The sequence below is a fragment of the Esox lucius genome, chromosome 10 (assembly GCF_011004845.1).
Source record: "Esox lucius isolate fEsoLuc1 chromosome 10, fEsoLuc1.pri, whole genome shotgun sequence".
In the NCBI taxonomy this organism is placed as follows: domain Eukaryota; kingdom Metazoa; phylum Chordata; class Actinopteri; order Esociformes; family Esocidae; genus Esox; species Esox lucius.
The window spans coordinates 9,254,074-9,375,969 of NC_047578.1; the positions used below are offsets into that span (position 1 = coordinate 9,254,074).

Sequence of the window (121,896 nt, forward strand, 5' to 3'; positions counted from 1 at the left end):
CCCCTCCTCTCTCCGTCCTCTGTGGATCTGCGGATGCGGGAGGACTTGCGTAGCTGGCAGGGGAAGCGGGGTCGGCCAGAGCTACGAAGGGCATACTTCCTTTCTGCTTCAACTGGGGTGGGTGGCAGGTCTACAAGGGTTGGGCCAATAGTAGAAGGATCTGGGCAGGCTCGACCAATAAGAGATGGACCGAGAGGACTGGTACCAATAGCTCTTGAGGGTTTAGAGAGATCAAGAGGAGTTGAACCAATTGGGGCAGGGCTAATGGTTGGGGGCCTGTCTGTTTTAGCAGAGTGTGGAGGAGTCGGGCTGCAGGGGGAGAAAGCAGCTTGCTGATTGGTGAAGGCTGGACGATTGACAGGCAGGAGAGCCTGTCGCTGAGGTGATCTGGTGTGAGTCTCTGGTGACAAATCAGTTCTGGGCTGCTCTCGACCGACCGTGTCTGAGTGCATGTTAGCTCCCGTGTGCGTGTGAGCGTCCATGCACGTCTCCACGCGTGTGCTCACCTGGACGTCAGTGTGCGTCTGCATGCCTATGACCTCTGTCTGCCCTGGCGTGTATGTTGGCGCATCGGCGTGCGTGTATGGGTGTGTCTCCGCCTGCCTGCGTCGGCGTGTTCCAAGGCCAGGCCTCCTGTGTAAGTGAAGACCGTTGGCCAGGGAGGGGGGCGAGAGGGACGGCGGGGGTAAAAGTTCAAGGGTTCCCTGAGCTCCAGCCTCGGCGCTGGGATCCACTGTGACCCCCTCCTGAACCCCTGCTGCCCCCTCCCTCCCCCACGCCACCAGCCCCCCCTCACACCCCTGGTCCTCGGCCACAGCCGCCCCGCCACACCCCACACCTCTCCCTCCCCCCGAGCGCAGACGTCCAGACAGGCGGCTCATCCACTGGGGGCGACGGTGATGTCACAGCGTTGTCACAGAGGGCACGGTGAAGTCAGAGGCTTGTGGACCAGCAATCCCCTTAGAAGAAGTGAAGGAGCTCTCTCTCCTTGTCTGTCTGTCTGTGTGTTCCTCTAGTCACTGGCCTCTAGCCAGGGAATTTAGTGACCTGAGCAGACAGAAAGACTGGAGTTCAACATAGTCCTTACATGAGATTCTACTAGACAATCAAAGTGCTGTTCACTCTAAGGGATGCAGCCGGGATTAGTCTGGACCACAATTACTTTAACTTAAATGTTTGGTTCACCCTTAGTACACACTGCTGACCTTACCCTGTAATCAGTCTATGGACAATGTATTATTTGAGAGATGGTGTACGAAAAAATTATAATATTTTCTGGCATTTGTGGAACAAATCCCATTCAAGTCATGGTACCAATTTTCTATGCATGAAGTTAAATCATCTGTAAGTTACTTTGTTTAGATTCCCACTGAATTGAAGATACTTGGGGAAAAGCAGCCTGATATCAGTAACAGAAAAACCATACAATAAATTTAGACTTGGAAGCTTCCATGACTCGATCTACCGATTTGGTACTTCCACAAGGAAGGAAGCAGATGCGCCCCACTCTTACTAAACAGTTAGCCACTTCCCTAGTCATCCCCTTCCCCTTACATCCACTTCCCCAGTCATCCACTTCCTCAGTCATCCACTTCCCCAGTCATCCACTTCCCCTGTCATCCGCTTCCTCAGTCCTCCACATCTCCAGTCGTCCACTTCTTCAGTCGTCCACTTCCCCAGTCGTCCACTTCTCCAGTTGTCCACTTCTCCACTCATCCACTTCTCCAGTTATCCACTTTCCCAGTCGTTCATTTCTCCAGTCGTTCACTTCACCAGTCATCCACTTTTCCAGTTAGCCACTTCCCCAGTGATCCACTTCTCATCCACTTCTCATTCCCCAGCCATCCACTTCCCCAGTCATCCACTTCTCATTCTCCAATCATCCACTTTCCCAGTCGTCCACATCCCCAGTCATCCACTTCCTCAGTCGTCCACTTCCTCAGCTGCCAGGGTCCCAACTGAAAAGACTTCCCGAGGCATTGATTTGATGGGATTTATGCCACAAATGATAGAAAATGTGCATTTGAAAAAAGTGACAAGGAAATGTAACCAAAGCACAGATTAGTGTCAACTATCTGTTATTGAGTGCCAACAGGGTAAGAAGAAAAGACAAAAGAAATGTCTGTAGTTCAACTAAAAGATCAGCCATTTTTATGGAACTTACTGTATACTGTAGGTAAACAACGGCACATTTTCTAAATTATCTAAAAGGGTGGTGAAACTTTTGCTTCAGTATGTTTATCCAGTACTTCAGCTGTGGGTGCTGTGCGCAGGACTCCCATTGGATCAGGCTACAGAGTAAAAATTGAAAGAGAGAAATGTCTTCTGACAGTAGGACTAGTCAAAGGTGTTGTTTTAGATGATGACTAATGTATTTCGAAAGCTGTTGCTGCTGTTGTTTTTTTTTCAGAGCAGTTTCATCAATCATGTGTTGTTGCACACAAGGGGATTTCATAGAAAACCTCAGAAGCGCTGTTGCTTGGCAGAGCTTTCCGTTTGTTCTTGGAAGGTAAGATTTAGACCACTCGACCCAAATGTCTCTCAATCGACTATGATTTACTAAATAAATCGGTATGTTTATTTTCACATATTCTCTGTATTCAGCTAAGCTGCATGTAGCACTGTGATGAGTGGGGAGGTGTGTAAAACCTTGTGCCACAGTGGACACTGGGCTTCCTCTGTGAGAGATGCCCACTTTGACGGAGAGCCCAACACTAAGTCAACGAGGATTTTAAAACGTGCAATTATTGCTACATAATTTTCAGTTGAACCGATCCCCTACTGTAGTCAGTAAGTTGTTGGAACATTTCAGACACATTTACATCCCAGTTCGGTCATTTACCATTCATCTCTTCCACTATGTGGATCGTAGAGTTTACCCTGTGGTCTGGGTCGGTCTGTCTGTTGTGGATCATTGGATCGCCAGTATGGCAGCACATTCCATGCACATACACACACAACACACACACACACAAACACACACAGAACACATACACTACGCACACTTGTCTCTAACACACACTACACACTCTGCTGTCTTGCTCGGCTGCTGCTCCCCACTGCCCATCGCTCCTAGAGAGAGAGAAAGAGAAAGGGGAGTGACAGAGAAAGAGAGAGAGAGAGGACAGCCATTAACAGGACTGTCCTTTGACGACAAGGTTACACGCACACACACACACACACTCACACACACACACACACACACACTCACACACACACTCACACACACACCCACACTGTTGAGTCTGAAACAGAAAGGTAAACGTATGAATATGTTATTATTAACCAGCAGAGGGAGGCAGAGAAATGCGGAGTACAACTCAGATTCTGTTTGGTGCGATATGATGACATATACATGAATAGATAGATAGATAGATAAATAGATAGATAGATAGATAAAGAGATTGATACCACAATACTGCACATTTACATATACTCAAATAACATTTTACTTGATAGAAGAGTACTTCTGGTGTAGGATTATATTTACACAACATATACACCAATTTAGATATATTACATACAAAAGGGTGATGAGGGTATCAAATAAAATAAGATGATGAGCTGTACAATGAGTTGGAAGGATAGAGAGATAGCAACAGAGAGATTAAATAATAGATAAAGACATGGAGGATAGGGAGATGGAGGGATAGAGAGATGGAGGGACAGAGAGATGGAGGGACAGGGAGATGGAGGGATAGAGAGATGGAGGGACAGAGAGATGGAGGGACAGAGAGATGGAGGGACAGAGAGATGGAGGGACAGGGAGATGGAGGGATAAAGAGATGGAGGGATAAAGAGATGGAGGGACAGGCACCACAGTAAGTGGTTTTTAACATCTTAATATATTTTATTTGTCCTTCTCTTTTCCTTACTCGGATGGCTCTCTTTCTCCACACTCTCGCCCCTCCCTCTATAACCCCCCCCCCCCCCCCCCCCACCCGTCAAGTTGCTCTAACTCCCTTTCTTTTTCTTATACTATAATTAGAGCCATATGTTGGAGAGGAAGGCTGGCTGAAGATGGACAGAGTTTTGTTTAGTGTGTGCGTGTGTGTGGTTTTTAAGTTACCATTCCATTTTCACTTGCTCACAGCTGAACTCACAGCTGAACATATGAATACTTTATTTTGTACCAGTTTCTGCCATGTTTCTGGGTGCCACGAGGACATCATCCATGCTCGCATTAAGTGTCGTAGTTCCCAGTAAACCAGATATAATCAATGCTTCTATCAAACCAGCCACAGGAAATGGTCAAACCTTTAAATGGACATTTTAATCACACATACACAGACCCACAAACACATGCACCTAAGTGCACACACACATTCACACACGCATTCACATACACAAACACACACTCAGCATTCCACACACAGCGTCCGTGCTCCACAGGGGGCTCATCCAAACACGAAGAGCTGGCTGGCGAATCAAAAACCACTTCCCGAATCCTCGTCGTCCTATTAAACATCCCCACCTGTCATTCACAACCTATCAGCTACAGCCGCTCACCACGGCAACCAAACCTCAGCTCAGATTGGACCCGGTGTGCGTGTGCGTGTGCGTTGTCGGACACTTTGATCAGATGGATCACGTGCGCGTATGCTGGAATAGAACAAATCTGTGCCACAGCTGGGGGTAGGAAACGCCTCGCTGACGAGCGTCAGTCTGACAGACACAGAACTAGATCTCCGGCTACAATTACTGACACTGGGAGCCGAGCAGCGGTCGACCCTGGAGCACTGGATGGCCCCACGGGGAGTGTGCAGCCAGGACAACTGATGCTAAAACACATAGAGAGCATGTCACTCACAACGCCAATATTGTGGGTTTGATTCCCACAGGGGCCAGGGTGAAAATAAAGAAGAATTGTAAAAAAAAAAAAATTGATGAATGGAAACATGAAATGAGTCAGTTATGAGCCGAGCTAGAGCCATCCATTAGTTACTACTATTATCCACCAGGGGGCCCCAACCAAATGGACTTAAAATATGAATTTATGTCAATTCCCCCCCAAAGAAAATGTATAACGAAGAAAATACTTGTTGCATAAGCACCCACCCCTCCTTTTAGGGAAAGCCTAAATAAGTTAAGGAGTCAAATTTGGCTTAACTGATTACATCACCTACATGTACTCTGTATGTAAACTACATGTACTCCCTGCAGGGGCGAAAATCTGATATCAAGTTTGGAGGGGAAAATTACATAAAATGTTCTCAAGAGCAATTTTGAGGGGGACACCAAAATTAATGCTGTAATACTGTTTTAGTTTGCACCATCAGTTTGCTTGCTACTGTAGCTCTGCAAATTCAGCTTTTGTGTGTGAACCCTACCAACATAAAACAAATGTACTTGATTAGCCTCATGTTAGTTACATTAGAAATGTTTGTTTTGTATTGAGTGGTAGAAGTAAAGAAATGTCTAACATATCCTTTGTTTGAACAACTTACTGAAAGTCAATCACTAACAACAGACTGTCAGATTCCCACACGGGGGGGGGGTGCGCATTTTCTTGAAACTGTGTCTATTAAGTGTCTATATTCAGCACAAGTGCTTTCATTGTGTCTTATTACTATTATTGAAATTACATAGTTATGTTTACATTTGTATATTGGGGGCGACAAATCATAGTCATGTCCCCCTGTCCCACCAGTGTGAAATAGTCTGTGAAGAAGAATTTACATGATTTTAACAACCAGTCCACTACTGTACCAGTACACTACTGTTACAGATACGGCCTTCCTTCTGAACAGAGCTGCAGGACACGACAGAAGCTGGCACCGCGAAGACATCACTGATTTTAAAACAGATTTCCATTGCTTTGATGGGAGAAAACTAGTATCAAATGTATCTCTCAATTTTCTTGGAGTCCCATTGGATCTTGGTAGAATCCGAGACCCTTGACAACATGTCAGCACCGCCTGGACAGATGATTCTCCTGTCCAAAGTACTCCTGGTTGTTTTGCGGTTCTAGCACTGTTTGTTGATTCCTGCTGTCAATACTCACAGGCCACCTGGCTGGCTAGTCATCTAAACATGGAAATATATTGTAGTGATGCGAAAAGGTCATGTGCTCATATTGTTTTCACCCAGCACAGCCAGATGAGAACTAGCCACCCCTCAGTCTGGTTCCTCTCTAGGTTTCTTCCTAGGTTCCAACCCTACTAGGGTATTTTTCCAAGCCAATGTGCATCTGTTTCTTGTTGTTGCTTGCTCTTTGGTGTTCTGCTCATGTAAAATGGGCCATTTATTTGGTTGAATTTGATTAATTGTAGTATCTCTACAATAATTACCCACATAGCAGAGTGAAAAGAAGAATCCAAACATACAGAATACAATATATACACATGCAAAAAATTAATGGAAAACCTGTTTCAGTCTGCTTTACACCAGAAACTGAGCAAGAACAAAAACCAGGAAAGGCCAAATCTACACCGGGAATTCATTGAAACGCCTACTGTGGACCAGTTAGAGTTTTGAAATAAATCTGTTTTAAAGTCTATAGTAAGACACGGACTGATGTCTAACCATGATCCCAAACCCCTTTTAAGAATTCTGTATTGTCCCAATCTAGGTACTTTTTTATAGACTTATCCAGTATTAGCCTCTTTAACCTGGCTGCCTATGAAGGTTGGGGCTGACTTTAAAGTTTTACTGTTAACCTACAAAGCATTACATGGACTTGATCCTACTTATCTCTCTGAACACATACCTATACCTACTGTAAGATCAAGATGCAGGCCTCCTTTCTGTACCTACAATTTCTAAACAATCTGTTGGAAGCAGGGCATTCACTCATTAACGTGGAATGATCTGGTGATTTAAGGTGAGAGACGCAGACTCAGTCTAAACATTTAAGTGTCTACTAAAGGCTAATCTCTTCAGCAAGATCTATGATTATGTTTTATTCTGCCCAGGGGTGAAGGCGAACGTAAAAGGCACTGGATTTGCAAGCTGCACTTGCTGTCTTAGCCTGACGGGCTCATATCTCCAGTGGGACTGCCTCTCTCCAATGCCATTCGGAGTCACTGGCTTAGTTATATTCCCCCAAGCCATCCTTGCAATGGGATTGAATTCTGGGAGCTATACCTTGCCCTCTTTCAGGGCGGTTGCAGTTGGTCAGTGTCTGTTTTGGTCAGATTGGGTGTCAGTCTGTCTAAGGACAGTGTGTCCTGTCAGTCTGTCTAGGGTCAATCCTGTCAGTCTGTCTAGGGTCAGTCTGTCCAGTCAGTCTATCTAGGGTCAGTCTTTCTCAATTGTTTACATCGCATTAGTTTGTGTGATGGGGACCAGGCTCAGTCTGACAGCTATGCTCAGGTATCCTTTTGAAACTAAGGAAGGCCTTCTCTAACATTCCTGGTGTCCCGTTCAACCTTAGCAGGACTTGGGCCCCTGGACTTTGCCTCTGGACTGCTTGGCCTGAATGATGGGTGGCTGTCCCTGTCTGAAGTCCCTTGGCTGTGTTGCCGATCAAGTTGCTGCCTGATGAGTCCTGCTGTTGCTGCCCACAGCCCACCTGGTTGTCCCTGTCCTCGTCCACCTGGTTCTGCAGTGAACTTGGATGCTGTTTAAAGACTGTTTGAGTCTGAGGGGTAAATGCTTATGAAAGTATGTAAGCGTTCTTTTCTATTGAAATTTAAAATGTTTCAGAATTTTTTTTTTCTACTCCGACATTCTAGTGGAAAAAAAATTCCAATTGAAGTATTTAATGGGAACACCACTGGTAAGCAACATTTTGGTTTTAGAACACCAGCATGAAAATCTGTCACCATGGAAAACCAGCAATTGGTACTTAAGTGCTGGGAATGAATGGAAGCAGTGGTTCATGAGCCAGACAATGTGGATATTTACTGTATTAATTAACCTAAGTGGTTATACATTTCTAGTGTATTTCTATATTAAATTACTTCACATCTATGTATATCTGTCTCTATGTCACACCGGACTGCAGTAACACTTAAGACACTCAATGAAGGGAGACCCAGACACTGTTGTGCACGTGTGTGTCTGTGCGTGCGTGTGTGTGTGTGTGTGCGCGCGTGTGTGCACGTGTCTCCACGGATGTGTGTGGAAAGGCACTCACTCGGCTCTAACGGGTGTGCAGTTGTTGCTAAGAGACAGGCAGCAGCACTGACACTGAGAGACTGAAAAAAACCTGAAAGACAGGGGGGGTGGGAGGGGTGGGGGGGGGTGGAAGGAGTTTAGAGAGAGAGAAAAAAGAGAGAGTGGTTTAGAGAGATAGGGTGAGCAAACTGGAGGGAGTGAGAGAGATGAGAGAGAAGAGAGATCTAGACAGAGGGAAAGGAGGCGTGAAGAAAGAGAAGGAGACAGGGAGTCAGGGACAGGGAGTCAGGGAGTCGGGGAGTCGGGGAGCGTAAGGTTGATAGAAAGAAAGTGATCGCGAAAGCAACAAGCCAAAAAAGAGGGACAAGGGAAAAGAGGAGGAACGAGAGACAGAGACAAAGGAGAAGAGGAGGAATGGGAGACAAAGAGGGACAAGGGAGAAGAGGAGGAGCGGGAGACAGAGGGACAAGGGAGAAGAGGAGGAACGGGAGACAGAGGGACAAGGGAGAACTGGAGAAGAGGTAGAGAGGCAGTAGGAGATGAAGAAGAGTAAGAAAGAAAAGGAGGGGTATGTGGGTCAGGAGGTCTACAGAGACTTAGCTGTCTACTGCCTACAAACTTTAAATCAACGTAAACACAATCTTTAAACAACCTTTACACAACCTAAATACAACCTGAGCACAACCCCAGGTAGCAAGAACACAACTTCAGAATATATCCCTTACAAAAAACAGCCCCATATCCTCCAGAAAATCCCAAACCTTACAAACCTTCCTCCTTCTATGGCAAAATCTAAATTCCAGGTAACATTTTACCTGCTTCAACTTGCACTCTGATAGGCTAATTAGAAGTGTCATCCAATCCTGACAGACCTTCATTGTGACAACTGTAGGCTTGGCGTTCACTAACGTAAACACTGTAAAGCAGGAGTGTGAAAAAACGTTGCCCGGGGGCCACATTTGGCTTCAGCAAGGTCTGAAAAACCTTGCCATGAAAGTGTGCAAAAATACTCCTCCAGAGTTATTGGAATTGTTAATGCTGCCTAACTGGCGCATACAGTATTTCAGTGATTATTAACATTATCCTCATAGGCCTATTATTAATGATCTTTTCTTCTTATTAGTAGTATTTCTTCTTTTTTCTGACCAAACCAAATGTGGGATTGAAGCAGTCCTGCTTTGAGGTCTCCTCCTTTACACTCTCAAACCCTCCACATCACAACTTCTACAGTGAATAACTTAGAAAGCCCCCAGACAAACACCACACAGTATTGACCTTTTCATCATATCTAAAGGCCCATGTGACAATTGCATGCACAAATATAGTAAACAAATGCAGTTTGTTTTTCTCATTATGACTTACTGAGGAGCAGGTATAACACCTTCCTAAATCTGTACCTCCACTAAGCCCCCCCCCCTCCCCCCACACACTTCTCTCTTCGTCTCCACCCCCACCTCAACACACTCTCCCCCACTGAATAAATTCACTCTCTCTCTCGCCCGACCCTCACTCTTCCCCTGTTTTCCCCTGACTGTATTCCACCTCTTCCAGTTCCTGTCTTCCTCTCTCTCCCCCCTCCCCTGCCTCCCATACCTCCACTACCACCTAGCTTTCTCCCCTCCTCCACTCTCGCCCTCTCCCCTTCTTTCTCTCCACCCCCCCCCCCCCCCCCCCCAATGTCCCCAGCTGCAGGAAATTCCTAATGATCTTCATCATTCGTCTGTGTTCAACACTACCTCCTGCCAAGAACACACGCATGCACACACAGACACAGTCTCACACACATACACGCTTATGCATGCAGCACACAAGCGCACACACACACACACACACACACAGCAACAGAGGCATTGGAAGAAGAGGCGGGGTTCTTGTCAGACTCAGGAGGAGGCCGAATCGACAACTGCTACCAAGCACTCGCCAATGTTCCAACTAGACAATACAGGTTTTTCTTCTACAGGAGCAAGGGCCTGCTTTTAGTGCAATGTTAAGCAATTTTAATATTATTTGCTTTACAGGATGTTGGCTGTCTCTCTCTGACCGATCCCCAGTCATCCCCGGGCTCTCCACTGGCAGGAGGAAAGAGCAGTCTGGTAAGGGACGTACAGGAACTCAAACATGTTGCTCTATCAACCTGGAATACCTCGAATGAAGACCGTACAACAACTTGGGGGAATTACCATTAGCCATTCACTCTGTTGCATATGCCTCTCCAAGCTGATACCAAGCTGACACTTGACGAATTACACAGAACGAACAGGAAACTGTACACTCTGAGTCATCTTTGTTGTGGCCAGAGGCTACATCTATACCAAAAAAAATACACATGGGAAAAATATATCAATACAAAATCAAATGAACGTTTATATTTGTAAACAATATTAATAATATATACATTTTTACAAATTACATATATTAAATTACTCCTTTAATTTATAAAGGAGCAATTTCTACTAAAGAAATGAAGAACAATGCTACTATAATTTGAAGGGTATTAGGGAAAGATGTTACTTCTCAAAGTACTGGAGTTTGTTATTGTTGGTATACTCATACATAGATTAGTAGTCTTCCCAATGATTTTCTCTAGTTTATTTTGCTTTGGTCGTTGTGCATTGCCTGTCACAAAGATATTGGGATAAAGCTTCGGAGATAACTCAAGTTAGCTACCAAGAAGTAAGCTATCCATACATCTCTGTTGGGAGCCAGTAGCCTGGGACGAGTACATAAAAAGCATTGGTTTGCTTGGCTCATACAGTACTGTGCAAATGTCTTAGGCACCTGAAAGTCGAACTAAAGCCATTTATTTGGATAATAAGTGTTTATTTGTAAATATACATAAAATCATATCCATATACAGTGGGGAGAACAAGTATTTGATTCGCTGCCGATTTTGAATGTAGAAGTAGAAGTCTGTAGTTATTATCATAGGTACTCTTCAACTGTGAGTGATGGAATCTAAAACAAAAATCCACATCACATTGTATGGTTTTTAAGTAATTAATTAGCATTTTATTGCATGACATAAGTATTTGATACATCAGAAAAGCAGAACTTAATATTTGGTACAGAAACCTTTGTTTGCAATTACAGAGATCATACGTTTCCTGTAGTTCTTGACCATTTTTGCACACACTGCAGCAGGGATTTTGGCCCACTCCTCCATACAGACCTTCTCCAGATCCTTCAGGTTTCAGGGCTGTCGCTGGACAATATGGACTTGCAGCTCCCTCCAAAGATTTTCTATTGGGTTCAGGTCTAGAGACTGGCTAGGCCACTCCAGGACCTTGAGAATGTTCTTACAGAGCCACTCCTTAGTTGCCCTGGCTGTGTTTTTCGGGTCGTTGACATGCTGGAAGACCCAGCCACGACCCATTTTCAATGCTCTTACTGAGGGAAGGAGGTTGTTGGCCAAAATCTCACAATACATGGCCCCATCCATCCTCCCCTCAATACGGTGCAGTCGTCCTGTCCACTTTGCAGAAAAGTATCCCCAAAGAATGATGTTTCCACCTCCATGCTTCACGATTGGGATGGTGTTCTTGGGGTTGTACTCATCCTTCCTCCAAACCTGGCGAGTGGAGTTTAGAGCAAAAAGCTCTATTTTTGTTTCATCAGACCACATGACCTTCTCCCATTCCTCCTCTGGATCATCCAGATGGTCATTGGCAAACTTCAGATGGGCCTGGACATGCGCTGGCTTGAGCAGGGGGACGTTGCGTGCGCTGCAGGATTTTAATCCATGATGGCGTAGTGTGTTACTAATGGTTTTCTTTGAGACTGTGGTCCCAGCTCTCTTCAGGTCATTGACCAGGTCCTGCCATGTAGTTCTGGGCTGATCCCTCACCTTCCTCATGATCATTGATGTCCCACAAGGTGAGATCTTGCATGGAGACCCAGACCGAGGGAGATTGACCGTCATCTTGAACTTCTTCCATTTTCTAATAATTGCGCCAACAGTTGTTGCCTTCTCACCAAGCTGCTTGCCTATTTTCCTGTAGCCCATCCCAGCCTTGTGCAGGTCTACAATTTCATCCATGATGTCCTTACACAGCTCTCTGGTCTTGGCCATTGTGGAGAGGTTGGAGTATGTTTGATTGAGTATGTGGACAGGTGTCTTTTATACAGATAACAAGTTCAAACAGTTGCAGTTAATACAGGTAATGAGTGGAGAACAGGAGGGCTTCTTAAAAAATAACTAACAGGTCTGTGAGAGCCTGAGTTCTTACTGGTTGGTATGTGATCGAATACTTATGTCATGCAATAAAATGTGATTTTTGTTTTAGAAAATCTCTCACAGTTGAAGTGTACCTATGATAAAAATTACAGACCTCTACATGCTTTGTAAGTAGGAAAACCTGCAAAATCGGCAGTGTATCAAATACTTGTTCTCCCCACTGTATATACACTCACCTAAAGGATTATTAGGAACACCTGTTCAATTTCTCATTAATGCAATTATCTAATCAACCAATCACATGGCAGTTGCTTCAATGCAGAAAGGTGATTTAAGCAATTTTCAGCGTGGCATGGTTGTTGGTGCCAGGCGGGCCGGTCTGAGTATTTCACAATCTGCTCAGTTACTGGGATTTTCACGCACAACCATTTCTAGGGTTTACAAAGAATGGTGTGAAAAGGGAAAAACATCCAGTATGCGGCAGTCCTGTGGGAGAAAATGCCTTGTTGATGCTAGAGGTCAGAGGAGAATGGGCCGACTCATTCAAGCTGATAGAAGAGCAACTTTGACCGAAATAACCACTTGTTACAACTGAGGTATGCAGCAAAGCATTTGTGAAGCCACAACACGCACAACCTTGAGGTGGATGATCTACAACAGCAGAAGACCCCACCAGGTACCACTCATCTCCACTACAAATAGGAAAAAGAGGCTACAATTTGCACAAGCTCACCAAAATTGGACTGTTGAAGACTGGAAGAATGTTGCCTAGTCTGATGAGTCTCAATTTCTGTTGAGACATTCAGATGGTAGAGTCAGAATTTGGCGTAAACAGAATGAGAACATGGATCCATCATGCCTTGTTACCACTGTGCAGTCTGGTGGTGGTGGTGTAATGGTGTGGGGGATGTTTTCTTGGCACACTTTAGGCCCCTTAGTGCCAATTGGGCATCGTTTTAATGCCACGGCCTACCTGAGCATTGTTTCTGACCATGTCCATCCCTTTATGACCACCATGTACCCATCCTCTGATGGCTACTTCCAGCAGGATAATGCACCATGTCACAAAGCTTGAATGATTTCAAATTGGTTTCTTGAACATGACAATGAGTTCACTGTACTGAAATGCCCCCCACAGTCACCAGATCTCAACCCAATAGAGCATCTTTGGGATGTGGTGGAACGGGAGCTTCGTGCCCTGGATGTGCATCCCACAAATCTCCATCAACTGCAAGATGCTATCCTATCAATATGGGCTAACATTTCTAAAGAATGCTTTCAGCACCTTGTTGAATCAATGCCACGTAGAATTAAGGCAGTTCTGAAGGCAAAAGGGGGTCAAACACAGTATTAGTATGGTGTTCCTAATAATCCTTTAGGTGAGTGTATATATATGTTTCAAATAAACACTTACACAAAAAATGGTTTTAGATCAACTTTCAGTACTTACTATACAGTAGTTATAGGCAACCATGCGCAGGATAATCTAGTAAAATGCCAAGCTAGCTAGCTGTTATGTAGTTGCAGTAGCTTCTACAGGCTAAATGTAAGAAGCTGCCTATCTTGCGCAACCACACTAAGACACCGATACAAACATTGCGTCATGGACAGCAACATCTCACTCCCAGAAAAACACCTTCACACGTTTCCAGGAAAACAACTCGGAAGCCTCCGGCAAAAGTCCCCACTGCTAATGTGGAGTGTGGGCTTACGTTCTCAGTGGACAACAAAAGTGGGTCTTCCAAGCACGTTAACTCTCGCAAAACCTGTGTCTCTGATGGAATCCTTACTTGCAATTTGCATAATGCCACCTCCATAGCACGACACGCAGCTCAATCCCACCTGGATGATAGGAACACCTATATGAGAATGTTGTTAAGCAACTACAGCTTGGCTTTCTATCACAGTCCCCCTACAGAGCTTGTCAGGGAACTAGAGCTGGACGCAGACCCGCACAACTGACTTGTCCCTGGCGGGCCAACCCCAGGTTGTGAGGGTACTCCAACATGATCATGAAGTACGCCAACGACATCACTGCGGTATTCCTGACCTCCTGCCAAGATGAGACAACAAATAAAGGAGGTGGGAGCACTGGCGGAATGTGAGGCTAGGTTACCAATCTTCACCTCAAAGTGAAAAACAGAAGGAGCTACTGTATGTGTGGATGTTGGGAGATGGGAGTGATAGCCCGTCCCCCTTCTCAGGAAGGTGGTCGCTGTGGACAGGGTCAAATGCTTCTAGTCGTCCAGCGCCAACCAGCGCCAGCGTGACGAGGGGGGCGGGAAGCACCACTCCAACGCCCTTGCACCATCGCAGACCTTCACAGTCGCGCCAGTGACCACCCACTCAGAGGTGGCATCGCTTTATGGCGAAGGAAGCAGAAACATCTATGACCGCATGGCTCTTCAGACGCTCGTGAGGTCAGCCCAACGTGCAAGTCCCGGCCACGCTTACATCCCCCCCTGGACATCCCCCCCTGGACATTTACTCCACGCAGCGCTGCGGAAAGGCCGCGTAGATCCTCAGCAACCTCAGGCCACCACAGCGATGGGTAATGGGCGGTGCCGTCATCTAGCAGAGTGGGAAAACCCCATCTACCCCCAGGCCATCAGACTGTTAAATAGAATGCCCATCAGATTACTTTAGGCCTTCATTAATTCAGGTAAAACACACAGAATTGCCTTGTACAAGTGTGCACTGTTTATAGGATAACATTTATTAATTAGAGCACACATGCACAAAACGTGCACATAATTAATAACACACTCCAGGGACACATGCAGACTAAAGTAGCCACACTTACACACTCCCATAGTTTAATACTGGAGTTCCTTTATTTGGTGCCTTAAGACGGTCCAGTGTTCCAAGGCGCTGCCCGACAGTGCAGGCCAGATAGATCTCAATTTATCCCACCCCTCTTTCAGCAAAGAAATGCCTTTCTGTCTTTTTCCATTGTCTACGTAGAATGAAGAAACAAAATAAAATGCCTGGAAGTGTATCTTTATTTATTTGACTGCATTGCTTACACCCACAAGCACTTTGCTACACCCGCGACAACATCTGCCACAATGTTGTGTGTGTGACCAATGAAATTTCATACACGTAGATTTGACTGCACAAACAATCAAACACCCAAAGTAAAAGAACCACCAGACGAGCCTGGCTCAGATCCCTTCACTCCCTCTCTATCTCTCACTCCCTCTGTCTCTCTAATCCTCCCTTCACTCCCTCTTCCTCTCTCACTCTCTCACTCTCTCGGTCTCTGTAATCCTCCCTTCACTCCTTTTTCCTCTCTCACTGCTCCCCTCTCTGTAATGTTGTTTCTTCAGGAACCTACATGCTTTAGTTATTTTGAGGAAGACATACTACCCCAATCCCCACCCTCTCTCCCTCCATCTCCATTTCTCCCGTACTTCCGACTCTTTCTCTCACTTTCCCCTGCCTCTCTCCCACCTTGGCTCACTCTTGTACCCTCAGCCCCTACCCACATCTCACCCCTTTTCCTGCCCCCCTTTTCTCCCCCCCTTCCTTTGCACACTCTCTTTCTCTCACCTGCAGGCAGTTTCCTGGCTCTGCTGATGTCCGCCCTTCAGTCAGGTCATGTGACCGAAAGGGTCAGATGAGAGCAGCCAGGAGGACACGAGCGCACACACACATACATGCATATACAGACTAACACTGACCCCCCCCCCCCTTACACACACACACACAAACGCACACACACAGTCAGACCTTGAGGCCAGTGTTTTGGAGAGGGGCCTCTGTGCTGCGGCCTCACTTCCTGGCTCCTCCCCCTGTTCCACAGTTGCCGTGGGTTACTGCAGCAGCTCTGGTTGCCAAGGAGAAAGCTGCTGGCTGTTTGAACAACAATGGCCGCCTTGTGAACATTCCAACTGTAGGTACTGTCTCACACACACACTCACTAGAGAGCACACATGAAAACACACATAGCTACCCACACACTCAACAACATACATAGTGACACATGCTAATGTGTAATTTCATGTAAAGTAGAAACATGCAGGAAAAAAACATGCACTAATGAAGCTCCATCAAATTCCTGGCCCCACAAATAAAACAATCCACTCAACCTACCAAACACACAGACACACACACACACACGGACACACACTCTCCTTCAGATGATTACTTTTGTTGAAAGGATAAGAATACCCCTTCTTCTCTTTGTCAGCCGCTTTCTCAATCCATCTCTACCCTGTCTCTCCTTCTCTACTCTCTCTCTACCCATCCTCCTCCTTGTCTGCAAACCCCCCCCCCATTCCTCTCCAGGAGCCTGAGTGTGCAGTGCATTCATCCATCTTTCCTCTCCCCCCTCCCCCCCTCCCCTGTCTTCCTTCCTTATCTTTCTCTCCCCCCCCCCCTCTCTCTCTCTCTCTGAGGAAGTGTGTGCTCCCAAGAGATGAAAAGCTCACTACCTTCCAGCTGAGAGGAAGGGGGGGGGGGGGTGGAGGAAAGGCAGGGTGGAAAAGAAAGAGAGAGACACGGGGGGTGGGTGGAGGGGGGAGACAGAAAACTATTAATCATTAGGACTCCTAGAGCAGAACCTTTAGCTCTCCCGTTAATTGTTGTGGTAACGATCCAACATTGTTGCAGGAATGTCAAATAAACCTTTTAAAAACGTTTTATAATTTGTCACCTGTCTGATCGTCACCATCTTTTGCTCACACACACGCACGCACAAACGCTGTCAGCCGTCTCTCTCCAGAGGTCCGGAGTGTCTGATCAATACTCAAATGAGACAATTTTGTGTGTGTGTGTGTGTGCGTCTGCATCTGTGCATGTGTGTGTTTCTCCTCTCCTCTTTAATAATTGAGCTGATTCTGTCCAGCTTGTTAGTGAGGTAGACACATTCTTTCCCTCTATCCTTCTTTTCCTCTGCATGCTCTTTCCTCTCTCCATTTCCCCCCTCTCTCCCTCCCTCCCTCCCTCTCTCACAAATACACCTACACACAAGCACCCCCAACCCATCTCCAGTAAGAGGTTATAGGTCATACAGCATCTTCTTTCGTGAGGGGGAAAGGAGACAAGAGGGGGGAGGAGTGAGAGAAATTAAATGAGTGGACAGGGGGTGTAGGGGAGAGAGATATTTTTTTTTAAATCTTATTTTCCACTTGCTTTGGCAATGTAAACAAATGTTTCCCATGCCAATAAAGCCCCTCTGAATTGAATTGAGGAAAGAGTCACACAGAAAGGCAAAGGAAAGATGTTTCCTTTTTGATTCCATTCAGTGTGAATGCATTGTGTGGGAGTTGATATTATATAGAGTAAATACACACACACACACACACACACACACACACACATGCAAACAGACACACACAGACAGACACAGACAATAACGCAGAGACAGTTAAAGGGGAATAACAGCAAATTTAGAAAACATGTCCATGTGTCTAAACCTCCTTGATTCTCTCACTCACGGAGAGCGGAGTAGAACAAGAGCACCAGCTATGACACAAGGTTCCACACCCCTCCCCACTCACTGCAGTGCTACATACCTTGTAGCATACAGCAAATACCCCAAAATAAATACGTTTTGTCACGCCGATTCAGGAAGTACAATCGAATGAGAGATACGACGTACATTTTATGTGGCACATCTGAGTTGAGTGGTCAAGATTTTACACTTTCATTCATTTCAACAAAAGTGCCATATGACTGATCAATGTTTTTAATAGCTATATGCACAGGATATGAGGCCAACCAAAAAACATTATTATTTGCAATCAGTATTCTGTAGAGTCAGTGTAGCGGTCAGACCAGGTCAAGTGTTCAGTAGAGTCAGTGTTGCGGTCAGACCAGGTCAAGTGTTCAGTAGCGTCAGTGTAGGGGTCAGACCAGGTCAAGTGTTCAGTAGAGTCAGTGTTACGGTCAGACCAGGTCAAGTGTTCAGTAGAGTCAGTGTTACGGTCAGACCAGGTCAAGTGTTCAGTAAAGTCAGTGTAGCAGTCAGACCAGGTCTGTATTTAGCAGTCTGATGGCTTCTAGACAGATACTGGGCCTGTTACTATAAAACTCTATGCTTTGAAGATCGGGAAGCAGGGGTACGAAGGTAATGCTGCAGGATTTTATCAGGTACTGTTTCTGACTAACATATTGTTTCTATAGCTTGTTCAGTTTTAGTCTGGTCCAGATGTCTTCGGACATTGAAATGAAGGCAAGAGAAGATTGAACACAGTGGGTGACCACACCTGGAGTAATAGGCTATACAGCACATTAGTGAAAGTTCATGAAGACATAGCATGCAGTGGTTTGACATGGAAATATGGTTGCCCTGACAGTCCTGCGTGTCGTACATTGGATTCGGTTTAGGCTACAAACAAACACTTAAAATCTCTTTTGATGATAGGTCTAGGAACGTTTGTTGTTTTTATCGATGTCTCTGAGGTATTTTGAAATCCTCCATTGTGTTCATGTCAACAGTTTCATCAGTCCCTGTGTCATAGCACACCATTGGGTTTAAACGCTAGGTTACTACATCTATGCACAGATGTCTGGCAGTGCTTTTATTGTGACCCCTTGACCCAAATGTATCACGTATGATGTTTACGTTCCTTCTAGCTCTGTGTTGGAGGAGTGTGGCACTAACAAAGCCAACGTTCTGGGTTTGAGTCACATGGGGGGGGTATGAAAACTGCTCTGAAAATGGACACCGGACTAATTCATATATTTTACATTTCAAATCTTACAAATGATAACAATTCTGTAATTTAGTGTGTTCGCTGTGACAGACTGTTGGTCTTCATATATTTGAGGTATCCAACAAAGTACACTCACCTAAAGGATTATTAGGAACACCATACTAATTCTGTGTTTGACCCCCTTTCGCCTTCAGAACTGCCTTAATTCTACGTGGCATTGATTCAACAAGGTGCTAAAAGCATTCTTTAGAAATGTTGTCCCATATTGATAGGACAGCATCTTACAGTTGATGGAGATTTGTGGGATCCACATCCAGGGCACGAAGCTCCCGTTCCACCACATCCCAAAGATGCTCTATTGGGTTGAGATCTGGTGACTGTCAGTACAGTGAACTCATTGTCATGTTCAAAAAACCAATTTGAAATGATTCAGGCTTTGTGACATGGTGCATTATCCTGCTGGAAGTAGCCATCAGAGGATGGGTACATGGTGGTCATAAAGGGATGGACATGGTCAGAAACAATGCTCAGGTAGGCCGTGGCATTTAAACGATGCCCAATTGGCACTAAGGGGCCTAAAGTGTGCCAAGAAAACATCCCCCACACCATTACACCACCACCACCACCAACCTGCACAGTGGTAACAAGGCATGATGGATCCATGTTCTCATTCTGTTTACGCCAAATTCTGACTCTACCATCTGAATGTCTCAACAGAAATCGAGACTCATCAGACCAGGCAACATTCTTCCAGTCTTCAACAGTCCAATTTTGGTGAGCTCATGCAAATTGTAGCCTCTTTTTCCTATTTGTATAGATGAGTGGTACCCGGTGGGGTCTTCTGCTGTTGTAGCCCATCCGCCTCAAGGTTGTGCGTGTTGTGGCTTCACAAATGCTTTGCTACATACCTTGGTTGTAACAAGTGGTTGTTTCAGTCAAACTTGCTCTTCTATCAGCTTGAATCAGTCGGCCCATTCTCCTCTGACCTCTAGCATTAACAAGGCATTTTCCCCCACAGGACTGCCACATACTGGATGTTTTTCCCTTTTCACACCATTCTTTGTAAACCTAGAAATGGTTGTGTGTGAAAATCCCAGTAACTGAGGAGATGGTGAAATACTCAGACCGGCCCGTCTGGCAACAACAACCATGCCACGCTCAAAATTGCTTAAATCACCTTTCTTTCCCATTCTGACATTCAGTTTGGAGTTCAGGAGATTGTCTTGACCAGGACCACACCCCTAAATGCATTGAAGCAACTGCCATGTGATTGGTTGATTAGATAATTGCATTAATGAGAAATTTAACAGGTGTTCCTAATAATGCTTTAGGTGAGTGTATGTAACGCTGCGGTGAGTGGGTAGGGGTGAGTGGGTAGGGATGAGTGGGTAGGGGTGAGTGGGTAGGGATGAGTGGGTAGCGGTGAGTGGGTAGGGGTGAGTGGGTAGGGGTGAGTGGGTAAAGGTGAGTGGGTAAAGGTGAGTGGGTAGGGGTGCAAAATCATGTGACGTAGCAGACCATGTTGCTTCTCCTCACTCCCTGTGACTTAGGGAGTTGTTCACTTCCACTCACCCTCAAATAGGTTTTTGATACATAAACACACATTTTGCAGTGTTCTTGCTTTATACATATTTATTTAAAGAAACACAAATGAGAGAAAGAACTTATCAGGCCGATCCGAGACTTACAATAGACCTCCTAGAGAGATATCTTACAGTATTATAACAGACAGCTACAGTAAAAGCAAAAACAGGATGTAACCCACCTAACCAGTCTGATGCAAATAATGCACATTTTGGTACAACCTTTTAGCTGGAATAAAATAAGAACCAGGAACCAGATCGAATAAAACAAGAACTGGCAGGTTCAAAACGGATGTGTACGTATGTTTCTCTGCCTGTTTAGGACCAGAATTAAACAAAATGTCTTGACATATGTAAGATGTTTACTGTGCTACTACCATAAATAACCAGAAGACATCAGCAGGGAATGTTTTAAGTTAATGTTTCAAATATGTTTTCAACATAATTATTCCAGGTAGGCTACCTGAGATATTCCCCACTGAAACGTTCTCGCAATCAGTTTGCATTGATTTGTCGTCTCGTCATACTCTACCTTTAGACACAGAATAATCATCCCCACCCTAAAACCACTAACTTTCCATGTGGACTACCTAACACTAATCCAGTGTTATTCTGTAGGGGAAGGGGAAAGGTCATATCATTGTTTAAAATTCTACACAGTGCTCCTTAAAAACTTTTAATACAGCGAAATGTCAGGACTTCTGTTTCTGCGAGACTTTTGTAGGTGTATGGGTCATGTTCATGGTTAGGGTTATGGTTAGGTTATGGTTAGGGTTATGGTTAGGTTATGCATGAAAATTAGATAATTGAGGTTACAGTTGGTGTAAAGGTTAAGGATAGGTGAGGGGTAAAGTAATGTTTAGGGTTAGAGGTTCAGGAATGTTTTCTTGAAAAGTCTCTCTGTCTACTGTACGTGTGAAGAAAACATACAAACTTTGTACTTTATAAAGAAACACACTGAACTGTAAATGATTGAAAACATACAGCTTAAGTGTCAATGGACAGGTCCACGGTAAGACACAGTGATTATTAACATTATTAGTGGTGGTCCCATAGTTTCACTGTATTTTGAATATTGATACTTAAGCTTACTGCAAAAGATTAACAAAAATAGACAGCAAAGGGGTATGATAATGTATAGGAGACTCATTCCTTGTTACTAAGTATAGCACAAATTTCCTCTAGTGGCAACACTTAAAAGAATTTACAGAACCACTCATTTATTGTTGGTGGCTGGTCTTTCATCTAGTTAAGGAGAATGTATTTGCGGGCCAAAGAGAGTATTTTTAAAGTGATTGTGCTAAGTACTATAGAGAGGCAGATACAGAGAGAAGATTAAAAAAAGTTTTAGATTCAGAGACTATTCAGAAATGGCAAATCACAGTCACGTGTTTGAATTTCTCCTGCAACATGGAACTTCCTGAAGCAAGGCCCAAACCTACAAAGTGGCTCAACATCTAAAAAACCTACTTTGACAGCAATTCCGTTAATGCAACATTTAAGCTATTAGATAAAGATTCAAATAGACTGCTTTTAACTCGTCTTCACTCTCTTCTTACTCACCCTTAACTCCTGCCTCCTCCTCACTCTACATCAAACATGTTTAACTCCTTTTACCCCATGCCTTCTACCACTGTTCCCTAACACTTTACATCATATCCTCACATCTCCTCCCTCTCCTTCAAAAAACCTACAGGAACAAAGTATCAGACAGAGAGAGGAAGAAAAACAAATTGGATACAAGTGTGGTCAGGATCTTAATCTCCCTCTCTAGTCCTGTTCATACCTGATGCTGACTCGTGCTAGCGTCCCCCTTATTCTGCCCACATGTCCAGGCTCAGGTGGTTTTATATTGCTTTATATGCTGATATCTTCATGGTTTTCCTCACCACTTTACTTTCAGGATAAGTCATGTTTTCTTTTCTTTTTTTGACAAGAAACTTGCCTCAGCAATCATGCCTTCAATAGACTATGGAAATAGCTAGCGCTGTGAGACCTGGCCAAAAAACAGCATTCACAATATGCTCCTGAATTGTTCAATACAATGTGGATGCTAATATGTTAATAACCTCCAACATTAAAAAAAGGTCTACGCACTGTGTAACTTCATCACAAAAAAAAAGTGAATACTGTGCTGTAGAAATTAATAAAAAATAATAGATATATTAACATTTATAAATTATGTTTCCCATTATGTATAGCTGTTTGGACTTTTTTAATGAAATAAAGTCAAGAGAAATTTGCAGTGAGTATATTTCCATCACAAACCAAAGTAAAATTGATTAAAAAGTAGGCCTATTACAGAAGCATAATACATTATAAACCAGATTTGGACTTTACAGGTAGAATTACAGTGGGTTGCTTCAACTCTTTCAAAGATTCTAGGTAGTAGCAGAATAATTATTCACAGCTGATGGTTGGTTAGTCATAGAGAATACATTTGCCAATGTTAGCAGACAGAATAATATATTAATCAGCTCTTAAAGAGGTCATTTTGTTATGTTCCACTATTCTCCTGATCTCAGGAGTAAATTTGTCTATCCAATTCCATTCACTTTGTTTTTTTTTAGATTATTGAAATGCTATGATTCTTCCCCTTACATAAGCATTTAGAGTCACTGCACTCTCCCTCTTTTTAAAGAAAGTCACAATATTCATAGAACACCACTTCTGTGAGAACCTAAGGTTTTCACCTCTAAATTCTCTAATTTGGCCAAATGTCTCCAAGTCTCAGGGAGAAAGTAAGTGGGCTGTGATCCAAGATTACAATGTCCTGGTACATCAAGTCACAGAAATAGCAGAGTCATTTGGCAATGCAATTATTCAGTTAGGTCAAACATATGGACATTAGAGTTAAATGTGGGGTTAGACCCTGTATGATTGAAATAAAGTTTTTGTTAGGGATAAACAGAAATAGAAACAGAAATAAACAGAAAATTCTTGACCAATACTCAATATTCATATAATAATATTTCTGTACCTCTGTACCCTATCATAAAATAATCAAATATTTATTGTGATGATCATCATTCAGTAATATTTTAACTATCACAAAAACAAGCACATTCAATAAGAAAATTATAAATGATACAGTGCCTAGATATAAATTAAATATGATATTAGACTTTAGCAACAAAACTGCAATTGAGAATATATAATAACCACCAAACAGAAGGATTAATTAAATTAAATTATAATTAAAATTACTGGAGCAGATTGGATGCCTATTCAGCTGAAAGCACAATTGGTTTGAAATTATCCGCCATTGCAAAGCAATCGTTATAGGTTATTAAATGGTTTTCCTATTATTGTCCGATTGCTGGTCGATATGTTGGTGCATCCCTATTATTATTCACTTAAAGTATTCAGGAACTCATGTTAAAGGACATGGAAATGGCAGGTTTTGGGAAATATCCAAATACTGGTCTAGCACACGCCCAGATGATTCTGAGAGAAATGACAAATATTCCAGGGATATGACCTTCCTGAAAAATTGTGGGATTATTGATGTGTGGACCAGGGACGTCTCTAGAAAATAATGGATGGGGGGGCTAAGCTTTGTTTTGGGGGGTATTGGCATACTCCCCAAAACATATTTTCATCATGTATTTTTAGAGTAACAATGGGTGTAAAATCTATCAAAATAAGGTTATTTTTGGTCAAGGTTGGCTAAAGGTTTGTGTTAGACATTGATCAAATATGAATTATATTCTATAAAGAAAGAAATTAAAATCCACTCTGACTTCATCCATCCAACACCAACTAAAGATACAAAATACTTTTGTCAACTGTAGTTTATAGATAATGAATATCTACATACAGTATATTCTGTTTCTAAGCAAGATTTCTCTGAATCATTTCAAAAACAGATTTAATCATTAGCCCATTCATCTGGGAATAAAATCATTAAAAAATTTATCAATTAAAAAAAGAAACATTTAACAACCGGATCTCCCTTCCTCTGAACAGAATACGTTGCAATAGGTTAACTTCAAACCCAAACAAACATGAATCTGTGAAATGCGCACAGTTTTGCAAATGTGTTCCTGATGATTATTAGTGACATACAAATGTTAGCTAGCATGTCATTAATGGGAAATTTATATTTTAAGTAGTTGGTTAGTGTTGTCGCTAAAAAATATACGACCCATGGGCCACCGTCCCCAATTATTGGCCATCTTACTATTTTGTTGAATTACATTATAATTAATTAGTATTTGTATTAAAAATTACAGATCTTAGACTTCTCCTGATGTGTCTACTAGAAAGTTGTAGCTAGCTTCCTTGCCTTCCGGTACAGAAAAAAAAAGATTGATCGCTTTGATATTACATGGCGTCTGGTCTGTCGCAAGAGTCGACTTGTCTAAAGCCCCCCTAAAATAGGCCTAGTGACATCCCTGCTGTGGACCATAGATATGGATTAGAGTAACCAACGTTGAGTGGATCCCCCCAATTACGATCAGGGTGCCACCCTTGCAATTAGCAGTAGTGGATCTGTGCTGGAAGGGAATTCACTTTGTATCAAAATCTCTCTTTATGCAGACCATTGGTGGTGGGGTGAGCTGGCCTCTCTGGGTGGAGGGTGGCGCGGTGGTGATGGAGGGAGGAGCTGGCCTTCGCTTCTGGGGAACAATGTTGTAAGGTGGAGCTGGCCTCTCTGGGTGGAGACCAGACTTGTGTGGAGCTGGAATCTCTGTCTGGGGACTCATGGTAGAAGGTGGAGCTGGTCTTTCTGTCTGGGGACCGGTGGTGTAGGGTGGAGCTGATGTCTCTGGGTGGAGGCTGGTGATGTCGGGGGGAGGGATCTCTCTTGGTGAGCTAGTATCTCTGTCTGGGGACCAGTGGTGGAGAGTGGAGCTATTCTCTCTGGGTGGGGATTGGTGGTGGAGCATGTCTCTTGATCTGGGGACCGGTGGTGGAGAGTGGAGCTGGCCTCTCTGGGTGGAGCCCAGTGGTGGAGGCTGGAGCTGGCCTCTCTGGGTGGAGGCCGGTGGTGGAGGCTGGAGCTGGCCTCTCTGGGTGGAGCCCAGTGGTGGAGGGTGGAGCTGGCCTCTCTGGGTGGGAAGAACTCAGTGGATTTTGGGAGCATCAACTGGTCAGGATGAAAATTTGACTGATAGTCCTGGTGAGGTTCCTCTGGATGAGGGGGGTCTTAGCAGGTTGGGGGTCAATTGCTCCTTCATTAGGAGCTGTGTTTGAGTACAATGTCTTTCGAGGTCTCGGTAAATATAGGGACAGCTGCATAGCATTAATTAACTTAGTTGTAAAGTCAATTCAAGTCCTGGAAAGTGTAATCAGCCAGGTAAACATTAGATTTCAAGGAACAGTTACAGGGATTACTTCCATTCACCTCATAACATGACATCTCTCCTCTTCCCTCACCAAACGAGACTGGAATAGAATTAGCTAGTCCAGGGTGGTTTAGGGTAGGGGGATAATTGTGCAAGTGTGAAGAGTGTATGAGCCGACAAAAAGCCAATGCAAGCTGATAGATGAACCAGCAAGAACATTTAAATGGGGAATATCTCAGACGCTCAAGACAATTTTGTAGAAATAAATATTTGCAACATTAGCTTAAAACATCAACTGCAGATGTCTTCTGGTATTTATGTTTGTATTTATGCCAGTAGTACAATACAAATCTTACATATGGCCCCTTTAAATGACAGCTCTCATTGGCCGCTGCCAAAGCTTAGAGATTAGAGTCTGCAAAAAAAAAGAGTAAAACTTCCCATCGGTAATGGAGATTGACAGTAGTTATAGTTAGAGAACGCGAAATAAGCTTTTTCAATCACTCCCTTCCGCACTGTGGCTGCCATTTCCTGGTGTGCCCCCGGGTCAGTGTTGTGTGAACAATTATAAAGCTGGGAGGCCCAAGGGACATTGGGTGTATGGGCACCAGTTTAGCCACTTCATATATGAGACATTTTTTGTTTGTTTTTATGTATTTTTCAATTGAGTCTGAGACGGACACAATCTGTGGCTTAGTGTCTTCAGTGGGTAGTCAGGAGGGTAAACAGGCTGGCAACTTGGTGGGAGTGGGTTTTGCTGGGTTGGCGAGCCCTGGGTTCTGTTCCACTGTGGTGTTAATGCGGCTCTCAGGGAGTGAGAGGGGCTGGTCTTCTGGCTTCTCTGGGGAGGGAGGCCAGCACTCTCATGGGATGTTCTCTGTCGCACCTCAGCTTTCTCTCCTCCTACTTGAGCACTCACCTCTATTCTCAGATGGTACCATTGTTCCTCTTTCTCCTCCTGGAGATGTTTTACCTCAGTTCAGAGTTCAGATCATCCTCTGAGAGAGCCATCTTACAATATTATACCGCAACAGACATCTGCATTAGGATGTCTCAATGGTCTGGAGCATAGACAGGTAATACACCCAACCGGTCTGATAGATGAAGTATGCAAACTACAGTACAACCTTTTTTCTATAACAAAACCAGAAACACAAACCTGAAACAGACTGGATAAAACAAGAACCAGCAGGTTCGAAACAGAGCCAGAACTAACTGGATCAGAAATAGAACCAGAACAACAACTCTGAATCATAGGTCATGACCTTCAGTTAGAAAGGGTGTGTGTGTTGTGTGTTTGTGACCAGTCTGACCGTTCCATCTCCATGGCGACCTCTGAAACTAAGAAGTCTGACAGGCCGTGCTGATAGGCTGAGAGGAGACAGATGATATCTGCAGAGGGTATCTGCAGAACAACACACACACGCACGCACGGATACACACACACACACACACACAAGACAGACACGCGCGTAACACCCCTAGCCACTCTCCAGCCAATCAGTCTAAGACACACACTCAAGGTTATAGAACGCACATGCAAACGTGTGTGTCTGTGCGTGTTGACTGCTGACCTGGCCTATCAGGACACAAAACATCAGCAGTGATACAAGCCGTTTCTATGACTACCACCACCACCACGCACACAGGTACACAATAGGCCTACGCTGTTATGTGCTGCAATGGCGCGCACGCACACACACACACACACACACATCTCTCCCTTTAAGACATCTCTCTCTGTATCATTCCACTGACACGTACATGCAGGAGAGGCGTGCATGTCAATGAGGGGAGGGGTCTAAATGAAATGACACTGTCACAACACAACAGGACACTGGCCGTGGGCTCTCTTTCTGCCTTCCTCTGCCCGGTCACCCTCTCATTCCCTTTATCTCTCTTCCTCCCTTGCTGCCTTGTCTCTCCCTCTCCCTCCCTGCCCTGTCTCTCTCACTCCATCTCTTTCTCCATCTCTCTGTATCTTTCTCTCTCTCCCTTTCTCTATATTTTTTGCTCCACCTCCCCTCTATCGCTTCCTTCCATACTCACCCTAATAATCACCACCATGAGCACTGTCTCTCAAGGCTGATGTGGGCGTCACTCATTCAACGCACAGGCGGCTCGTGCCTCTATACAGGATGAGCACGTCAGGACAGCTCAGTTGGTTACCGGGATGGTTATAGCCCGTCTTTACGAAGGAAAAGGATGACAGAGAGGGATGACGTCCCTCTCCCTCTCTCTCTCGGTAATTAGAGTAAACATCTGTCGGAGCGCGCCCTAGGCTCGCGCCACACCAGCACTGTCCGGAGCACTGAATGTTCCATTCAGCTCGAGACCGACCGCATCCATTCACTTTAATTTACTGGAGAGAAAAGTATGTCTCCGTACCGGATTCATTTCTATGTGAACGTTTATTGTATGGTAGACATCTTGGCTTTAACAACCCACTAGCAAACACACTGACCTGCATGTAGAAGCTTAAGCCTTAATGCGCGCGTGTGTTGTGTGTGGTCAGCATGAATAATGTGAGCCAACCTCAGCCATAGTGGCAGACTGACCCAGCGCGAGAGCCCAGTTACAACGGCACCGACGAGGTTAATACAAATTCCTTCAATAAAAAAATGCAGCGGTGCCGCGCGCATCTAGAACTGCCTGGTATGCAAATATGAGTTGTGTACACAGACAGACTCTGCATGCGCACTCACCGGGAGAGGCTCGTTGCTGCAGCCGGGCTTCTCTCCTCTCTCGTCGCGTGGGTCACGGAGCACTCGGTAATATCACGGCTGCCACCGCTGGCGCACAGCATTTTCCGTTCATTCCTTCTGTTAACGTGGTTGTCTGTCTGTCTCTTCTGGGTGCCTCGCGCATCTGTCTGTATGTATGCAAGCAAGACTCCGCCACAGAAAACAGTTTCTCTATAAACAATGTGGTGTAGGTAGCCTATATTAACAACAGAGCCCAGGAAAACGGTAAAATGTAAAAAGGTAAAACATTATAATAAAAAATTAAAGAACGAAGAAATTGATAGAAGGGAAGACGGGCAAAGGGGGGCGGACACCCCCTTCTGCACGCGAACACTCCTCAAACCCCGCGGTAACGATACCGAGGTAGAAAGGCGCGGACTAGACGATTCTGGGAGAAAATAACAAAAAATTTCGTCCGTTTTTCTCTCCCAGCTATATCCCTCTTTCTCTCCCTGTCTCTCTCTCTCACACTGCAATCTCGCCTCTCGTTTCTCGCAAGACGTGCCTGGCTGTCAGTCCCATCCGGGGTCCCGTAGTTGGCCTTCAATTCTACCGATAAGCATTATGGGAAGTGTATTTTATATATATATAAAGTTGTCTGGGTGCAATGCCGATGGGGGGGGGGTAGAAGATAGAGGGAGTGTGCTATGAGAGACAGTGCTTTATATGCTTGGATAGATAAAGCAGCAGGGTGATGGGGGGTGTGTGGTTTACAAAAAAGGATAGACGACACAGGTAATCTGGACTAGAACTTTACCACAGGTAGGGTATTGGAACATCTGAGTAAACCCAACAGATACATCATAATACAGTCATTTGGTTGAAATGTGTTTACAGGACGGAGTTGATTCAGAGAAGGTAAACAGGCAGAATATTGCTAGAGATGTCCAAGTCCCCTATACTGCCCCGAAGGGCAATCTGTCTGAACGTTTTGTAATATAGCACCCTGCAGAACAGACCCCAGATGTTACCTCAGTTACATACAGTAGATATACAAGCTTTAAATACAAAATACAAAATCAGGTTTTGTCATACAAAATAATTGGGAGATTTTACAGTAAAAATCCTCTTTCACATTGGGAAAGATGGTTAGGGAGTAGAAAGCATTACAGTGAAGTTGTCCTCATCATCATCTCACACCGACTGAAGATTTCAGACATAAACCCCTAACCCCCCCCCCCCCCCCCGACCCAAACCGGAACCTTCCATGTGGAGGACGGAGCCCTGTTGTCGCTGTAAGACATTAACGCTATTTAGCCACGGCCTCATTATACTGTCCTCTGCTGGGTCTGGCCAGCTGAGCACAGACTGGAAGGAGAGGGGTAACTCTGGGTTTGATTGCTCTGGCCTGACAATATATAACATACATGAAGAGCAGATAAGCTGACAGTAACAGTAGGGCGTGTGCGTGGTCACAGGTTCTCCCCAGGCTGGTACTGCGGCTCGGTAGCAGTGAAGTAATCCTCCAGGAAGCCCTGCAGGTATTCAAAGGTGTGCCTCTCGTCAGCCTCTCTCCTCCAGCACTGCACCATCAGCTCATGGAGGGAGGCGGGGCAGCCTGGAGCGCACGGCATCCTGTATCCCCTCTCCACCTGCTCCAGAACTTCACGGTTGTTCATACCTAGGAAGGGGGAGGGGAGAAGGTGGCGGGGGGGAGGGGGGGGGGGCGGTGGTGAGAGAGACAGAGGTGAAGTGACACTGGACTCCATTCTGGGTGGGTATACAGAGACACATTGAAAGATAGAGGGCGGCGGGCGGGGGGGGACAAGCAGGGAGGTAAAGTTGGACACGCCCCCCCTACCTGGGTATGGTACACGGCCTTTTGTGATGAGCTCAGTGAGCAGGATGCCGAAGCTCCACACGTCGGACTTGATGGTGAAGCGTCCATACAGAGCTGCTTCGGGAGCAGTCCACTTAATGGGGAACTTGGCTCCTGTCAAAACGATGGATCGCTGAATCAAAAAACGAACGAGGCAAATGTATTCGTAAAGCCTGTTTCAGGGCAACGGCTGTACCCAGAATCCCCTCCTACCTTGCCTGGCAGTGTACTCGTTGTCCTCTATGAGTCTGGCCAGACCAAAGTCAGCGATCTTGCACACCAGATTATCACCGACCAGAATGTTGGCGGCTCGAAGATCGCGGTGGATGTAGTTCATACGCTCTATGTACGCCATGCCAGCCGCTATCTACACACACACACACACACACAGAAGGAATGGTCAGTGGAGAACCCGACTCCCAACACACGTGTCTATGTGTCCGACTGTGCTGGACAACCCGGAGAGTGTGTGTGTGTGTGTTGTAACCTGTGCAGCCATGTCCACCAGTTGAGGCAATTTCAGACTCCCACCTTCCCCATCCTTCAGGAAATCCAATAAGCTTCCTGCAATACACAGTTAAATACATTTCTGAAATAAATGAGCCAAAGCATTTTGTGTGTGTGTGTGTGTGTGTGTGTGTGTGTGTGTGTGCGTGTGCTTCCTTTCTTGCGTGTCCGTTCCTGGTCCTTCGTAATCCAGGGGTTACCTTGGCTCATGAACTCAGTGATGATGTAGATGGGCTCTTCAGACACCACAGCATACAGCTGCACTAGTTTGTCATGCCTCAGCCTCTTCATGATTTGAGCCTCTTCCAGGAAGGCCTCTGGGGACATGGTGCCTGGCTTCAGTGTCTTCACCGCTACCTTGGTGGTGCCGTTCCACATACCTGATAACGGACCCACACACACACACACACAAGACACACGCAATGCACACGCACACACGTAGCAACAATCGTAACATTTATTCAATGTGAGAAATACAGTTCTTATAACTGTCGAAGCCTTATAAAAGTAAGATACCAAGCACCCTTCGAAATTTACAAAATACATTAATTATTGGCTGTTATTTTAGGACATGAAAATTCAGTGGAATCCTGACATTGAGTTGGGTCTTCAATGTATTAAATTGAATGTCAAACATTTTTTCTTTCAAACGTACAGGAGACAGAGGTATATAGCATACACAGTTTTACAGTACAGATATGAAGCTGGAAAATGGGGTAATGCTTGGAGGTTGCAGGGGGGGAATAACAGTGGGGGGGCAGAATAATATAAAACTGGTCCAGTAATGGAGTTGGTTACCCCCTGGACAAACAGAACCACTCTGGATGTAATGCAAAACACTACCACACAGTAACATAACTGACTTGGACCGGAGCTCTGACCAACCTGGTTTAATTCAGTGACTGAAACTGTGCCGAAAACGGGGCTTACTGGTGCTGTAGAATTAATGTGGCTGCAGCAAAGGCTTACTGGGACTGAAGCAGGTGTATATACTGGCTGTAGCAGGGGCTTACTGGGACTGTAGAAGAGGCATACTGGGCCTGTGGAAGGGGCTTTTTGGGGCTGTAGAAGGGGCTTACTGGACTCGTAGAAGGGGCTTATTGGGGTGTTGTCGAAGGGGCTTACTGGACCTGTAGAAGAAGCTTATTGGGGCTGAAGCTCTTGGGCCTGAACTCTTAACGGGCCAGAAGACAGATAATAGTTAACTATTACACAATGCAAGCAACTTGTACAGCTTGTTGCATTGTGGACATAAACAAATAATCCATTACAGTAGAACCTCTAAGTGGTTTGGAACCAAACTCAGAGGTTCACTTACAATGGCTGCTAGTCCTGGCTCAAATAGTAATTGCAGTGTAGGGATTATATTTGGGGGGTTGGTTGGGTCTGTCAGTTCACCTCTTGAAAAAATGTTTTGTAAATGTTTGGGTTCTTTTTTGGCATTTTATTCTGTCTTGGATAGGGACTAGAGAGAGAGCTGTAAAGAGAGATGAGAAAGTATCTGCTGAAAGAGTAGCGGTACCAATATACACATTTTATTATGGCTTTATTATAAAGGGCATTCTATTCAACAGTAAAGGTTATGTCTTTATTATAAAGGAATTCTATTCAAATGTAAATTTTATGTCTTTATTGTAAAGTTCAATATCGTAAACTTTTAAATGTAAATATGTCTTTATTATACAGAGTGTCCCATTCAGAAGTAAAATGTACACATGCACCATTACAGAAGGTAAGAAACTGCATCTTTGTGCACCAATTTCTTTACAGAATAAACACAGAGGAAAGCGCTGGATGAGGGAAAATACAGCAAAACACAAACCTACATGAGCAAGAGGAATGGGAAGCATCACAGACACTCGGACAATAACTTCTGGGAGAAAGTTTGGAGCAGTGCTAGTCTATAAAGCCCTGTTTCTATTGGCACTTTAAATTTGGGCCAAATTCAAGCAGGCTTCAATGGAATCCTCACATTTCACAACTGGTCCATTAGAATTCGGGCTGGTTAAAAACGTTACTAAGCAACCAACATCAATGTTGGATGCTGATATGTAGCTGCCTTGTCAGTGCTGTTAGCTAGCACACTGACAACCACTCACCTTCCTATACTGCATATACTATACTGAGACCGAACCACACCAGGAAAGACTCCACAGGGCCAATGGAAATATATGGTAACAGTGGATGAATGTCATCCCTGCCCACGGTATAAAGGCTGACTGACTGATTGGCACATGGATCAACTGATTATCAGGCTCACCCATCCACACGTCTCCGAAGCAGCCCTGGCCCAACTTCCTGTTCAGGGCCAGCGCTTCCCGGGAAATCTCCCAGGCATCCCGCCCCAGCCCCAAGGTGAGGGGGGTGTTATTGGGACAGGGCGTGGTCAGGTAGCAACACAGCCCGTCGTTACTGCCTGGAGAGGGGGAGGGAGAATGGACGGGTGGAAGGGAGAGAGGGGAGAGGTGGGAGAGGGAGGAATGGACGAAGAAGGAATGGGAGAGGAGGGAGAAGAGAGGGAGGGATGGAGGGAGAAGGAAGGGAGGGATGGATGGAGGGAGGGAGAAGGGAGATGAAATGAGATGAAGAAGCATGCAAAGACAAAACTAGTTCCTACCCATCCAGACTTCTCCAAACTGCCCATTGCCCAGCTTCTTAATCAGCTGTAGAGACTCCCTGGGAATCTCCCACACATCCTTGGTCTTCACAGACAGGTCGGCTAGTTTCGGCATGCCACGTCTACAGCTGCCAATCAACCTACAGCACAGACCTGCCGCTCGCTCTGAGGGGGTGAAGAGTGGGTGGAGGAAAGACAAAGAAAGAAACAGAGCCAAAGACAGAGACACAAACCAAGGGAGACAGACGTAAAGACAGAGACATGCAGAGAGGCAGAGACAGACAGACAGACAGATGGAGTAACAGAGAGACAGAAAGATAGAGAGACAGACAGAGAGAGAAGGAGAGAAACAGACAGAAAGAGAGACAGAGAGAGACATATTGATAGGCAGACCGAGAGAGCAGAAAGTGGTATAGAAAAAGAGAGACAAAGGGAAGGAGACAGAAGAGAGGGGGAGATAAATTGCTGAGGCACAAAAGCAACAAATACATATAAAACATACAACAGCAAACAGACAGGAATGCTTTACTTGGATCACCAGCGTCCTCCCATCTTACAGATACGCAGCAGAAACTTAGACACACACAAGGCTAAGTCCACACAGCGCAGTGCAGAGTAGCTGCTATACAACACTGAGCCACCAGAGGGCAGAAATACACAGGAGGAAGAGAGGAAACCAGGTATGTGGTTTTAATACAACAGGCTCGGACATGGATAGAATGGCGACTCCTTTAGCCCTGTGGGGGGCCTTACACCCCCACCCTGAAAGTTATCTATCAGCACATACCTCTGTTTGTGTGTGTGTGTCTCACCTGTGTAGTGCTCCACCAGTTGTTGCACAGTGTCAAACTGGGTGCGTGTTGTGATGTAATATCCTCCACTGTCCAGTTTCCTGATCTTATAATGCTTCACGTGGTCACCTTTATCATCATCCCAGTCACGAATAGACAGAGAGTATGCACCTAGAGGGATGGGGGGAGAAAAGCAGACAGAGAGAGAGAGAGAGAGCGAGAGAGAAGAGACAAACAAAGTAAAAAACATGATATCTGTGTTATCAATCTTAGGATTAAACACATTCATATACATTCTATGCATTTAATCACAAACACTGTGGTTGTGTGTTCCAGTTGCGTGTGAGTGTGTGTGTGTGTGTGTGTGTGCGCGTGTGTGTGTGTGTGTGTGCGTGTGTGTGTGTGTGTGTGCGTGTGTGTGTGTGTGTGTGTGTGTGTGCGTACCCTTGGTCGTCTCACTCTCTCTGATGAGGAATGTTCCTCTGGGGTTCCCTTGTCCAAGAAGCTGTCTCTCTGCGTCCTTCCTCCCCATCTTCCCAAAATACCACCTGGCAACACACACACAAACGCACACATGCACGCGCACACACACACACACACACACATGCCCGCATAAACACGTACAATCACACAGTAACACAAGCAAACACAATTACACACTCAAGAACACATACACGTGAACACACAATTGCACATACACACCCATACATCCACAACGACACACAGATACACACACACACACACACATATAGTGCATGTGTGGCTGATATACTTATCGAGAGACAAGCAATAAATGTAATGCAGTGCATCACCATGACAACCAGCCACCCTGATGTTTGTTGGAGTGAGGAGGTGTTGTGTAGATGATGACGGTAATGAGTGAATGCGTGTGTATGTCTGTGTCTGTATGTGTACGTTTGTGTGTGTGTGTGTGCGTATATTTGTGTGTGTGTATGTATGTATGTGTGTGTGTATGTATGTGTGTAGGTGTGTACATATGTGTGTGTGTGTGTGTGCGTATGTGTGTGTATGCATGTGTATATGGGTGTATGTGTGTAGGTGTGCATGTATGTGTGTGTATGTGCATATGTGTGCATGTGTGTGTATGTGTGTGTGTGTGTGTATGGGTGCGTGTATGTGTGTGTATGTATGTATGTATGTGTGTGTGTGTGTGTATGGGTGCGTGTATGTGTGTGTATGTATGTATGTGTGTGTGTGTGTGTGTGTGTGTGCTCACTCCTCAGCCTGTATCGAGTCCACAGGAGCCACATAGTTACTGGGGATGTATCCGGAGTTCCCGGTGTCCAGGGAGCGAGCTTCCCACCAGTCCCCCTCTCTGAGGAGACACAGACAGTCGTCACATCGGACGGCAGCGGGCCACCGGTCCAAAGCTCTGTGGGTGTGCATCGTGAATCTCACGTGTTGTTGATGATGTGGAATTTCTCCCCCTTCTGGAAGGTCAGGTCATCTTCGGTACGGGCGTCATAGTCGTACAGCGCTATGAAGAGAGTTACACCTCCACCTGCACGCGCACACAACTAGTGGTCACTAAGCATAGGTAGTCCAGACTATTAAAGACCCCAGACAGACACACCGACAGCCCTACAAACTCCCAGGCAGACACTCCCGCACCCTACCTGTAATAACCCCAGCGCGGGGTTGTGAGTTGGTAGTGGGGAAACAGGCGGAACCAAACGGCTTGTTGAAGTCTGGTATCGTGGGGTCAGGGTGATAACGGGGTGTGGCAAATACATTTGACACGCCTCCGTCAGGGCCGTTGCTAGGTGACGGGTCAGATACCTCGGCAACAGACGCCTTGGCTGCTGCCTTCTTCTGTTTACAGTGGACACAGCCCATAATAACCACAGAGACTATCGCTGCAGAGAAAAACGGAAGGGGGGACATTTGTTTTTATTTTTATTTTTCTTGAGAAGTGCAGGAATAGACATAATATGGTAGAATGAGAAAGGTAGAAAGAAATGGGGGGAGGGGAAGGAGAGAGCTAGAGGGAAGAAAGAGAGATACTGAGAGGAAAAGAGAGAGACGGGCCAAAGAGATGGAGAGAGAGAGAGAAAGAATTGAGAAACAGACCAATGGAAGAAATATGCAATATGGAGGGTATAAAAAAAGGGTTTCTCACATCTTGTCTTCCTCTGTCAAATCATCTGTCAATCACCATCACCACTAGAGAGAGACAGATAGAGAGACAGCCAGAGTAAGAGAGCAAAAGAAAGTGTGAGAAACAGACTGGCAGGGAGTCAAAGCGAGATACTTGCTATTTCCCTTTCAGAAGAGACTGTAACCATATAGTATATTTTCTCCACCACAATGTTGGTGTGTGTGCGTGTGTGTCTGTGGTCTGCTGATCGGCTAAAAATGGCTCAGTGAAACTGAAATGAGCGGAGATGTTCATTAGTACCAGTGGTACTTGTAATCGCTCAGTAAAATTGTGCTGACAGGTAGAGTCACAGTAAAGTTCGGGAAGACAGGAGGATACAGTGGGAATGTACTCTGTCCAGTAACAGTGCTTGAATACAGGTCGTTCAATCCAGTCCCCAGACACAAACACAGGATTCATATTTATCCTGCGTCCCAATGAAACTAGACGTTCTACAAAGTATCATCCATTTACTGGAACCTCCATGAATGCAGGTAACTGATGTGAGACTTAGGAAGACCTCAGGGTGCTGGTAACACAGACCTCAGAGCCCAACAGTACAACCCAGGAGAGAATGGATTCAGAAAAAATCTCAGATTTCTGATTCATCTCATAATAACAGCCCGATACTGTAAAACAAACAAAACAAAAAAAACATTCTCCAAACAATTAAAAAAAAAAGAGAGTGAGGGACACAATCCCAATCTATTTAGTTTACAAAAACATTTCACAAAAGCTCCAAACACACAGACATGCAGTCAATACACACTCACACACCCATTATCTATTTGGCAATCGGGAGAGCCACAGGAAGTCAGCCCTGTTACCGTTTCCTGTCCACCCCTGTGATGGCTCCCCCTTTTCCTGAAAACTCAGGACACAGTCCACTCAGTACACACACACACACAATCTTGCTCACCAGCTGCAGTCCCACAGCCCCCCCCCCCCTCACACACACACACACACACACTGCTGTCGTTCTACTACTACTGAGAGAAAAGAGAAATGCCTTCCCTTTGCTAAAGGTGAGTTTTCGATAAGGTGCTACGGTTACAATTAGCAACATGCATAACATAGCGACCAGAGGTGGTAGAAATAACAACACTATCACCCTATTGACCACCATGGTCTCTTCATTAGCTCAACCATTTGAATGTGCTCACTACTCTTCCCATCCATCACACTCACCAGTTCACACCACTTGCTTTCTCACACTTCCTACATTCCAAAGGCAAAATAAAACACACACACAGAGGCAAGGGGGTTGGAGGCGGGCGGGGGGGGGGGATGGGGTGGGGGGGGGGTTTAGTGTGCAGGGCGTCTCTCTGGTCATTGTTCTCCATGAGTTCCTGTTGACCAGATTCTCTCCCTTCATCAACTCCCCCTTTTCTCTCTCACCCGCGCCCTTTCATCCTGTCTCTGTGTTGCCTTCTCTCTCTCTCTCTCTCACCCTCCACTTTCAGTGGATTTGTGCTAGTCACTCTGCCACTCTCTCACTCGCACTCATCACCCTCGCTCTATTCAACCCCTTTTCTCCCTCTTTCTCCCTGCTCTTCTCACCTAGTGAACTCACATTCATGAACAGCTCCTTCCCTATTGTTGGGTTCCTGGGACACTCAACTCTACGAAGGCAAGTTGTTTATGAAATCAAGAGAGAGAGAGAGAGAGAGAGAGAGAGAGAGAGAGAGAGAGAGAGACACACACAGACACACAAACACACAGACACACATACACAAAAACAGACACAAAGACAAACAGACACACAAAGAGACACACAAACAAACGGAGACACACAAATACACAGACACGTGCACAACAGAGCTTGAGTTCTGTTACAGAACTGTGATGCCCCACAGATGCTCAATAGGGTTTAGGTCTGGAGACATTCTTGGCCAGTCCATCACATTTACCCTCAGCTTCTTTAGCAAGGCAGTGGTCGTCTTGGAGGTGTGTTTGGGGTCATTATCATGTTGGAATACTGCCCTGCGGCCCAGTCTCTGAAGGGAGGGGATCATGCTCTGCTTCAGTATGTCACAGTACATGTTGGCATTTATGGTTCCCTCAATAAACTGTAGCTCCCCAGTGCCGGCAGCACTCATGCAGTCCCAGACCATGACACTCCCACCACCATGCTTGACTGTAGGCAAGACACACTTGTCTTTGTACTCCTCACCTGGTTCCCGCCACACACGCTTGATACCATCTGAACCAAATACGTTTATCTTGGTCTCATCAGACCACAGGACATGGTTCCGGTAATCCATGTCCTTAGTCTGCTTGTCTTCAGGAAACTGTTTGCGGGCTTTCTTGTGCATCATCTTTAGAAGAGGCTTCCTTCTGGGACGACAGTCAGTGTGCGGCATATGGTCTGAGCACTGACAGGCTGACCCCCCACCCTTCAACCTCTGCAGCAATGCTGGCAGCACTCAAATGTTTATTTCCCAAAGACAACCTCTGGATATGACGCTGAGCACGTGCATTCAACTATTTTGGTCGACCAAGGCGAGGCCTGAGTGTCTGAGTGGAACCTGTCCTGTTAAACCGCTGTATGGTCTTGGCCACCGTGCTGCAGCTCAGGGCCTTGGCAATCTTCTTATAGCCTAGGCCATCTTTATGTAGAGCAACAATTCTTTTTTTCAGATCCTCAGAGAGTTCTTTGCCATGAGGTGCCATGTTGAACTACCAGTGACCAGTATGAGGGAGTGTGAGAGCGATAACCCCAGATTTAACACACCTTCTCCCCATTCACACCTGAGACCTTGTAACACTAACGAGTCACATGACACTGGGGAGGGAAAATGGCTAATTGTGCCTAATTTTGACATTTTCACTTAGGGGGTGTACTGTTGCCGGGGGTTTAGACACTAATGGCTGTGTGTTGTGTTATTTTGAGGGGACAGCAAATTTACACTGTTATACAAGCTATACACTCACTACTTTACATTGTAGCAAAATGTCATTCCCTCAGTGTGAAAAATGTGAATAGATATCATCAAATATTTGCAATGGCTATATATATAAATATATGTGTGTATATATATATATATATATATATATATATATATATATATATATTACTAAATAATAAGAATTTCACATGACATTACTTGCCAAATAGCCAGTCATGATTTATGACAAATATATTGTAGGGTAATTAACCTTGTTGTCTGACAGCTTGTTGTTTCACCATGTGCAGTTCATTCAGATTAAAATGGTTGGCTGAGGCATGTCTACCTGATTTCAAAGTAACCTAGCCAAAATACGCAATCGAAAGTCATGATTTTTTTAAATATCAATCAAATCTATTTATAAAACCCTTTTTACAACAGCAGTTGTCACAAAGTGCTTTACAGAGACACCTGGCCTTAAACCCCAAGGAGCAAACAACAGTAGTGTTGAATTTCAGTGGCTAGGAAAAACTCCCTAAGAAGGTCGAATTTTAGGAAGAAACCTAGAGAGGACCCAGGCTCAGAGGGGTGACCGGTCCTCTTCTGGCTGTGCCGGGTGAGATATTAAGAGTCTAAATGGAATAATAAATACATTTCTCTGGGCTAAATCCAGAGTCTATTTGATTTTAGACTAGGTCAGAAGTATGACCAGGTGGGGACCAGGACCTCATCTCCTCCTAAAATTTTAAACTGGAGGAGACTGAGAAAAGGTAGTAGTGCAATACATTCAATCACAGGCAATTACCAGCCTTCTTTTCTGTCACAGTTCGCAAACCATGGTATCTTAAGATAACCTCTTCTTTCTGAAGGTCTAAGGGATATTCCTGTCATATAAAACCTCTTACACGTCCGGTGTGCTTTGAGGCAGGTGTTTTGTCACTAGACGCATTTTAGAACATTTGCATGAAGTGTACTGCCGTTTGAGCATTTTTTGTGCTTGTCATGAAAAGAAGAGTTTATCGGCATTTAAACAGAACAAAGAAAAAGTCAAAGTAAAACACCGGCCAAATGATTCATGTAAACTTGAGAAAAAGATAATCCAACAAAAAAGTATTATTCTCCCAAAGCAAAACAAACGCATGACAGCCCTGCTTCATTTTCTACCAGGAAGTGGTTTCTAGTGTCATACAACCCATTACAATGCAATGTAGAGTGACTTCTTTAACACACAGTTGTACAGACTGAAACAAAGTTATTGTGATGGTTGGGTGCCAGTAAACTCATTTGAGGCAGAAGGTCAAAGAACTCATTCCTACAAGGATTCCCATACAAATTGCAATATGAACTAGTTGAGCAAGCAGTGTGACAAGACTAAGAATGGTACTTGATGTGCTTTGGAGAATGCATATCTTGACATCAACTTTCCTGAGGCCACTGAAACCAAACAGCACCTTAATTACAAACTGGATATCATGAAATTGCTGAGAAAACAGAAATGAAAAATATTAAATGTAGGCCTGCTACACCTAGGCCACTGTTGGCTACATCATAGAAATTGAACACTAGATCTGTAAGAAAATATAATGTGACTAGTTCAGTTAGTTTTGTTGGAATAGCTCTCTGATAGTTCTACATAATGCTCCAAGTCAGCCTTAAAACTGCAATTTGAAGGGGGAAGTACAGCTTCAGTGCTGCTTGTGAAATGTGTGCCAGAAATTGTACGTATTTCTCACAAGACCAGAAATTTGATCAGTGGCCAAAAAATATCAAAGTGAACATTGGTCAGCAAGACACCCAGAGCAGACTGACTAGCGACTAGCCCACAGCCATGACGGAGAGAAAGATTTAACAAAGACTGGATACATCACTCTGGTACAGGACCGGGTGAATATTGTGAACTTGTGAGATTGTGCACAGTTTTATTATTAATGGGGCCAAAATGTCCAAGACAAATAAACAAGACAAACCCATTTTTCCATGTTCTCCATTTAAAAGATATTCGGTCCCAGGTTAAAGGTAAACTTTACAACTGAGTTAAGGGTTTAGGTTATGTGTGTGCAATTTGTATTCGTGAGTGTTGACTCGATAGCCATTGAAATGTTTTAACAAAACATTTCAATTCTGTATGCCCTTTCTGTGTGAATGTTAGATACAGTTTTTAGAAGCATTGTCAAAGATAAAGTAAATCCGGATTAGGCTTGACTAAATTCAACCGCTGCTTGAGTTCCCCTTTGCTCTCTACAAAACAGAGACCCCCCCCCCCCTTATCTTCCCTTAATAAACACAAAATTGCATGTATCCTTCGTCAATGCGTTTCTTTTAAGATTTTCGTGTTTTAAAAGCTAAAAAAATTGTGTCTATCATGTTAGGCTAGATGGGCAATTACCAGAATCGTTTTAATTTTAAAAAAAATACCGAAATGCGAAATATATCGGATCTGCCTGCGTTTACACAACGAGACAAATTCTAACTATTTTCTATTATTGGCACAATAGCTGAACGGTCAAAATACCAACAATTGGATCAGAACTCTGCCGCCGGTGCAAACTCTTTTGAAAAAAAGTATAAATAAAAATGACTCCGTCTTCAATGTGATCAATTGTCTATCTAACCCTTCCGAACCGGGAGGAAGCAGGCTAGTCTAGCCTGTGACAACGGATCGTGGAGTGAACAAATTACGTTTGTCAACTCCATAATAATTCCATCATAAGAACATTGCACAACTGTGAAACCGTAATTTCATGAATTCAGAGAGACATCTGTTACCAAACTATGAAACAAGTATTACAGTAGCCTATTATTAGGCCTGTCTAGGCCACATCTTCCTCCGTGGGAAATGTTAGCGTTCGATTTGCTAATTTTCAAGTTCTAAACGTTTGCCATATGAACAGGACACACCAGAGTTGGACCCGGTTAGACCACTCAACATAATGCCTACTCCACCAAGACTAAATAGGCATAGGCTACTCAAAAATAAGGGCAATAATGTATGCCGATGACACGCAACAATGCTAAATAAAGATTTCATTGCAAATAGAAAGGCACATGTAAAGTTTATGATGACAGGTAATAACAGGTAAAATAATGTTGCTATAATGTTATTTAAAACAACTGATAGGAAAATACAGTACGAAATGAATTTGGACAGTTAAATACACTGGTTGGTTGGTAAACTGACCGCCCCTATGGTGTGCCAGGGAGGATATTTTTAAGCTAATTATGCTTTAGGGGATTTTCTACTTTTTACTTTGAAATTTGTATTTTGAGGAAGAATATTTCTACTGCATATGTCATGCTGGGTAGAAGATAATGAAACGCTCTCACTGAGTGTTGCGTAACTACCGCCTGTCTTCTCTGGGTAACCAGATCAGCCTGTGAAAACCCGTCTCGGCACACAGGCTTTTTGCTCACAGACCCGGCACCTTGTAAAAAGGATGCAAAAGTCTCTGGCCAGCATTTATCTGGGCAGCAAGTGGATTTGCTAATGAAAACACGGTTTAACATAAACGTTAATAAAATAAAACGTCAGAGCCATAGGTTGATAGGTATGTTAATGACATAGCTAAACCCTCCTGGCTTTGTCTCTTATACTGTAGCCCTTTCACACAGAGACTGAAATGCCACCAGCTTGACACTGCTATTAATTAAATGGTGAAGGTGGTTGCCCATTTTACACGTCTTTTCATGTCATTCCGACTTCTCCCGTCTGAAATCCCATCTACCACAATACACAGTTGTGCTCATAAGTTTGCATAGCCTGGCAGAAATTGGGAACATTTGGGATTGTTTTTGGGAAATATGACTGATCATGGAAAAAATAAATAAAAATGATTTAAGGATTGTGATCATATGAAGCCATTTATTATCACACAGTTGTTTGGCTCCTTTTTAAATCACAATGATAACAGAAATCACCTAAATGGCCCTGATCAAAAGTTTACATACCCTTGAATCTTTGGCCTTGTTACAGACACACAAGGTGAAACACACAGGTTAAAATGGCAATTAAAGGTTAATTTCCCACCCCTGTGGCATTTTAAATTATAATTAGTGTCTGTGTATAAATAGTCAATGAGTTTTTTAGCTCTCACATGGATGCACTGAGCAGGCTAGATACTGAGCCATGGGGAGCAGAAACGAACTGTCAAAATACCTGCATAACAAAGTTTATAAACATAACATATTTTCTAGCAAGGTTTATAAACATAATCGCTATGTTTGGAGAGGGGTCAACAAGGCCTATAGTGAACAGAATACCATCCCCACTGTGAAGCATGGTAATGGCTCATTGATGTTTTTGGGGGGTGAGAGCTAAAGGCACGGGAATCTTGTGAAAATTGATGGCAAGATTATGTAGCATGATATCAGAAAATACTGGCAGGCAATTTGCCTTCTTCTGCACGAAAGCTGGGAATGGGATGCTCTTGGACATTCCAGCACGACAATGACCCTAAGCACAAGGCTAAGTTGGCCCTCCAGTGGTTACAGCAGAAAAAGATGAACATTCTGGAGTGGCCATCACAGTCTCCAGACCTTAATATCATCGAGCCACTCTGGGGAGATCTCAAACGTGCGGTTCATGCAAGAAGACTCAAGACTTTGCATGACCTGAAGGCATTTTGCCAGGACAAATGGGCAGCTATGCCACCTGCAAGAATTTGGGGCCTCATACACAACTATTACAAAAGACTGCATGCTGTCATTGATGCTAAAGGGGACAATACACAGTATTAAGAACTAGGGGTATGCAGACTTTTAAACAGGGCTCATTTAATTTTTTTATTTGTTGCCATGTTTTGTTTTATGATTGTGCCAGTCTGTTATGACCTACAGTTGAATATGAATCCCATAAGAAATAAAAGAAATGTGTTTTGCCTGGTCACTCATTTTTTCTTTAAAGATGGTACATATATTACCAATTCGCCAAGGGTATGCAAACTTTTGAGCAAAACTGTATGTGTAGATTGCCCATGATACCAACATTGCAGTGAACTTTATTCGGTATATGACGACCATATAAAAAGTTGCTGATTTCAATCCTGAAACAATACCGAAAAACAATCCCATATTCTCTGTGTGAAAGGAGTATAGAGGCCTATTTGCATTACGAGTGAAAATAGACCTATCATAGTTCCAATAATAATTTCCGCAGCATTAGAATTTCAACTAGTATGTTCGCGGTGTAATGCAGGGTCGTGGGACTGAGGGAAAAACAAGCAATATGCGTGCAAACAGCACAAAACGTTGACACTGTTGTCTTTACACTTGCAAACCTCTAGGTGTTCAATCAAAAATGTGGCGCGCTATCTCAGAAGGCGGCGTCTCAAGCTGTATGTTTACACAACGAATTGGCCAAGCGTCCTGAGTCTTCTTCGATACTTCTTGGAAAATGTTGCATAATGTAAATAGGCCCAAGTGTCTGTGTTCTAGGATGTTGTTTTTCTCTTTTATTCCTGTGCCAGGGCCGGCCCAGGATGTTCTGCCGCCCTAGGCGGGACAAAAAATGCCGCCCCCGATACCCCCACCCACCAACCCACACATACTCACACAGACATTTCTAATTTTTCTTGTTTGCAACACTGTTTGAAAATAATTGCAGCATATGTAATCCGTGTAGGTTTCACAACCAACATCAACCATGGCACTTACAAAACTTACCTTGCCACCCCGACAGAGACTCTACTAACACAGGAAAATGTACGCTTCAACTTCTGTATAACCCAACAACAGCCGTCTGTCCCTAAAGGAGGTTTAAACAAACATCTTGTGTTTTCAGAAAGAGAAACGCTCAAATTATAAGGGACAGAATATCCCCATTAATAATATAATATTACCTCCTCGAATATTATAGACAGCAGCTCAACTTCGGAATATCAGAGAAAAGTCTATATATCCTGTATGCATCGGAGTCAAGCCTTTTGAGGGCATTTTAAAGCGTGTTAGATATACCTTTTGCCCTTTTCTTTAACAGAGGGAATTTGATATCCTCACTCAATTCGAGCCCTGGTTTTAATCAAACACACCAAGCCCTTCCCCAGGAACAGAGGTATTTAATCAGTGCAACAGAAAGTATTGGAGTACTTGGCTATACTGACATCTATGGATAGCAGAATTGTGTCAGGTAGGCGTACCACTTATTTTTTGGAATAGAAAGATATATTCTCCAATTATATACGTAATTCTATGATTATGCCAACCGAAAATGTTGGTGCACGCACATATGGGAGGTCCCTTACCAGGCAAAAGAGAATTTAACTTTAACCCCTGCATCAGAGTTCCAATGTTGCTAATACTTAGAATTTCTTATTAATAATATGCTGCCTGTTTTCCTACATGGCACAATCCCATAACTGTTACAAATACAATAAAAACAGCACTATTATATAACATATTTAACGTATATTTTAATATTCCCATAGAATATCCCCGTAAAAAAGTTTCAGTTTCAGCATTTATTTATTTAGTCTCCGCCCATAGAGTGGCCTCTAGCTACCAAGGATAGTGGGATTGAACTACGGGAGAAGCGCGAATGGGATGAGAGCGGGAACTACAGCAACGCTAAGGGCTGGCGGCTGGGGTGCCGTCGACGGCTGCTGAACAGGGGCGCCCGAGGGCGTCAGCCAATTGCCACGCTGGAGGGATGCAGCCAGCTGTCAAAAGGCCGCCTCATATTCAGTGCCGTCCTAGGTGGCTGCCTAATCTTGCCTAATGGGAGGGCTGGTCCCGCCGAAGGCAGGCATGTATTTAGCACGTTATTTTTAGAATTTCAATCTCCATAAACTCAAGTTGTTCCTGTTTTATTCTATGCCCTTTAAAAATATATAATGTATCTCCAATTTTGGTTGCAAATTTCATATTATTGTACATTCTTCATCATATTTTGTTTTATCCACAACACTTAAAATTAAAGGAAATGCCTTAATGCCAACTTTTTGTGATGTTTGAAATTTAGGACTTGCTCTAGATATTGTGTTTCTTCACAGAGAAAGGCCAGTAAATCTCATGCACAAGTGGCTGTTGACACAAACGCCACCATAATATCTGTCTGGGTCAAATTGGCCACCATTTATAATTTGTTTTCCTTGATTCTGGATTTCAGATAAATAGCTTACATAAATGTATTGCAGTCATCTGTGGTCTGTGTATTTATAATTTTGTTTAATATTCCATCCGTACCTCAAGATATTTTTGGTTTTGGTACTTTCTCTGTCTCTGTCACTCTGTCTCTCAGACTCTATCTCTCTTCTCACTGCCCCCCAAAGGTCTGCACATCCATAATTTCACAAGGAGGAGGGTTGGACACATGATCTAGAGACAGCCCTTCTCCCTAGAATAAGGTTGTTGGTTCAAATCCCACTCAGGCTAATCACACCTACTGACAGGTGAGAAATGAATGGAAAAACCTGAATAGATGAGTGGAGGATCATAATGAATGCAGAGGCTTCCATGCAGGTGTACTGCTTGTTACACTTAAGTAATTATTATCATGTTCTGTGGTATTTAGATCAATTCTGAACTGGATTAGTTGACCTTGATTCTGGATCAAGACGGCAAGCGGAAATGATCCAAGTGACTTTGAAAGAGGATTCATTGTTGGGCCACAGATGGCTCCGAATGGTTTGATGAGTATGAACATGATGTGAATCATATGCTATGTCCTTCGCATACATTTTGCCTTTGGCACACATTTTTTGGACGTAACGAGGGAACTTTTTCAACACATATTCAGGATGCAAAACTCAAGCCAGATACACACAGATACGAACACACCACCCTCATTCATCACACTCACAAACATCCAAACATAGAAACACACCCTTTCCTGCCCCATCTACTAGAGATAAACTACTCCCAGTGGGGAATTAGCACACACAAACACACACACACAGGACATGTTGGTGAGTATACAGTATATAGCCCCCCCCCCCCCCCCCCCAGTAACCAGGAAACACCACAGGATGCAGTGCGTGAGTGCATCAGAGTGATAGGACACTGGGAAGTGAGCTGTCACTGAGACCTACAATTCCTTTTAGAAGCAAAACCTTGACTGTAGTGAAAGAAAGACACTACTGGGGACATACAGGGAAGAGAGAAGGACACAAAGACTGAAAGAAGGGTAGTGAGAGTTACAGTGAGACGTGGGTGGGGGAGAGGGAGATGGGGGTGGTGGGGTGGGGGAGGAGGAATGGAAAGGTTCTGGAAAGTCAGGTGTCTCTGGCACATGGGCTTCCTGTTTCCACGTGGTGAAATCACATCCTCTTCCAGAGAGAATCGGGGAGGAAAGGAAAAGCAGCGTGGAGGTTTTCAATGTTGGTCAGACAAACTAATGGAAAAAGAATTTTGGAAAGTTAAAGACTGAGAGTCAGGATGTCCAGAGTGTGGTTAAGGTTGATGTTGGAATAAGGTTGGGTTAACACTGATATAAGGTTGGAATAAGGTTGTGGATTCATCCTCAGTGGTAGCTCAGCTGTTTTTTGTAGGCAAGCTGAATTCACAGACCAGGAGTTCAGCCACACCCACTTCCTTCCACAAGGCCCAGGGGCAAAAAGGCAGGAAGTGACCTCGTAGAGGAACAGGAAGTGATGGAGACCGGACTCAGAAACACAAATTATTCTTGGATATTTGAACACCGATTAGAATTCAAAACCCTCAAGTTATTTTATTTAACAAAATATATATTTAAATCACATTATGTGCAACATTGCTCCATAACTTAGCTAACAAACATTGGCTGAAAAGACGGATTATAGTACATAAGCGGCTAGATTTGTAGCTCATTTGTTGAAGTCAGCTAGATAAAATAAATGTTAATAATTGTTCTTCTCTAAAGTATTACTGAAGAATGAAAAGTGATACCAGTGTCCAATGTATATTTGGCATTGTCACCAAGTGTCTGCTGCACAAATAATATATCAGCACCGCATCATGTTAAGTGGCATGATTTTTAAGAACTGGTCCCTGGTCAGATGGCTGACTTATTGGAATCTATGAAATCACATCACACTCTCATTTCAATATTTATTTCATTAAAAGTAAAAATTTGTCAAATAAAATAATAACAATAATAACATAAAATTTGAAACAACAACAAAATTATAACAGTGAATAGGAATACAATAATAATATATTGGCTGAACACAAACTACTATTATAACTACTAAAATGAATCCTACCACCAGTGCTAAATAAACCAAAACCCTAGTTATTGCTACAATTATCAATACAACTAATAACATTATAACCACTAATACCAATACCTATTAATATCTATTAACCACTAAGATTACTTACACTAAGACTACTATTACCATTATCACTACTCTCATTATAACCAGTAATATTACTTACACTAATACTTACATTACCATTACCACTACTATCATTATAACCATTAATATTACTGTACTTACACTAATACTTACATTACCATTATCACTACTCTCATTATAACCAGTAATATTACTTACACTAATACTTACATTAACATTACCCTTACTATCATTACAACCACTAATATTACTTACACTAATACCTACATTACCATTATCAATACTATCATTATAACCATTAATATTACTGTACTTACACTAATACTTACATTACCATTATCACTACTCTCATTATAACCAGTAATATTACTTACACTAATACTTACATTACCATTACCACTACTATCATTATAACCATTAATATTACTGTACTTACACTAATACTTACATTACCATTATCACTACTCTCATTATAACCAGTAATATTACTTACACTAATACTTACATTAACATTACCCTTACTATCATTACAACCACTAATATTACTTACACTAATACCTACATTACCATTATCAATACTCTCATTATAACCAGTAATATTACTTACACTTATACTTACATTACCCCTACTATCATTACAACCACTAATATTACTTACACTAATACATATATTACCATTATCAATACTCTCATTATAACCAGTAATATAACTTACACTTATACTTACATTAACATTACCCCTACTATCATTACAATCACTAACATCTACTTACACCAGTAATCACTTCTATCAACACCATAATCTGCATGACAGCCACAATCTTCCTCATGAAACTTATTATTACCATAAGGCTTACGACATCCAACAGTTGTAGCAATACTGTAATCACGATAGCAACGGCACTAGCAAGTGTTACTTATGTATAGAGACATAGTTACTAAGTGACCCCTCGTGCTATGGCAGGCTAATACATATTTTGCTGCAACATGTGCCTGTCATACACTGACCACACATGCTCCTCTGCGGGTAGCAGTGTTGTTTTATGTTTTCATTTTTCTACCCACTCGCTCGCAGCACTTGGCATATGCAGAAGGCCAGAAAACATGATATGAGTAGCCTACTAAGGAGGGCAAACCTCCAGCCTACCAACTAATGCTGTGTACGCTACACAGCTTCCAAAAGCTTGACACCACTGTGCTCCACATGCTCAACGACAGCCTTTCCTGTATTTTTTTTCTTTCTTGCCAGTGTGGTGTTGCTCACACACAGTAAAGAGCGCCGCAGATGGGAGACGGGGACGGGTTTCGCACGAAAAAAACAACAGCCCTATGATCTGATTATAGGGTATAGGTATGGTTCCTATAATGAGCGTGTCTCAAAGCAGCCATCGGACGTTTTAGTCAGACATTCACGCTTGTCGTGCAGAGCTGTCATGCAAACGCGTACTTGAGTAGTAGGTTGCCATCTTCGCAGCAGCTCCAGTCTACATAATATGTACACCGTCTGGGTGACACCACACCATCGTCATCTCGCTGGCCATCTTCTCGGGCGATCCGTCAGTACAACAGAAGAAGGCACCAGTGTTCTCACATGTTAATGGATGGTACCAATAAAATCAACCCCCGTTCGGATAACGTGGTTGTCTGGGGATGCCTCAATCGTTAACCCTCAGATTGTGTCTCCGACCCGCTCGCGGAAAAGCGACAGCTTTTCTGTGATCTCGAAAAACGGGTCTGCAAGCCAAAAACTATTGTTTACACCGGCCTTAACTGGAGACCTCTCTAGCCTACCAACTAATGCATAGCCTACTCAAAATAAGGCTTATCTGAATTGTCTACCAACTAACGAGAGAGATTATCTCTAAACTACCAAATAACACGAGGGATAAACTGTAGCCTACTAACTAACCTGAGGGAACCAGTTATGAAAGTGGAATCCCCTGTTTCCACTTTGAAGAGTGTCACTGTGCTCTCTCTAAATGACAGCCTATTCTCCTTATTGAGCACTTAACTCGTTTTGTTTAGAGCCCTAATATTATACAGCAGTGTACACTATGTGGATCTTGCCTGAAGTAATTTAGCAAGTAAGCCTATAGCTAGGAACAGTGCCGGTGTTTGTGATTTCAGGGCCCTAGGCAGAGACTGGTTGGGGGCCCTAGGCAGAGACTGGTTGGGGGCCCAACATCTATTTTTTTACCTTGTCCTTATCAAAGCCACACCGGCAACATTTTGAACATACCTTCTTTATTGTTGAATGGAACTGCCACTTCCAAAGACACTTGCATTGCTGCCCCTTTCAGTAGAGTAAATCAATTGCTTTAAAAATAATTGTCTGAACTGCCTTATAAGCTACTGCCTTATAAGCTATGACTACAATGTAGCATAAAGCACTTAGACACTTTGTTCAAGTGTACAGTTTCTTAATCATGATCAATCAAGTGCTTTCATATAGGCCCACCTTCCTTTTCTCACTCTGCTGCACATTCCCTTGTCTGTTTGCTGGGAGGGCCACATATACCTGGATCAGACCTTATCTTCTGTGTCACTACACAGTCAGAGGTTTCTTGGGGAGCCAGGTGAAGGTAAACACCAACATTGCTCATTTGTGATCAGTAGCACTGTCGCCATAACCATCATAATCAACAGTGGTATCATTAAAATCAAAATGTGTGATGTTAGAAGAATGACCTGATGGAAATGAATCAATGTCTTCTTAACCTCTGGCTGGTGGTTCGTGATGGTCCAGGTCAGGGAAAGAGCTTTCTTATGTGACTTTTAAACAATCATATTCAGTAATAGCCGCAGTCGCTAAGCTACTACTGTTATGGACACTCAGGCTATTTTCCTCCTTTCTTCTTTTTTCAGCCCCACTCACATACGAGAATATCCTATTTTCTAAATGTTGCTGTCCATCTCTTGTGTAGTGTAGCAGGCTCAGGCTGACTGAGTATGCTACCTAACCTGCAGTGAGAAACCACATAGGACAAACCATTTGACTAAGAGAGGGGGGTTCTGTCTCAAACATAAATAAGGTATTGGAAGGCATGATTTGATTTGAGTATAATTTTGAGTAACACGATCAGATCTTAAAACAAAATATTTATATAAAAACCTATGTATTATTATATTTTTGACAGTTTATTTCAGTTTGAATTTTCAATGGGCCCAAGGCCTCCTGGGGTCATAGGCGGCTGCCAACATTGCCTAATGGTCGCGGCATCCACTGCCTAGGAATAGACTAGGACTTCATCCAATCTAGGGTTCCGTTATTGCGCTGTAATTTCATTTCAAAATAACTGACTTGACAGTATCAGTGTGAAAGAGGGGAAGTTTTGCTGAGGTCGTTCTGTGCACATATGCACTGACGCATTTGTCGCAGCATTTCACGCGCCACTGGCCAAACTTCCTTTTATAAAAAGTTACTCAACAAGCAGCAGTAACAAAATAGTCAGGGTTTCAGAAAATGTGGTTAAATGTGGTAAAAGACAGAGGAATTGTTGAATACAAGTGCAAGAAAAGTGCCCGTGGTTTTGTCTCTTGCCAACCCCCGTGAGAAGTTGATAGCGAAACCATGAATAGCCCATAGGCTAGTGAAGGATATGACTAACGTTTCACATTTACGAGATCGAGAGACCGATGCCAATTTCATTCTGCGCCCACAACAGCGTATATCAATACCTTTGTCATCCTCAGCAGAGAAATAGGGGGAAAGTAGTCAACATACACAAGCATTGTCCTATACTTTACAATGCTCCACACTGACCTTTTAACTAAAAAACATTCACACACTACTGTTTCAGTGAAGTTGAAACTTGCATTCCGACAAACCCAAATAAAGTCGCAAACACACACGAACTGGCTCACCTAAGAACACGATGGGTCGCCCGTTATTCCCGCGGGCGTGAGGAGAAAGGTGTGAACAGCACAGGGAGGTATAAAGTTCCAGGCCCACCAGACAGAACGGGATGGTGAATCGCGGATTGCTGGGAGACAGCTGAGCTGAGCGCTTTACTTGGGATATATGAACGCGCAGCGCGCTCTCTCTGTCCGGAAGGGTTGACTCGCTGACTGCCTGATGCCCACACCAGAGCGCGCATCCTCGCGGCTGCTAGGCAGTGGACATTCGATTTTATTAACGTGATTCGTGGAGAAATAGTTTAAATTCAATCTCCACCGATTTGACAAAATCTGGAACCTGTAGGCTATACGAACACAGCCGACTTTTGGAATAGAAATGACCCAGTTGGGTAGCTCGAAGTTTGTCAAACTTTGTTGTGCCAAATATTGGCCATCACATTTTCCTTTTGTTAAAAAACGATATGTAGGCCTATATAAAATGTACTTTTTGTTTATAATTTCTGCATAATGTCTACAGCTGACATTTTTTGTTATTTAATAAAATGCGTTTTTTAGGAAATTATGATTATCAAGTACAGAAGCAAAACGAGCAAAACACAATAAACAGTTGCCAGGGGTACAAGGATACAGCAAAGAATAAGACAAACAAAATAAATAACAAATAATATATAGGCCCAACAATACAGAAGCTATAAGGTGCAATAAGCATTTACAAATAACAATATTAAGAGCAGTACAACATTTTGCTATCAGTATTCTGTTGCTATCAGTTTCCAGTACACTGTCGCGTTGTAAACCTTCAAAATAAAAGCGCTCAGTTCAATTCTTTGAAATGTGTATAATTCATTACAAAGTTAGTGAAATTTAAACAAAGACAATAATGTTTATGATGTATTTTAAAGCAAATGCAAGAAGTAATTATTGAAAAAAATACAGATATGTTTAAAAATAATAGGGCTAGGGTGGCCAATAAACTGAAAAAGTGAAGTGATACATGGAATTCGAGAAATATTCAGTAGGGTATGTACTCTCTTTTCCTGACTACAGAAATATAACCCACCTACTCCATTGGCCCAAATGCAATGCACTTTATAGGGTGACATGGCGCCCCTAGGATAAGACATCCCCCCATGTAACTCCCACAAAAAACACAAAATATCCCCATTCTTTCTTTCAACACCTCCTCTGGCTGCCACTATTCTTAACCAACTACAAATTTCCTCTGTGTCATCACACCTTCTCAGCTAACTTTTAAAAATGTTTTCTTCTGGGATTTATAATATTGCCTTATTTAAACGATAATAATTTTTGTTTATCTGTATACAATGACAATTGTAAGTGGTGTATAAAAACAGGGCCAATTCTTAAAAACCCTTAGGCGTTATCTTTTATTGAGATAAGATTCCCTTGGGGGCAACTAACCCCATGGGGGCATCTTACCCCAGGTGCCCGGAAAAAAAGGCCCCTTTCCTAAAAGATACATTTGATTAAATACAAATGAATCTGTCAACTGTGGCCATTTACTTTACTTTATAATCAATTAACCTAAGCATAGCCATCTTCAACATACAAAAAAAAATCACTCAACTTTTCTATTTTGTTTCAGTAAATAGACATTGATCTTGGGGGATGGTCTTGCCCAGTGTTACCCTACACTTAAGTGGCCTATGCAAATTCCCTTATTACACAAAAATGGACCCTACACCAGGGGTATTCAAATCTTACACTACGAGGGCCGGAGCCTGCTGGTTTTCTGTTCTACCTCATCATTAACTGGACACACCTGGTGTCTTAAGTCTGAATAAGTCCCTGATTAGAGGGTCACAATGAAAAACTGGAATTTTGAATACCCCTGCCTACAATATTGAGAAATGTGAAGTCAGGCCTGGAGAGGGGGCAGAAAATACAACTGAGGGGGCTAAGCCACTCGTGGCACCGGGTCTGTGTGAAGTGGAACGTGGAATACATACAGATTCTATACACCGTAGGCTACTAAGTATTTCTAAAATTCCCCGTTCCACTTCACATTTTTCAATATTCTCAGTATATCGATTTAGCGGGCAAAAATCAAGCCTAGTCCTATACTAAAAAAAAAATCAAGCTGAATGGAGGTACACAAAAATCGAGCCAAAAATCCTCAATAGCAACCAACAAGATATCGATGCAGAGTGGCAATGATTGATTCCCTTGCTTTTACTGCGGGGCAGTTAGTTGGACAGCAGCACCATTTGAGACCCTGAAGCAGTGGCGGTCGCAACCATTAGGCAAGGTTGGCAGACGCCTAAAGGCCCCATGAAAATCAAACTGAAATAAAATGTAAAAAATATAATACATTAGTTTTCTATATTGACTTTTTCTGTCTTAAGATCTGATCGTGTTACTCAAAATGACATTCAAATCAAATCATGCCAACTAATACATTATTTATGTTTGAGACCGAACCCCCGTCTTACTCAAATGGTCTGTCCCATTTTGTTTCTCATGCAGCCGGAAAAACCTTAGTTAGCCTAACCAGCCTGAGCCTGCTACACTACACAAGCAACGTTTTAAAATATAATACGCTCATGTGAGCGGGTCAGAAGTAAGGAGGAAAATACCGTGAGTGTCCATAACAGTAGTAGCTGAGCGGCTGCGGCTATTACTGAATATGATGGTTTGACAGTCACATAAGAAAGCGCTTTCCCAGGTATATGAGGTATATGTGGTATATGTGGCTCTCTCAAATGACAGACAAGGAAAGGTGCAGCATAGTGAGAAAAAAGGAAGGTAGGCCTATATGAAAGCTGTACAAAGTGTCTGAGTGCTACGTGCTTCACTTATAAGGCAGTATGTACCCTTCAGATAATTATTTTTAAACTAAGGTATTTACTGTACTGAAAGGGGAAGCAATGCACATGTCTTTAGAAATGGCAGTTCCATTCAACAACAAAGAAAGGTGTGTTCAAAATGTTGCCGGTATGGCTTTGATAAAGACAAGTTATAAAAAAATAGATATTGGGGCCTCAACCAGTCTCTGCCTAGGGCCCCCAAATCCCAAAAACCACCGCTGCCCTGAAAGTCTATGAGAGTTCAAATTTGTTGAGACACTGGTAGACAACTCCCATCCTGGAGTTATCCACCAAACCAGGTAGGTGTGTTAAATGCAGTCTATGAGCTGATAAATGAAGTAGCTCAGTGCCATACAGTACCTACTGTAGTTGGGACAATGTCCTGCAATACCTGTGGCACTGTATGAAACATTTCTTCATCTGCAGTAAGGGGGAGGAGGACCTTTGTCTCCCCTCCGTGGCCAGTCTGCGGAACTGCCGATAGCTGGGCCCTCAAAGTGCCTGAAAATGTGCCTGCTAAGAGGTCTGGAACTCCACACAATTTGTTGATTTTGATAACAAAACTTATTTTATTGTACAGAAAAATACATTCATTAAATTACCTGATGTCAGATCAGATCCATAACTATAACCAACACTGAAAAATGTAGCTTCTCCTGTAACAGTTAACAGTGAGATGATTGACTGAACAGAGGTTTTTCAATTAACCTGGTACACCCCCCCCCCCCCCCAAAAAAAAATAAAGAATACTATATTAAAGAGATGAAAATAAGATACAAAAAAAAATTAAAAGTGCAGCAGAAGAGGGCTTTACTAGGCCGGTCTGGAATCGCCTCTACGGGCCAGTCCGGACATGCTTGTAATAGGTTGAATTGATCAACCTAGTCGTGGTTGTCGCAGTCATAAGAAACAGAAATGTTATTATCCTATAAACACTCACTCAGTGACTTACTGCACTCAAAACATGAACAGCCCCTCAGCCCTAATATGACTTTTTAACATTGTCACATCAGAGTGTGCCCAAACAAGGCAGAGGGATTATTGGAGGTCAGAGCTAACTCGCTACAGAGTTTACTGACTAGCTACGTGTCACACAAGGAGCCTCACACAGAAATCGAGTCAAGTTGTTTAAATGTGTCACTTCCAAACACTGGCCTTAGATATGTGACTAAAGTTTGCAATTATGGGTGATGTCTTTCCCCGGAACCTGCAAGCAATCAAGGACCGAGGGGGCAGCTTTTATGAACTGGACCGGCATAAAATTGCATCCGGTGTTAAACACAGTATTGGCTTATGATAAATCTAAACAGAGACATTCAGTGTAGTGTGTTTGTGCATGCATGTAGCTCGTTCAGGGCAGGCAGACAGCAGTATGTGCACCATATATTAGGCATGTGGTCATGTCATGTAGTTTGTGATAGCCCGGAGAGCGTAGAGAAGAGCAGCTTGCAGTCGAGCCTCCATCAACAGCAAGTTGACATGGACCTGGAGAAAGACACAGGGAGAGCAGAAGACTTGACCAGACCCACAGACACAGGCAGAGCAGAAGACTTGACCAGACCCACAGACACAGGGAGAGCAGAAGACTTGACCAGACCCACAGACACAGTTTCTGTGGAACAATTTACCAGGCCTGACAAACCTTTAATGACTTTCAACGCGTGGTACATCAACGACTCAAGTCCCATGAGGAAGCCTGCGATACACCACTACAATGATGATACGGGCAAAAATACTACACTATATAAAGACTGTTACAGTGGAGTGACTGCTTTACAACAACTACCAAAACATTTCTGTGTAGTCACGGTCCTCCCTGGCGCGTAATTCTCAAGACACACCAGACAGCTGCAAAGCACAGAGGAACACAACCTCCTACTCTCCTTCAATTACAGCAAAGCGGCGACAAGTTTGGTGGGCGTAGGACTGCTGGGGCAAGCAACGGAGCTGAACTTCGTGAAAATAGTGGTGCCGACATTGCAGCGTGAGTGAGCAGTCGAAGCTCAGCACAGCTTCCAAACCCACCTTGATCGGCTGATGACTACCATGCGTACCTACAGCCCTACTACCGGACTTGCTAGCTAGCTTGCATTCACATAACGGGCGGCAGAGTACATATCGTGTACAGTGGGGAGAACAAGTATTTGATAACCTGCAAAATCGGCAGTGTTTCCCACTTACAAAGCATGTAGAGGTCTGTAATTCTTATCATAGGTACTCTTCAACTGTGAGTGACGGAATCTAAAACCAAAATCCAGAAGATCACATTGTATGATTTTTAAGTAATTAATTAGCATTTTATTGCATGACATAAGTATTTGATACATCAGAAAAGAAGAACTTAATATTTGGTACAGAAACCTTTGTTTGCAATTATAGAGATCATACGTTTCCTGTAGTTCTTGACCAGGTTTTCACACACTGCAGCAGGAATTTTGGCCCACTCCTCCATACAGACCTTCTCCAGATCCTTCAGGTTTTGGGGCTGTCGCTGGGCAATACAGACTTTCAGCTCCCTCCAAAGATTTTCTATTGGGTTCAGGTCTGGAGACTAACTAGGTCACTCCAGGACCTTGAGATGCTTCTTATGGAGCCACTCCTTAGTTGCCCTGGCTGTGTGTTTCGGGTCGTTGTCATGCTGGAAGACCCAGCCATGACCCATCTTCAATGCTCTTACTGAGAGAAGGAGGTTGTTGGCCAAGATCTTGCGATACATGGCCCCATCCATCCTCCCCTCAATACGGTGCAGTCGTCCTGTCCCCTTTGCAGAAAAGCATCCCAAAAGAATGATGTTTCCAACTCAATGCTTCACGGTTGGGATGGTGTTCTTGGGGTTGTACTCATCTTTCTTCTTCTTTCAAACACGGCGAGTTGAGTTTAGACCAAATAGCTCTATTTTTGTCTCATCAGACCACATGACCTTCTCCCATTCCTCCTCTGGATCATCCAGATGGTCAATGGCAAACTTCAGATGGGCCTGGACAAGCGCTGGCTTGAGCAGGGAAACCTTGCGTGCGCTGCAGGATTTTAATCCACGACGGCGTAGTGTGTTACTGATGGTTTTCTTTGAGACTGTGGTCCCAGCTCTCTTCCAGTCATTGACCAGGTCCTGCAGTGTAGTTCTGGGCTGATCCCTCACCTTCCTCATGATCATTGATGCCCCACAAGGTGAGATCTTGCATGGAGCCCCAGACCGAGGGAGATTTACCGTCATCTTGAACTTCTTCCATTTTCTAATAATTGCGCCAACAGTTGTTGCCTTCTCACCAAGCTGCTTGCCTGTTGTCCTGTAGCACATCCCAGCCTTGTGCAGGTCTACAATTTAATCCCTGATGTCCTTACACAGCTCTCTGGTCTTGGCCATTGTGGAGAGGTTGGAGGGGCCATTTTCAGGACAGGTGTCTTTTGTACAGGTAACAAGTTCAAACAGGTGCAGTTAATACAGGTAATGAGTGGAGAACAGGAGGGCTTCTTAAAGAAAAACTAACAGGTCTGTGAGAGACAGAACTCTTACTGATTGGTAGGTGATCAAATACTTATGTCATGCAATAAAATGCAAATTAATTATAAAAAAAATCATACAACGTGATTTTCTGGATTTTTGTTTTTCACAGTTGAAGAGTACCTATGATAAAAATTACAGACTTCTACATGCTTTGTAAGTGGGAAAACCTGCGAAAATCGGCAGTGTATCAAATACTTGTTCTCCCCACTGTACCATAAACCGGTTGCATTAAATCCATAGTGCTGAGTGGCTGACAGCCACGGTATACGAGACCATGTACAACGTGTATGAAATCACATCAGCTTTTATTCCTGTAGCTGCTTTGGTAACAGCTTTATAATCTGTTAGGCGACACAGAGGTTGTTCGGGGGGGCGGGGTTGAAAAAAGTTAGACACAAATAGACACAGTCACCCACAGAGGAGCATGAGGTGTGAAAAGAGATGTGCGTATGTCACCTTTTCAGAGTGTCTAAAGTGTCTCCAGAAGGCAGAGTAGAGGCTGGCTGTGGTCTGCTCAGGGTGACATGCCACAGTCTTCACATAAACCTTGAGGCCTCGCTCCAACAACACATTCACCTCTCCGTAGTCGTAGTCATCATACCTACACATGGACACGCGTCAAAATCCTTGGCAACACAGTCTTAACCATGAAGTGTGTGAGTGTGTGTGTGTGTGTGTCTGACCGTATTCCATAGAGGCAGTGTATGTAGTTCCAGAGAGCCTTGCGGAGTGAGCGCGTGTCCACGTCCTCATGCATGGCCATCCTGTTGTAGGTCAGGCCGCACACCACCTGACGGAGCAGAGGTCAGGACGTCACTCCGGCAGTGTCTCAACGGACGCGCATGCTTATCAGTTACATTCACGTGTAGCCGGTCTGGCGGAGCATCGCCGCGCGGAGACACTGTCGGGCGTTGTCTGTGGGTTGTCGGGCGTTGTCTGTGGGTTGCACACTTCAGGCAATCATTGCACCAAGCACCCAAACGTGACTACTTCAATGTACATAAAGTTCATCTGTACAAATACTTTTGATGCCTGAAAATCCGGGCACCATTTACGATCCTATTTAATTTTTAAATGGCTCATCTGACATGAACAAAAACGCCTCCACTAGAGGTCCTCCTTAGAAAGGTGGGATTTCTGTATTTTACAGGTTATGTGTTAACATGTTAAACCACAGGTGTTGTTGTACCTGGAACTTCTCCTCCAGTAGTTGACTCATGTCTGGTAGCAGTCTGTTCATGAGGGAGAAGCCATGATCCTCCCATGAGTAGTCCTACACACACACAAACACACACACACACACACACACAATAAATGATGCGTAGAATCATAGCTTTACCACTTGAAGTCCTTTTATTGGATACACACACACACGCACACACCTGTGCTCTCATGGTAGGTGGTGACTGTTCTCCTCGGACAGAGAAGTCTTCATAGCTGAAATCCGGGTCCTGAACCAACCTCAACAACAAGTCAGGGGGTGTTCCCCTCACCACCGCTAAACACACACACAGTCAGAGTCAGGAGGGCGCCACACAGTTGTTACCGAGAGCAGTCTGTGTGCACGTGGATGTGGGTACCAGTGGGTATGACTTCTCTCCTCTCCCTCTCAAAGCGAGTGATCATCTCCTCCTGACTCCACTCCTGCCTCTGTAACTCCACCATCCTCTTCATCAGTACCTCCACCTCCATCACTCCAACCTGACAGAGGGAGAAAGATAGAGAATGAGGCACTATGAGGCACTAAAGATAGAGAATGAGGCACTATGATTGTCACTTTTCCAATGATCGCAGCTAAATCAAAACTCACCTCCGGCTTGCCATCTTCAGAGGCGGGACTGTGCAGGCTTTGGGGCTTGTTATTGGTAGGAGAGTGGGGACGACAGGCATTCCCTAGCTCTTGATTGGATGGTGAAGGAGGGTGGAAGGTGTGGCCTCCCAGGTGGTCGGGCTCAGGTTGTAGGCCACATCCCCAGACAAAGGAGGCCAGCGAATGAGAATGAGCCATCAGAACAACCGCGTGGATTAGCTCAGCCAATGACCAACGAGCGTCTGCCCCGGGACAAACCAACTCCTGCAGAAGAGAGGACTGGATGACCATCAAATGTATACCAGTGGCTCCAACTTTGGCCCTGGAAATACCCAGGTCTGACCTGTATATGCTGCTGTGTGATCAGCCAGGGTCTGTGTGCCAGCAGCTTGTTGAGGGTTTGTAGACAACGTATTTTAGGGTGTGTGTGTTGAAGCCCCCTCAGCCAGTTCTCCTCTCCCCCCGCCTCCAGGAACCCTGCACTGTACTGCTGGACCAAGTAGAAACACTGGTGACGTGCCACAGCCTGGGGGGGGTGGGGTTGAGAGAAAAACAGTGAGAGAAAGACATGAAGGGGAGATGAGGGCGACAGAAACTTCACATCACCAGCTTTCAAATTAACAGGCAGGGCGGCTATGCAATCGACAGATCACTGACTTTATAACGCCTGTTTCACCATAGCTTGGTCTGGTTTGTTGTCAGAAATGTTTTCACCTTGGCCATCACACTCTGATGAATCTGCTATTATGGTGCGTTTGCACATTGCATTGAAGGGGGTTGGCAAGTCTTCGTGGTTATCAGAGTGAGACGTCCCGGAAGGCAATCTTCAATAAATAGTTTGTGAAAAGGCCAGCAGTGTGAGCTAGAAACTGGAAGTCTGAAAGCAGGGCGTCAAGACTACAAGAGTCAATGGTTGTCACCAGAGACTTTCACTTGTTTTTGGGAGATTTGCGTTATGAACTAATAACTACCCCAGCTACACTCAGTGGTTTCTAAGAAACACAGAGGCTTTGTAATTGAAGCCCAAAACCTCCAGAAGAGCTGTTTGAAGGTAGGCAATTCCTGTCATTTTCTTAAAAGAGGTTTACAATTACAGAAAGTACGAATAGATTAGACTCAACTTTAGATATAACTTCATTATCATTGAACAGAAAACGAGTACAGTACAATGAAATGCAGTTAGCATCTAACCAGAAGTGCAAATAGAAGAGGGGAGGAATATGGTACAATATGGGTCTGTTTTTGTACCTTTTGGAAATATGAAAGACACTGACACCAATATGATCAATATTTCTAATATCTGTTCTGACATTTACAAATGATTTGTAAAATCTGATTATATAGAAAATAACATTAGAAAATAGCCAGTATTTTCAAATATTTGGATAACAGGGGTTTTAAAATTCCAAATCAAATGGCTAAAAGGTTCATTTAAACATTGTTTTGAGATTAGTTCATACAAATCAGAAACAAAGTGAAATTATAAATCAACTTGTGTCAATCAGGGATCAGGCCTCTCACCATAATAACGATGTAGTATCTCCAGGGCCGGGGCAGTGGGCCGTCCAGCTCCAGCAAAGCATCCTGAGTACTCAGAAAGCAGTTGAGGTAGTCAGGGTGAAGGGCCATCACCATGGTGACATGGTCCAAACGGCCCAATGAGAGGAAGGCTTCCATCAAAACTTCCTGATCTGGCCCCTCCTCCAAAATCTGAGGAAGTCAGAAAAACAGAGACATACACAGTATGTGAGTGGATCTTATCAGTTGGAAATCCCAGTCATCACTCACAAAAAAGCAGTCATTTGTGCACTGCTCCATGAGGTCAGAATGTTCAAAACTTTCCATTTTCTACCACCTGTCTACTTCTACATTTGTGATTTTAGGTTAGGAAGGAAGTTACCTAAGAAGCAATATACACTCACCTAAAGGATTATTAGGAACACCATACTAATACTGTGTTTGACCCCCTTTCGCCTTCAGAACTGCCTTAATTATACGTGGCATTGATTCAACAAGGTGCTGAAAGCATTCTTTAGAAATGTTGGCCTATATTGATAGGATAGCATCTTGCAGTTGATGGAGATTTGTGGGATGCACATCCAGGGCACGAAGCTCCCGTTCCACCACATCCCAAAGATGCTCTATTGGGTTGAGATCTGGTGACTGTGGGGGCCATTTCAGTACAGTGAACTCATTGTCATGTTCAAGAAAACAATTTTAAATGATTCGAGCTTTGTGACATGGTGCATTATCCTGCTGGAAGTAGCCATAAGAGAATGGGTACATGGTGGTCATAAAGGGATGGACATGGTCAGAAACAATGCACAGGTAGGCTGTGGCATTTAAACGATGCCCAATTGGCACTAAGGGGCCTAAAGTGTGCCAAGAAAACATCCCCCACACCATTACACCACCACCACCAGACTGCACAGTGGTAACAAGGCATGATGGATCCATGTTCTCATTCTGTTTACGCCAAATTCTGACTCTACCATCTGAATGTCTCAACAGAAATCGAGACTCATCAGACCAGGCAACATTCTTCCAGTCTTCAACAGTCCAATTTTGGTGAGCTCGTGCAAATTGTAGCGTCTTTTTCCTATTTGTATAGATGAGTGGTACCCGGTGGGGTCTTCTGCTGTTGTAGCCCATCCGCCTCAAGGTTGTGCCTGTTGTGGCTTCACAAATGCTTTGCTGCATACCTCAGTTGTAACGAGTGGTTGTTTCAGTCAAAGTTGCTCTTCTATCAGCTTGAATCAGTCGGCCCATTCTCCTCTGACCTCTAGCATCAACAAGGCATTTTCGCCCACAGGACTGCTGCATACTGGATGTTTTTCCCTTTTCACACCATTCTTTGTAAACCCTAGAAATGGTTGTGTGTGAAAATCCCAGTAACTGAGCAGATTGTGAAATACTCAGACCGGCCCGTCTGGCACCAACAACCATGCCACGCTCAAAATTTCTTAAATCACCTTTCTTTCCCATTCTGACATTCAGTTTGGAGTTCAGGAGATTGTCTTGACCAGGACCACACCCCTAAATGCATTGAAGCAACTGCCATGTGATTGGTTGATTAGATAATTGCATTCATGAGAAATTGAACAGGTGTTCCTAATAATCCTTTAGGTGAGTGTACAAATCAAAAGATGTCTTGTGAAAGAAATGAAAAAAGCTTGGCAGAGTATGCCCAAAACTCATCCCTAAGTAGTACTGGAGACAGATGGGACAATATTTTGGTATCTCGATCTACGCTAAAGCGAAATTACACACAATGCCCTCCTTGTGCCACTCACATACTCTGACACACAGGGTGTGAATATGAAAAGAATGATAATGTCTTATATTTATACAACAGCTACACACACACTTACCTCTTGATCAGGAATAAAGGCACTAGGACCTGTAGTCAATGCCTGAGGAATCGCAACACCTCGCTCCTGAGAGACACAGAGACACAGATGTATGTGTGTGTGTGTGAAATTTGTATTCAATTTTATAATTAAGCATAGGCTGGTTGTGTAGACAATTTTTTGGTTCTACAAAGAAGTCTCCATTCCTAACATTAAATATTCAATTCATTGTAAAAATAATGTTGACCTCTGATGCCACTGTCAGAAAGCTGTGCATTAATCCTGCTGTACAATTAATTGTGGCCAGCAGGTCAAATTAACTACTAAAACTATCGAGTCACTCGGAGTTACATTCTGTCAGTAGAGGAGTCCATCAAAAATAGGCAGGCCCAAATATTTGTGGCAGACCAACAGAAATGTTGACTTACAAGACCAGCCAGTTACAGCTCCCTTTCTACAAGCCCAAGTTCAAACAACCCCACGATAGAAGTCATGAGCAATGAGTCGAATTATTATCAAATTCATAACTTCCACGCACATTATCAAATACTCACCTTAACGACTCGATTAAAAGTGTCACCTCGGATGTACGGGAAGTATCTACAACTGTGTATAAGTATTTCATTTTCGGTCGGTTAAGTAATTATTCGGGAGCGTGTGTGTTTTTAGAAGAGCTGAAGGAGGCGTGTCATAGTCTTGCATCACCCTACTGCCTGATGAAATAAACAGGCAATTTTTGACACAACAGCTATTGAGGTTGTCATCGTAACTTATTATAAACATCAGTTGCAACTTCATGTATCATCAATGCATTTGTGACTCCTCAAACCTGTTATTTGATTAGAAACATTATATTGAGCTGGTTCAATGAGGTACGGGTCAATGATCAGTATATGATTTGCCCCCATTTCGGGCTCAATTGCCGATTCTGGCAAACGCCTTTCAATATATGATACGCAGCAATGTATAATACCTGTGCCCTCCGAAGCAGTTCAGCAGCCCTCTCGCAAACCTCCGGTATCGGGCACGACTGGGACACTCGCAGCAGCTGGAGGAGAGTGTGCTTATCCAGATTAGCCGAACCGGGTCGGTCCAGACCTAATCGGGCCATTACGCCCTGGGTCAGTTCTTCCAGCGCCTCTGCCCTCTCCGCCTCGTCCCTGCTGCAGAGCCGGGAAAAACTCTTCGGGTTCGGACCCCCCACTTCAGGTTCTGACTCAACAAACTGTGGATTATGATGTGGACGTGAAGCTTTGGGGACATCAGAGTTAGATCTTCCTCCAGGGCATTCGTCGAGCACGCCTGACAATGATTCAAGGGCCATCTCTTCCATAGCAACCGACAGAACTAATGTTCTCGTTTCTCGTCCCTGTCTGGCTAGCTACCGTTATATAATACTGATGTGCTAACTTAGCTAGCACCCAGCCATTCGCTAATCAATATAATTTTGCCAGTAGACCTCCATCGGCACTCGGCAATAACAACAAATATTTATTCCACCTCAAATTGACAGATATTTTTTCTAGCTGACACATTAAAGTCAGACAGTCAGCAAACTTGCAAATAATGTCTCCGGCACAGGTAGCGAATACCTTCTAACTTTACTTTCTTAGAAGAACTTCAGGAGGCTAACAGTTGATGTTAGCAAGCTGTTCATTCTTGCTTAGTTCGCTTGAGTTTCCACATGCAGCTACTGGCATTAATGCATTATATAAGCTTAGTATTATCGATTACGTGACCTTATGGTCACCAGTCCGGGTTATACTTAATATATGGAGAAGTTTGGAGATATAGGCATATCCATCCACTCGCCCGTATCATCACTGAGGCAATTCTATTTCTCTTTCTCGGGGTAAATCGCCTATGGCCCGTCACGTCAGCGGGAGAAAACGGAAGGGAGATGCGCCCTTATCTAGTCGAAGCGTTAACTGCACCGTTGGTTATAGGCAGCATGGAGCTTCATCCAAAATATACATCTATTCTCCATAAAATAAATATATGGATTTCAAACTAGTTGTCATTTGGAAGGGATCTAGCGCTTACTTTTCATGAGTATGTTTTGTCTGTAAATTTAATGGGGATCCTAATAAACGTAACTTTTTATGTGGGTTTTTATGCAGTTGTACATACAGCGTATTCATCAAAAGTAGTAGGCTACTTGACTTCGGCCGGCGGTACTCCTAATTTTAGGCAAACAGCGTTCCGGTTCTTTTTTTAGGCATGCTCTATTAACACATACATTTTGATGAACATCTAATGTGCGATTTGTCAGTTCCTGCACTTATTTCATCCCATTTCAAGTGCTGATCAAAAGCAATCACTCTGAAATTACCTTTAAACTATTCAATTATTTTTAAATATTGTTAATTACTAATTACCCCACGTGCTATTACGTTGCTCTAACTGTTTTGCACAGAAAGCAAGTCGGATGTGAAATAAATGTAATCAACTTTCAACCGGTGCAAAACACGCCTACAACTGGCGCCTGGGCCAGATAAAAAAACACCCGCAGTCTCTTTTTCCTTGCGGCCGACGTCACGGATTAAACATCCGGATGTTGATGCATTCTTCATTCTTATAGGGTATTTACCTTCCAAAATGATAATGATATAGTCAGATCGTTAGGTTTTGCCAAATTATTTATACACGCTTTCTGGACTTGTCGTCTGTTGTTCCAATGATGGGAATAGACTAACTCTGGCTTTCAGTGTAGTGTTTGATGTTCAACAAAGTAGAAAGTGAGGATTCACATAGCAGCCTTTATTCTCAGGTTTAATTCCTTTACATCTTCCCCAGACGTATGTGTGTGTAATTAAATAATTACATATTTAAATACAGCAGTTGATTTTGAAAATATATTAGTTTAATATATTTCTATAAATATAATATTATATGTGACCAATAAAACATTGAAACAAAGTATACTTCCTGAAATGTCTTTATTTAGGAAAATTAAATAAAAATGAATCAACAACACATGTACAGTACCTTTAAGGCCACTCTTATATTAAATTACCTTTATATATATATTCCATACAAAATAATAGATACCTTTGTGTGGTGAGAATTGGGGAGTACAGAGATGAGTCAGGGGAGATGCAGGGAGGTAGAGAAATATTACAAAAAGATAAATGGAATGTACTATTGATGTACTATTCCCCTGGAGGTGACAAGGTATGTTCCCTTTGGGGAAGACTTTACAGGGTGCACCCACAGGCTGCCTACGATGTGAAACTCTGTTGTGTGCATGTACAGGCCACTTTAAAGATACAACCATTCCGGGTACAAACACTGGTTCCCTATGAGGGAAGAATTTACAGGGTGCACCCACAGGCTGCCTAAGGGGGGAGCTCAGGAGCGTACACAGAAAACAGGCTATCAGAGCGTCCGGTGCCATATGTCCAGGGAACCCAGTGATAGACAAGGTGAGGCAGAAAGAGAGGTACGACCAGAGCGGAAAGGCCTGGGTCAAAGCTCAGAGGTCAGGGGACATAGGCTCTTCTTGAGACACAACAGGAAGTAAAAAAAACGGGTTGTGAAGTGAGGGGTATTTGGAGTGGGATGTGTTTGTTTGTGTTTGTGTCTTCAGACAATCTTGTTCTCCAGCGCAGCGATCCTTTTCGACACGCCCTCCAGTGAAAGGTTAGTCAAGGAAACCCAAGGCAGACTTGTAGTACAGAATAGTGGTAGTGGCACAAAGACTGACAAAAAACATTTATGGTTCTCTCTTACTCTTGAAAAGGATATGTTTTTTCGTTAGTGCCTGTAGGGCGTCTTCTACTTTCTTCTGGAACTTAACGATGGACTCACATTCACATGGGTCCTCCTCTGTGGAGACAGACACACGCTAGTCAATACTGTATGTGCTTATGGTGAGTGAAAGCACTGTGCGTACCTTCCCTGTAGCCATTTTGGAAAATGTTGTTTTTTTTGGGTTAAATGCTATATTCAAGGTCAAAGGTTACATTTGGGTTAGGTTGAGGGTGAAGGTTATGTTTTTGGTTGAGGGTGAAGGTTATGTTTTTGGGATTTAACGATTTTTTTCAGCAATACATTTTGACATCCCCATTTAAATTGATAAGTTAGAGAGGTAAAGCGAGAGAGAGAGGGAGTACTATAGACATGTATTAACTATAGTGCAAAATAGTTTGAAAAGCTGGATAAAGCTCTTAGCTGTGATGTATTACTAATTATCCACATCAGCATTTAGGGTTCAACTCTCCCGCTTTATGCCTAATGCCTTTCCATCTGTCTTTTTCTGTCCCGCCTATGTCTCCAGAGTCATTTGAGCTGACCAAGAAGTCCATCAAGCAGATTATAGACCTGAGACCAAGGGTCACTGGACTGGTCTAGACTGGACTAGACCTAGCTCTGTCAAACATGCAGGCGATTGTGTGTGTGTGTGTGTGTCTGTGTGTGTGTGTGGTTTTGTGTGTCCAACCTGGGCAGAAGTTGATCTGCAGCTTATTAGCGATGGCTGTCATGGCTTTGAAATCTGCGGTGTAGAAGTAGTGTTCCCCTGTTGGCTCTGATGCTATCTCCCTCAGCTCATTCTCCACAGCATTACCCACACCGACGGCATACATCTTAAAGCCTAGAGAGAGATTTGGGGTAAGGGTGTGACGAATGGATGAGAGAAAAAAGTGTGACCATGATTAACCATAATTAAAGACTATAATGATACACGCGCACACACTCACACTCATACAGTCCAACACATTCCCTCAGAGAAGACTACTTGTATGTAGGGTACACCACACATATAATCTCATGTACACATACAGCCGCCTCCCCCCCACCTTGCTCCTTTGCTTTCTTGGCGGCGTCTCCAATGTAGTCCTGGCTACGTCCGTCGGTGAAGACAATGCCGACCTTGGTGATCCCAGGCCGTGCTCCGCTGGCTGGAGAGAAGCTGGTGTCGGTCAGGAAGCGCAGGGCCTGGCCTGTCATGGTCCCTCTCTCCATGTACGCCATCTTCTTCACTGCGTCCTTTACATCCTTCTTGTTGTTGTATTGACCCAGAGGGAACTCCTGAGACAGGAGGAGTTGGGTGGGACAAGGATGACGCAAGGAGAAAAAACTTAAGTGGAGGAAGAGGAATGGATGGAATGGGAGGAGGACAAGGAAGAAGATAGAAGGAGTAGGAGGAGGCTGTGGCTTATTTCCGTTAGACAACGGTTTCCCAGAAAGGAATAAATGGTCAGCCTCACCAAGTATTCCTATTATCTCTTGTTACTAAATGAAAGCTCACGCACCTGTTTGACAGTGCTGGAGTACTGGACCAGTCCGACGTGAGCCTTGTTCTCTGAAACGTCCATTTTGTCCACAATCTGGTTGATCCACTTCTTGACCAGCTCAAAGTTCTCTGGACGCACACTCTTAGAACCGTCAATCAGGAACACCACATCTGTGGCTGTACTTCCACAGGCTGGTAAGGGCAGGTCAGACGTTAGGGAATGAAACACACATGAACACACCATGAACTCTATTCTACGATCCTCATACTATTTTCTTAATATATTTTCTTCTTCTGATAAGTTGACTGACAACGCAGCCACAGCCTGGGAGGACTTTTGGGTTAACTGCCTTGTTCAGGGACAGAACAACAGAATTTTCCGGAATGCCATCTTGGGATTTGATCGAGCAACCTCTCAGTTACCGGTCAGATGCTCTGACCACTAGAGTACCTGCCGACCCCTTCACACTCACCTCTGCAGCTCTTGCCATCCTCTTGTAGATCGAAGCCCTCCTTGCAGGCACACTTGAATGAACCTGGTGCGCTGATGCATACCTGCTGACAGTCATGGTCACCAGTGGCACACAGGTCCGCCACTGTGTCTACGCATGCCCCGACACACACACACACACCCACACACACAGGTACGCACACACACACCCACATACAGGTTCGGGATGGTGGGGGTTAGGGGAGAGAATAACACTATGTCAGTTTGAAAACTGGAGAAAAATCTACAGGCCATTTTAAGGATCCACTGAGATCTAGGGATTTATAGTGGATCCAGTAGGATCTACTGGAGTCCAATGATTGTTGTGGAAGACAGTGGATCTTTAAAGGGACAGGGATGGGTGGGATTGGAGAGATCAGTACCTGATTAAGACACATAGAACCTGATTGTTTTCTTCCAAGTGATCTCTTTTTACATACTGACTTGTCCAATAGGAACCCAGCCCTTTGTGTACGTGCAGCTCCGCCCCTGGGAGGGTGTCCCAAAAACAATTGACTTCATATTATTGGCTCACGAATGGCCAGTGAAATTGCTAGAAACTGGGCCTGCCCTTGGGTGGAGCTGAGTGGTGGTTTGATTTACTTGACACTAGTGGAACACTAATCAGACGCTTCAGTCTCACTCCTCAGAGAGGTAGGAGTCACTGAAGATTGCCACCTTACCCTAGCCACACCAACCAACTCCTTTGGTGAGGATGAAGATGAGGATGAAGATGAGGATGAAGATGTTCACTCTCTACAGTTCCCCTCCCCACTCCCATCCTCCTCCCTTAATTTTCCCCCCTCCCCCTCCATGTCACTGGGCCCCCCTAGAAAAGACCGCTTGGCTTCCTAACAGAACAGACCAAATCGCAATGGTCCTGGTTGGTCTTTTCATTTCTCTACCTCCCTCTCTCACCACAGAACGCCTCCTGGAACTTCTTGGTGAGTTTCTCGATGACGGAGTAGCTCTCGACGTAGTCTACATGGTCGTCCAGTGGATCGCTGGCAATTTGCCTCAGGGTGTTCAGGTCCACGCGCCCGACTCCGATGGCGTACAGCTCGATGCCGGCATCCCGGGCTCGCTTTGCCACGTCCTTCACATTGTCCTGAGGACGGCCGTCGGTCACGATGATGGCCACCTGGAAGAGAATGGGATAAAAAAAAAAAAACTACAAGGTTATTTGGATGGCGGAGCTCATTTGAAAGAGGTTTTGTTAGGGGCTTATATTGTTGGGCGGGGTGCAGGTGGGATTAGAACATCGGGGCGAACCTTGCTGATGCCAGGAGACTTGATGCGAGCTCCCTCTGCTTCACTGAAAGCTACATTGAGGGCAAACTGGATGGCCAGACCGGTCATGGTGCCAGTGGACAGGGGCTCGACCTTTGACACAGCCTTCACCAGACCGGCCTTGGTCTTGTGTGTCTTGAGAGACACCTGGAGAGAGAGAGACGCATTAGGAATGTGTTTGTATGTGCGTTCTAGAACTAGAACGTAATTTTAATGGGAATTTCCCAGGGAACGTGGCTGTGGCATAGCGCTCAGGAACAGTCACAAGGGCGGGTATCTTAAAAGAGACGTGTGGCCATCAGCAACTGTGTGCACAGACACGGACAGATGTGGGGTTCAGTTGAAATTCCAAATCTCCCATCTCAACTGGTGTAGGCGACCAGTCAAACACACAGACCTCGTTCTTGACGCGGCTGGCATAGTTGACCACTCCGACCCGGGTGGCATCGGGCCCGACGTCCAGTCCCTCAATGACCTTGGCCAGGAACACCTTGACCTGCTCAAACTCTGACGGACGCACACTCCTGCTGCTGTCCACAATGAACACCAGGTCTGTTGGACGGGTGTTGCACAGACCTGCCGCTGGAGAGGGGAACAGTAATACCACATATCAGTTATTCATCATCGTTGACTGCAGGTTGGCCAGAATCTGGATAAGAGACGTCAGCCTGTTGGGTCGGATCGGAGTAGCGCGAAAAAGGGGAAGATAAATTGGGGGAAGGAGAGTGAGGCGTGAGGTTGTAGGGAGGGAGGGGAAAGGTAAAAGGGAGGGGGAAATAACGGCAGGGGAGCAGGACGACATGGATGGCGAGTGGGTGGGTGGAGGAGGGGTTGGAGGATGGGTTGGAGGGCTGCTCTGACAGGGAGCCCAGCCGAAGGGAGCAGTGAGGAGGACTCTGGATATAGATCACACAGACCCTGACAGACCCTGATGGGAGATGAACCAAACCAAGTAAAATACACAGGACACAGCAAGCTAGATGGACAGAAAGAAACGAGAGGGGGAGGTGGGTCGAGAGAGTGACGAAGTGAGAGAGTCTAAAAGGATGAGACAAAGGTAGAGGCTTGAATAGATTTGCTCTCTGATGTAACATCACTGACCACCATTCTCTCCCTTCACCTCTATCGCTCCCTCAGTGCAGCAATGTCATACTGTACATCTAACACATACACACACACACACACACACCATCAACACACTGCACACAGGAACAGAGTACTTTCACCAACATAATCATTTCAAACACATTGACACATCTAAATATTTCTGCAACCAGCAACTAACCTTAACTAACTGAACTTCTACAGAACCCCTTCAATGCACACTGACACTCAAGCAGAGTCCTCATCCAGACATAGTGAACAGCTAGCATGTACTTATGTGTCCCTATGTCCTGAATAGCACAGACCCAGCACCACCCTGAAGAATTTACATATCAGACCCAGCACCACCCTGAAGAATTTACAGCTTAGACCCAGCACCACCCTGAAGAATTTACATATCAGACCCAGCACCACCCTGAAGAATTTACAGCTTAGACCCAGCACCACCCTGAAGAATTTACATATCAAACCCAGCACCACCCTGAACAATTTACAGGTTAGACCCAGCACCACCCTGAACAATTTACATATCAGACCCAGCACCACCCTGAAGAATTTACAGCTTAGACCCAGCACCACCCTGAACAATTTACAGCTTAGACCCAGCACCACCCTGAACAATTTACAGCTTAGACCCAGCACCACCCTGAACAATTTACATAACAGACACAGCACCACCCTGGACCACTGACACAGTCCTCCTGTGGGACTTATTTTACTGCTGCATAACCCCCCAACACTCTGATAGACATTGGCCTGGGTTTAGTTGGTCTAGGGTTAGCTGGGCTGAGATTAGCTGTGAGCTAAGGCTCTAAGTTAGTGGCTCCTGAGTCCTGACCCATCATGGTAACCCAAAGTAACATGGTGTACAAAGAAGGGTAAGAGGTTACGGATTAGTGTTAAGGTTTTAGCGAGGGATCAGGGTCAAGAGGTCAGATGGTTCTTACCCATGGCTGCGGCAGTGCGGAGGTCAAGGGGTACAGGGGAGACGGCCAGAGCTCCCATGAGGCTGACCAGCAGGAGGAACAACGGGGGTGAGGCTGCCATGACGACCAAAGGATCCCACAGGAACCGGACTCGCGAAGTGACCGAAAAAAAAATTACCAAAGCACCTGATGAAGAGCAGTCCTGGAGTGGCGTCCGAGCAGAGAGTGACCGTGTGAGGGGAGTAAGGAGGACAGCACACAGAGTGAGAGACCCCAAGTCCCAGCTACTGGTTATCAATGAAACAGCTTCACACTCAGCCCACAGACAGCCCCCTCAGTACTTTTGCCACCAGTGTGTGTGCGTGTGTGTGCGCGCGTGTGTGCATACGTGCAGGGGGGAAATACCTGCTTTGGGAGGACCTAAAAGGATGGGCGGGGAAAAACAAATACACCTTGATATGGGGAGTTTGGAAGTTATGTGTGTCTTAGGGAAGGATGTGTGTGTGCCAGACTGAACCGTGTGCGGTGTGTGTGTTTGGCTGTGTTAGTGTATCCTTCAATAGTGCTGGGGTATGTGTAGTTACTGTTTGAGAGAGAGAGAGAGAGAAAAATTTCTGTCTGGGGTGTCCATATACTGTGTGTGTGTGAGGCTGCATTAGTGTATCCTCTACTAGTGTGCTGTTTTTGTGTAGTTACTGTAAGAGAGAGTGTGTGTGTGTGTGTGTGTCTGAGGTGTACAGACACTGTGTGTGTGTGTGTGTGTGTGTTGTTGCTTGGCTGGTGCACATTTCGAAAGTTGGATTTGGCTAAAGCTCAAATAAACAGCAACATGAATTCCTCTTTTCTCCCCATGTTCCCTCTTTACTGCACACATATCTTTACTGCAGGAAGTTTAACAGCTGCCTTACACAGCATACAGTGTTCCTGTTCGGCTGGGCATGGTGAACGTCTGTGTGTGTGTGTGTGTGTGTGTGTGTGTGCGTGCGTGCACACACACGCACATCATGAGTGCGCTTTTGAGCCGTGTCTAATATAAACTGATTGACAGTAGTTTCATGGGAGTTGGACGTGTCTGTATGTGAGTTCAACCAAATGTGAATGTTCTGAGTGACAAATGTAGAGATGATTGGAGATCTGTCGAGTGAGTGTGTTTGTGTTGTTTGGAGGTTGAGTTTATGAATTTTCATATATTGGCCTAGTGTAGAATTTTTGCTGAATGAGCTCTTTGAGAGCAGTGTGTTTATGTGTGCGTACTGTATGTGAGTCCACTAATAGTACAACCAGTCACCAAAAAATTGCAAAATCTGTGCAATTTTACATTTTGCAAGGATAGTTAGAATTTTAGGCTTAAGAGTTTATGGTTGGTGTTTGGGTTAGAATATGGTTGATGGTGAAGGATTTGTGGTTAAGACAAATGTTTGGGTGGTGGTTGATGTAAGGTTAAGAGAAAATATGATTTTGAGTGGTTAGAACCTTTCTGTTAGGGTCATAAGAATAGAAATACATTTGTGCTGTTACCATTTCCCTGTGTTCCATGTATCCTTCTTTGCTTGTTTTAAATGAAACATGCATCCTTCCCTCAATCCTCTGTAGCAGTCAAGCGTCTTGTCCAAAAAATCAGCCTGTAGAAATAGATGGTTTAAATGTCTGAATTATTTTATTATTCCAGAATATTCCCAGAGTTAAGATTGCTCCCCATATTATGAAAGGATGTCCCCTATCCACCTTATGTCCCCTATGCACTTTATGTCCCTTATCCACCTTATGTCCCCTATCCTCCTTATGTCCCCTATCCACCTTATGTCCCTTATCCACCTTATGTCCCTTATCCTCCTTATGTCCCTTATCCTCCTTATGTCCCTTATCCTCCTTATGTCCCTTATCCACCTCATGTCCCCTATACACCTTATGTCCCCTATCCACCTTATGTCCCTTATCCTCCTTATGTCCCTTATCCACCTTAAGTCCCTTATCCTCCTTATGTCCCTTCTCCACCTTATGTCCCCTATCCACCTTATGTCCCTTATCCACCTTATGTCCCTTATTTGGAGGTACTTTGATATTTGATCATCCACCCAGCCCCTAAGACCAGTAATCCCTTTAAAAAAGAATGCATGTTAATGTTTTAGAAAAATACATTGGTTCTCACAATTAAAATATTGCACGGCAAATTGGCACATACCCTGAAATATAGGAAGAATTATTTACATCTTGAGTCACAAATGACCTTCATTAGAAAAACATCTGGCAAAACTGCCCCTCTTATTTGGACGATTTGGCACCGTAATAAAACTCTCAATTTCACTCAATATGAGCTTCCACTCTCGTGATAGTTGCCCGTGCCAGTTCACCACTGGGACAGTGGGGCAGAGGGGTGCAGGGAGCACGGGTGGTTTTGGGCTGGTGAAAGGTGTCTGGGGGGGTTGGTGAGTCTTTTGAGAAGAGGGTGGAAGTGCTTTATTTATGTATTGACTTAATTTGTTTTGTGGAGTCTTCGTTTTTTTTTTTTTATGTCTTCATTCAACATAGTTCTTTTTTGTTTGTTTTTCTTACAGTTAAAAATGTAAGCAATGTTTATTTGTTTTGCTGTTTCTAATAAAATATATTTGAAACACACACAAGCTCCAAGTCACGCATAAACACTCGCACAAAACTCATACGGACAAAAAAAACCCAGACGAACGTCTCACACACACTCAATACGCACACGTACACACACAGTGGCTGTTGACTTAACAGTGTGGTTAGTACAAAATCTGTCTGGGTAGGTACTGTACAGCCTTCCCTCATATTCCCCTGTCCCCCTCAATCAGAGCTTGTTCAGATGGCGTGTGTGTCTGCGAGGGGAGTTGGGCACGCTGGAATGCAGGGTTGGGTCAGGGTATGTTGGGGGGAATTCTTTTTTTCCTCTGTGTGGGTCTGTGTCCACCAAGACAGTGAAACGAGAACGTTTTACCTCGTTGGGGACGTTTTACCAGTTCCCCATGAGGAAAAAGGCTAATTTTGGGATAGCGGTTAGGTTTAGGGTAAAAGTTACAAGTTGACGTTTATGGTTACAATTAGGGTTAGCTGAGGGTTAGCAGTGCACCACAGTGGTGTTACTTACTGCGTCTCTGTACAGTGCAGCTGCATGACTGTGGCCAGGTGATGAAATCATTATCACAGCACACTGATGGTGCCCAGGGGTCCAGTAGAAGGAGGCTTGGAATTGTCTGAGTGCCGCCCAGGTTGGACACCTGGATATTGGACACGCCGGTTGTCTTGTTGCTCTTCCGTGACATAATGTGGCAGGCCAGACATCTGCCACCAGCAAGTGTGTGCCACTGTGGTTTTCTGGTAGTGAGCACTGTGATAAGAAGCGGTAAGACTCACTGAGATGTATGATTCAAAGGACATGTTTTTTTTCTTTGGGGAGGGGGGGGGGGGTTAAGGTTCAGGGTTATGAGTTAGCAAAAACAAAAATGTTTTATGGGAATCAAGTTTGGGGTCCCAACAAAGACCGTATAATAGTAAAATGTGTATGTGTGCCTTGTTGATTTGTGATGGAAGGTGCTCACTATATTAGCTCACGATAAGCATGGTAAAAGAGAGCGAACAGAGAGAGGAGGATGAGGAGAGAAAGATAAGAGGGATGAAAAGGATGTAAGGGATGAAAGGATGACTACACAGCCTCTCTATTTCTACCTCTGTCATCCGATCTCAGATCCCAGATTGTTGTGTTGCTAGTAGTTTGTCCTGGCCCGGATTGGTCAGAGTCCACTAACCTGGTATACCAGGTCAAAAAACATCTCTTATAAATGATGCTTCAGGTGACATTTAGCAAAATTATTGAAAAATCAGTGCGCACACACAAAGATATACACACACAAGCTCTAAACATACATTCACACACACACACACACACACACACACATACAGACACACAAAGCCTGACTGTATTTGAGGAATGAAAAGCTTCTTCATGTACAGGTTTCTAGACTGAAAGTGCATGTGTGTGTGTATGCATGTGTGTGTGTGGAAAGATTGCATGGATTTCTTGTTAGACCACAACCATAAATATTGAAACAAGTCCCCTTTTTATCGTCTCAGAATACTAAATAAATATTGACGCGACTGGAACGGACCGGACCGAGGCATCTCCCATCCCCCCAGTCTCACACACACACACATCAATTCCCGCTACAACTGGTGGCTATATTTCATCCATTTCCACTGGGGGCCAAGTGGACAATAGACATACTGTCACCTCCAAATGTATTGGCACCCTTGACAAAGATCACCAAAAAGGCTGCATTAAATAAACAACCTGGGTAATGAGCTATACTGTCATTTGGAATATACTGGGCTTCATTAAAGATTCAGTGGAAATAAACCAAAATAACGTATTTCCAAAAAACATGAATTGCCACCCTTCTTTTCAGTACTGCGCACCCGTGCAAAGAAAATGGGACTGAATGTTTTTAGGAGATTGGAGAACACATTGGAAGACCTCTGAGACCATACATCCACCTAGAATCTTTACAGAACCTTCGCGAGCCTATAATATGTGATAGTTTTACAACGACTAGTTCGTGGACACTGCAGTTAAACCTCCAGGACTGACAGGTATCTCTCAGGATGACTGTTGGTGAGATTCGGTCAGTTACTGGGGATGAGAGCAAGGCTTCGTTTGTCAATTCTAACATGCATGTTTTACCCTCCATAAAATGAGCCATCTGGAGTTGGTATCTCCATTTTGAACCTGTAGATGTATATGAATCCACTGGTCCTTCAAAAAAAATTACTTAAAGATTCTTTATGAGCTTAGATTAATTATCATCTTGTTTTATTCCAATATTTGTAAACAAAAAAAACTATAGCAGGGCTGTTGTCTTCAGCTTTCTCCAGCATAAGAGCTATTCTTTTCTCACCCTTTCAACTTTCCCATGTCCTTAGTATACATGGTATCTATAGTGCGCTACGTTTTCCGTCATTCAACCTTGTAAAATTGAGGCTAATAAACAACTCTTAACAACTCTAACTTAATATTGCATCGGCAATAGGAAAGCCAGACTCAGTTAGTGCGAAATAATATCATTACTCTGAACGTACGTATACGTACTGAATAATGTTTAAATCTGCCGGTATGTTACATTATGCTAACCGTAAACTGTACGCCTTGAAAACGGCATAGCCCAGTTTTGGGACGTAACAGCAATGTGGCGAATTAGGACAATTGGGTCTATTGATTACACAAGTGGAAATTACTGATATTTAAAACAATAGATCCAAAGCGATGCATATTGGGGGGTGTCAGGGTTAAAGGGTTCTGGGCTTTTCAGTCTTTTTCGTGGGTGTCAAATTGACCATTGACCCATGACCCCCCTGTCCCCTCAAATACGCCCCTGAATAGATCTGTAAATAATCGATATTATCTTCAAGTTATTTTATTAACAAGTCATGGTTGTGACATTTTTCAACGAGCTATATGCATCAAAACGCACGCATATTGTGCCAAGCTTTATAGCGCTTTAAGCTATACCAGCAAATCAGTCATAGTTATACCGTTGTAGCACTTACAAATATTCCACCAAAGCTAGCTACTGTTCATAAGTAAGACTTGTAAACAAACGTAGCGGATTTGTAAAACTTCATTCAAGTCTACTTTATGGCAAGCTGGTTAGAATGTATTCTCTGGAACTGTTCGGTCATTATTTTAATGTAGATGATGAACCGGGATGTCTGGCCACCCTAGCCTAAGTGTCAGTATTCATTAGTAATTACTTTGAGTCGTAACAGAAACCTATAATTTGATTGTATACTAGACTGGTTTGTTACTGTTTGCTTGGACCAGTAACCAGCAACAGCTACGTATTAGTTGTTGTATAGACTACTGGTGACTAGCAAGTTCCAAGTAAAACATGTTAACGTCGTGCCACCATTATAGGCTACCATGGGCATGCTAATCATTATAGATTTTTAAAAACGAAATATTATTTTCAATATGAGAAAAAAAACGTGTGCTTGGGGAGGATGAAATTCTGCGATGTTGCAGCAACCTTACATTTTTCAGTAAGAATTCTATTTTAAAACTGGACTAACAGCGGTTTCTTGTACATAGTCACATGATTGATCAATAAAAATCCGCTGTGTTTAGGTTGGATTTCTGTAGTCCTGTCCTTCTGAATCAAGTTTTAGCCTAAGTTTAATTATAAACGAAATGTTATAACATTCATATATTCTTCCACAAGACGATGGGCTCTAAATAGAAATGACTGCTTCGTTTACCCTGGAAGTGAGGAAGTTGCAACCGAGAGAGAGACGCATCTAGTGGTGCCTGGATAAACGCGTATACTCTAAAAACGCTCTGGCAACGGGAAGGTACAGGGTGAAGAATTTTATGAGAAAAAGTGACCTGCACTTCGAAGATTGAAGAACACGAATCCCATATGGGTCTTTCGGTAATGGCAACTTAAGCCATACTGTCCAAATAGGTTTAGTGTGCCTACCGTTAAAACGATAAATAAATCTGTAGGAATTAAAGATGCTACAAACTTGACTTTTGGCCACTGGTTGTAAAAGTGGCGCTCTCCAACCCAAAACGGTTCCTGAAAACAGTACGTCATGAATGTGCCGATTTGCAACAACAATGTCGCATTGGCGCACCATGTCATCAAAATCACAAATTTTCCAACTTGAAATTCCATGGCTAACTGATGTATGATAGATTCTACTTATAGATCATGCACATTTGAACAGCATATTACACATCCAACCCAAACCTAGGAAGCTGAAAAAATTATTATGTTAATCACAAAATTCCCAGACTGCATCTTTAATTCGTAAAATAATTGTATTATAAGTCACACTTTGGAAGCTAAAACATATATATCGTCCTACATACAATTTTAACTTTATAAAATGCATAAAGAACATTTGGATACCACTTTTGAGGTAGGCTGTATGGGCCTTGGTATTATACGTGTATCTGCGCTTAATATGTGCAGGCTTGGGACAGTCCCGGTTAGTTTTCCCTCGTAAGATAGCTTCGCTGTCAACGTTTCTAACCCTGAAATACCGTATTTGTAGCTTCAAAATCGTACAACAAATGCTTTGATATCCACAGTGGTACCAGGCGGTGGAGCATTACTGGCTAGGAAACTTGTTGTGCGGTATGTCAATACTCCTGACTGCGTGGATGAGCTATTGAAATACATTGAAACCAAAGAGAGCTGTTCCCGTAAAACTGATCTACAATGGAAGTTTTGTTTTAGTTTTTAAGTATAGATATGTAGCCTACTGGTTGTTTTTAATTGATGACTAATGGTCAGATGTTGCTGGAATTTAAGATAATTGGGTTGAGATTTCAAAGACAATAATGGTTAAACAATGGTGGAATAATCTCACGGCCATTAAATAGCTGGGAGCATGCTGTGTCTGATACATGTGAAGGGTGTTTTGAGTGGAACACCTCAAAATTGCATGCAGCTTTCAAAAATGTTGTATCTCACATTGCGCATTCTAACAGTTGGAGACAGAATCAGGGGCAGGAAAACACTTTCACTGTTTCAACAGCTGATTCCTGCTCTGAATTTGATGTATTTTAGCAGACACTCCGATCCTTTTTTTTGTCCAAGCACCCAGTTGGGAATCGAACAACCCAGGCGTTGCAAACTCCATCCTCTACCAACTGAGCGTCATGGAATCACCATTGAGCTCATTGCGCTGCAATTCAACAAGCACTTAAGGTTCGTCAAAAACGATCTTGAACTACTGTATGTTTGATTTCCTAGCCAAAAAGAAAAACGTAACTTCCAGCACCATAATTACAGCTCATGACTGTTTAAATAAGGCCACATTTTACTATTTAACATTTGGAACGTTTTGTAGAAGGTGAATAATCTACGATTTATTAGGAACATGCATGCATGGTCAGGAAATGTTTGCCTGTTCCGCCCCCGCCTTGTGATCTAAGCAAGCTCGGTTTCACACTGGGGATATCCTGGAAAAATGTATCACAAACCTAAAACTACATGAAGGGTCCCTCTCCTAAGATATGCACACAATCTGACTATTGAGATTAACACACAAACATAGATGTGCAGATAAACATCACACAAACACACTCACACAGATAAGCACACGCATTACATGTAGTAGAAATGTTCTGACAGTGCCTTCTGAGAGTGAATAGGACTCCATAGGCCTCTACTGCCGGAACCAACTAAAGTGTGTGTGTGTTTGTTCTGTGGACAGCAGACATTGCTCTCACCAGATTTTGTGTAGGTTCCAAAGTGTGTGTGTTTGTGTTTGTGCCCTGAGCCTCTCCAGCCAAAAGCAACAGCTCACTGCCCAGTGAACAGGAAGAGAGACGTCCATTAAAAAACCTAAACACTGTTACATAACTAACTCCTCTGTTCACACACACACTTTCCTCCCTCACACACACACACACACACACACACACACACACACACACACACACACACACACACACACCCTTTCCTCCCTCATACACACCTACACCCTTTCATCCCTCATACACACCTACACCCTTTCCTCCCTCATACACACCTACACCCTTTCATCCCTCATACACACCTACACCCTTTCATCCCTCATACACAGCTATACCCTTTCATCCCTCATACACAGCTACACCCTTTCATCCCTCATACACAGCTACACCCTTTCATCCCTCATACACAGCTACACCCTTTCATCCCTCATACACAGCTACACCCTTTCATCCCTCATACACAGCTACACCCTTTCATCCCTCATACACACCTACACCCTTTCATCCCTCATACACAGCTACACCCTTTCATCCCTCATACACAGCTACACCCTTTCATCCCTCATACACACCTACACCCTTTCATCCCTCATACACACCTACATTAGCTGTCTCAATCCTACGCTCCACCCTTTCTCCGCTCCACCCATCCAGGGGATGCACAAAAAGGAGACAATATCTGAGAGAACGAGGGGATGGCAGTGCTACACAGGTCTGTTTTTAGCGTGCACACAAACACACACACACACAAAACAAATCTGGGACAGTTTGATTACTGGAAATCACAATGTGCAACATGGAGGTAACATGGGACCCTTTCCGACAGATAGGCTACTCTGTGGCTACTTAGGTCTAAAGATGATGTCTCGCTCAATGTGTATTGGACTGGGATGAGCGGAGACTTTAGAAGTCTGCTTCTGTAGATCCTTCCAACTCCATAAACAGAATCAGAAAACATTAAAAAAATATATCCCACACTTGCTCCAAAATAATTCCATTATCACCAGCAACAGCACTTGTTCAATGGAGTTGGCCTTCCATGTTGCACCTTATGGTGCTGCGAGAGTTTCACGTTGCTAGAGTGAACAGAAAATGATATTTACATATTATGTTAATGTTACTTAAATGTAATTGTTTTCACAACTGATGTAGTCTTAGTGAACACAAAGTTTGAGATGACAAAAAAACCAAAAAAGAGTAGCACAAACAAAAAACACATAAGCAACCAGTTCAATGGTATGTAACAAGCCTTTATTAACAACCTGAACAGAACCCCCAAACTATTAACCGTGAATCAAAAAATAGGTGACACACATACAAACCTTTAACATACACTAACATAAACATACATTGATATGAGAACAAAGAGAGCAGACACACACACACACACACACACACACACACACACACACACACACTAGTTCTGTCAGAAGTGTATAGGGGAGAAGTCACAGTGGAAATGGCTGCTGTGTATCTGGGGAGGGCTCTCAGTCTCCGCCTTCACGATGGCCGGGGGGTCCGGCGAGGCCAAGGGCGGCGTGGGGCGTCGGGGCTGTAGGGTGACGGCTCCTCTGGGGTGGGGGAATCGCAGGCTAGAAACTGAGGGCAGGACCTGGGCTGAAGTGTGTGTGGTTCTCTGGGAGTGTGTGTGAGAGCGGGGGTAGTAAGGGGCTGGGGCATAGGAGGAGGGGGGGTCCCGACCCCCCAGTGTGCTGTTACGTTGCTGAAACACGGCTGGCTGGCTGTACATCTGATCCCACGGGCACGGCTGGTACGCCGTGAGGCCTCCTGGACGCACACAATTTGCTTGTTAACGTCAACCTCAGAATCAGCCAAGCCCAGTGGAGCCGGTTCGGATGTGTGTGATCCTGGCCTGACTGACATTTTTGTCTCAACAACAAAAAATACTATTTCGGCTTAAGGTAAAACGTGCATTTAAAGTTAATGATAGAAATTATGTTAATTTTTGGTTAAAGCATTAGGGATTAAGTTAGGTTACATTTAAGTATAACAGGTAAATTTTTTGAGGTTAAGGTAGATTACATGGATAGGGAAAATGAGGAATACTTTCTCTGGTCCCCAAGAATATCCAGGAAGTGACTCACCATGTATCCCAGACTGCAGTAGGATCTGTCCTCCTCCAGGCTGTGTTTGAAAGTAGGTGTGGCCTCCCGCTCCATAGGTCACCACCCCGGGCCCGCACCCTGGGCCAAAAGTGAGGAACGAGGTGGGGAGGGCATTGCCCTCGGGAGGTTTGGGAGTGAGGTAGGGGGAGGGGGTGAGGTAGGCCAGGTGGGAGGGCTGGGGCTGGAGCTGGTAGGAGACTGTTGTGCCACCCTGGTGGCTGGAGGTCAGGTAGTGCTGAGGGTCTACCTTCATTGAGCTGGTGGTCAGGGGATCACTGTTATAGTCAAACGGACAACTGGGAACATAAAATATACACACGCACGCACGCACACACGCACGCACACACACACACACACACACACACACACACACACACACACACACACACACACACAAGCTGATTTACCCAATGTCATCATATGTCACTTGTTAGTGCCACTCTGTCCACGTATGTCCATCTTATGTCATCTAATGTCTTCGTAGTTGCTACATTTTGTTCATTCTTATGCTTAATGCCTATCAAGGAGCAGCGGGCCAGATCCAAAACCCACGCCATAGCAGAACATGTGTACCAGAGGCAGCAGGTCACACCAATGGACCGCCCTAGACCACAGCTGTGTGCAGTACTTAAGAGCTGTTATAAGACACCCCCTTCTGCCTGTTTCATGTCACACTTACCCAGCGTCTGTCTGTGAGGGGTGAACGTGAGGATTGGACTCCAACACATCCATGAACAGAGGCGATGTCGGGGTGGGTGTGGGCTTGGGCGTTGGTGGAGGGGGGGTGTGGGTGGGGTTGGCAGGGTTCATGAAGGTAGCCAGGAGGGGGAGGCTGGCGCGTCGTAAAGGAGGTGGGCTGTACATGATGGGGGGTAGATGCTCCACTGGCGGTAGCCCCACATCGCCTCCTCCTCCGGATCTGCCTGGGAGGCCCAGAAAGACACAGACATCGACAAACACCAGTTGACAAGCACTTTTGAGGTTGACGCACACAAACATTACATCCTGTTGACATAAACCTGAGAAAACTTAGGTTATGCTGATCAGGATACCGTGAAATGTAAACATCTTGTCTGGTTTACAGTAATATTTACATAGTTTGCACAGACTCAGTTTCACGTACTATCATGTGTTTTCAAACATCAGGCTACCTGCACAGTAGCTAATTTAGCCGGTAAACTCCTTTACTGGACCACTGGCTTAGTCTACCGTCAGACCCAATAGGTTTCTGCTTAACATTTCACAAGCCATTTGTTCTTAATCTTCACTGATCAGTCAATGGAAAGAACACATTTGTAATCTAGCGGGCAAGTTGGCCATTTCATTTCAGACACTCAAAGACATGTTTTTCAAGACAACATTCTGCAGAACTTAATCTTATATTACAACAAAGTTTGTAATATATTCAAAAAAAAAGTTTGGGCGCTATCAAAAATGTTAAGAAAAACAGAATGCAATGATGTGCAAATCATTTAAACTCTATATTCAATAGAAAATTGTACAAAGACAACATATCAAATGTTGAAACTGAGAAATGTTTTTGTTTTCTTGAAAAACATATGCTGACTGGGAGAGGGGCAACAAAAGGCTGGAAAAGGTGTGTAATGCAAAAAATAAAAACCTGGTGGAACATCTCACAACTAATTAGGTCAATTGGCTACAGGTCAGTAACACGAAGCAGGCGACTACATCTTGTCTGAATGACCTTTGACCTGTCGCACTCACTCCCACGAACATGAAGTGTTTCGAAAGACTAGTCCTGGCCCACCTTAAGTCTTGCTTCCCCCCAACACTGGATCCCTACCAGTTTGCCTACTGGTTGAAGATTCTACAGAGGACGCCATGTCCACAGCTTGACACTCTGCCCTGACCCAAATGGACAAAACCAACACCTATGTGAGAATGCTATCCATAGACTTTAGCTGAGCAATCAACAAGATCATCCCCTCTAGGCTGGTCAACAAACTCCATGACCTGGGGATCAGCCCCTCTCTCTGCATCTGGACCCCAGTCTGTCAGGTTAGACAACTTCCCCTCCTCCACCCTGATCCTGAACACGGGTGTTCCACAAGGCTGTGTGTTGAGCCCCTTCCTGTACTTCCTCTTCACCCACGACTGCGTTCCTGTACACAGTTCCAACACCATTGTGAAGTTTGCAGACGACACCACGGTGGTAGGACTGATGAGTGACAATGACGAGTCAGCCTACATGGAGGAAGTCAAGCGCCTGGCGGCATGGTGCACTGACAATAACCTGGCCGTCAACGCAAAGAAAACCAAGGAGCTCATTATGGATTACAGGAAGTCTAAAGGCTGCAGCCACACCCCAGTTCTCATCTCAGAGGGCCTCTCCTGGACCCTCAACACCTCAGCCCTGGTCAAAAAGGTGGAGCAGCTCCTGTACTTTTTGAGGAGGCTGAAGGCCCGTCTGAAGGCCCGTCTGTCCTCGAAGATCCTTGTGAACTTTTACCGCTGTACAATCGAAAGCATTCTGACTAACTGCACCACAGTGTGGTTTAACGGTTGCTCAGTTGCCGACCAGAAGGCCCAGCAACGGTTGGTGAACACCCCCCCCAGAACATCACTGGTGCTCCCAGCCATATTAGACCTCCAGTGCAAGCGGTGTCTGCACAGGGCCCGCGGGATCATCAGGGACCCTTCACATCCGTGCCACAAAGTGTTTGCCCTCCTTCCATCAGGCTGGGGTACAGGTCTCTATGTTCTCACACCAGCAGGCTCAGGAACAGTTTCTTTCCATCTACAGTAACCCTGCTTAACTCTATGACCCGGAGAACTTTGTGACCCATCACTAACCACACCCCCCCACCTCTCAGGGACCTTGTTGCACTACTCCCTTTGTACTACTCTAACACTGCTTTGGAAAGTCTGATAGTTTTCAGTTGTTACAGGTGCGAGTCTACCTCTGGAACCTTCCTGCTGCTATCCCTGCATTTCAGTTGCAAATGCACCTTGTACATTTAGTTTGCCTCTTTGCACAATTATTATTGCCATCGTGCTTGCATTTCTACAGTTGCTACATATTCATGTCTACCTTCGGGGACCTCATTGCTGCTATCTCTGCATTACCCGCACAACTATTATCCCACTTGTAACATTCATTTTACTTAATACTTGTACATTTTCTGCCCTCCTCTATTTGCCTTAATTGCACATTTTGTATTGCCATTTGTACTGCATTTGCACATCTATACATTCCACTTGTAATATACATATCCATATATTATATTATACTTATATACTTGTAAATCTTTCTGCACTCTTCTAGTTGCACTTCTGGTTAAATGCTAACTGCATTTCGTTGTGCTGTACTTGATCAATGACAATAACGTTGATTCTAATCTAATGATTTTGTATGAAAAGAGCATCCCAGAGAGGATGAGTCTTTCAGAAGTAAAGATGGGGAGGGGTTCAGCACTCTGTGAAAGACTGCATGGGCAAAAAGTGCAACAATTTAAGAATAATGTTTCTCAACATAAATTGCAAGTTAATACTCTACCATGCAACGAACAAACCATATATAAACAAACAAATGCTGCCCCCTTCTCAGGGCCCACATCCAGCTTGTTATCAGAGCATAGCATTGGCTTCACAGATGTGCGAGTCACCAGAGCATGGGTGTCTTGCACATCTGTGAAGCCACCATTAATGTTGAACAATATATACAGGTTTCAGAGCAACATATGCTGCCATCCAGACAACATATTTTTCAGGGAAGGTCTTGCTTATTTCAGCAAGACAATGCCGAACCACATTCAGCACGTATCACAACAGGATGGCTCTGTAGTAAAAGAGTCCTGGTGCTAAACTGGCCTGTCTGTAGTCCAGACCTGTCACCCACTGAAAACATTTGGCGCATTATGAAACTAAAAATACAACAAAGGATAGCCCGATCTGTTGAGCAGCAGAAATCCAATATCAAGCAAGTATAGGAAAACTTCAAAACTACAGCCATCGGTCTCCTCAGTTCCCAAACGCTTACAGAGTATTGTTAAAAAAAGAGGTGATGCAACACAGTGGTAAACATGCCCCTGTCCCAATTTTTTTGAAAAGTGTTGCTGGCACTAATTTCAAAATGGGCATGTATTTTTCCAAAAACAATAACATTTCTCAGTTTCAACATTTGTTGTCTTTGTAATATATTCAATATAGGGATAAATGATTTGCACATCATTGCATTCTGTGTTTTTTTTTTAGCATTTTACCTTGCGTCCAGACTTTTTTGGAAACAGAGTGGTAGGCTATATGAGAGATTATCCATGCAGTCAGTGTACAGATTTTAGGTACTCTTCCATTTTAATGAGAAACACTGTTCATTCATGAGCTACTTGTGAACCGCATAAAAGCTGATTCCCACGGAGACCTTAAGAAAGACATGAGCTAGAACACTGTGCGCACGTAAACATGGTCATTGACTGCCGCCTACCTGTTGGGCTGGAGGAGAGGCTTGTCAGCAGGTTGCCATAGGAGGGGAGGGCCTGGGTGGTGGGAGGGAGCGGTAGGGAGAGACCAGGAGGAGGCGGGAAGGTTGCGGTCTGTCCTAGGACCATCCTGTACGCATGATATCATAATCACCAACAACCTTCAGCTGGAAACTGTTTAGTTTGGCCATTATCGCCAATGCTGAGGGCTTAAACTAGTAACATTGCATGGACTTTCTGCACCAATAGGGGTCAAATATAAGATAGTACTGTTACGGTTATTCCAGTTACTGGTCAAAGATAGTGAATGTTCTTCAAAGATAGTAATTGCGTGTTTCTTTAGTGAACAAAATTTTAAGTATTAGACGGACCATCAGAACTACACAGTCTAACAATGACACTGTACCGTCACAACGACCACCAAGACATAACTTGGTTATTATGTCACAATTTAATACAATTGATCAAAAATCCCTAGAAGAAACAGTTCTACATCTTAAAGCTTCCACATCTTGTCTCGATACACTGCCATCAGTATACTTTTTTATAACTATTTTTAACTCTATAACAATGGATCTACAGCAAATTGTTAATGGCTCTCTGCAAGCAGGCATTGTCCCAACATCCCTAAAAACAGCTGCCATTAAGCCTCTATTAAAAAAGGGTCTTAAGTTGAAGTTTATAAATAAACTTAATAAGCTGTACATTTATAAATAAACTTGCTTGCTTCTGGTATAATGATCCAGCTGGCCCAAGTTATTGATCTGAATACATACAGAAATGTGCCTTAAATATGATGTTTTTCCCACTCATTAAAAATGAATTCCCCCCACCACAGATTCTTTTGGTTTACTTCCTCTGATGTCATCTTGCCAAGTTCCTGTTTACACATGCACACTTCCTTCCTGTTTACACATGCACACTTCCTTCCTGTTTACACATGCACACGTTACTACCGGATATTTAAGTTAGGGGGATGGAAAATTATAGAAACGTCTCTTCATTTAAAAAAAGAACATTGTTTTGGTGGTAAGAGTGGCCAACATGCTTTAGCAGGATGACGCCAGGAGGTGTTTTTTGTTATAAACTGAGTAAGGACGCACAACATCTTGGCATGTAACTAGTAGTGTAGTGAATTACTCTCCCCAGTGAGGAACGAGTAAAGTCATCCATTATCGCTGAAAGAAGAAACTAATAGTATGGGGAAGTTGCAAATTGCCTGGAAAACAACATCACTTGGGTCGGATATAAAATGTTTTTTTTTTTCCCCCATATGTGAGCAGACACGTCTGAGGTGACCTGGTGTGTGGGTGTGATGTCAGAAGGGGGGCAGGATTGGGGTTGGTATCCTGGGAGCTGGTGTAGGTCGGTTTTGGTTCTGGCTTAACTGCAGAACGTCCGGCCTTCCTCCATTTTGCCCTCCGGTTCTGAAACCACACCTGCGATGGACGACGGAGACAGACGGACGTTAAGGGGAAGAGTGAGGGGCAGACGACACGAGAAGGAAAGGACAAATACAGTTAGATCTGGAAATAACTGGACGGTGACACAAGTAATTTGAGGGTATTCACATCCAAAAAGGGTTTAGGATTTACAGCTCTTTAATATGTATCCCCCTCTTTTTCAAGGGACCAAAAGTAATTGGACAATTGACACAAAAGCTGTTTCATGGACAGGGTATTCCTTCGTTATTTCTTCATCAATTAAGCAAGTAAAACGTCTGGAGTTGATTCCAGGTGTGGCATTCGCATTTGGAAGCTGTTGCGGTGAACCCACAACATGCAGTCAAAGGAGCTCTCAATGTAAGTGAAACAGGCCATCCTTAGGCTGCAAAAAAATTTGACAAACATTCATCAGAGAGATAGCAGGAACATTAGGAGTGGCCAAATCAACAGTTTTGTACATTCTGAGAAAAAAATAGCACACTGGTGTGTCTTAAAAATCCTTTCCATGGTAAAGAAAAACCCTTTCACAACATCCAGCCAAGTGAAGAACACTCTTCAGGAGGTAGGCATATCATTTTGCAAGTCTTCCATAAAGAGACGACTTCACAAGAGCAAATACAGAAGGTGGGTGTTTTGTAACAAGGGTTTTGTTAATACATTGATTGATTGATTGAGGTGCAAACCATTCATGAGCCTCAAGAACAGAAAGGCCAGATTAGACTTGGCCAAAAACATTTAAAAAAGCCAACCCAGTTCTGGAACAGCAACAGCAAGATCAACCTGTACCAGAATTATGGGAAGAAAAAAGGCTTGGAAAAAAGGCTTGGAACGGCTCATGATCCAAAGCATACCACATCATCTGTAAAACACGGTGGAGGCAATGTGATGACATGGCCATGCATGGCTTCTAATGGCACTGGGTCACTAGTGTTTATTGATGATGTGACAGAAGACAGAAGCAGCCGGATGAATTCTAAAGTGTATAGGGATATATTGTCTGTGTATGAATAAGGGGACTGTGTATGAAAATGGTTGCAATTCCTAAAGGTTTCATACGATATTTTTGTTCAACCCCTTTAATTAAAGCTGAAACTCTGCACTTCAATTGCATTTCGGTTGTTACATTTCAAATCCATTATGGTGGCGTACAGAGCCAATATTATGTTAACTGTGTTAGTGTCCAAACATTTCCAGACGTAACTGTATTTACTTCAAATCCTACGTCGTTGTGCAACATAAAGTGAATTTAGGTCAAAGGTTGCCAACCCTCCTCAAGAGCACTAACCATGATTCTCTGGGGCGTGACGCCCACCATGGTGGCAATTTCCTTCCTCTTCTCTCCGTCTGGGTAGTGTTCCTCCTGGAATAGGCCCTCCAGTTGCTCCAACTGGTCTACATACACACACTCAGGTTAAACAAAGGAAATACTGTAGCTCATGTGATACACGCACACGCTAACACGCGCACTCTTCTCACCCGTGCTGTAGAGCGTGCGTGTCTTTTTCTTGGTCATTGGTGGCAACGGTGTGGGGTCTCCCATGGTTACGGCTGGCAACAGGGGGAGAGGAACCTGGCTACGACCCCGGGTGTTGTAGCGAATTGAACGGCGAGTTGAGTACACTCGAGTCAACTTCACCTGTGAAACAGCAGAGAGAGAGAGTGTGTGTGTGTGTGTGTGTGTGTGTATTTTCATTATATTCCGTATCAAACTGATCCAAGTACATGTTCTAGAGGCAGTGCTTTACTTGGGCATTCCAGTACTTGACTTGGGCAAACAGCATTTCCGATTCAATTTCTAGGCAAAAGAGCTGTCATGGACGTCTGGGATAGGCTAGAACATAGTTCTGTCAGATCCTGCACTTATTTCATCCCAAGTGCAGGGTAGAGGTAACATTGTCCTCAGGCTATGGGCATTTAAATGAGTGACTAATATTCTATGGGAGTGACCTTCATGAGTAAAGTATATTTCATCCTTTGATTTTTGTGAAAATACTGTGAGACGTAAACTAACACGTCATGTCTAGGCTTGCCTGAGCCAGGCACTTCACACAGCAAGACAACCAAAGGGCTAACAGTCCACACCACTGAATACAATGTTCCGTAAAGTAGCTACCTTGCTACTTAGTAACATCATTTTATCACAATTTAGGATTTCTAATCCCATAGTCGGTGCAGCATAAAGAAAGCTCAGCTGTCCCACAATAATGTTACAAAATGTGTTTGTGCTTGGTTGCACCAAACACATGGGGGAAGGTGTATATGATTGGTTGGTTGACAAAGCCAATTGAGCCAATGTCTATCATGCCAGGAAGCTGTCACTGACTCATATTGGCTAATGAAGGCCAAGTTTGATGGACAGTTCCACCCAACCTTCCATGATCGTCTGGGGACATTATTAGTTCAGGGGTTGTGTGAATTTTATAGGACACTGGGATGGATTATATTGTAATGCATTACAATGCATTACAATCACATTGCTTTAGAGAGTAATCTTGTTTTGTCTGTCTTACCTGTAGGTTTTGGGTGGAAGGGGGAGGCGGACTGACACTGTGGGGGCGCTTCACCCCCTTGGGTTGAAGGGGTTGGGGGTGAGGTGGAGGCTGGGTTGGAAACAGGACAGGCCCAGAGGGACAGAAAAACCCAAATCCAGAGCTCAGGTACCCAGAATCCTCATGGGTGGTGGTTGTCATGCTGAAAGGCTCAGTCACTATGCCAAGGAAGTCAAGAGGCAGAGCTGACTCCATCACTCCTTCCTGCTTCCTTTCTTCTTCTACCTTCTCCTCTCCATCCCTCTCTCCAATGTCCTTCTTCTCTTCATCCTCATTCGCTCTCCAACCCTGAATATCCACCACATTCTCATCTACTTCTTCCTCCATCCTTCCTTTCCTTTGTCTCAGTAGCCTCTTATCCATTTGTCGAACCTCATCTATTGCTCCAACCTCATCCATCCCTCCACCCTCATCTATTACTCCAACCTCATCCATCCCTCCACCCTCATCTATTACTCCAACCTCATCCATCCCTCCAACCTCATCCATCCCTCCAACCTCATCTATTGCCCTAACCTCATCCATCTCTCCACCCTCATCCTCCACCTCACTTTCCTCTTCTATTTCTTTTATTACATCCTCATTCATCTCTCCATTCCTCTCCTTCTCTGGTTCTACATTTTCTTCCTCTTTCTCCTGTTTTCTCTCTCTTTCTTCCCTCTGTCCTTCATCCCATTTGTCTCTCTCTACCAATGCTTCTCTTCCAGAGTAGTCTCCATGGTAACTCTCCTCCTCTTCAGCCTCCTGTTCCTCACACAGGAGGCTTGGGCAGTCTGTATGCAGCCACACAGAGCAACTTAGGATGACATGACACTATCGTAACCCAACATAACACAGATAGCATGATGAAGTGGTAAAATGTTCAAACAGACATGATGAGGCCAAGCACTACCACACCTGTGCATTAATTAGCCCAAACTGGAAAAGCTTATAGCGAGCTAAAATATGTCTCATTCATATTAGAACCATAGAAATAGAATCATAGACAGGTTAACATCAGAGCCACTATACATCAGAATGGGGTCATTTGTCATCCATCTTACCTGGAACCCCTTCTAAGCCAGCAACAATCAGAACACATGACAGAGGAGACACATAAAGTCTTATAACTGTTATATGTCCTTAGTAGGATACAGAAAAACATAGATGCATAGCATAGGGATGATATCGCAGACACAGATTAAGTCTTGTTCAGGACAAAAAAAGTCTAGGTCAGTGGAGAACTTAATTTACACAATCATAGCACTTAAGTGACCTTAAGTAAGAAACTTCTTATTTTAAATTGTCTTAAACAAAAAATAAATTTTAGAGTGAAGAAACAAAAATGTGATACAAAAGTAATTGATTAATTCAAGAAAATTCATAGACTCAACTCTATTGAGCTTGACTTTTTTTTTTACAAGACTAGTTCTGCTCGTTTCAGGTCCTGTCGCAATGTCTCAATGTGCCACAACATTTCGTTCTGGACTTGGTCTCAGGTCTGAAGTCCACGATTAGAGGGTTGAAATGAAAAAACTAGTGGAATTGGAACAGTCCAGCATAAAAGGCAAGCATACGTAGTCTTTTTAGCCAGGTTTTGTTAACATTGATCATGCACACTGATTTTGCCAAGGGGTAAGAGGCCTTGTTCAACAGACAACTGGAATGCTACCATCTCAAACGTTCTCCATGTTAACATTATGACTCTGACAGTGGTTCAGTAAGGCACAAAATATAATAATATAACCAATATATAAGTCGCACATGCGATATATATTACAGAAGTACTCTAAATTCATTCAAGTGTAAAGATTTATTGACAAAGCGTTTTGACTCAAACATAAATACAACACTGAAATACACAAGACAGATAGTACCCTGTCTGTAATAAAATTAACAAGCATTTACTCTCATTCCTAAACCATCAAATATAGACTTGCATCTCAGGCCACTTCCTTACAAATCTTAACCCAAGCCAACACAACTCTCAGCCAGTTCAGAACTAATTTGCCACGTGGGAAGAGATAGTGGAGCACAGATGTCTAGGTACACTGAAGTAAAAACCTGTCCGACAACGCCATCTGGTGATCATTAGCGCGACTTGATTGACAAACATTATTAGAAGTATAATGACATGTTGCGAATTAAGTTATGTTGCGTAATTTAGCTACCTAGTCATTTAAAATAATGGATAATATAAGTAGTTAGCTTCCTTGCTAATTTCTTTAGGCTAGATAAAATACCTTTGAATAATATAAATATATGATTTCATATTGGTTTTCTGCAGTAGAATTTAGTATTTGTCCTCAAAATTATCACCAACGGCATTGTCTGGTGCCGGGTATAATGACGGGCCTATTTGAGTGAACTATATTTCCAAACTGCTGCTTAATATCTATGAGTTGCCTAAGACTGCCCATCAAAACAGAGTACCTACAATTAATCAAACTTAAATTGAGCAAAACATCAACTAGAAAGCTACTGTGGTTCACTAGAACAATTTAAGAGTTAACTAATTAGTTGAGAACGCGTTAATTGAGCAATGAAACAATAAATCAATTAATTAAACCACGCAAAATAGTGTGTTAATTTCGTCCTCACCGTATTCGTCAGCTGACTCGCACTTTTCATCCATAAGGAACCTGCTTTTACAAGCATTAAACTCTAAACTAGCAATTTGTTCAATGATAAAGTCGAACAATTGATGGGAGAGTTTCTCTGTTTTGAGGCAAGTGTTAAAGTTGATTGACAAACTAGCTTGGGGTGAAGCCTACCGGACAACCTCGTGTGCAGAATTTAGGCGAATCAGCCAATGAGAGTCCTCAATGATCCGAATGGCGCCGAGGTGGGAGATTCCGAAGAACACCTACGATGCGTTCACCGAGACGAGACGTTTTGAAACGTTGAGATAAGATCAATAGCTCCGTTGTTGGCCTTTCTATTAGCAATGTATCAGAACGTTTGACAACTTTAACGAGGCTTTGGGAACAGTAGTCAATGTTGCATGAACATAGGTAAATGCGAGTATGGCCTTGTAACAGAAAATGCACCAATGGCTCCATCTCCACAGAGAAGGTACAGTCAACTCCAGAAGTATTGACACCCTTCGTGAAATTGAGCAAAAGTGAATGCAAAAAAACAGTGAGACATATTGTGGGCTCAAACATAAAAGGGAGCCATTTACTAAGATTAGAACACAATCATTTCTAATACATAAAACATTTTATTGAGTGGTATTATTTTTGGTTGCAAAACATAAGCTTCAAAAGTATTGGCACCCCTGCAATCAAGATTTTTACTCTAAATGTTTTTGTCTGGAAGAGTGACTAAATCTTGAAGATTCAGCAACAACTGAGCCTGGATAATATAAAAGATGAGACTGCAGTTCTTTAAAGGCCTTAGTTTAGATACACAAAAATAAATAATAATTTCATCAGCCAAATATTTGAACCAGCATTTGGCAATTATTTTTACCAACATTATTGATATACATAATGAGCAACAGAAAAACAGAACTTGATGGCACTGGGTTCTGGATAATTAACGTTTGATGTTTTGCCAACCAACTGGACACGTTCCATCTGTCAGAAAGTTGTTGAACCATGAGACTGTCTGAACAGATAATTCAGTTTGTAAATAACTGAATGAATAGCCAACAGTGTCAAAAGCTTTTGAGAGGCCAATAAAGAAAAAGACATCTCAAGGGTGTGAGTGCTAATTAGACACTACAGTGGCTCTTATAGCGAACGTGCAAAGACACAGCATTCAGGCTAATTCCATTATAGCTTTTTCAATTTAACACAAAATAATGTATAGGTGTGTTTGGTTACAGGAGACATTTGTTTGTATGTAATTTTGAGGCTGGACACATTACTGTACTGTATCTCTTAAGTTAAATGGATTATATTTCTGGTGTCTTGTGGAATAAAAGGAGGACCCTAGCTGCTGGACCGTCCTTGGACCATTTATAAAATACATTTGATTGGTTGTTTTAATTGATACCGAGTTTTTTCAACAGTAGACATTGGTGAATATGATGCTTGTTCTTTATGTGAAAGTGGAACATGAATTGCATTACTGAAGTCACAGGTTTGTCCTGGTGTTGATGGGTTCATTCATATTCCAGCCACTCTCCAGTACTGAGTTTTGTCATCAACACGTGACAGTGGAGGGCAGTCCGAGCAAGTCATCAGGGGGGAGGTGCTGGTTTGGGATTAGACATGATGACTGGCACCAGGTCATCAGAAAGGATCAGCCAATGCTTCTGCTTTTGCAGTAGTAACTTATATCACCCACCAGAGGGAGCCTATGTACTGATAGAGGCTGTCCAGGACCATTTAACTGTAGATTTATTCCATGCACTAGTTCTTATACAGATACACTCTAAGGAAACAAGTGGCACACGGCAACTGCTACTGTATCAGCTAACCCCCTACCTCTCACTGTCTCTAGCTTTCCCCATGGGGTCAGACCCATAGAGAGGGATATAATTCATAACTGGGATAAAGCAAGTTCTAGCCTGGACAAAGCCGTTGAAGGCATGTGCTATTTTTTATATAGTCAACTGGGTGGGACTTCAAACTTCATAGGCTGATCCCTCCTAATTACCTGGTCGGTCATGTGATCACAGCTCCAACCGAGTCCTCTGGCAAATCCAACGGGATCATTATGAGAGGTCAGCCTGTGGATTACCGCAAAACTGACCATCATTGAAATTGCCTCAATGGAACAGGTTCACAGGTGAGACCTCTTTCAATCTCTGTGATAAGACCAGTACAGATTTTGTTTGTTTGGGGAAATATGTGGTTGTCTAGGTGACACCAGTTCTCTATAGTCACATTGGTGGAGTAAACCAGGCTAGCTGTGTGGTGACTGGTGGAAAGTACTACATTCAAACAGCAGAGGGCGCAAGGTCATAGCGTTACACGGCCAGCATCACTATTTATGCATGATGTGCTAAACCAAACTCCCGTTCTCCCTCCTCATTCTTCTCCCTGAAATGCACATAGTAAGCTTCTCACGGGGGACGTAAATCCAATTGGATTGGTGTAGACTGAAGCAGTATCTTGTCTAACACATAGTGTATACCAATCGAATCCTCTCAGATTGGCTGAAAGGTAGGTGCTTCTGATTTGAGATTCAGGCAGGATCTCAGAGCGATTTGTGTTATGTTCGTTCAGTTCTATTTAATATTCAGAGCTCTCCAACCCATTAGTCCTCTCATTTTCCAACCCCCATCACACCCCATACCCTCAGCCAATGAAATCACAGATGACAGTGTGTCAACCAATACGGTATTTTATTTGGAACAGTGGCAGATTAGTGGCAGGACTGTCGCGCGGAGGTCCGCCCCCTGGCGCCCAGCAGCCAATGACAGAAACGCCTTAAAAAATGCAAATGTATAAAAACAGGATGGTAACAGCAAACATAGAGTGGTGTGGCCTTACGCAGGCTTGGCACACACACACACACACACACACACGCATACATACATACATACATACACACCTCTTATTTGGCTATGTAGACTTATATGGGTACAAACACGTGTTAACAGTTGAAAAATACGTTTAGAAAAGCCAGTTTGTGTTCAGGTCAGTTCTGTGTGTCTATATGATGTGATGTCAGTAGGTCTTGCTACAGACAAACGGACTGTGATCGAGAGATAGCGTGTGAAAGCGCAAACTAGCCCCACACTCAGCAGTGAACGAGCGAGACACACACACACACACGCACGCACATCTACACAAGATGTTAAACAAGAGAGTTAGGTGTTCACTGCTCAAAAGGAGGGGGAAAAGTAGGTGAGGTGTATACACACACACACACGCACACGCGCGCACGCGCGCAGGGGCAGGGGTACAGGTGTGACTACCTGACTATGGAAGAGCGTCAGAACTGCTGGAGCAGGTAAAATACACACCTGCCGACAGTACATTCCTCTCTGAACACACCCCTCACACTCATGCACTCCCTCACATGCACTTGCACACACACAAACACACACACACACACACACACAGACTAGTATAGTTAGACTTCCATGCAGTTGTTCTACAGTACTGAGTATATTAGAAGCTACTAGTTCAGTCGTACTGGTGTGTTGGTTATTGTTACAATCTTAGATAGGAAGCCCCACCCCCAACCCAACCTACCCAAGAACGACTCCTACTTGAAGCCACTCCTTCCCATCCCTCACAGTCCCAAAGACGCCCACCCCCCCCTGACAGACAGCCAATGGAAGAACGGAAAGGAAGCGAGCATGCAGGGGATTGGATAATATACGCCTGTGCTTTTACACAAACGACCTAACTCGAAACCAGCAACTGACCGATCACTAATGTACTGAATCCACCTAGTCTGATGATATGTCGAGTGAGTGATATGATTTATATATGTATTTCGTCACTGAAGCGTAGGTGATGTTTTTGTGTGTCTGGGTGTGTTATTACGTGCATTTATTTATATGTGCGTGTGTGTGTGTGTGTGTGTGTGTGAGCGTATTCTTGTGTGTGTGTTGAGAGCACAGCTCCACAGATTGACATGATATAGATACAGTGATCATGTGAACGGTTAGAGTGAAGACAGAAAAAGGATTTCAAACAATGATATTTACATATAAACTTTTGAAACCGTTGAATACCTATCCTCCCGTTTGTTCGAGTATTATCATTATTATTATTATTTACCAACCAGCCTGGAACATTGATATATTACTGATTATTATTACTATTCATATATCTAATCACCTTTGTACAGAGTAAAGGAGCAGACCATACAGCTAGCCGTTAGCTCTGTGTTAGCCTTACAGCTCCAGGGTCCTATTCATTGAGACACATAACTGAAAACGTTGTAAAACCCTTTGCAATGTATTGGCAGAATTCACTGGACATGTCCAGGTAGTCCTTTCTCCCTGCTTCAGTCCGTTTTCTTCTGTTTGGTGTCTAATGAATACAATCCAGAGACGTAGTGGAGGATAAATGCTTGTAAACCGTGATTTAAATACTGCTTACTTGGTGAACAGTGTTTAGATCCGCTACACATCTAGTACTATGTTAGCGTTGATATAGCATGAGCTAACATCTGACCAGCCTTCATCGCTTCACTTACCCATCATTTTATACCACTACATCCCTGGTTCGAATCCCTTGCTAACTACCAGTGAATGTTCCCACACAATCCTGAGGTTGTTTGAGCGTTCCTCAAATCAGATTGGCCAAGTAGAGAGAGGGGTCCAAGCAGTGTGTGTATGTGAGTTTGTGTTTGTGTGTGTGTGTGTGTGTGTGAGAGAGAGAGAGTGTATGTGTGTGAGCACCAGGACAATGGAAGGCACTACAAATGAGACCTTTCCTCTAATCATGTGACCCCATTGTGTGTGTGGCCAATCAGACGTAACGTCTCTCCCTCTTCCATGGTTCCATCTCCCCCTGGGTTCCAATCTCAAAGTAGACAGCCCCTAAATTCTACACCCTCAGCCCTCAAATGAATGCCTTTTAAATTGTCACATTCGAGTGAACTTGCTCTTGCCCCCAAGCCAGGGAGATTTATGACCGGAGTTGGGAAAAACTCACTACAGAGTGGCGACCTCACAAGAAGTTCGACTTAATTTTGGCGTTGATTGACTTGGACGGTTCGCGGACATGGGCGTTAGACACGTGACTACAGTTTGACCTGAATGTTAGGTGGTATCTTAACCTGTAAGTGTGTAAAGTTGTAAACTGGTCCAAGTGCCAAGGCGGCAGCTTTTGTAAATTGGATCAGCACTTAAGATGGCAATCAAAACTGCATCCGGTCTAGATAAGGATTCCCCCCAGCGCAAGTGGCTGATGCTAGTGCTTAGGGGCTGTCTGTTTTGCAAATGGAATCTAGCCTCTGTACTCCTCCTTCCCTCTTTCTCTTAGATCTTCCGCTTAGTGGAACAGACACTAGATTAGCATTGGGCTGAAACACAGGATAAGAGCGTGTGTTTTTACAAAATTATCAGATTATTACATCAGAACAATAATCGTATAATATTAATAACAACATTTACTTTAAAAAAATGTGTGTCATGTGTTTAGGATGATTTTTTTCTGCTTATATATATTTTCCTCCCCCCCCCCCCCCACCTTTTTTGTTGAAAAGAAAGTTCTGAGTTCGTGGAGAGACAGGCACTCTCAGGAACAACTGGCATGGAGGAAACGAGAGAAGCGAGGGAGTAAGAGATGGCAGAGGAATGGAAAGGAGTGGTGAGACGACGGGACGTGAAGGGATGAGCATCTCATTCGTTCCCTCTCTCCTTCCTCTCACTTGTTCTCTCTCTCTCTCTCTCTCTCTCTCTCTCTCCCTGTGTGTGAGAGTGTCTCTGTGTGTTATGCGTAGAACTCCTCCTGTTTCTCAGGTTTCTGGTAGGTGACGGTGGCCTGCTTGGGTTCCTCCAGTGTGTAGCTGCCTTCATCCTTCTTCTTCATCCGGTACACCAGTAGCATGACCAGGAATGCTGCGAAGAGGGCTCCCACCACACCTCCCACTATCACAGCTGCCGGGGGGGAGGGGGCAGGGGGCGGGGGGGGGCAGGAGAGGGGGGGGGGTGGAGGGAAAATGGTCAAACAATGTAGAGCTCATTTTCTCAATAGGGCATAAGTGGAGGAGTGTGCAAAGAAAACAAATCTAAGAGGAACATACATTAAAGTAATACAAGGTGGTTGAAGTGGCCTTCTGCTGTCCACCAGGGAAATAGCCAATCACAATGGATTAAAATAGATTTAAATACCTCCGTGGAAGGTCAAATAAGTTTCTTGAGAACCAGCATATTCAATGACCACTTCATCCACTTCAGGCAATGCTAAACATATCAACTGACGCCTGTCTTTGTATCATCCACCTCACCCAACAGTGTGGTGCCGTCACAGACACCCCACATAGAAACTACATGGTACCCGCTAATGTCATGAGTCACGACCATTCCTCCACACTACAATTAGGTGCCACTAAGACATACGACTCGTCACGTGTAGCTTACTGTTACTGCTACACACTACAAACGGGGCTGTACGGCCGTCCAGAATATGGACACGCCAAAAACACGCTAAGCCTTGCAATGACTCCTGCTCTTTACCAATCACCACGAAGTCAGCGAAAACCACCGCCACCAGGCAAGCAATCAGAATGGCTGGGGGAGAGACAGACAGCCAATCAGAATGAAGACAGAAAGGCTATGTCCCGTCAGAAGAATGAGGCAGACATCTAATCAGAATGAAAACAGAACGGCTATGTCCCATCAGAAGAATACGGCGTGGAAAAGAGACAGTGGGTGAGAGAAACAAAATGGAAAAACATTTGCTGCGGGTGGTTTGATTAGACAGGCGGACAGATACTGAAGGAGTTAGACAAGTGTCCTAACCTATCAGAACTTCTTTCCTCTCCAGTATGTTCTTCTGGGGGAGTTGAGCCGCAGAACTTCCTGTGTTGATGGTGTTGCCAGTTAGATCGGGCTCCGCACCAGACTCCACACCGCGGCCGCGACCAACCTCGTTGCCCTGGCGCCGGTCCTCCTCACGGATCTCAAAGTCTCCACTGGGTCCGTTAATGCCCAACTCGTTATTCTGTTAGAAAGAGACAGAGGGAGAAGGCAAAAGAAGAGAGTGAGAAACACTTCATTAGCACATTAGTTTAATCTACACATCAGATGGAGAATCCGAATAAAATGTCACATTATCTCCAGAAGCTGTGGAGCATTTCAGTTCATTTATCTTAATTCTAAATATTTACGTCATTATTAACGATGCTACTAACGAGGAGCAGTTCTCTTAACGAGGCCCACCTGTGTGTCTCACTACATGTGATAGACACACACACACACACACACACACGTACCATTGTCGTAGAGGGTGTTTGGCGGCGGGTACTGCTTTCCGTGGGCGCAGCTTTAGTAGGCTTGTTCACAGGAACTTTTGGCCTGAAGGAGGCAGTGCTAGATCTCTCAGTGGGGGCTTGACCAGTTGTAGTGGGCTGGGCTGTTGTCTCGGGGATGGGAGTGGTTTCAATCACTGTACTGGTCACTTCCTCATCCTCTGTGGTGGTTTCCATAGGTGTGCTCGTGGTAGAGTCTGGGGACAGGTAAACGTCCTCGTCCCCCTCTGTGGTACTTAAATCCTCCACGCCACTAGAGGGTGTTGCACTCTCTGCCCAAGGTGTTGCGGAGCTGGTGGTCGCCATGGGGACAGCCGCAGGGCCGCGAGGAGGGATGGTTGTCTGGGCGGCTCTCACCCGCTCTCTTTCACGTTCCCTTACTCGTTCCCTCTCTATTTCCCGTTGCCTCTCTCTTTCTCGTTCTCTCTCCCTCTCCTTTTCTCTCTCCCTCTCTCGTTCTCTCTCCCGCTCTCGTTCTCTCTCCCGCTCTCGTTCTCTCTCCCTCTCTCGTTCTCTCACCCTCTCCAGCTCCCTTACTCTCTCTCTCTCCTTCTCCCTCTCCATCTCCCTCACCCACTCAATCCCGCTCTCCCCCTCTCCCTCCGTCGGCAGGGGGGTGGGGAGGGCATCAGGGTTCGGGCTGGGCTCGGCTGCAGGTGGGGCAGAGGGGGCAGGGCCAGTGGCCTGGGTGGTGGAGAGGGGTAAAGGCTCCTCAGTGGTGAAAGACACGCCCACCGCAGTAGGGACGGCCTTCATCTCTGGAACTAGAGAAACAGAGGGAAGGAGAGCGGCGAGATGTAAAACAAAATGTGAATGAAACGTTTCATCAAAAAGGGTGAAGAAGACAAATGGAGACCAAGATACAGAGACAGAATGGCTGTTATAAAAGCTGAGACAAAGAAAAACCTTTAACAAAGAGGATGGATTAGACGTGTGATTGAAGTTATGGTTGTAATTCTACACACACACACACACACACACACACACACAAACACAAACACACATATAGGCTTGTCTGCGTGATCATCTGATCTGTGTGTAATCAGATTACATTAAATAAGATCACTTAATCTGGGTGGAGGTCTGGCTACTGTATGAGTCCAGTTTCTGCATCCTGGTCCTGTGTGTAGTCCCTGTGTGTAGTCCCTGTGTGTAGTCCCTGTGTGTAGTTTGTCTACAGATTAGAGATTGTCAGAGGGGCAGCCTTGAACGCCACAAATGTGACCTCTTAAAGCAGCAGGCTAACACACTCAGACACAAACATTCGAATATAGGCAGTCGGCATGTCCAAACATGTCCATGTACAAACAAACACACACAGACTCGTCACTCACAGCCAGATCCAGAGCCCGAGAAGAGATCTTCATCATCATAGAACCCATCTACAGAGGAACCTTCTTCATCTATTGAGGCACTCCAGGTCTGACCCTGTGTGGGGGGGAGAAAGAGAGAGACAATGTGGTTCTTTAGACAGATCACTCTTAGTTTATGTTGTCCATACTCATTTATTCAGAGAATACCTACTTAGACTCTAATTTGCGAATAACAAATTTAAAGAAGAGCGAAAGGCAGCACTTTCCATTTGAAAAATGGAAAGAAACCATTTGATTCCATTAACAAGACAGTGGACAGGGCATCACTTTCTCTCCCTTGCACACGAAAGACTGTCAGACTGTTTTATTGAGTTTAATAACTGAGCACTATTGAGTTTTGAGTAGCATGTACTATTATAGCCTCTTACCTGAAGCCCTATGTTTTGCAGGCAATCCTGGTTGTTAGTTCAATAGCTAACAGCTAAGAGGTGAATAGACCGGTTTGTTGATAATATTCAGGCAGAGTATTTGGGATTTATTACAACGCGGGTCACATTTGTATACAGCCCAGAAAACACAATTTCAGACAGTCAGCTGAAGACTAAACAAGGTAAGAGACGTCTCAGACCAGCCTTGACACCACAGACAAAACAAACAGATACGCTAGAGCCCGGTGTATCCCCCGATTTACAAAAAGGCAGACAACGATACGATAAGGACACGAGCAGCACACAGCGTCTGTGCACGTGTACGGGTCCTCACGCCACGCTGTTACCGCGTGGTTACCATGGGAACGATACAACTCCGGAGTTTGGCGTCAACACACCTTGGTTTCTGCGGTTAAAGGGGGAGGTCAATGACCAAGTCAGAGTGCCATCGGCCTAGCTCGTTTAAATGGCAACCCTTGAATGTATCAATACATTCATCAATTAATCCGTAACACGATGCTCTTATATACAGCCCCCCCGACCCCGCCCCCTCCCGCCCCAAAAGAAAATAGGGTACTTGGCATTTTAGACTACTGTTTTACAACAGGAGATGCAAAATATACTTGGAGTGGTTCTACCACTCTGATCCCATGATGGAGCTGTGATAACCTAGCGAACACCAGCTCAGGTCAAAAGAAAGCTGACAGGGTGAGCTGCCAACAGCCACCATGTCCTCACCTTAACCCTGACTTTCCCCAGGATGGTTAAGACTCATCCGGCTGAGGACTTGACCCACTCCAGGAGGCTTGAGAGAAAGGCGTGGTTAAATGTCAGGTGACACACGGACACAGTTAGCCCTAACAGGTCCTGAAAGTGACTCTGGATATGAGCATCTGCTAAATGCCTGAAATGCAAATGTGTTGGGTGATTTTGGGTAGATATTGTAGGTTTGGAGTAAATACTGTAGATGCACTATAAATACAGTGTATTCATTGTAAATATAGAAGAAGTATTGTGTATAGATTTAGGGTAGACACTGTAATTTGATATTATATGGGGAAGTCCTACCAGCTAGCTGACTACTGTTTAGCAATAAACTGTATTATCTATTGTATCCTATCTTAATGTCAACCTGAGGCTTCTCTAGCAGGCAGGAAAACACACACAACACACACACACACACACACACACAGCTACTGTACTCCCCCTGCTTTGTCTGCCTCCAGGAAACAAGAGGAAACCTGATGCCACTGAAAGCCAATAAAACCATTATGGAATGTAGAAACTAGAACCCTGACCAGCACATGGGGACACCAGCTCAGTCACTATGGACTACAAACCAAGTCCATTCACTCTATTTGACTAATCCTGGGACACTATTCTCTGTAAACTACTGTCAGAACTATTGCCCTTTGTATATTCATATTTATAGTATACGAGACAGCAAGTTTTAATAGTGGACAAGCTATAGGGTATGTATTATTATTATATACAATTGGGCATGTAGTGTTTTATATATGGAATGTAGTGTATAATATAGGGTATTTAGTGTATAATATAGGGTATGTAGTGTATAGTATAGGGTATGTAGTGTATAATAATGTGTATGCAGTGTATAATGTAGGGTATGTAGTGTATAATAATGGGTATGCAGTGTATAATATAGGGTTTGAAGTTTATAATATAGGGTTTGTGGTGTATAATAATGGTTATGTAGTGCATAATATAGGGTATGTAGAATATAATATAGAGTATGTAGTGTATAATATAGTGTATAATATGGGGTATATAGTATTAATAGTGTCCTATATTGTAGAATTTAGTATTGTTCTAGCTGTAGGGTATGAATGTATTCAATGACAAAGCCAGAGTTTTTTAATGCATGTTCTTTAGAAAACTACTTGATGCTGTTTTGATTCTCGGGGAAAGGTCTGCAGAGATTGAAAAGTGATGTAGGAAGTCCCATAGACGACTGAACCATTCTCTTACTGCAGGGTCGTGCCTTCTTTTACTAGCAAACCCAACAATCAGCCAACAGTGCAAAGAGCTGAAAAGACATCTCATGGTGGTGGTGTTGTGTGTGTGTGTGTGTGTGTGTGCGTGTGTGTGTGTGCACGCATGTGTATGTGTGTGTCAAAGGATCTGTTTTACAATGAGGCCTGTTGCTATGGGCTACCTATGCCTTCTACAAAAATTCCCATTTCCCAGTGAGGCAACAACAAAAACACACACACACACAAAACGTATACATGTACAAACACAAAACTTATACATGTACACACACGGCTGTAACTAAATAGGCAGAAGTTACATAACAGCAAATAACCCCAAAACAAGATCAAAACAGACTGTTCCAACTCCGGCTCTCTCCCACCTTCAATCCCTTTATCTGCACCTCCCTCCTTTCTTTTCCATTATCTCTCTCTTTCATCTGTTTTCTGCCCTATCCATCCCTTTATCTGTCTTCTCCTCTTTATCTCTCTCCTCCACTACTGCTCTCCCAATCTTGTCAACAACCCCACACTGCCTGTCCCCCTCTTCCCCCTCCTCCCCCCTCCGCCCCCTCAGGCTAGCTGTCCCCTGAACCAGCTTCTCACACACCACCCCTTATTTTACCTACAGACACACACACAAAAGCATGCACGCACACACACACACACACACACACACACACACACACACACACACACACCAAAGCAGGTGCAGTGTCTCACGCTTGCTTTGTTTATTTGTGTTCAGTCTGAGTAGGTATGTAAGTAGGTTATGTCTGTGCATGCGTGTATGGGAGACAGCGTGTATGGCAGACAGTGTGTATGGGAGACAGTGTGTATGGCAGACAGTGGGGGAGGCAGTGTGTATGGGAGACAGCGTGTATGGGAGACAGAGTGTATGGGAGACAGTGGGGGAGACAGTGTGTATGGGAGACAGCGTGTATGGGAGACAACGTGTATGGGAGACAGTGGGGGAGACAGAGAGATAGACAGACATTGTTTCCATCTGGGTCCTCTGTGCTTAACCCCCCCTAGCCAGCCCTCCTCTCCATCCAGAGGCTCAATGTACCAGCCTGAGTTACATAAGGAAAGGTATGGTTTGGTCTAATTCTAATTCTGGAACATCTAACTGTGTGTGTGTTTAATTACAGGGTGTATGTTGTGTCACTGTGTGTGTGTGTGTATCCACTTGTGTCTGTGTTCGTATGTACCAGAGCACGTAATCACAGGGTGTGCTTTTTTTTTTAATGTGTTTTTTTGGGGGGGGTGAATACAGCCAAACCTTCAGTTTGTCTGCCCACAGAGAGACAGTTAGGTAAAAACAGAAGGCTGGCACCACTGGACACACACACACACAATTAATTTTAAGCATGTACTATTTGTCATATGTACGAACTATGTTGTCTTATAAAAATCTCCTGAGGTGTAACTTATCTGGATCACACGGATGCTTAAAGCAGCAGCTGAAAAGTAAAGTTTCTCAGGTGTCTTCAGGGTTTCAATGGGAATGTAAATTGCCCTTATGCTGCACATACAACTCACTGCTATGTCTTCTTTAAGAATGCTGTGTAAACTTAGCTGGCTAACTGTTTCATCCGGTTTTGTGACATAGTTTTACCCCTCCGGACCCAACCCTTATTCAACAGAGTACATTGTGTACATTGATGCAGAGAGATTGGTAGTTCATAGAACAGAACATCCTATATACGGCTTTCTTGCATGCATGCAGCCCCAAATCTTAATGCTACCACCTTTATGCTTTACAGCCAGAATTACAGAGACCATTGAGCTATGAGAATATTTCAGTGAGCTTTAGGGTTGAATATGACATTTTTTCTCCATTAGTAGATGATCCGTTTTACCGTGGAACGATGTATTTCAAACTGCTTGAAACGGTCATGGTAGCCCCTCCCAGGCTTATAGGCATCAATCTTTCAACTGGGGCCTCCTCTAGGTGTTTTGATCTTGGCATGATGATACCATACACCCATATGGTTAAGACCAAACCAGACCAGGTTTCTCATCTTTATGGAAGGCTGGACCCTTCCAAGTTACTATCTAATGTTTGTCTAGTCAAATATGTTGGTTCACCTAATTCAAATTGCATCCATGTTCATTTCAATTGCATGAAGAGTTTCAAAGAATATTTTTTGTGTGATTTCTTAAAGCTAAGTGGGTTACCTTTATCAGTGAATGTGGTATGATTTAAACTTTTTCACATGACTGTATGTATAAGGTTCACTTAAAACTGTCTTAGGTTTACAGCGCGTGTCTGTGTGTGTCTGTGTGTGTGTGTGTGTTTCTGACTGGTTGACACTGCTAGCTCTCTCACAGAAACAAGAAGCTATACTGTTATTCACATCAAAGGACTTCCCCTGGAATCGGAGCCCCCTCGAACACACAGTCTGCTACACATGACTAGGGGCTAGTGCTTCTAAGTCAATACTCTGGATGTGTGAACTCCACACCAAAACTGCTGAAGTGCATTACAGTTCTCCACTCCCGGCAGAATATACTCCACAAGTGATTCCGATAACTGCACGCTGGTTTAGTGATTTTATTATTGTCTCAAGCAGCTGCATTTATCAGGAGTCTGCCAGGGTTGTAACGGTCCATAAAATTGTGCAGATTTCTCAAATTCAAATCTGAACCATGAAGCCCGTCACACTGGTTTTTGATTGTTGCCCTCAAGTCAGGGACTGATTTAGACATGGGATACTAGGCGGTGCAATTCATTATCAGGTAGAACAGAAAACCAGCATGATCAGAATCTCCAAGGATAAGCTTCTATTACCCCGGCCTATATTTTTGCAGAGGCTTTTATCCATGGAAATCAAACCCAAACCATGTCGTTGCCAGCACCTTGCTTTAACCCACCGGGCTTCATCAAGCGGACTAGCACACACATCCAATAACTCGCCCTCTTCTGTCCGTTGCAGACCCACTCTTCTGTCCGTTGCAGACCCACTCTGCTACAGCTCTCTCTTTTCCACCATCTAGGTCTTCTGGGGTCTAGTCACACCGCTGCTGTTTCATTTAGATTAACAAGAATTTCTGCAGGATTTGCGTCGCCAATACACTTGTGAACATCTAAACAGTCACCCGTCACCTACCAAGGATGTACTTACCCCCCACTATCACTGCAGTGCAAATACACTGAGGCGCCAATGTCCGCTGTGACGTAGGAGGTGTAGGTTCATTAATAAAACACTTGTAGGGTGTCACTGACATAGGTTAACTAGCAGGCTAACTCTACCTCTTCTGACACAAACAACTTGCTTAGCTTTTGATGACACATTTTCAACTTTGTGCGTTTGCCACCGGTGAGTCCCTGCTGTCTCACTTGGGCCATTGAATGAGCTGGGTGGCAAGCCTTGGCTTGAATTAAGGACTTCATAAAAAAACTAAGTAATAAAAGACAGACAGGAAAATACTACCAAAAAACACTGACAGCTACTCTCAGGAAAGAAAAGAAAACTGTTACAAAAAAAGATAAAAGTATAAATATATATACATTTAGTACAAAAAAAAAAAAGTCTGAAAAGTCTGAAATGTCATAGACGACAAATTGAAAGAACAGATTAGTTGTTGCCAGAATGTGCAATTTAGCCTATAAACACAAACTATTATTATTCCTTTTGTACGCAGACTGAAATCCCATCAATAAACCTTCCGCTTCTTTTTTGCCTGCTGAAAGGGCTGTGGGGGTAAAAAACAAAAATTCAAGACAGTCATTATTTCAGCATTCTCACAGACCCTGTTGCCAAAATAAAGGTACTAAATGTTTGCGCATTACCCTCTGTTCTTTCACAGGAAATTGTTCAACTCCTCCTTAATAGGTGATGAAAACAGCCCCCACAGTCTAAAATAATTAATTGATTTGAATATACTCTAGTTCAACTACTACCACACTACTGAAGTTATATTACTAGTTAATCTACATGTAATTCACTGTGTGTGTGCGCGTGTGTGTTTGAGGAGCGTGACAAATGACCAAGTCATTTAATCACTGGCCACCTTCAGCAGAGATTAACATAGAAGCCCTTTGCATGCACAAACAGAAGCAAAGCTAAGAATGTTATTACAAGTTTTATTTAAATGAACAAGACTTGTTGACAGATTTGCATAGGAGATAAAAAAGTGTTTACAGTCCAACCGGATGGAAATGACACTTCCTGCAGCTACTGAGGTCTAAAGGTGATGTGTTTGTAACCAACACTATTGAGCTAGTTACAAATATTGTATGCAACTAGCACTGAAATCTCACACTAGCACTGCAACAATCCAACTGTGACCAGCAACAGCATTCGTTTGACGGAGAACACCATGTTAGTTACCAGACACACAACTTAATGAGTTAAAACGCCTTCCAGGTCAGTGGTCTTTCCAAAGCACCGCACGTTTGAAAAATACTTCTCTCACTGCTACTGTGAATCAAACATTTTATTTACATTTTGTGTTGATGTTATTTAAATGAAATGGCTTAAGTTACAACTGTTGTAATCTAAACGGGCTCTGAGTTTCAGGGGAACCAGTATCTTAATCTTGTCACAGTAAACGGAGAGTAAAATTAGTGGGAGAGGGAATCCGGTGCCAGTAATGAAGGCTTAAATGGTTAGCCACATCTTAAGCCGCCAGCCTGTGTCTGTCTGGCAATTGGTGGGTGTGAATCAGGAATCAGTGGTGGGACAGCCTCTCTATGTTTATGGTTTGGCAGTGGTTGGTCAGGGCAGAACACACTGAACAGAAGAAAAACTGGGGCCAATACACCCTGCTTGGAAAGACAAAAAACCTGTCCGAAACAAAATCCTGCCATAGGAATCAAACGATCAGACAGAACCAACAGAGAATTTTAATCAAAAACCCCAAACTAGAATGTATTCATTATTATTAATCAAATTGTGAGTTTGACCAATTCCATTCCCTTTGCTTATGGGGCTCTGGGGTCCTACCCAGCACAGTATTTATGTAGATCTACTAATGGCACTTATCCACTGCATGGTACCAGTTTGCCTCGATTCTACCCGCTTTGGAAGCTTTTCCACTGCATGGTACCAGCTTGGCTCGACTCGGCTCACCTTTTCTGCTTTTCCACTGGCTAAAGGTTGGGATAGTACCTGGTACCAGATACTTTTTTTAGTACCTGCTTCATCGAGGTTCCAAGCGAGCTGAGGCAATACCCAAAGTGACATGGAAACACAGAAGACTTCTGATTGGACAAGAGTGACTCAAAGTGTGCAGTAAAGCAAAACAAGCAGGAGGAGGCGCTGCGGCAGTTTTCCAGTACAGGGTACTATTTGCAGTGGAAAACCAACCGAGGCGAGCCGTGTGGAGCAGAGTCGAGCTGGGAACATGCAGTGGAAAAGCTCCCAAAGCGGGTAGAGTGGAAGCGAGTAGAGTCGAGCCGGTACCATGCAGTGGAAAAGCGACATAAGAAGCTAAATTGCTCAGTCAGGTCAAGACCCTGGTGAGGACAATGAGCAGACAGAAGAGTTTCCTTGAGAGAGCTTTGGACAATGTGAAGAGATTATATGGTTGCGAAAACCCACAGTTTCATCAACCGTCCAGGTGGCTGGTCTCAGACAATCCCGGGGGTGAAGAAATGGGATGTGGTGGTCTTGGGCTGGCGTGGTTACACCTGGCCTGTGGCTGTGAGGCCAGTAAGGACGAGCTGCCAACTTCACTAAAATGACATTGGAGACAACTTATGAACATTCAATTATCTGACTACGGCACAGGTGGACATAGCTGCAGTCAGCATGCATGTCGCATGCTGCCTCAAAACGTGAGCCACCACTGTTGTGTGACAAAACTGCATATTTTAGAATGTCTATTTACTTTCCCAAGCACAAGTAGCACCTGTTTAGAGATCATGCTGTTTAATCAGCTTATTGATATATGACACACCTGTCAGGTGGTTGGATTACCTTGGCAAAGGAGAAAAGGTCACTAACAGCGATGTAAATGAAAATAAAATGTCTGATATTTTATCTTAGCTCACAAAACATGGGAACAAGTTTCACCGCATGTGTGTACATGTTTGTTTAGCGTAGCTTAATTTGCATCAGCATTCATTGGAACCATGCAACCGCAATGAGAAAAGCTGCACTGCAGGGAGAGCTGCCTCCAAAACACCTCAAACGAACTCTAACGGCGTCGTTTACTTGCCGTCTTCCACATGAGAATGTCATTATACTCGCAACGAAAGAGAAAACATCCAGTTAGCGGCCGTGACATGGTAAAAAGGTGCTCGGTAATTGGAGAGGTCAAAGGAGAGGGTCACCTCACAGACGGGCTCCTGAATGACGGTGCATGACCACAGGGGTGTGATCAGAACGCGTCTCGGAGTGCACCATCAGTCTGCTCTGGTCACGGATGGGGAATGGGCAATGCAGCAGATGACAGCTTCGAGGGGCTCCTGATCAACAGTGTACAAACAGGGAAATATGTGTGTCTGTGGGGGGGGGGGGGGGGGGGGGGGCAGTTCCTGGTCTGTTCAGTTCACTTGAGTTGCCTGTGCAGGTTCCCAGACCTCAGCTTATTAAAGCATCTTGGAGATGCCAAGAAATTGTCTGTTTGTAACATGAATGACCCCTTTGCATTAGTATGGACAAATATCCCTGAGGGAGGTTTTCTGACACCTGATAGAATCCATGCGACAATGAATTTGTGCTGTTCTGGAGCCAAAGGGACATTGACATCACCACAATAGCACCAACCTAGACCTCCAACGTTAGCACAATGCACGCCAGGTCTACTGAGGAGAGAGGGATGCAGAAAGAAGAGGGACAGGAGATTGAGAGAGTAGGACAATTGTGACAGAACGAGTACAAGGCAATGGGAAGAGAGGGGATGGATGGGAAGAGAGGAGACAGACGGGAAGAGAGGAGACGGACGGGAAGAGAGGGGACGGGCGGGAAGAGAGGGGACGGACAGGACGAGAGAGGACGGACGGGAAGATAGGGGACGGACGGGAAGATAGGGGACGGACGGGAAGAGAGGGGACGGACAGGACGAGAGAGGACGGACGGGAAGATAGGGGACGGACGGGAAGATAGGGGACGGACAGGACGAGAGAGGACGGATGGGAAGATAGGGGACGGACGGGAAGATAGGGGACGGGCGGGAAGAGAGGGGACGGACAGGACGAGAGAGGACGGACGGGAAGATAGGGGACGGACGGGAAGATAGGGGACGGACGGGAAGAGAGGAAAAAAGGAGAGCTGCAGCAGTCCGACGTATATCTGTATGTAGGAGCCAGCTGTTACACTAATCCAACAATCCAACAGGATTACAGACCACGTCACTCACACACACACACACACACACACTCTCAGACGCACAGCTGCTCTCGGTGTGGGATCCTATTCTATTATATATGACCTTATGAAAGATGCACTCGATGGGTGTGTGACTTACTATGCCTCTCTGCCAATGACGCCCGCACACTCCTGCCTATTCCCACCCTATAATATATACTGTGTGTGTGTGTGTGTGTGTGTGATTGTAGTCTAGCTGAATGGCCCATTTTGCCGGGCCAGTGGGAGGGCATGGGTCTTGTGGTCGTAACTTTTCTCGTGTTACCAAGAAACTTTTCAAAAGGCCTAAAAAATGTGGCCATGTGACAGAGAGCACCCCACAGAGCGGGTTGCCTTTGTGTGTTTGATCGAGCAGCAGAGTGTGCGTGCGCGCGTCTGACAGAAAATGGAGAGGGGGCGAAGAAGGCCGTGGTCATAGAAATCAGCCGTGACCTCTGACCCATTGGGAAGACTGGCCAGCCAGAGGGCAACACAGACCACTCACTGATGAGAACCCTGTGCACGCCAGTTGTCAGGATCACGAGGGAGACATAAGGATGTTCATGTGACTTATACATGACCGAAGTACTGATAAACACCCGGAAGGAGAGAGGCCGATGGGGTTGGAGAGGGGAGAAGTACAGGTAGAGAGGAGACGCAGAGTGATGTAGAGAGGAGAGCGATGTAGAGGGATGAAGGGAGGAAGGAGGGTTGAGGTAGAGGGAGGTAGAGAGGAGAGAGGAGGGAGGCTGAGGGATGTATAGAGGAGGGAGGTAGATGGATATGGAGAACGGGGGGGGGGGATTGAGGGATGTAGAGAGGAGGTAGGGGGAGGTAGAGAGGAGGTAGGGGGGAGGTAGAGAGGAGGTAGGGGGAGGTAGAGAGGAGGTAGGGGGAGGTAGAGAGGAGGGGGGTAGATGGATATGGAGAACGGGGGGGGGGGTTGAGGGATGTAGAGAGGAGGGGGGGTAGAGAGGAGGGAGGTAGATGGATATGGAGGGAGGGGGGGAGGTTGAGGGATGTAGAGAGGAGGGGGGGTAGAGAGGAGGGAGGTAGATGGATATGGAGGGGGGGTTGAGGGATGTAGAGAGGAGGGAGGGGGGAGGTAGAGAGGAGGGGGGGTAGAGAGGAAGGAGGTAGATGGATATGGAGGGGGGGTTGAGGGATGTAGAGAGGAGGGGGGGTAGAGAGGAGGGAGGTAGATGGATATGGAGGGGGGGGGTTGAGGGATGTAGAGAGGAGGGAGGGGGGAGGTAGAGAGGAGGGGAGGTAGAGAGGAGGGAGGTAGATGGATATGGAGAACGGGGGGGGGGGGTTGAGGGATGTAGAGAGGAGGGAGGGGGGAGGTAGAGAGGAGGGGAGGTAGAGAGGAGGGAGGTAGATGGATATGGAGAACGGGGGGGGGGGGGGTTGAGGGATGTAGAGAGGAGGCAGGGGGAAGGTAGGGGGATATTTCCCTGTATTTCTTTAATACAGGGAAGGAAAATCTAATCAGTTCTCTGTAATTCAATCTGTAACAGAGAGAGGCACCAATGTGTCTATGTGTGTGTGTGTGTGTGTGTGTGTGTGTGTGTAGTATGAATGATACATGTGACCTACCTCACACATCCAATCTCAAACACACACACACACACACACACACAGACGGAATAACAGCTCCTGTTGACTTGTGCATTAGAGATATTTTCAGTCATTCAGTGGTCAGTGTGCCTTAATCAGACCCCTGTTGCTATAACCTAGTAGCAGACGTTCAAAGAAATGCTTGAAACTAGATCCCCAACTCTTCTGCATTGTTCAGCCGTTCCAGTAACAGAGGGAGGAGGAGTTAAGACGGTGTGTCCTTGTTAATGTCTAAGAGGAAGTCAGGTCAAAAGGCTCTCCTTTTCCATTTCCCCTGATAACGTGAACTTCTCATTTTGATGCACACCAAGGAGGGGGCTGTTAGTGTAGTTTACACTTTAAATTCCCAGTGGGCACTCAGATATAACTGTTATAAATGCTTATGACAAGGGTATAGTTGTGCTCTAAGGTTAGCAAACTTCTTTCTCTGTAGTATGTTAACCGAGTGATACTGCCTCGTGTCTAGTTCAACTTTTTCATTAAAACAAAATAAGCCGTAAAAATTTAATACTGAGCAATCAAACACTGTTGCTAAAAAACAACTATTATTACAATATCCTTATGCCACCCTGATCATTCTCCCTCTGCCCCCGCTTCTCTCTCTCTCTCTCTCTAATCCTGTCCAGGTTGTTCTGTCCATTCAATCCCTCTCAGCTCTACTAAGCGCTTTAGAAACATGCATTAACCACAACTATCTTTCTACTGCACCTGTCCCTCCATTAAGGTCCCACATGACTCTGGGTCAAGGAACCCCCACCCAGGTCACCCCGAGTTCCAAAAGGATCCTCCGTCAGCCGGAGAACAGGCAGTACAGGTCAATTATGACCAAAAAAATCCCACCACTGTGTCAGTTTTTCCCCCCGCACTGTGGCCCTCAGGGGACTAATAAGACCACCGCTCAAGCTCATACCGCTAGCAACACCAACTAAACCTGAACATGACTAATAAGACCACCGCTCAAGCTCATACCGCTAGCAACACCAACTAAACCTGAACATGACTAATAAGACCACCGCTCAGCTCATACCGCTAGCAACACAAACTAAACCTGAACATGACTAATAAGACCACCGCTCAGCTCATACCGCTAGCAGCTCCAACTATACCTGACCATGACTAATAAGACCACCGCTCAGCTCATACCGCTAGCAGCTCCAACTATACCTGACCATGACTAATAAGACCACCACTCAGCTCATACCGCTAGCAACACCAACTAAACCTGAACATGACTAATAAGACCACCGCTCAGCTCATACCGCTAGCAACACCAACTAAACCTGAACATGACTAATAAGACCACCGCTCAGCTCATACCGCTAGCAACACAAACTAAACCTGAACATGACTAATAAGACCACCGCTCAGCTCATACCGCTAGCAACACCAACTAAACCTGAACATGACTAATAAGACCACCGCTCAGCTCATACCGCTAGCAACACAAACTAAACCTGAACATGACTAATAAGACCACCGCTCAGCTCATACCGCTAGCAGCTCCAACTAAACCTGATTCTCTCCAATGGGCAGCCAGGCACTATCCATAGTATTCTTGCATGGGGCAACTCAGCTTTCTCTCTTGCTTAAGCATTTCTTCATATCACATGAGAACTCCATATAATTGGCAATATCAAGCACACCTCCAGCTGGTTGAGATTAGGGTTTATACAGAACTGTTGGGATGAAAGATTAAGAATGAATTACCTGGTATTGCTGAGACAGTGAGAGGCGGTGAGGATTCATGCATGCGTGTGGCAGTAGCCTGAAAGTATGGAAACTGCAAGCATGTGCGGTGCGTGTGTGTGAGTGGTCTATGGTTTCACAATCCTTTGAAGCTTTGCGTGTAGAGAGAAATGAATGGAACACACACGCACACATACATAATTGCCATTATCCTCTAAAGGCGGCTAAAATGCCATTGAAAGGACCATTTAAAGATCGGGGGCTAAAAGGTTCCCATAAAGGAGTCAATGCTCACGAACACACACAGACACACACACAGACACACACACAGACCACATTGTGTCCCAGAATACATTTTCCCTTTGAAGACCATCATCTATGCCCTGCTATGGCAGACACTGAATATTGACTAATGGGTGTAATTATTAGGCTACTACAGTAAAAGTTGTGTTTCTCAACCAGCAGATAAAGTCATGGGCCTATTGGCCAATAAATTACTGATTAGTCTTGGCTTCTCACCAAGGTTTCAGACACTTAGCATGCTGATGCTGCATTACATACAACACGATTCCCCCTCCCCCCCTCAAATCAATAAAATATTTTCTCATTTGAGAATAGTTTTGGCGATGACACAAAAATGGACGTATGCGTCACACTGCGTCATAAGGACCCAGTCAGGTATCCTCGTTCAAGTGACATCACGTTCAGGTAATCCACAATGTATGTGACACACTGTTAAACAGCATAGCATGTTATATGCAGAACCACGGCACTGAAACACGGTTATCTGTTTTTAATCTCTGCGTGACTGTCTGTGCCCGAGACGGGATTCTTCTATGAAGGAGGGAAAAAGATGAGACAGGGAGTGATGGAGAGGATAGAAAGCGAAAGGGATGTTTTGAGCTTGAGCTTCTAACCTTGTTCACTCCTCAGTCGAGACACTGGTTAAATTATTCAAACACACGCATGCATACAGACACACACGCATACTTTAAATACTTCATTTGAGCCCACAAATCAACTGTACAAACATTTTCTAGAGTCTCTGTATGTGACGACACCTAGGGGTACAAAAGAAAACTCCCCACGATGTTCTGACACGGAGCAGTACCTCCAGCTTCACCCTTGACTTATGTGGGTCTGCAATCTGACGGCCACATACTGTCAGCCAGCGAACGTGGCCCGGAAACCTGACTAGCAGTACCTCAAGGGTGCACTGATAACTGAGGCTTGTTCAGGCAGAATTATGAATGGCTTATTCTTAATCGGGGTTGTCAACAAAGACCAGCTTTCTGTAGAGGTCAAAAGAGCAGGCCATGAATGGCCACCCACCCAAACCACAGCATACAGGAAGTCCCCCCATTCACAGATGAAGTTCAAAGGCTGGATCTATAGACACTTCCTGTATACCAGAACATAAACCCAAGACATACATTTGCACACAGACACACAGATTGGTCTGCATACTGACATAAGGACAGCCACAAACAAATCCACCCGAAACATGTTGAATATTTCAACTTATATCAAGTAAACACTGTCCGAAAAGTTAATCTGACGTTATCTCTCTGCCTTGTCACACTGGGTAGCAGAATTCCAAAATTCCAAACAGAGTGGATCTGATTTCTGGTAGAATGACCACGCCCATCCTGTCTCCTCGTTAACCTAACTATGGAAGCATGTCAGACAGAGAGTGGGAAATGAAGAGAGTATAGATACACAAACGTCACAAAGAAAAACCGCTTGGAAGATAATCAGCCAAAGAAGATAGAGGAAAGCGATGTATACACACACACAGGTTTGTTAAGAGGGTGCGTCGTGTTTCTGGTTTAGGGCTTCGCTATATTTATAGCGAAGCCCTAACATAGTTCCCAGAATGCTGTGTGGTTTTGAAGACTGTATGCTGCTACTGCTCTCTAATTTACTGTCCTGTTATAGAATGTGCAGTCACATGTGCGCACACCCACACACACACAAATTCTCAGGCCTATATAACACATTCTCATGTGCAGGTGTAACACAATAAACTAGCCCCTCCCCCACACATCGTCATTATATATTATGACAGAGACTAAGGGGGAAGAAGAGGCAGGGAGAAGGACTGAGAGAAAGGAAAATAGAACGAGCTATAAAAGACATAAATAAGGAAGGAAAGACAAAAAAGAGGGATAGGTTACAGAGGGAGGTTGAGGGAGAAAAAGAGAGAGAGAACTTAGGGAGAGAGAGATAGCGGTGACAGCAGCACTAGTGTGGTTGTCATAGCGACGGCCGTGGAGAGCAGGTAGAGCAGTGTCTCCTGGGAAATGAGCTACACTGGCCTCCCTCCCCCCTCTCCATCCCTCTCTTTTTACATACCTCTCCCACCCATCCCTCTTTCCCTCTATTGCTCTCTTTACAGCTTTAACTCTCCCCCTCTCCTCCCCAATTCCCTTCGCATTAATCTTCATTGTCGATCTCTCCTCCTATTCGCGTCTCCCTCCCTCCTTTTCTCTTCTTCCTGTGCATCCTTCGCTCCCTCCTCTTGAGAATAAGTGAGCGTGTAAGGCATTCCGCAGTACTGCCCAATTAATGTGGGTTTCTTCATGGAAGTGTGCATGTGTGTTTGTACAAGAGATAAAGACCACTGCAAACACGCAAACCTCGTAGATAGTGATGGATGGATGAAGGGAGGGATCTCCCTATCTCACAACAGACACGCATTTCTTTTGCAGTCCCTTTACGGGAACATGCTGCTTTCTTGTGCAATCAGCCGATGTTACAGGTAAAACAGACAGACACACACAACAGAACCCCTGGGGGGAAACAAGTCCTCACACCACGGTCCATGCCCTTCTCAGTTTTAACAGGTCTGAAAGAACTGGCCATGTGTATATAACAAAGTGATGTCATGCCTTCTCTAAGCACATTGGAGAGAAGAGACATGTTATGCTGAACTTGGTTCACCACCACGACATCAGCTCTGCTGTGTGTCTAACCACTGAACACTAGTTAAAGGGAGCCACAGGGAAGGAGCAAGGCCAGAGCTTGTTTTGAGACCAGGCTCTATAATTGTAGGCAGAAGAACTGTGTGGAAGGGGAAGGACTCTGGACATGACCCCAAGCCTGAAACATGGATATTAGGCTACGTAGGGTAGTAAATGTGGTATTATTACACACAATATACTATGTAACTACATACATATTATAAAACTAATATAAACACATATATATAACAATGATCTGTCAATACCTATCCGTGTGTGTGTTATGGCGAGAAAGGGCCTTTGTCCTCTAAAGGAGTGAGAATTGACCAACTTCCTGTGTCAAATTGCATCTCACATTCCACACTCTCCCTCAATCCCCTACTCTCTATATATAACCCCCTCTCCTTCTGTCTATCCCCTCTGCCTCTTCTCCTTCCTTCATTTGCTCTCTATGAGGGGCTTTGTCTACCATTTCAGGCACAAGAAACTAATTCATTCTCCCGGACCAAACATGATCCTCAAAACACCCTACTTCTCTCACATGGGTACACATAACATAAAAGCTCCCTTGCTTCACACATACACACACAAAGACACAAACCTTTGGAAAAAAACAAACAGGCAGTCACACACGCAACACACTGCCCCTGTGGGATGCAGCAGATGTCTGTGGGAAAGTCAGACTTCATCTAAAACTTGCACAGCAGGAAATGACATCATATCACAGAAAATAAATACCAATGCAGCAGACAATCCACTGAGAATTTAACCAGGAAGCACTGACACATGGCCAGCCTGTCACTGCATGCAGAAGAGATCTGAGCAACCAATCTGCCTTTGAAGTCGGTGTAGAAGTGTGTGTGTGTGTGCGCGTGCGTTACTCTGTCCCCAGGGCAGGGCTGTCTGGGGTTACTGAGCATTGCTGAAATCACCCATGTGTGTCACCTGAGATACACACCTTCCTTCCTGTGTTTTTATATAAATGTTTCTGTATGTGTGTGTGTCCTCTGGGTCAGAGTAGAGAAAGCTAGATCTTTAGCTTAGCTCAGACTGGCCTAGCAGTCGTGTGTGTCTGCAAAAAAGCTACGGCAACAAGCAGTACTGGGAGGTATAACGTCCTTAACCTGTACCAGGAATGATTGTCAGACCACAAGGACTCTCTCCCGTTGCATGAAGTATGCTAAAGAAGGGAAATATAACGGATTTACACATTACCACCGACAATTCTGAAATTGATAATAAAGTAAAACGTGGAGTTGGATACTCCAGCAAATATGTGCGCATAGATTGCATAGTGAATAATTTATTTTGAAATTACACTAATTCAATAACAGCACTTATCACCTAGGAAGGACCAGTTTATATGAAAAGAACAACAACGATATATCTTGGATAGGAGAATATACAGTAGCTTATTTGTACCGGCTGGTGAGTGGGTGCTGGATACGCGTGACGCACGGGTTGGTTCCGGGAGACTCGCGCATTTTTAATCAGTTCGCATCCTCGCGATTCCTGATGACATCATTCCCATCCCTCGCGCACCGCAACGCGTTTCCTCAACCCCACCCACTTCTTCACACACGGTTACCGGAGAAGCCCCGGGGTCTCTAAACCATCCTCAATGGACAGGCCCCCTTTAATTCCCCGTGGGCCTTCAACCGTCCATCGGAAGAAGGCAAACACATATAGTAGGGGTCAACCGGGTAGGCAATCGATTGGTCCCGTTGTGTCCCCTCGCCGCAGTACGGCTAGAGCTAAATGACCGGGAGATGAATGTGGAAGCAGACACCATAGAGCACTTCAGTTAACGAAGAGCCGTAATAACCTCAATTAGCACGGTCTCGCTAATTACACACACACAGCTTCGAGCTCAGGCCTTTAAAAAAAACATGCCTCCGTTTCTGAGACACAAAGATCCGGGGAGACACTGGGGCGGCGAGCCAGGCACGGGAGTCACGGGCAGCTCGCGACCGAATGTGGGTCGATTCCAAGATAAGCTACTACCGATCACCGAACAGGAGACACTGCTACTGCTGTAACCAACCTAATTAACCAAGAGCAACTCTTGAAATATCTATCGTATAAATATCATACGATATATGGAACCCTTAATCCTTGTTTTTCTAATCCGCTGACTTGAACAGGAAGAAATGGAACAATAGAATACATTCTCGTGCACTTACCATCGCGGAGTGGGTGAGCAGCGCCGCGAGGAGCGCCATCAGACACGGCGGCTGCTTCATGCTGTGGCCGGGGGCGGGAGCCTTCACCTGGGAACAAAAGCTCTTCTCTCCGCTCTCGGTATTCGGTAGGCAGTAGTCTCCAACTTCAGAGCACGCAACCCCTGTTCGAGAACATCCGACTGGCGTGTATTAATCCGTCTGGACAAAAAGCTCAACCCGCTCTTGTCCTTCTCCGGTAATGTAGCCAAGATTATTTTAAAACGAGGGGAGAATATTTCTTCCTGTGAGAGAGTATTTCTTATTAATTTTGTCACCCTCTCTTTGACTTTTTGTGCTGGATACGTGATAGCTTTCGTCACGTTAGGTTGACTACCAGGAGACGCCAGACCTCAGCTCTCTTTATCTCTCTCTCCTCCCCCTCTCCGCTGAGAGCAGGATGTTCCGTATGGCGAGGTTGGGAGAGTCTGCAGAAGGAACGACGTGTGTTGCTCGTGTGTGTAGCCTACAGTGTATGTAAGTTAGGGGGTATCTCTTCTGGCGGGCGAGGCGAGGATGCCCCCTGCAGCCTTGAATAGGCACCCGCAGGCTGACCCCCCCCACACACACACACACCTGAAAGTAAACGGGGGGGTGGGGTGGGGGGGGCAAGCAGGTAGGTATTGCACATTCCACATAGCAGGATCGTTACTGCAATGTAATAATAGTAGGGGCCAGAGCCAGGGGATCAACATTTACTGACGCTGACT

At 44.2% G+C, this 121,896-nt stretch overlaps 6 protein-coding genes and 1 long non-coding RNA gene across 11 annotated transcripts in view; all 7 read right to left on the reverse strand.

The window, feature by feature from the left end:
- The window catches only part of ahdc1 (AT hook, DNA binding motif, containing 1), a 6,257-nt gene extending 5,485 nt beyond the window's left edge, over nucleotides 1–772 (reverse strand). The window contains exon 1 of the mRNA XM_029122913.2: nucleotides 1–772. This exon is cut by the window's left edge and continues 457 nt beyond it. Coding sequence (XP_028978746.2) covers nucleotides 1–530 — 530 coding nt within the window. The 5' untranslated portion in view covers nucleotides 531–772.
- A 73-nt stretch (nucleotides 773–845) lies between these two features.
- LOC109616175 lies at nucleotides 846–16,440 on the reverse strand. The gene is made up of 3 exons (XR_002197264.2): nucleotides 15,968–16,440; nucleotides 2,843–3,072; nucleotides 846–1,047 (listed from the first exon to the last, which is right to left on the reverse strand). It is a non-coding gene; the product is annotated as an uncharacterized LOC109616175 (long non-coding RNA).
- Nucleotides 16,441–29,679: 13,239 nt separating this feature from the next.
- Nucleotides 29,680–52,587, reverse strand: yrk (Yes-related kinase). 2 transcript variants are annotated; one of them, XM_029122931.2, is made up of 13 exons: nucleotides 52,429–52,587; nucleotides 36,390–36,433; nucleotides 35,887–36,126; nucleotides 35,669–35,771; nucleotides 35,487–35,585; nucleotides 34,694–34,797; nucleotides 34,271–34,420; nucleotides 33,102–33,257; nucleotides 31,042–31,221; nucleotides 30,822–30,898; nucleotides 30,548–30,701; nucleotides 30,317–30,448; nucleotides 29,680–30,136 (listed from the first exon to the last, which is right to left on the reverse strand). In XM_029122931.2, the coding sequence occupies exons 3-13, from the start codon at nucleotides 36,104–36,106 to the stop codon at nucleotides 29,928–29,930; spliced, it is 1,584 nt and encodes a 527-aa protein (XP_028978764.1). In that variant the 5' UTR covers nucleotides 36,107–36,126; nucleotides 36,390–36,433; nucleotides 52,429–52,587; the 3' UTR covers nucleotides 29,680–29,927. The 2 variants fall into 2 exon arrangements, with proteins under 2 accessions (XP_028978764.1, XP_019905720.2); XM_020050161.3 differs by lacking the exon at nucleotides 33,102–33,257 and adding an exon at nucleotides 33,459–33,623.
- A 3,216-nt stretch (nucleotides 52,588–55,803) lies between these two features.
- Nucleotides 55,804–65,809, reverse strand: sesn2 (sestrin 2). 3 transcript variants are annotated; one of them, XM_010873259.5, is made up of 11 exons: nucleotides 64,889–65,809; nucleotides 63,937–64,002; nucleotides 62,087–62,275; nucleotides 60,909–61,091; nucleotides 60,566–60,844; nucleotides 60,336–60,456; nucleotides 60,138–60,253; nucleotides 59,945–60,028; nucleotides 59,439–59,545; nucleotides 59,212–59,356; nucleotides 55,804–56,735 (listed from the first exon to the last, which is right to left on the reverse strand). In XM_010873259.5, the coding sequence occupies exons 1-11, from the start codon at nucleotides 65,246–65,248 to the stop codon at nucleotides 56,649–56,651; spliced, it is 1,737 nt and encodes a 578-aa protein (XP_010871561.2). In that variant the 5' UTR covers nucleotides 65,249–65,809; the 3' UTR covers nucleotides 55,804–56,648. The 3 variants fall into 3 exon arrangements, with proteins under 3 accessions (XP_010871561.2, XP_028978763.2, XP_010871562.2); XM_029122930.2 differs by lacking the exon at nucleotides 64,889–65,809 and adding an exon at nucleotides 64,470–64,495; XM_010873260.5 differs by having other exon boundaries at nucleotides 55,805–56,735; nucleotides 60,566–60,829; nucleotides 64,889–65,807.
- A 1,080-nt stretch (nucleotides 65,810–66,889) lies between these two features.
- Nucleotides 66,890–74,510, reverse strand: matn1 (matrilin 1). Its single transcript, XM_010873261.3, has 11 exons — nucleotides 74,480–74,510; nucleotides 72,983–73,163; nucleotides 71,329–71,513; nucleotides 70,914–71,078; nucleotides 70,560–70,782; nucleotides 69,625–69,753; nucleotides 69,171–69,343; nucleotides 68,715–68,946; nucleotides 68,357–68,509; nucleotides 67,663–67,743; nucleotides 66,890–67,550 (listed from the first exon to the last, which is right to left on the reverse strand). Exons 1-11 carry the CDS (start codon nucleotides 74,495–74,497, stop codon nucleotides 67,501–67,503), a joined length of 1,590 nt encoding a protein of 529 aa, XP_010871563.2. The 5' UTR covers nucleotides 74,498–74,510; the 3' UTR covers nucleotides 66,890–67,500.
- Nucleotides 74,511–82,495: 7,985 nt separating this feature from the next.
- Nucleotides 82,496–97,003, reverse strand: LOC105012431 (homeobox protein NOBOX). 2 transcript variants are annotated; one of them, XM_013135530.4, is made up of 9 exons: nucleotides 94,379–97,003; nucleotides 91,760–92,571; nucleotides 90,726–90,885; nucleotides 90,535–90,641; nucleotides 89,104–89,243; nucleotides 87,810–87,934; nucleotides 84,045–84,288; nucleotides 83,345–83,622; nucleotides 82,496–83,027 (listed from the first exon to the last, which is right to left on the reverse strand). In XM_013135530.4, the coding sequence occupies exons 1-9, from the start codon at nucleotides 94,410–94,412 to the stop codon at nucleotides 82,666–82,668; spliced, it is 2,262 nt and encodes a 753-aa protein (XP_012990984.3). In that variant the 5' UTR covers nucleotides 94,413–97,003; the 3' UTR covers nucleotides 82,496–82,665. The 2 variants fall into 2 exon arrangements, with proteins under 2 accessions (XP_012990984.3, XP_012990983.3); XM_013135529.4 differs by having other exon boundaries at nucleotides 83,345–83,661.
- Nucleotides 97,004–97,059: 56 nt separating this feature from the next.
- Nucleotides 97,060–121,637, reverse strand: sdc3 (syndecan 3). Its single transcript, XM_034294831.1, has 6 exons — nucleotides 121,151–121,637; nucleotides 103,003–103,096; nucleotides 102,218–102,432; nucleotides 101,633–102,145; nucleotides 101,160–101,361; nucleotides 97,060–100,295 (listed from the first exon to the last, which is right to left on the reverse strand). The coding sequence occupies exons 1-6, from the start codon at nucleotides 121,208–121,210 to the stop codon at nucleotides 100,129–100,131; spliced, it is 1,251 nt and encodes a 416-aa protein (XP_034150722.1). The 5' UTR covers nucleotides 121,211–121,637; the 3' UTR covers nucleotides 97,060–100,128.
- Nucleotides 121,638–121,896: the final 259 nt, after the last annotated feature.

Bases quoted from the DNA above. Each gene is read 5' to 3' on its own strand.
- LOC105012431 (XM_013135529.4), bottom strand. From the start codon at position 94,412: ATGGATGAAAAGTGCGAGTCAGCTGACGAATACG. The intron at 89,244-90,534 runs GTTAGTGCTCTT...CGTCCATCGCAG, and splicing joins TCACGCCCCAGAGAATCATG to GTGTGGTTTCAGAACCGGAG. The intron at 83,028-83,344 runs GTGAGTCACTTC...GTGTGCGTCCAG, and splicing joins ACTGCAGTCTGGGATACATG to GAGGCCTCACGGCGTACCAG.
- sesn2 (XM_010873259.5), bottom strand. From the start codon at position 65,248: ATGGAAGAGATGGCCCTTGAATCATTGTCAGGCGTGCTCGACGAATGC. The intron at 61,092-62,086 runs GTGAGAGGCCTG...CACCCCCCCCAG, and splicing joins GATACTACATCGTTATTATG to GCTGTGGCACGTCACCAGTG. The intron at 60,845-60,908 runs GTCAGACCTGGG...ATGGTCATCCAG, and splicing joins TCACACAGCAGCATATACAG to TCCTCTCTTCTGCAGGAGTT.
- sdc3 (XM_034294831.1), bottom strand. From the start codon at position 121,210: ATGAAGCAGCCGCCGTGTCTGATGGCGCTCCTCGCGGCGCTGCTCACC. The intron at 102,433-103,002 runs GTGAGTGACGAG...CTGTTTCTCTAG, and splicing joins CTCGGGCTCTGGATCTGGCT to TTCCAGAGATGAAGGCCGTC. The intron at 102,146-102,217 runs GAGAGAGAGAGA...GAGCGGGAGAGA, and splicing joins GGGAGATGGAGAGGGAGAAG to GAACGAGAGCGGGAGAGAGA.
- yrk (XM_020050161.3), bottom strand. From the start codon at position 36,106: ATGGGCTGTGTCCACTGTAAACAGAAGAAGGCAGCAGCCAAGGCGTCT. The intron at 35,586-35,668 runs GTGAGATTCACG...GTGTCTCCTCAG, and splicing joins TTCCACATCATCAACAACAC to AGAGGGGGACTGGTGGGAAG. The intron at 34,798-35,486 runs GTGAGCACACAC...GTGTGTTGCCAG, and splicing joins GACTCGATACAGGCTGAGGA to GTGGTATTTTGGGAAGATGG.
- matn1 (XM_010873261.3), bottom strand. The intron at 68,947-69,170 runs GTGCGTGAGCTT...CTCCTGTCTCAG, and splicing joins ACTCCAGCACTGTCAAACAG to GAGTTCCCTCTGGGTCAATA. The intron at 67,744-68,356 runs GTTGGACACACA...CTGTCTCCACAG, and splicing joins GCAGATCAACTTCTGCCCAG to AGGAGGACCCATGTGAATGT.